The sequence below is a fragment of the Poecile atricapillus genome, chromosome 12 (assembly GCF_030490865.1).
Source record: "Poecile atricapillus isolate bPoeAtr1 chromosome 12, bPoeAtr1.hap1, whole genome shotgun sequence".
Taxonomy (NCBI): Eukaryota; Metazoa; Chordata; class Aves; order Passeriformes; family Paridae; genus Poecile; species Poecile atricapillus.
This window is the reverse complement of record NC_081260.1, coordinates 17,530,346-17,674,524: the sequence shown is the minus strand read 5'-3', so window position 1 is coordinate 17,674,524 and position 144,179 is coordinate 17,530,346. Positions and strand designations below refer to the sequence as shown.

Below are 144,179 nucleotides of genomic sequence, written 5' to 3'. Positions count from 1 at the left end.
TTAAAAGCTCAAAGAATGACCAAGTTCTTAACAAGAGAAAAGCCAAAATACCTCACAAGTGCTCTGATCATCCCATGTGTTGTTTCCAGCTCCAGCCTTACAAAATGCCTCAATTTTATCAAAATGGGCTCTCTGTTTCTTAAATGTATTTCTTCATTAATTAATTTGCTGAAGTTTAGTTACTTGTTAACATTCATAAAACCATGACTATATTAGCATAATTTACAGCTCTAGTGCTGAAAGATCTTCATCCTTTAACTCTGAAAAGTTTCTACCTATGCATCACAAACATCTGAGAAGGCCACCTGCTCTGGATCTCTGGTCATGTGGATATTTTCCAGAGAGAGCCAACCTCTCACAAGATTCCTGCTATTAAGGGAAGGCTTTTGCAAAGCCAGAGACAGAATCTGAATTGCTTTATGGAGTGTAACATGTCTCAGGTTCCATGGAGATATCCCCGACTCTGTTTCTGGCAGCATCTTAGATTTTAACTATTTCTTTCCTCCTTGTTTTTCAAACTGGCACCAACTCTTTGTAAAAAGTGAAATGCTCATTAGCTTAAATTAATTCCCAATGAGTAGAGCTCACATAATTCCCTGTAACTAATTCTTGTTCTGCCTGCAGCTGCACCACTAATCTGCCCATTGCTTCTGCACCTTGACATCTCTTCTAACTCAACAGTGCCATGACTTCTCACATCTCCCTCTCCTCTGCAGCCTCTCCTCTTGATTCACCTCATTATTTTCCCCACAATGTTTCACTCTCCTGTTTTGTCTTTCACTCCCAGCCTTACTGAGACTCAAATCTGTCGCTCGCTGTTTCTCCCCTCCCTGCACCATATATTTATTTCCAGTGCTATCAGCTCTGAGTGCTTTTGATGTTTAGCATCACATGTTCATTTGGGATGACACACAAATTCCTATTGGCTTTTGGCTCCTGGAAATTTTTTCATCTCCATCCCAACGGTGAAATGAAAATAGAGATCTGAGAATTTTCAATGCTTTTATTTGACTGTTTTCTTCACATTTGGAGTTTTGGACAGAATATGCATTTTTAATTATGCATCACATGAAAACACTCCTGCAATTGATAGATATTCCAAAATAACATTTCCCTCTCTTCAGAGGCTCTGTATCCTATTAATTTACAACTTGCTGAGCTGCATGTGCTAGAAATGTTTCCAGTACTGGAATTCTGTACCAAATCACTGACAACTACAGGAACAAGAGGCATTATTCCAGCTCTAGCAACCCCCTCGTTTTCCTAATCCAACAGACACATTTGTTCACCAGGTCCCAATGACACCTCGGGCTGCTGAATCATTTTTGCTAAGCAATACACTCCTGCAACACTTCCACAAGGTACAGAAAGAGAGCAAGAATGAGATTTAAATGGTCAGAACTACACACAGAAAGGAGACAGCTGGTGCTATGGCCTTGCTCGTGGAATTGCAGGCACCAGAAATGCCAGGGATGTGAATTCACACGCTGGGGGAGGTGATGCAGTTGGTCAAGTGATGCACCAAAAGTAGTGGAAAAAAAAAAAAAAAAAAGTAGTAGTCTAACTACTTCCACTAACATATTGAAGATATAATAATTATAAACTGATAGACTCCCAAACCCAGGAGTGAGTTGTATTAGCATTCCAGGGAAGATCTGCACTGCGTTATATTTAGTTCCAAGAAAATGATGCAACTTTTAAGGAAAGAGGAAAGAGTGTCACATTACAGAGCTAAATATACCCCCAGAGCCATTACAAAGAATTAATCTCACTGTGAAAGCACTCTGTGGAGGACACAACACTCACAATGAAGAATTTCAGAGTACTCATTCTGCATCAGTTTCTATTAATGCTAAAGATTATTCAAAAGAGAAAGGTCACATTGATGACCGTTCCTTCCACATCATAAGAAGATAAATTTGTGACTAGCACTAGGCCACTGGGTCACTGTGACTCACCAAACAAAAAAAAAAAAGGGGAATAAAACAGAATTTTTTCAAAACTAGATCAAGAAATTAAATAATGGGAAAAGTGCAGGCACAAGGCAGCAAAACATTTGAAATTCTAAAAGCTGGCAAACCGCTGCTTGGGACAATTAAAGATATTTAAGTTTCTTAAGAATTTGAGCAACAATTCAATTTTTTTCCTGCATCTCTCAGCTCAGGATGCTCACTGGGCTTCTGTGTCATGGAGACATTAAAATACAAAGGTTACACATTAAAGTCAGCTCAAGCATCCCTACACTCTGAAGCAGCCGTGGTGACTGGTGGCATTTCTGATCAAATGACAGCACTGAACGCTCCTGAATCCGGACAACCTCAAACCCTGAGACACATTGCAAACTAATTCCTGTAAAACCTCTAAACTCCTAGCTGGGACTGCCTTCACTCCTACACACTGTGGGCAGGTGGAATTTGACTTAACCAACCAACCAAATCCACCCAACCACACACAGCACTTATCAGACGTGAATGAGACCTCTTCTTAAAACGCTCTGCACTCCTCAGAGATGTTGGCAAATGATGTTTCCAGTTCAGGGACTGAAAAATCATACTTTGGAACATCTCTAAGGATGTCATGAATTATTTTTTTTCCAGACATGATTGCTAGACCAGGGATGCCAGCATTAAGAGCCCAGGGCATCCAGCTCTAAGGGCTTATCCACAGCACAGATCGTTAGGAAGTTCAGCCTGGTGAGGCACATGGAAGAATAACCCAACACAGAAAATGCAGAGGGAAAAATAATCTAAATAATTTGTTATCCCCTGCAGTTTATGAACAGGAGTCAGTCCTGGAAGAAAGGTAGGAAAAAAGCTCAGTTCTGGTTTTAAGGACCCCTCTGGATGACTCTGCTGTTCTCCCCTGGGGGTGAGCAGTGCAGACGAGCACGAGGCACCACGATGGGAGCACTTGGGTGTCAGTCTGAGGCACAGCTAAAAGTTTGCTTAAGGTGAAGCGTTCAAAGGCCTCCAGAAGTGAGAACTGGCAATTCCAGTGCTACCACAGCTTAAATTCAATTACATGAGTAGCACAAAATTTCTTCTTATCATGATATACAAGTTGCTTTGACTATTTTCCAGTTGTGTTCCTCTTTTTGTTCCCTCTGAGTATTTCAACAAGCTCTGTGCTCTCAGGCTAATCATCGGAGTTTATCCACGAGGCATTCCAAGTTTCTGTCTCCCTCCCTGCTTTCTGATTACTGTCTGCTCAGTTAATTTCTACAGCTTTTCTTCTGGCACTAATCAGGAATTAGGAGCTGCCATCGGCTTTGCTCGATGCAGATTCCTACCCCTGGTTGGAAAGGATTTTCCAAACAGGCAATTCTTGGCCTTTTCTGATTATCCACAGACAAGCTCATAATCCAGGCCCTCGTATTTAGGAAGTCAAGCATTGAAATAAACAATGTTGATTATAATCTACAGTCCTTTTTGTTGTTGTTGTTGTTGTTTTTCCCTTAAATCAAGAAATAAAGCAAAAAACTTAGCATTCTAATCCTGAGACATCTGCTTTGCAGTTGGTCTTTTGGGTTTTAATCCTACAGGAGAATGGGTTTTGGTGAAAATGAAAAGAAAGGGCAGGAATCCATTAGAAAAAGCTCTTTTTAGGTGATATGTTTACAATGGCCAGCATGTTTTGTCTAACAGTTTCTTTTGTGGCAACTAAATAAAGACATTTCACTCCAGTTTACTACAACTAAGATAGTGATTAAAGGGATTTTGATTAAAGAGAGTTTTAAATGTGTGTATTCCAGAGAGAGCAATTATAAGATCTTTAAATACTTATTTTTCTTGCAAAGCTGTAATATTGTCTATATTCCATTTGAACAGTTTGAAGGAAAAAGTGGAATAAAACTTTATAAAAAAGGTGGAAGTTCCTCTATGTCCAGTATCCTGTGTCCAAGCTGATATGCACAAAAAAATATCAAATTTTATCAAATTTTACAACTCATTATTTTATAGCAATGTGCCTTTAAAACAACACATCTGCAGCATGATAAGTTATAATAATTCCTCAGTCTGAAAAGTGAAAGGTCATTCTTTCATGTCAGGATTCTCAGAAACAAATGGATAAGTAAAATGTCCAAGATGGGGGAAACTCAGAAAATCACAACGAGGATTATTTAGCAAGCAGCAAATGTGTGGGCACCAAAGCACCTGCAGAAGAGTCAAACATAAAATACTTGTGAATGGAGTGTGAGGTGGAAATGGTTTATTTACAGGTGCTGTAACCTTAAGAAAATCAAGCCAATCCAAAGGAAACGCTTCTAAAAACCCTCAGTAACAGTGCCATAATTATATATCACTAATAAGATGGTTGAAAAATCATTAGACACACACAAATAAATATGCTTTTAAGAAGCCATTACTTGTGAAGCCCCAACTGGCAATGACTTGAACAATATTGCTGGTGAGTGAAGGCCAGGCTGACAGCAGATGCTTTGAAGAGAGCCATGAGATGGGACCAGAAGCCACAGGAACAAAATGCAGGTGGACACTTGTGGGCAGAGAGACAACACAAAACCTTGCTGCAGGGCATAACAAAAGCAATGAGAACCCCAGGGGTGCACGTGTGGCTAAATGGAGTTAATGAATCATTAGTGATGCTAGCAGGAACCTGTATCCTAAAGAGTGCTGGAAAAAAACAAAATTCTCATCTGCAAGGACGGTGAGGAATAATGGAAGCTGATGTGGAAGTGACTGGCTGGTGGGTAGGGTCACACAATTCCTCATGAAACAACCACAGAACACAGGTAGCTTTAAATCTTGGGTGCAAGCCTGAAATTAAAAATTAAAAACAAACAAACAAAAAGCTACACTAGTTCTGCTGCTGCCACCTTATTGCACATTGAGATGAAAAGCTCATCTCTCCAGCAGCCTGTGTTGCTGCAAATGCAGGACTTTGCTTATTTTAGAGGCAAAGTATCAGCTTGCTTTGGGTTTGTGCTCCACTCTTGGTGGAGAAGTTTGAGAATTTGGATGAAACACAGCGAAAGCCAGAAGCTGTCAGGGCTTGGGAAAAAAAAACATCAGCAGGAAAATTCTGTCTGTTGCATTTCAGTTCTCTGTCCACAGGAGAGATGTGCTGCAGAGGCAGGGTGTGGAATTGGGAACCACCAGTGTCGTGATGGCCTTGAAACTATTCAGAAACTTCAGCTAGGGGGGAGAGAATAAAGGAAATAAGGACAGGACAACGATGGAAATGGACTGGAGTAGCAGAGGATAGACAAGGAGATGAAATTTTGTTGGATAACAAAACACAAGAATAATCAGAGAACCAGGAGGAGGAGTGGGTGATCCTGTGAGAGAAGTCTTGACACTGCTGCAAAGGTTTTGAAGTTGTATTTTCAAATCTGTAAAACAGCAGTTGTAACTGCAGATGTTTAGTGGAGAGAAATAGCTCTCCAGGGGCTTTTTTATTAACATTTTAAACTGAAAAATTATTTACCAGGACAGTTCCTTGCTGTTTGAGCAGAACCTGCATTATTGTTAGTTCATGTAATGTGGATTTTTATAGAACAAACATTGAAACTGGCAGCCCAGATGATTTTTGCATTTGCTCCCTTTATTAGATTTGGCACTTAAATAAAATTAATTGTATTAATAATATCACATATCTATCAATTTTTATCAGTGTTAGCAAATTGCTTGCTTATGAATAGACATGTGCCACCAAGGTTGAGCAAGAGCTGTCCTAAAATGAGAATAAATGCAATTTAATTCAGAACATTAATTCAAAACTTCACACATACAGCACGTCCATGCAACTTGACTAGCTGATGAGAAAGAAAAATGCATCTAGTAGCCTGAAAGAGAATGAGACTGGCTTATATTAAACAAAATGATAGCCTGGAAAGTTTTACTGACAATCATAAATGCTTCAACAAAGGGGTACGAACTGCTGCCAGAACTACAAGTGTTTTTCAAATGATGATTACTGATAACTGACAGGAAGGGAGAGAAGGCAGTAAAGAAATAAAAAGATAACGAGAAATATTTGAAATCACTGCTCGTGTTTCCTTTTGTTGCCGTGTGCTCAGCCCACAGAAGGTGACTGTGATGTTGAACCCAAATGTATTGCTCTCTGCTTGGCCTCTGCTGCACACTCATTATTGCAGGAGGCTTCTCCTCACAGCAGAATACCAATGCTTCTCCACTCACCTCTCATGGCATGATTCTTCCCTCCCTTAACTTATTTCCACACCAATAAACCCCCCTTGCTTTCAGTAGAACTCCTTTTGATTTTAAACACCACCTTCCCTAGGTTTGCATACCAAAAGAAAATATCGATTTCAAGTGGACTTCTGTTACCAACACAGTGCATTAAATACACTGCTTGCTAAGCTGGGAAAATATATCTGGGTTATTTAGTGCATCAGACTTGGCTGGAGTTGTAGAGAAAATGCCTCAAGTACAACACAGAGCATCCCTATTTTATGCACCATTGTACAGAACATCTACAAATTGCCCTGGAACTCACATCCTGCCACGGGGCTAGCTGACATTATTCCTGGGCTGTGGTTACTCCTAATGCTCTGCTAATCGTTCTGTGTGCTCTAACATGCTCTGGAGAAAAATCTCTCTGCTCCCAAAAAGTCAAAGAAGTCCCCCTAATGAAATTAAGTGAAAGGAATATAATGTATTTTTGTCAACGTGAGTCCCTTAAGCTAAACTTTGGAGGGTGAAGCACATGCATTATTCAATAGAAAAACTTTAATTAGTGTTTCTTTAAAATTACTCAGAGAAAGGACTAAAAGAATCAAAATAGTCCATCAAGATTGTTGAAAGGGTGGCTAAGTAAATCTACAAAAAGCTGGCATTGCAGCACTGATGCACTTCAAATCTACCTGAAAGCAAAGGAGAGACAAGTGACAGTAAATCAAGTTCATTTCACAGAGCATTCAAGTTCTTACAAAAAGTGTGCATGATGGTAATTTTAAACAAGGTCTGGTATTCATTTCTTTCCCAGACTATTTGTAATATTATTACCTGATTCTAAGAACCCTGAATGTAGAATATAAAGTGGATTTTAAACAGCAGTAACTCAAAGCCTGGAGAGAGAAAACGATTAGTTTATTTCAAATAGGCTTGTGCCAAAAAAAAAAAAGGAAAAAGAAGATGCAAACATCTCACATTTGCAGGTATTGATTTCCAACCAGCCTGGTGTGAGACTGTAATTGCTTTAACAGACCATTGTCTAAAGCTTGTAAACTTGAACCAACCTACATCCCTCTTTTCCTAGAAGATCCAAAAGCCTATTGATTCCAACGGTCTTTAAATTGAGATAATCTTTTGAAGATTTCCAACTTAATTTGTTGATTGCCTCTAAGTGACACGGGTTGAGCACTGTCACCAGCAGAGTCAAAGTGTCCTTGGCAGCTGTGACACTTGGAGAAGTGAGCTTGGCACTGCCAGACTGGCTGGGGATGCTCTTATTATCCTCAGTCTGTGTGGAGCCTGCACCACTCTGACCGAGGAGTTCTCATCTGCTTCTGAGCTGTGGATTGCTGTGAACCCCTACTGAGTTTCAAAGTCATTTTTTTTCTCTTTTGTATTTCCTAATTGCATGCTTTTTATTTCCTATCAGGCTCCTTGTGGGGCTCCTTTGTGCTGCAGCCAGCAGTGACACCCTGGACATGATTCCCAGAGAGACTCATTGTCACTCCTAACAACTTACCCAGTGCTGCCCAGTGCCCAGTCCCACTCCCAGCTGCTAATCACTGCTCCCCACCTCTTGCTCCACAGAGAAAAACAATTATCATACAAAGGGAAATAGAAGAATTGTCTGATTTGTGTTTGCAGCCTGGCCACACGCCCCGGTGCAGGATGCACAGCTCAGGCTGGGCTGCTGCGTGAGCACCAACAACAGATTTCATTCTTCCTTCTACCACAAGAGCTCCTCACAAGAGCCCTAAGCTCTGACTTAATTATTTTTAATACTGGCCTTTCATAATCTGGGCTATTACCATGGTTCAGAAGCCATGACTGCACACTTTGTTCAAGTATTTGTGCTCTGCAGGTGACACACAACAAAACACTGAATTATTCAATGTCTGAGGGTGTGATGGACCCCTCTGACCTTTCACTTGTTTGTAATGTTGCTGAATTTTTAATCTTTAAACCATTGTATATCCTGTGAGTTCTCAGAAAACTTCATCTTACATTACACAAAAAAGCTGCTCCTTGTAGAAGTTTTTATTTAGCTTCTAACAAAATATGTTGCACTTTTTGGAGCATGACAGATGTTGACAAGAAAGCGCCTTCACGGAAACTGAAAGAACATACTTCTTATTGTCCATTTTGCTCTTCCAGAGGATCCCAAATGTCATCAGGCATTCTTAAATATAAAATAAAATAGCAACACTGCAACTGTGCAGTTAATCATTCCTAAAGCTTTTTCAAAATATGTGTTTAATCACAATGGGCCCTGCTCAGCGCTCTTTATTCATGACTTCCATCAAAGTCACATTTCCATGGGAACTCACCCTGAGGAAGGAATGCAGGGTAAGCCAAGGTGATTTCTGCAATCTATTCCTGGGAAAATATAAGAAAACCTATTTTTCTCTTATTTTTTTTTGTCTTCACATTTAAAGGAAGTTTTAAATGTAGACAGTGCTGAAGCATTATGTTCATAAGGAAACACTTCTGACAAGTACAAAGCATTAAATAATCTGAGAGAGACTGAGGCAGTGGAGTTGTGCTGGGGGAGAAATTCTGCAGTTAAATTAAATTTAGAATGTAGTTCCACTGCTCAGAAAAGTGGCAGAAACACATATAATTGTGCCATACTAAAGTCTATAACTCAGTCCTGTTATGGCAGTGCTTACAGGTAAGAAAACTTATTCTGTATGAGCAACATAATGCGCTACATGTCTGACTGAAAATGTGCTTTATTTCTATATACAAAAGGAATTCTCCCTAATTCTCTATCACTCCTGTGGGTGGCCATGTCATTCCCATTTTTTTATACACCAATTGCAAGGTATGTTTGCCACTGCTAAAACATGGAACCATGCACAGCCTTCATTTCTGGCCACGAAGGAAGCTTGCAGGGGGGATTCTGACTCCTGCTTTGGAACAAACAGCACCAGAAAAGCATTTGGAATCTGTTCCACCTTGTGAATTGAGCTCTGTTCATCGTCTAAGCAGAGGCAACAGGCAGTGGTAACAGGACAGCAAATTTGCAACAGAATACAGAGTGTCAATATCTTTGATTGTACTGATCTATGGCCACAAAAAAATTCTCTCTCCTTTTCTTTCTCGACCACTGGATGACATGCACATTACACTTGTGTGCTTAATTATGGATGGAATTACAATTGTTATGAGAAAATGTGTTCACAAAATGCAGACAGCTAAACAAAATGCAAACTGACTAAATGCAAACTGACTGAAACTGTCACAGACGCTGGTTTCAAAGTCAGGAAATAAATGGTTAATTCCTTTGCCCAGTCAAGATTTGGCTGAGTGACCCACTTGGACAGAAAAACCAGCAGTTTTCTAGTTTAATAAGATGATTAAAACACCGTTAGTTTGCTTTGAACCTTGGTACAGAATACAATCACTTCATTTACTATTTTTACATCAGGGAATGTAATTCCAAAGGATATTTTCCAGGCTACAGATATCATGACCAAGCATGTTACTCATTTCTGAAGGTAGCAAAACCCCAGTGCTAAATATAAATATAAATATTGGTAACACTTGGTTCTGTTGACATCATGCCAAGTTAGGTCGATGTCACCATAACTTAACATTTCTTCAGCATTTTGAAACTTCTCAGATGATTTTTGTGGAAGCAAATATCTACAACAGAACACATTTCCTCCTACAAATGACAATAATAGGTGATGTTAGCTATCATGACTCATCAAGACATCTGAGATATATTTTCCTGGCTTGGCAGAACACAAGGCCAAGTCTCAGAGATGTTCCCACTTTTGTAATGTCGCTACACTGCCGCTCACTTTGGATTAAAGGAACGGTTCAGCTGTGTTAATTTCTGCTGGTGGATCATTTTGGGCCATCATGCCCCATGCTGTGCTGGATGCAGTGAAGGAAACCTGCAGTAAGCATCGTACAAGCAGACCAGATTTGATTTTTCCATCTGTCCTTAGGGCTGGCTCTGATGCTGTAGCCCATTAAATGATATTCAAAATTGGTGGTGCTTTTACATTTATTTTTTCCTAACTTAAACATGTTTTGAGATACAGAATAACAACAAAACTCCTTACCTATGAGAGTAAAGAATATAAAAAACAGGAAACTCCAGCACTTTAAGATATCTGCCAGAATGCCAAACCATTTTTCACTTTGCCCAAAACATGAGAGCTTGGCTCTGCTTCAGGCACCGAGCTGGGTGAAGAGCTGGGGGTTAGGAGAGGTGAAGGAAGAGGAGTTTGGTGTCAAAATGCAATGTTTTCTGGGATATCCTGTGCTTCTGGAGCTCGTGGCTGAAGGCTCACAACCTTTCTGTCATGCTTCAGCATCTGAGAGTGTGCTCTCAGAAATTAGTGTGACATCACTGAGATGTGACTTCAAAACATCTCTCTGGTGTTCTTGATTTTGTGTGACTATTTCCACATAAATACACAAGAAAGGGCTTTCTTACTCCTATTTTTAATTAAGGTTTTTAATTCTGGCTATAGCTACAGCTTTCCTAGATTTTAAAACCTCAAACTGAATTGCACAGATGCTATTCATGCTGCCAGAATAGGAGAGAATGAACCTCATGAAATAAAAACAAAGACAAAGATAAATCTATCCAGTTGCCACGGTGTACATCTTATAAATACATGGATGGTATCTATTCATCATCTTTATTTTATAAGCAGGTAGAGAGAACCAGAACTTAGAGAGCATCACTCAGGGAGAGTGAACTCTATAGATTTATCTTAATTATGAAAATATGACAGACACTATCTGACAATAAGTGCAAGTAAGACTGGAAATGAAAGTGATGGACTCCTCTGAATGAAGAATTAGACTTTTATCCGGCATCTTTCAGAGTCGAGTGGCCATGTTATTGCATTTCTATTATCTGTAAGAGTATGAAATCTTTGGAGAACAGGAAAGCAAACAGATTCAGATTCTGTCCTTTTATTTATTCCTATTTAATTCTAAATGATAATTCAAAAAATACCAAGCCTAAAAATTTGCAGGGGAATTTTTATTTTAAATACTCAGTTGGATTTCAGTGTGATTTCTGATTATGAGATCTCAGAATTCTGTCTTTTTTTTTTTTTCATTTTTTAATATAATTTATCACAGATTCTTCAAGACTTAAAATTAAAACTCATCCTTACTTTCCTAGTCATATGAAATCTTCTTCCTCACTTTGCTCATCAAAGAGGCTCCGGCTGCCTCTGCTGGGTGCAGAATGACATTATATAACAAATAACTTGTAAACTTTTCCTGCCAGGGAGATAAAGTGTGTTTTGAATGGCTGTACCAGGAAACATCCTACACAAGGATATCTTGTCCATTCCCCAGTTACCATTTCTTTTTCCAAGTCAAACCAAACCAGGGATACCCTCAGTGAAACCCTTCTAATGGAGCATCACTTGCACTGCACAGCTCAGAATGTTCTTTTTAGGGCGAATCAGGACATCCCTAATCCAGCCCCAGATCCTTTCTGGGTTCTGTTCTTGGTTCCCCTCTAATTTACAGGTCCCATCTGCTCTGAAAATTCTCCCCTAGTTAACACCAACACACAGAGATTCCTATAGAGCACAAACTCTCAGTTCTCTGGAGTGGTTCATTATACTCATTTTGCAAAAGGGCAATTGTTCTTAGACTGTGAATTGAAGGATAATTCCAGAAAATTGTTTCAACTTAATAAAATCTTTTTGCTGGCCACCCAAGAATACTCAGTTTTGTGAAGTGATATAGTTCCTTTAAATAATGGATAGCAAGGTTAATAGTCCCTAATATGTGGAACAAGTGGTCAATAATTCACAATAGTAATTATTCCATTTTTTTTCTCAAAAAGCTTGCTGTGCCCTTGTTATGGGAATGTAGCTGATAGAGACTGAAGACTATGAATCCCCATCTTTTGTTCTAGATGGAGTCAAAATAATACAGGTGATTTCCAAATGGTTAGTTTCTGAAATACAAAAATCTGTGACTGTGTTTACCTGACTGTAGGGATTCCAAACAAAATGTCCTTAGGTTCTACTGCAAATAGGCTGGTTAACTTTCTGGATAAAAAACAAAAAATCTTTTTTTTTTTCCCAGTGAATTTTGAGATGACACTCAACAAATTGTGCTGGAAGTGAATGTTGTTCTATATTTATCTACCAAATTGCAGAGGAACAGAACAACTGGTCAGTAAAAGTTTGTGTGAAGCAACTTCTTTAGGAAGGCAACACAGGAGTTCCCTTCAAATACAGATCAAGAATTATCATATCACAACTCTCTCCTTATTCACTAAATCTAAATCTTGATTTCACATTTTTCTGGTATATTTAACAGGCACTGTCCTGGGTGAGTCCTTGTTCCTTCTGTTTGCATGAACAATGTTTCATTTCACTTAAACTGAATATTTCCCACAAAATATTCACTAGTTCCCACCTGCCCTTGGGTTGGCTGGTGATGATGACCAGCACACTTTAGCAACACATTAACCACGTGTCTTTATCTTTCAGAGACCTTTACATTATAACTTCTACTGCTGAAATGGAGGAATTCCCTTCCTCTGCTTCACAGCCACCTCCCCCTCCTGAAAAGAGTGTTCAGATCATCATTCCTGAGCTGACAATTCCTCCCCTCTCCAATCAGCAAGGGAGCTGATCCATTACATCTCATTTTGATCAAACCAGGGTGGACTCCTTCCAACTCAGGCTCATCCAGTCCTGGCTTCACCTGCTGAACCCCAGAGAAGAGCTGTGAGCAGCAGTGGATCAGCAAAGAGAAGCCTTGATTTTAATGGCTCTAAATGGCCAGTCTGAAATATTTAAACATTTTTTCTTCTGCAGACATCTGTAGACAGCGAGTGAAATAAACGTGTGTACACACACAGCTCTCTGATTACTCAAACCCAAAGTAACTCCTGCTTCAAGTCTGAGAATTAAACTGCAGTTTAATTTGACATAATGCTCAGTTTAGCCTAATGTAACACTTCATTATACAGACACACAGAATCACCTGGTTTGATGTAATATCATAAATGGTATCATTCTCACTGTAGCCCATACCAGTTTGGCACGTGGCTGAAAAGATGGATCTCTAACCTGTACAGAACACTGAAAAATTAAGTAATTTGAAAATAAATCAATATGGCATTAGATAAAATAGTGACAATAATGGAGTTATCTGTAACTCCAGACATCTCAATGACTCACAGCTAAATTCTCTGCTTCATACTGGCTGCCTTCTCAGTGATAACCTGCAAGGAAAACCAGATAAATGGAGTTTTGTAGAGCTTTGTGCACTGACCTCGCTGTGCCTCCCCAGAAGTCAGTGGTTAGTTTCAGCAGAGAGCAGAGTTTGCCTGGGCAGTTTCAAAAGCCCACCTTAGGCACGTACAGAAGGATTTCTGAAAACCAGGAATGACCTCATACCCTCCCAGTGGCACTCAGCAACTCCTGAGCAAGTGCAGTCGCCTCTGATTCCACTGTAAAACAGGAGCACTCATTCACTATGATAATCAAGTTCCAGTGCTTTGAGTCACTAGAAGTAGGTAATAGAATGAGCTAAAAGCAGATAATGACCCTCGATCATCATAAGGGTCATTAACTCCAGCAATTTACTAAAATACTTCACTTTTTGGTTGTTGTTCAGCACTTGAGTTCATGCGAAGATCCTTGGTTGCATATAAAGCTCCCAATGAATCCCATCCTAGAAAGCAACAGCAGCCTTTAACCACTGAACAGAAAAACAAAATGTGCCAAAGAGCAGTGAGGGACAAACAATTCTACAATTTTAACCTATGGAAATTCACAGCTAAAATTAATAGAGCAAGGTAAGATGGGAGAAAGCAGCAGCAGAATATCACACTGATTTCAAGGCACAGGAGGAAGCACACACACGAGACAATAATCTACAGAAGGGCACTCCAGGGAAAAGACCTATCCCCACAAGTATCCAATAATGAAAGAAAACTGGACATAATGAAAATGAACCTCCATTAATATGATTTCCCAAAAGATCTTTTCTTTTTTGTATTAAATTTCGACTCTCACATCAAAGTGAGTGAGAACCCAACTGATTGGTTTGCTGCTAAAGAGCTGCAGAGTTGCTTCTGATTGAGGAAAATTGTGTGAGACTGAATTGCATTTTTAAAGGTTAGCAGGACACCTTATGCCCTGATATTGTTTGTTCTCATTTCATAGGGCTTTTCCTCTTGAGGTTTCATCTCCTTGTAGCTCTCTTCGAGTGCAAAGCTGTGAATAAATAAAATGCAATACGATGTACAGTACTGCAGAGAGGTCTTTATAGAAAATCATTCTGCTTCTTCATTATACTTTTATCTTGCTCTTCTTTTTCCCTACAGTAACAGCATGCTATTTCTCCAAACTAGAAGAAAGCAAATTAGATGAAGCATCAGATAATAACTGTAACTTTGGTTTTCCATTAAAATAGCTTCAAGATGTAGCCTTAAAGAAATCAGCCGAATAAGAAATAATAATAGAAACTCTTTTTTTTACGGTTTACCAACATGCAGCCATCAAAAGTAATTTTTTTGTCAAATTATCTTAATAGAAACTAGATTAAAATATGGTTTGTGATGAGGTTGGGTTTTTTCTACTCCTCCAATCTTGCATGTGAGTATCAGGACTATTCAGGGAGGTTCAGGTTTGAAACCTCTCCAGTCTGAAATTGTTATCACAGAGTAAGAGTTTGCCTCACCACCCTCAAACCCTGACAAGACAGGAGCTGTACTTATGCTGAAAATGTAGCCCAAGTGTCTAGTTAGGCTTTGACATAGTTCTGGACATCAAAATAAATGTGTTAATTAACATCAGGCAGGATAGCAGCTGATGAGATTTGGGATGTCTGTCTCCAGAAACAGTAAAACCAACAGACCATCAGGGGTAGGAAAAAAAATAAAAAAAAAAGAGAAAAATGCATTATTGTATGACAGTGGAGTTTAATTTCAGTTTTCCCACATCATAAGGCTCTCTTTGCCCCTCACAGTGCTCCTTCCAAAGGAAGAATACATTAAAAACTGCCCAATACATGACAAAATTCCTGGACTTCTGCAAAAGTTATGCAAAGAAACAAGTTTCTTCTGCTTCAGATACTTCAGTGACATTTTAGGAGTTTCTAGATTTAATTTGGATAAAATCCTCCCCCTCAAAGTGCCCACTTCCCATATTCCCATCACCCTACTTCCAACTTCTGCTCCTACACTCCTGCATAAAGATGCAGCTGTGCTGCTCAGTCTTCCAAAAGTTTCAAGGAAGAGCAAAAAGGCAACTGAATTCAGTATTTTCCATTTATAACTCATCTCAGAACTGTTATCCTGACAAATTATCATTCTTAGTCTAGTTTTTCCAAAATCAGCCCTGGTGGCCTAATCCAAGAGGATTAGGAAGTCTTTAAAAGCATTAACTCCATTTAGGCTTTGTAGAACTTATATGGCAAATATATATATTATATATATACTTGTGTATATATATAATATATGTTTATATATATATATAAAACACTTATATAAGTGTTTTCTGAAAGAAGTTCTCTTTGCTTGTGCCCAAAACATTTTGCTGCACGTGATGGAGCAGAGGGCAGGGACAGAGCTCAGGATGCCACCGCCTCCTGTCCCATGACAGGAATTTTTGGTGAGGATGTGCTGCCACAGGGACAGCCCCAGGTGTCCCTGACAGAGCCCAGAGTCTCTGCCACGAGTGCCAGCATGGCACAGAGCGGGTGGCATCTCCTCCAAGGACCAGGGGATATCACAGGAAACAAAATCATGGGTGCTGGCACTGGTGAACTCTGCAAAAATACAAAGTGCTGACACCATCCACTGCCTGAAGACAACACTTCTCATTTTCTCCTGATTTATGGTTTTCAGTCTGCTGGAATGAAGCAGGACCCACTGCAGTTTGTGCCTCCTCACCAAATCTCTCCACAGCCCCTGTTCCTTTCCTCGTTGTGTTTATACTGGTTTTAACTGGTATGCCAAATAAACAAGCAGAATGAATGCACTCGGGTCTTTGTCAGCTTGTGGCAAAAACAGGTGAATCAAACTGGTGAAAATACATATACAAAAGGGATTTAATGAGGAGAAATTATTGGTGAGAAATATGGCCATTATAACATAGCATATCAATTCTTTATTCTAGAGAAACGAGGGGAAATATATCTGAGGATTTAATCTCTCTCTACACAGTAAAATTTACTAATATTTCAAACAATTCTGAACAAGATAGATGGAACAAGCACCCTAACATTAGAGTCAGTGGAGGTGAAAATATCTGAGTAGAACACTTTGAGTTACTTTGAAAACTCCTCTCTGTGTTATCTATCTTTTAATTGCCTCGACTCTTTCTAACCGAGAGCAATCTGCCTATAGGACTGAAGGTCACGGCTTCAAAATGTTCTCAGCTTTGTGAGCCCTAGTTTTTAAAATTGTTTCTGTATTACATTTCAGAAACCATCTTACTCAGCCTTAGCTATCAAAAAGCCAAGTGCTCACATAGTTACCTCCCACAGTACCTAGAGGAAAGAGAGTGAGTCACTGCAGCCTGTGTGAGCTGGAGACAGCTACAGCAGCGATTCTCTCCGGGTGCCTCCCTGCCTTCACCTCCTACAGAAGAAATGAATGCCAACCTAAGTCTTTCATAAAAATAATATATATATTTCTGTTACCTTTACAGCCATTCAAAACAGAAGATATTACCACTTGGAAGAAATCACTTTGAATGTCTGTCTTCCACATGCTGTATTACACAATCCCGAGGGAATGGCAGGGCTCTGCTTTTCCTCTCTCCCCAAGCCCCGGTGCTCTGACAGGAGATATCCAGGCCTGACACAACACCTTCCCTGATCCTCTGTCAGCCAACCCCCTCCAAATGTGCAAAGGACAATAAAAGGAACCCAAAGATGGTAACAAGTAAAACATCACCTCAGCACTTGTACTGAAATAGTCACAAAATGCTGGTGTGTGAGAGGGGTTTGGTGTGACCACAGCAGCACCAGGATACGGCTCCATAACCCCATGGGCCACAGCCAGTGCAGTTCTGCCTCTCATTGAGACAACCTCCATCATCCTCAACCACACACCCAACAGCAGAGTAACCAAATTCAGTTTTCTTTTCTTTTCTTTTATTTTATTTTTATTTATTTTCTTTTATTGTCTGTGTTGTTTACATAGTAAGGAAAGGGTTTTCCACTCCCACCTGTCTGTTTTTGGATATCCTCTCAAAATATTATGGCCATGTGTCCTGTGGGTTCACCTTTCCTTCCCACTCTGCTGGTTACAGCTGGTGTTGTGCCGACCCGTGAGGTTTTGAAGCAGTTATTGGTTGATCCAGCTGTAAAGATTTAAGCTGGATCAACCAGCCTCTCCCTTTCAAAAACAAAATTGCTATTAAGCCTTTCTGACCTTTTATCTTTTCCCCCAATCTCAGGCCACAGGATGGCTAAAGGAAAAACAATTACAAAAAAGAAAATCCATACAAAGCTTACAACCACACACAAGTCAGGGAACACGAGGAGTGTGAGCCAATCTTCCACAGTCCCTGTGCAAGATCACGATACGTTCACTTGAGAATTCCCACCACAGAACATTTTTTTGATCAGAAATGGAACATCCTGTTCCAGCTTCTCATTCTCCTTCCTAAATAACACCCTAAACAGAAAGCAATTAAAAAATTAACAGCAGATTAATAACCCCATCCTACCTTAAAAAAACAAACAAAAAAAAACCCCAAAAAACAAAACCCCATTCATTGACCCATCATATAAAATTACCACGTGCCAACTTTTGCTTCATTGTACCAAATCTGATTTTGTCTCTCATGGAATCCAGTACTTCTGAGATGTACAAATTAAAAGTGACTAGTCAGACACTTTCTCTTCCGGAAATAATTTAAAAACAAACAAGAAATAAAATTAGTTCCACTGAAATGAGTTCAAGTGCTACAGAATTCATTTGGAATGACAACTTATACAGATTTACTCATAGCACTGTGACATCCACTGGTAAATTCTAATTTATTAATAGAGTATTCTGTGTTTGAATATGAAAGAAGTGAGTCTAATTTTTATATTTTTTTTTATTATTTTTTTTTTTTAGATCAGATGAGAAGCAACTGAATTCAAGGTTCATATTTCACTACAGAATATTCTAAACTAAATACCTCCATTAAATACAGATCTACATTCTTGACTTGCAGTCTTTAAACCTGTCTGGTGGAAAATAAAGAATAAGTGGCATTTTTCATCAGGATTTTATCTTGATAAAAGGTCCTTTTTGCAGATATATTTGATATTCATTATGTTTCTGTAACAGCCTCTGCATCTCCAGCGTTATCAAACCCCAGCAGAATCTCTTCATCTCAATAATACAAAAGTAGACTTTGTGTTCTCAGCCCTGTTCTCCTCAGATTATCAATATAAAAGGTTTGATTGACGTAGGGAGAGGCAAACCAGTTGTGATTAAATCTCAGCTTTTATTTGGGCTGGTTTCCCAAGGGGAGAAGGGTTTCTCTGTTATCACACACGTCAGGTTTTGTCTGGCCATTATCGTTTCTGCAGAGCCCTGGACTGTTGATTTCAGGAATTGCTCAGGGGGTGTCCAGGTGAGTTCTGTGTTTGTGGCTTTGGTGAATTCCTGAGTTCATCACAGCTCGTGGCTTTCACTCATTTGCAAAGGAGACAACAACACTGAACGATTTATTCAGCCCCACAAAAGAAATCTGACGTGTTTGACGTTACCCAAATTAGCCAAATATGTGAGATTTCAGCAAAACAGAGGCTGCCTTCTACTGTTTTTAATTCTATTTCCAAGTGATGTCCCCTCTAATTATCCATGAGTTTTGGAAGGTAATGATTCATCAGTTCCTATAAAAAATTCCCATAGTATTTAGAATTTTTTTATTTAAGAAAAGGTTGCCAATAGACTTGGAGGCTCAGTCATTTAACCCTGAGTTTTAGCATTTTCTTTTTCTTTTTAGCATTTTAGATACAGGGAAATAGTTTATGAATGCAGTTTTATGCTACATTTAATTGGAAATGTAACAAAATGTATCATGCAAGTATTGTCAGGAATTACACTTTTGGAGTTTTGAGGGGTAAAAAAATATTCAATCAGAAATTTTGGACAGTAATTTTGGAGTTTCAATAAAAATAAATAAGGAGAAAGAGCATATTAAAAAGAACATTAATTACATTAAGTAACAGGAAATGTCTGAAAAACATTGAGTTATAAACAGACAAAGGCATAAAAATTATCTATAGTCACAAAAAAAGAAAAGGCATCAATGTGAATTATACCCTGCAAATAATCATTAAAAATATTTGGGTTTTTTCCACTTTAAAATATTCCTATTAAAATATAAATTAAATGAATCTAATATAATTTTAAATTTCCATGCTTTTGCCCCCCTTTAAAACATAAATATGTTTATTCCTAAAGGGACTGCCGATGACACAGGGAAGAGTTTTAACATAGAACACAGGAGCTCACTTTGCCACGGAGAAAGAAGAAACCCTTGGAACTTTTGATGTGTAAAAATGGATTGTGCTTGAAGATTCTGTTTGTGGGACATGGACAGATTTCACTCAAGCAGTGAATGCCCTCAGAAAATAAAGCTCCAAAGGGGCTTTGTTTTTTTTCATGACAAAATTTCAGATTCTCTCATCCATCTGAAGAAAAATTATGTTCTTCACGAGTAAGATTAGTGCAGTTCATTGTGTGAAATTCCACAGTTATCACATCCTCATGTGAATTTAATAAAGCTCAGCCTTAGCAGCTCTTGAACAGCAGCCAAGCATTTGATTTGTTCTATTTCATTTTATTCATTTAAATGCATCTTGCTCCCATCTGGAATAATGAAAACAAACAGTTCAAGGAGTTATTGCGTTAAAAAGGGGCAATGAAATAATGGAATATCCTCTTCCCAACACCCCTCTCCTAACTCTGGTTGTTTGATATCCATTTCAGAACTCATGTTGCCATTCCCTAATTCCTCAAAGACAGCCTGTAAGAGGATTGTCAGGACAGATGTTGGAGCCCTCACACAACTGAGCACACGCTGCCTTAGCCATGCTCAGCGTTTCAAAGCCAAACTACTGTAACTAATAAATCATGCTTGGGAGCTGAAAGCAGATAATTGTATATCTTGTATACAGGAAGCATCAAAAGCCTTTTTTTTTTTTTTTTTTTGCCTGCAATTATATTTTCCTGGTTTAATTGTTCCTGACAGAATTATTCCTGTCTGCTTTTAATATCCAACCTTCGAGATAAGTTTCTGAAGAGGTTTGATGCGCTCTTTGTGAGTAAAACAATCAAGATTGTGTCAACTTCTCGGGGTTTTTGCTACAACTAGAGGAAATTAAAATAAAACCTCACAACATATTTATAAAATAGAGATGAATACAAAAGTTGATGAGCCATACAAGTGAGCAGCAAACGGTGTACTTGGAGGCTCATCCCAAAAATGCATACAAATAGATATATTTAAACTATTTATAGCTATAAGCAATTCAAATTTACTGGATATTTATGCATGTGGGCAGTGGATTCATACAGACAATTAGAACTCTGATTTCCACTCAAAGAACTCTATATTCTCGAGGGTCCTAAAATATTAGAAGTCAATTGAACAAGACCCAGAGAAAACTGATCTGAAAGAATCTGGTTTTCAGTCCCATGATTGGAGTAGGTGACTTCCACAGGTCCCTTGGAACCTGAATTATTCTATAATTCTACAATCTTAAAGAATTCTGATGTAAGAAATAGAGATATATATGGTTAGATATATATGGTTATAATATATTCTCCAAGGTGGTGCTAATTACTTTGGTTATTATCACAGTGCTGTTGTCAAATTGACTCAATACCAACTGCAAGATCTTACAAATGCCTGGATTCTTACAGAAGCCCCCCCATGATTTCAATATATTAATATAAAAATAGGAAAACATAGCATAAGAAAATCTTAAACCATCCATTAAAGACAAGAAAAGAAGAATCTCACAGTGTTAGACCACAAATGTATTATTTTCCAACATGGGAGACAATATTTGATTATTTCCAACAAAACCAATATTTGATGGACAGGAAATGAAGTGACTTTGGGTTAAAATTTGGCCAAAATGATAATGCAGAGAAGTGATCTTACAATAAACCTGATGAAGAAAGGAAATGAATCAGGGAAGATCATTTAGCAGGGACTTATTTTCAGCTTTGGCCATATGAGTTTCTTAAAATGCACTCATCAAATCCTCCAGCCTCTTGTTTGCAGGATCAGTAGGTTTGATGATTCCCCCATGTGTAAGCAAACACCAAACTGTTTATCCATATTTATTTTTTTTTTTAAATTAGTCAGAATGTCATTTTGCTAGATTAAAAATCTACTTCAGGCCATTGAAAAATCCATTCTGCCTCATGCTTCCAAACAGCAGGAAATGTCTTTGAACACTGGCTTATGGAGAAAACAAGAAAAGTTTTAGAAAATCACCTTTTTGTTTGGATATATATATCTGTACATGTGTATAAGTTTCTCCAATATATAAAGTAAGAATTAAAAAGCATTCAGTGTGTCTAATGAGACACTTCTGAAAAGTCTGTAGGAGGAAAAAAATGAGATTTTCTTGCAGGATTTTTGGTAAATCCCTTGTTCCCACTCAGGTGTAGAAAATATGACAGCTGAAGGTGACTCAGCACACGCTGTGAGCAGTGAATACCCCCGTGCTAGTACGATATCTCCACAATAACAATAACAACATCTCCACAATAACAATATCTCCACAATAACAATATCTCCACACCTTTCCGAGTGGCAGCCGCTCTCAGCCGCAGCTCTCGCTGAGTTCTGACTCCAACACGGGTTGGGAGAAACACTTCTGGTACAAATTGCACTTCTTTGGGCTTCTAACTTTGAAATCAATAGCAATCAAAATCTCAGCAGGCTGGAGAAGTTGTTGCTTCCCTTCTGCTAAGCTTGAGAACATAATCCAATGTTTTCTTCCCCTCTTGGAGTTTTGTTTACAAATAGACTTATTTGAACAGAAAAGCCCTTTTCCACCTTCAGTTTGATTCCTTGGTGTGTTGGCTACAGATAGTTTCATGTTAAACACCTCCAAAAACAGAGACTTTGGAAAAGAGAAGATAGAAGGCAGAAAACAGGCAGCCTTTCACAGTGTATAATTTAAAATATCTGTACCTACGTGTTTAGGTTGTTATAATAACTGGGTATTGGCAAGCAAAAGCACTTGCTTTTAAATTTATTTTAATGCATTTGAAGGAATAAAATGCAACATAGCTAGAAGGCAGTTTATTGTTATACAAAAAACTGTAATTTTATATGAGGTAAGTTTAAAAAAAAATCCATCTTTTTGTACCATCTTTAGGGATTAAAATAGTTTTTTCCAGTTAAATAGCAAAGAAAACCGTATCATATATTTTTCCAAGTCTGAATTACTTTTCTTCTTCACTACCAGCCCAAACAGTTTCTTTTTCAAAGGGAGGGAAATGATTTTTAGCAATCTTTAAAAATCAGTCAACAATAAAGACACCTTAGTTTTTAATCCCAATAAACCTGACCTGAATCACTTTTCAACCCAGATATGAACACACATCCACATGTTCAGATATATTCAGAGTTAGCAGCAAATTCTGCTGCTTTTATCCATAGTGGATCAACACTTATGCAATTAATAAAATATCTGACTTAAATATGACTTAAAATTGCATCTGCAAAGATCTCTGGTGTGGTAATTTTTGATTTAGTTTCTCACCACAATAATAATTATAAACTGATAAGATTTTCCCTTCCATCCTAAGTCCTGCACGTGGACCTTGTCTGTGCAGACACTGCTGAGTTTGGTGTCAGATAATCACATTTTAGGTAATTTCTAATTACTCAAATTCCCTAAACATTCCAAGGAAAGGACTTTCCAAATTCCATCACCTGTTGGAATTTCATTTGCTTGTTTGAAATACTCGTGCCCAAAGGTCTGGAAATGACCAGAATTTGTCCCCTGTTGGTTTCTTTTTTGTACAAGAGAGGGAGAGGAAAGCCATCAGCACATGGATGGTTTAGATCCAGACCTAGGAAAAACATTTTTGTGTGGGGAAACCCATGATTGGAAACTTCCAAATCACAGCCCAGGAGAAAACAGGGAACAAGAGCAGAGGGCACTTCATCCATCCAACAGCCTTGGAACTTCTCTTAGGAAAGGGTGAAAACCATGCTGGGAACGGCAGAGCAAAATTCAGCTCCTCATTCTTAGCTGGAATTCAGGGATGAGAAATCAAACCTCATACCTCTGATACCATCACTCAGCTTTTATTGGAAATAGGTGATTTCAGCCTGAATGAACACCTCCCTTGGAAATGAGAACACAAATGAATAAAACCTATTTAAAAGATTGCAAAAAGGCAATAATGCCCCTGAAAAGTTCCTGATATCGCACTTAATATCCATCTCTATGCATACAAATAACTGAATTTGATTTACAGGTGTCTATTTACGAAATAAGCAGAAGCTCACAGTTTGAAGAAAATGCAAAAACATTATTTTGCTACATTTTCAGTGGTAAAATTTAAGAATATGAGTCTATTTAGCAGAAAAAATTGTGCTTTAGAATACTGGGAGACTTTCAGAATGAATAAAATAACCTAGTGAAAGAATCACAGCACCGAAACTCAAAACTGCACTTTTCATATTTGTATCCTAACCTCCAAATCACCAAGAGTCATTTTCTCACATATTGAGAACCCAGTAGACTCTCAGAAGGGAAGACAAATCTTCCCAAAAAATCAAATAATGCAGCAGATTGAAATCCTTAGAGCCTGGCTATCTTTCCCAGCAAGAGATATTGGGATGGGCACATCTCTGCAGTTTCAGCCTGTGCAATATTTACTGCCCATAACCTTTGCTAATTGAATGTGTGATAAATGTGTATGGACACCTCCTGCTCCCTACACACACAGAATTCGTACAGAGAGATAGAAACACTCACACGTGCATGGAAACACCACTGGAAAATGTGCAACTCTTGGAATTCCTGCTTAGGTTTCTTTGGAAAAAAAAAATTGTAGACAAAACAAATGTGCTGCTAAAGAGTATGAGGTTTTCAAATTCTTCATATTTCTTCTTGTAAAGCTCACATGTGGTTAAATTATTTAATAATCACAGCTCCTAAACTGTGAAAAATATCAGTGTCTGCAGAGGCTTGGTGGTGTGCATGCACTCAGCAAACAGAGCAGAGGTGTATTTAAAAACAGTGCTTCTCCAGAAGGTACACAAATATAATCGTCAAAACAAATTTATTTTAGAAATAGATAAATAAGACATAAAAGGAACAGTGCTCAGTAATTCAATATGAAAGCAAAAATATATATTCAAATCATTTGTTAAAAAGATTTTACAAATCATAGGTAAGACCAGGATACACCATAAATAGATGTTTTATGGTAAAACGGGAAATCACCGGAAAAGTGTAACAAAAAAAACCCTGCAGCATTACAGTTTATGTTAAAAATATAATTCTATTTACATCACAAACCAGCTTTGTTCCTGACAGCCCCCTACTGCCCTTCAGAAGACAAAACTGAACTCAGAAGGACTTAAATCCCCCAAAGGTCCTGCAGTGCCTCGCTTGCTCTGGGGTTGAGGTCGGGTGGGAGGGAGCTTTGGCAGACACAAAAATCCATAAGAATTCGGGAATAATTGGCAACACAGCGCTGGATGCAAGCAGCTCATCTGAGAGCCAGCCCCAGCTTACAGCTAAAAAGTGGCAATAAATAAAGAAGTTTTCTCTTTGTCCAGCCCCACATTGCACTGGAGCCAAAGCTCTGGGGTCAGAGACACGGCCTGGCTGCTCTGGAGATGAGGCAACGAGCACCAGAGAAAAGGGGGAATCTCTTGAGAAGTTTGTACCGAGGAGACTGTAAAAATTGCAGTCTGAAGTATGATAAATATATTGATATTGCAAAGAAAATACGAGTTGTCAAGTTCAAAAGTAACATTTGGTCAACTCAGTGATATTTTGCTCATAATTCACTCTGACTTCTAAGCAGTCAGAAAAAAATAAATATTTCTCTAGGTGAAAACCTTTGAGAAACAGAGTTGGTTTTGAAACACGTATATCTAGCTTTGACTCAGGATACTATTTAAAACAAAAATAATAGAAACTTTTGACTGGCCTTCATCACAGAAGAGTGCAGAAATTGATATCCAGCACACACACATATATTTGGTCAATAAACATTCGGCCTTCATGAGATTTTCAAGAACCCATTCAACCATCAGGAGAAAATGAGCTCTGAACAAGCTTTTGACCAGTCTATGAAGAAAAAAATAAAAATTTAAAAAGTGATACTTAGGTGTCAGAAAACAAAAATTGAAACAGACAAAACACATGAAACTGAGCCACTTCAGAGGTTTCTGGCTTTCCCTCAGTGCATTTGGGAGTTTATCATATTTGGCTGGGCTGACTCATGAGAGAACCAGAGGAGGGAGGTTACTGATTGGCACCAGCAATTAAACCATGTGATGTACCTTTTATTTCATTTATCTAACTCTTGGAAATGTTAAAATCATCCTAGATGCTTTTAGAATTATTTTTTGGTGGATTAGAATGATAGGAGCAGTGTAATACTAGGGAAAAGTTAGAGTTTCAGCTAGGTTAAAAGCAAAGGAACTCAAAATGAAGTATATTTTTCTCTGAAATGACATAACTGGCACATCTGGTTCAAGAAAGGTACTTATCAAAGGTTCTCTTCATATTCAGTGCAAGAAAGTAGGCACTTCTAGAGGGTATGCAGTCCTAAAATCAAAATAACCTGCTACAGTCTATCTATGCCTTGTCACCACCAGAGAAAAAACTGAGGGCAACTACATGTTCACTTGAGATGACTAAATTTCATTATTGCCACTCAGTATCCCTTGATTTTAAAAAAGAAAATAAAAGTTTGAATGTAATCATTGAAATTACTTGGTGCTTCTCTTCACCAAACTTTAAGTTTACATAAAGGGGTTTTCTCCAAAAGGAAATCCAACCTAATCCTCATAAGGAGAGAAATCCAAAGACTCCAAAGCAGAAACAGAAACTCAAAGCCTGTGAAATGGTCCTGTCTGCCTGACAAACCACCCCGAATGAGGCCCAAGAGCTGTGACCCAAACATTGCTGAATTTCCATCACCCACCAGGACCCCCCTCCCAAACCCAGGAGCAGCTCGGGACCCCAAACAGCTCCTCTGGGATCAACCCCTCCCTGCGCTGGGGTGATTCCAAACTGGCTGAGCTGTGGACAATGAATGTCACTGCATTTCTCACCACTGGGAATGCTGTTTGTTTTTTGTTTTTTTTTTTTTAGTTTGAAGCATAAATGCTGCAAGGCTGCTAAAAAATAGGAAGAGCAAAACTGACGGGTACATGAGCTCCTTCCCGAGAGAACGATCCCACCGTCCGAAATGAAGAACTCTCCGTAACAGTCATAGCTATAATTATGTGATACAATATGCTGAATTACAATACGTACTTCATTATTAATAGAATTTATTTTACAGATCAAATAGCCAAATACACATTATTTATTTATTTTTTTTTCTTTTTTTAAAAAGAGCCAGATAGCAAATGTGGAGCAAACTATAGGCAACAGTCATGGTAGACATTCTGCAGTCCAAGAACTGAGGCAACGTGATTATTAAGTACAAGCCTATAAATATCTTTACATCAAACATACAGTAATGTGTAAGAATTCCATGTTGTAGTCTAATTCATGAATCATTAATAACTTTTTTCCTTTAAAAGAAATTTCTATATACTGTATACATCCCAGTTAAAAGCAGTGTCTGTATTTCATTTTATTCTAGCAAACTAAGATTACATGTCTTCATATAAGTGCAGAAAACAGGGTTCTTTATACTCCTTTGCTTCCTAAGAGATTTTGCATTGCATATGAAATTCTAATATTATAGATGATACATATTAAGCAATACTCCCTAAAATGTGAGGCAATATACAAGAACTTGCAACCAACCTTCAAACAAAGCTATGATACTCGAGTTTTATTTAGTAAATGAGCCATGCTAAATAACAAATGATAATATAAAATACTTTAATTAAAAAAAAAAAAAAAAAGAAACAATAAACAAAAAAGCCAACCAACAAAAAGAAAAACTTTATAAAAGAATAATTGGAGAAAAAAGAAACCAAAATAACAGTAGGCCATTTCCCCTGCCATGTGCTGGCTAACAGTGAAAAAATTATGTGGATTATTTCCTGTTTTATTACACTGAAAACCAAGCCACTGGATTTATGACTTTTTCTTTTTAAACAAAAATACTTCAAAAGGTTAAATGTTTGGCACCTGATAAACAGACATTATCTAGACTTCTGCAAGCAAAAGGCAAATTAAATTTTCTTTTTAAAAGTTATGTGAATGCTTTCCAGTTATTTAAAAGGTGACCATTTATTACAAAATGTTGTGGATAAGAAAGCAGGAAGTACTAGGTTTTCACTACCACTATTGTGCCTAGAAAATGAGAAAGCAGTGACTTGATCATTTCTATTTATGATCCATAGCAGCAATATCATCATTAAAAATATTATGGAATAGATATAAATAACACTTAATTCTCAACATGTACAATGGTGCTATAAGTGACAACAACTCAGTTGTTTTTCATTTAAATGCAGGGAGTATAAAGAACTTTACATTCTCTTTTTAACATATGAATAAAATTTATTGCTCCCTTTTAATATAGTCATAGAAAGAAAATTCCTAATTGTTTCAACTAAAATAAATAAGGAAAAAAAAAAAAAATCTGGGACAAGAAGATGATTACAAGCAAAATAAATTTACCATAATCACCAACTGTGAAGAAGGATGGGTCACATTACTTTTTTTTTTTTCCTTAGCAAAACTACGTTATAGAACACTATAGCACAACGTACTAAAATTTCTTTGTCTTTTCCTTTTAAAAAAATCCTTGCCCTTGATACCTTTCAGTAGGGCAGCTTGAACAGTTCATCGTCACTTCCAAACCCCTCTGGAGATGAGACGATAAATTTCTTCGGCAACCAGAGACAGGACAAAGGGCTTTCTCGTGCTATTTCCTTGTTTTCATATTTGCTGGCTTAACATCATTGAGTACACGTACGACTTCAGTACATAACATCAGCTGCGATGGCGTTCAGAGCTGGCAAACAGAGAAACAGCATGAGAAAAGCCCTTTCCTGCAGCATTTTCACCATAAATTGTCACGTTTGCTTCCAAATTTCTACCAAATCTCAAGCACTGTGCGGTCTGAGATGTTCTAAGCAACCCAGCGGTTCTGGTGGGTGTTTGTGTGTGCTCCCAGCACAAAGATCTCTACACACAGAGCACAAGTGCTGTGACAGAAGGAGCCACAGAAATAGCTTCCATGGATATTATTCTAAGTTTCTTACTCCTTTTTTTGCTTTATCCACTCAAACCCAAAGTGCTGTTGCAAGTTTAGAGCTGTCAGAAGGCTCCTGCACTATCTAGAACAGGTTCTACAGGGTTTTTGTGGACTTCATGCAAAAGCATCGCTCCTAAGAGCATAAAATTTATTTTTATTTGAAAAATTATTTTACATCTTTAATCTAAATTTATCATCAAACAGGATTAGTCCTAAAGAGTCACAAAAATTCAGCCATTCTGATCAATTATTTCACAGAAAAGAAAGCACTATCAATACCACAGACACCAGCCACTCACTGGTCAGGAAATTGCTATCAACTGCAGATTATTGAGTGCAATACCTTCTGGGAGAAAACAGGAAAATAAACAAGTGTGAAAATTAAACCAGAGTTAAGTCAGACTCCACTGCTAGCAATAGTTTATAGTTAAGTGAGACATTTGAAATAGCACAGTTGGGTCACAAGGAGAAAAAAGTAAACTTTTCAGTTATCCCACTGGAAAAAAAAATGATGTGAAATGCAGTCAGTGTTGGAAAAATTGGATTGTTTCTACCCCAAGGCAAGTGGCTGTTGGAGAGGGAGTTGTGTGTCATCCTGGCTTGCACAAAAATCACTCAGTTATTAATGCTGGAACTTCATTTACCAACTTCAGTAAAAACTCAGTCAGAGAGCTCTTACTGGGAAAAAAAAAGAAAAAAAGAAAAGAAAAAGAAAAGTGCCTTTGCTCTAAAGTAGTTGGGTTTTTTTAGCTCTTTTTTTTTCTTATTCAAAATCTTCCATTATTTCCTCACACAAAACACAAATTTCTTTTTCACTCCTCAATTCTACTAGGAGGCAAAGGGGGAACTTTCCAGGTACCTTCTCCCATGGTTTTCTAGTAAAAAGTATTGAAATAAATCACTGAAGATTTTCTACCAGTGTTGCACAGAGGAAAAGCATTTTCTTGACCAGCTTTACTTCAGTAGTGATGCATATTCAAATAATTGCTTGTGAACTTCTGAGTTGCACACTTTGACTCATATTTCAGTTAGAAATCTCTTCCCCAAATCCAAATTTCTTTTTTTTTTTGAATATGGAAGCAGATCTGAACCACAAGCAAAATGACTAGTCAGAAAATTAAGGTAAAATAAGTGAATACTTAGAATCATAGTATTCCATTTTGAAATGGCTTTTAGGAAGGGCTTATCCCAACAGTTATTCAGCTAAAATTTGGGAGAAAATGTTCTTTGAGTGTCATTTACTCAGTACCTGTCAGTATAAAACACCAGTGCTATGTCTATTTTACACCTCAGAAGCATCAGCCCTGCCTGCTGATGATTAGAGGATTTTAAATTACACTCACTTTTGTTATTACACAAAACAAAAAACCAAAAACACCTGCATCTGAAGAGTCACGGAACAGGTGAGTTTCAGAGCTGCTGTTTTCAGGAGCACTGCAATATTCCTTCCACTCACACCCTGAGCACACTGCTCTCATCCTGAGTGGGAAGCTGTAATGATGTTTCACCACATTTTAAATCAGAAACCCAAATATCCCATAACTAAGCAGGTGTAAGCAGGCGGTGATAGGATCACAGAATTGAGACAGTGGGGCCCCAAAATGCAATGTGTTTGAAATGAGGGCTACTTCCCATTCAGATTTCTGCAAGGAGTGTGATGGCTATCTCCAGCAGCTCCTCACAAACCAGCAGAGATCACTGTGTCATCTGAAATTTCTATTCATGAGTGTGGATAAGCTCACAGATGAGAGAATCCCTCCAGCTGAACTCCACTAACAAAGATTTGCATCAGCAAAAGGGACAAAAATCCATTTCCATGCCTTCTCCCTCCCTCAGCACCTTCCTTGACATGGGCCACTGAATTCACTGACACACCAGAGAGCAGGGGGCTGCAGGGAGAGCCCCCCAAAAAAGCAGAAAATCAAAGATGCAGAGCACATTGCACCTCCCAGCTCCTCCCAGCAGAGCCACTGCTTCAATGGCACTGAAGTCCTTCAGCAGCTCCAACTCATAAAAATTTTGCTCTGAAGTTAAAGACGGCATCACAAAAGATCACAGGACCCTTCCTGAGCGACCAGGTGTAAATTTGCCCGGATTTCCCCTGTCCCTATAGCATTCTACTACATATTCTATATATATTCTACTATTTCCAAACAAAAAGTACATCCAAAATAGCATTCAGAAAGGGACAAGAAGAAGAAGAACACACAGCAAGTTCTGATGAATCTTTGCAGCTTTACCTTCTTTGAATCGAGCTGCCAGGATAAAACTGTGCTCCATAATTATGCATGTTTTGACTAGACAGGCTGATACCTAGACAGGCATCTGAAACGTCTGAATGTTGGTTTTTAAAGTGCATGAGCAAAGATTTCAGATTTTGAAATTGTGTTACATGAAAATGAGACTGAAGAAAACTCCTCTCCCTTCCTCTCGTCATTCCCATGCAAATGCAAAGAGAATTAGAAGATTTGTGTCAGTGTGGAACACTTCACACAGTTTGCTCCCATTGAGGTGAATGTCAAAAATAACTGAGCTCTTACAGAGCTTGCAGATGAATAAACTTTCAAGATGCTGTAGATTTCTGCACCAAAAAAACAAAAATTCTGTGAGGCCCACGACTGTCAAAACAATGGAAATCTGATGACATGGAAAGTCAGTTTGATTTTTATAACACTCCAGATATCCTAGTTTGAAAAACCTTATTATGAATAAGCCCCTTTACAATTTAACACTTGGCAGAAGTCCTTTGCAGGAATTATCTCTACTACATCCCCCCAAAAATCATGCTGCTCTGAAGATCTATTGTCATTGGTGTTGATTAACTCCTCCTGGAAATTTCAGAATAATATCAGTACCTCTTCCCCTTGCCCTTTCTCACATACAAATAAAGCAAAATTTGACCTCTTTCTTAGGGCACATTACATTAAGACCACACTTTCCCTCTTCATCTCCCTGCAGTTTATGATTTAAAGTGTCCTCAGCTGCTTCAGGAGTCTCCAACTGGTTCCCCACAAAAATTTCAGCTGTGGCCCTGCTGTATTTATTTACCCACATGACCATTAAAGAGATATTTTGGGTCTTTAGTAGAAAAACCTTTCCATCTTTGCTTGCATGCTTCTTGAGTACAACTGCTATAATGACTTTCTGTCATTTTATAGATCACTTAGACAAATTTAGCAGTAAGGCAAAGGCATAATTTCCTTTCTTTAAAGACATGAATCAATACCATTCAGACAGACACAAAATTTAGAGCTTCCAAAGAAAACATATTTTTAGCTGTAACACAATATTATTTCAAATATCTGAGTAGAAAGTCTTGCATGGACAAAGCTAACAATAGTTGAGGTGTGGAGCCTGTAATAATATCAGTCCCCATCACAAACTGAAGAGACACTTCACAGTGAGCAGAATCTTCTTTAGGCTCCTTCAGAACTTTTGGCTTGCAAAAGAGCTGCTCTGTGGCAAAAGTGATAAATGATGATATTTTCCCCTCACATCAAGCATCTTATTTTCACTTTTCAAGCTAGCACATCCCCCTTTTTAACCAAACAAGTTCTCCAGCTTGTCCTACAGTTCTCTGCAGACGCAGAGAGAGCCTGGCACAAAACCATCCTGAACCACCGAGATCCTGTTGGTGTCTGAGGGGTGCTGGGACCACAGCTGGAGACACTCTGCCTCAGGAATATTTGTATTTATAGTCATTTCTTTGTTTTGCTGGCTAACAGGACAGCTCTCACTGTCCTGAGCCCCACAGGAGATAAAACTGCCCAGACTACAAATACAGAGCCAGGGTAGGAGTGAGAGTGACTTTTAAAAGAGCTGTTGAGCTTTAAGAAATTCTTTTTACTTACCAAGAAATACAATTTTCATTCGGTCACAGTCCAACACAACACAAATGGCCCAACTTATGTAAATAATGCATTCATGAAATGACATAAATTTAATTTAAAAAAAAAAAAAAAAAAAAAGTTAATTCATTTGTTTAAAGGTGAATGCTGTTTCCAAATCAGTGTAAAGGGCTATTGTGGTGATTTGTTACCCTTCCTCCAAACACTTTCATGCAGAAAAATATCCTTAAAAGAAGGCCAGCTGCAACTTTAACAAAATCAGTACAATCAGTGACAATAATCTCTTTTCTTATCTCTTCAGCACATCATCCTAACAACGTGAGGTGCAGCTCCATCAAGATAAGCTGATATCAGCTAGAGAGCATCAAAAAAACCCCACAGTTCTATTCTGCTTTTCCAGAGAGGAACCCCCTGTCACAGACCTTCAAGGCCCAGATAAAAGGAAATGCTCTTTCCCCAAACAACTTCTGCACAAGGAATCGCTTCTCACGCCGCTTTCGAGGTTTTCCCTGCCACAGAAGGGACTTTGAGAGTGGTGAGCTCGCTTTCTCTGCTGGCAGCATCACTGCACGACAAACTGCGCTTCAGCAGACAACAGCAGAACCTTTTTGACTCACAGGAACTGCACCAGAACTCCACTGGAAAAAAAAATCCCTTAGATCAGGCCTAGAGAAATGCTGAAAGCAGCACTGCCCTCTCCTCAGAGTTATGGGAGTTCAAACAGATGAAAAAACTGGCAAGAGGCTTTTCTGATATGTAATTTAACTTAACACACTTAAATGCATTTAAGAAATGTTAGCCATAGTGATATAGATTAGCATGCAAATTTGTGTTGGTTAAGGGAACAAAATAGAATAAAATAAACAACATATCCTGAAATTTTCAAAGATATGATGACTGCTCTGAATGAGAAGCTTTTTTTATGCATGTTGATAATTATCATTACAGTTGTAGTAAAACAAAGTTCCCAGAAGAAAATCCAGCTGGAGGAAGAAATTTACCAGACTTCGTCATGTTGAGGATTTGCTCCCACGCAATATATTAAGTTAAAGATATAATTAAGTTAAAATATATTATCAATAATAAAATAAACACTCCTGAAGTAAATGTTACTTTAATGATTAATTCCTTGACCAACTAAAGCTTAACTAGAAAACTATCCCCACTGAAAACTTTGTGATGCTTGGGAAGAAAGTAAACAGAAAAGTTTAATAGACCTATTCAAAATATGGATCAATATTAGATTCGATTTCCAGTGACTTAAAGCTTTTCTGTAGGTTCTTAAAGAATAAGGGGTACTTGAGTTCTTAATTTATTTTTAATTTTAAGCTGAGGATTCTTTAGACATTTCCTTTGCTGTACTGCATTTCTAAGAAGCTAACACCTGGTTTATCAGGCAGAGCAGCAAATAAGTGAGATCAATTATGCTGATGCTTCTAATTTTCCCCTAACTTAGCCTGTCAGCTGTGTCACTCCACCAGGTTTAAGGCTCCTTCCAGTCTGCAAACGGCACCGAAACTCTCAGAGGAAAACCCTCACCTGCTCCTGAGAGACCCTGAAGCAAAGCTACGCCCAGATGAAGGCTGCAATTCCAGGCTCCATTAAGAGCCACTTAGGAGCTCCTGTAAAATTTTATTGCTTTCCACCTGGCCTAGATGGTTGGATCCTCGAGCACACCAGGCTGGAGAGGACAGTCCCACTCTGAGCATCCCCAGCTGCTCGAGGTCCTGCGGTGAGGTGGGAAGTGCCATGCTGCCATCTGCAGTCAGGACACCACCACAGGGACCTCTGCCTGCTCCATCTCCTCACAGACAACGCTCTTTTCCCTTCTCATCCTCACAGACAATGCTCTTTTCCCTTCTCATTCTCTCCCTCACCACTCAGGAAGCTGGAATTGTTTGTTTTACAACACCTCGAACACGAACGTTCAAAGTTTTACTCCTCGCAGGAGAACTTGTCTTCCAGTGCTTGCAGGAGTTATAGGATTGGCAAAGTAAGGAGGGAAGGAGGAAGAAAGCACCTTAAAATTCCATTACCTGTCTGGTGTGTATGGGGCCTGGGGTCTTGAAGCCTCCTTGACAGCTGCATTCAGAAACACTGTAAGGGTCCGAGCTGCTGGATGAGCACTTGGAAAGTGAGTCACAGCCCACCACAAAGGTGTTATCTAGAGGCAATTCCTGAATGACATGGTGCTTCTTGGGGGGTACAGGAGTCTCAGGTTTAATTTGAAAGGTAGGCTGCGGAGAAGCAGACTTGTAGTGCTTTGCTAAGTCTGGGCTATCAGGTTTAAATGTGGTTGGTGTGGTGGCCCAGTTATATTTTCCCATAGTCTGTTCTTCTAGCTCTACGGGAATGTCTAAAGTGCCATTTATGTGCTCGTGGCCAGGATCATCAGGCTTAGATTCTTCAATAGTCACAAAGTTGAGGAGGAGACTCTTTGGAGAGCGCTTCTTCTTCTTCTTCTTTTTCTTGATCTGCCTGTTCTCTTGGTTGGGGGAAACCCATTCACCACTCTGCTTATTTTTTTGGACAACCTTGTGCCTGGGTGTCTGGCGGCACCGCACTAAAGCGGTAACAAAAATTACCAGAATAACTGTCATGGTGCCCGCAATGATGGCAATGATGATCTTGACATAATCATTGGTCTGTGGGGTTATCTCACCATCCCCAATGTTCTGGCCAACGGGGGTTTCCATGTTCCTACGCACCAGCTCTTGCACGTAGGAGCCGTTGGTGACCGTCTCGTTCACAAACAAGTGCACAAGGGCTATCGTGTAAAGAGACTCCGGCTGTCCCAGGTCATTCACCTTGATCACCAGTCTGTGCAAGCCATGATCTGATGTAATCACCTTCTCCTTCAAAGTAATATTGCCTGTTAATTGGTCTATGGTAAACAAGCCCCTGGAGTTCCCACCTATGATGCTATAGCGGAGCTCTGCGTTCATTCCCGTGTCATTGTCAACTGCAAAGACTTTAGTGACCACAGACCCGGGGCTGGCAGACGTTGGGACCAGCTCATAGGAATAATTAGACGAGGGAATAACAAAAACGGGCCTGTTATCATTTACATCAACAACATTGATGGTCACTTTGGCAGTTGAGGAACGCTGCAGTCTTCCTCCATCCACTGCTTTCACCTGGAAAGTGTATGACCCCTGCTGCTCCCTATCAAAGGTAATATTAGGTCTTATTACACCAGTGAGTGGATCTATAATGAAATTATCTCTACCATTTAAGATAGAGAGAGTGACCGCAGCGTTGTCTCCCGCGTCAGCGTCCGTAACTGTGATGAGCCCCACTGTGCCATACATGGGCAGGTTTTCTGGCACATAGAAATTATATTCACTATGCGTGAAAGCGGGGCTGTTATCATTCTGGTCCAGCACCGACACCGTCACGGTCGCATTGGTCTGCAAAGGTGGCATCCCGTTATCCTTAGCCAGCACGGTGAAAGAGTACCTGTCCTGCTTTTCTCTGTCCAGCTTTCTCACGGCGGTCAGGATGCCCGTACGGCGGTCCAGGTTGAAAATCGGGGGCGCGTCGGAACCCAGGATGTAGCTGATCTCGGCATTCCGCCCGCTGTCAGCGTCTGTAGCGCTGATCTTGGTGAGCTGAGTACCAGGAGCGTTGTTCTCAGGGATGGAAAGGCCTATGATAGGCTGTGTGAAAACTGGGGCATTGTCGTTTTCATCTTTAATTTTGATCAGGAGCATTGCAGACTGGTTTAAGGGAGGCTTCCCTGAATCTGAAGCCACTATTTTGATGGCATATTCCCGTGTGGCTTCATAGTCTAGAAACGTGGCTGTCTCCAGGAGAAACTGATTATCAAACACTGGTTTTAGCCTGAAAGGGACATCGTGATCTGTAAAACAGGTAACTTTCCCATTCTGATCAGCGTCCTTGTCCATCACTGTTATCAAAGCAATTTTTGTATTGAGGGGAGCCTTCTCAGACAAAAGCACTGTCCCGTTCACCGGGTTGATGATGTACCTGGTGTCTATTGATGGGACATTGTCGTTGATATCTGTGACATTGACTGTCACCGTTGCTCTTGACGGAGTTGAGCTGCCATCGCTTGCCAAAACAGTCAATTTGTGCACGGGAGATTCCTCCCTGTCCAGCGGCTCCCTGATGGTGATGAGGCCGGTGGTGTTATCGATGGCAAAGAGCCTTTTGGCCAGGCTGGAGATCTGGTTGCTGAAATAGAAGTGGATTTGTGCATTGGAGCCCAGGTCTGCGTCGGTGGCGTGGAGCTGAGACACGGAGGTGCCCACCGGGGCGTTCTCGGGCACGCTGACCTCGATGTCGTTCTCTTTGAAGACCGGGCGGTTGTCGTTGACATCGGTCACCGTGACCTGCAGGATGGCAGTGCTGGACCTCGGGGGGCTCCCACCATCCTCAACTTTGATTTTCATCACATAGGTGTCCTTCTGCTCCCTATCCAGGATCTGCTGGACAATCAGCTGAGGCCACTTATCTCCCTCAGGTGTCTCAGTTATGTCAAGACCAAATACATTTTGACCCTACAAGACACAGAAAGAACACACTTTAGCTTGACAGTGTATTTAAACAGAAAAATATCACATTATTCAAATATATATCTATATTCTATACAGGAATATACATTTTTATCTTTATTTTCCACATCTAGTTTTGCTTTAAGCTCCAGAGCCTTGAGAAAGCGTCAGAGCAAACATGGCAATAAACAGATACTCTAGAAAAAGGGGAAATGTGGGAGTGATGGCGAGTTTTCATCCAGGTTCTCTATTTCTAAAGAAAAGTTATTAAATTCCTGGACAGATGTAATTCAGTTTCTCTGTTGTATAAGTGAGTGTGGAAATGAGGAATGAAGCCAAAGTTCAGTCACTGGAGGACCTATTCCAATATTTGATTTCAAGGAAACCACAAAGACAAAGGGATTATTTCTCTGTTTGTGGAGCAACTCTGGTCATGATCTGAAACCATTAGCATAAAATAAAAACCAACAAAACTAACAAAAAAACCAAACCAATGCTATCATTGATAAAGTTCTTACTACATAATTCAGACGTCAGATAATACAGACAAAACTAAGTCTTAAAAGTTCATCAGAAATACATTTAGAAACTCATTAGAACTATTCCTGTATTCATCACTGTGTTTTATATTTGTAGAGAAAGTTACAGTCCCAGTGAAAAAAGATCTATTTTCATTTAAAAAAAAAAAAAATCACAGAACAGTGAGATCAATTTGAAAATGATCAATATTTTTCATGGGGTTTGTTGAACATCTCTGGAACTGCACCAAAATGCTGCATATATTGCACAAACACAGCTTTTTTAAAAAAAACAGAAGTGCTGACAAATCTGCTAAAATAAATATTTGCATCTAGCACTAAATTCCCTTTCTCTTCTGCTGTCTCTTCAGACAAACAGGAATTAGGAACAGTGTAATTATCCTCTTTCCTCATATCTCACCGCTCAGTGGAATGATGTGAAGGCAGTTTTCCAGCCACATCTTCCATAAGGGCAGGGCTAGAATGCAGATGGCTAATGCTGAATGCAGGGGATGGCCAGAAGAATAAAAGGCATAAATAAAATTGTGGACTAAACAGGAGTTTCTTTTTATGTGCAATATTTGTAATAATGAACAACCGCTCTTTCTCTGCTTATTTTTCTCATCTCACCCTCACTCAGGTAACTGCCAGAGAAGAATGGATGGTTTGGGCTGGAAGGGACCTTAAAGATCCTCTCATTCCAACCCCTTGCCATAGGCAGGGACACCTTCCACTGCACCAGGCCCGGCTGTGTTCTAAACTGGTTTGAGACACTCCAGAAAAAAACAAAAGAAAACGTTCTTGGTGTTCAAGGTTCCTTATTTCTCATTAGTTGCAAAGATTTGTATATCTGTATCTTCCTACTCACCACTAAGTGAATGCATTTATAGCTTCTACTCACTTCTGAGTGAGGCTGCACTCTTGCACTGATTTGTTCTCTCAAAACCAGATTTTGACCCTACAAAGCCATCTTGTATTTCATGGGACAGAACTACTCATCCACATATCCAAAATCACTGTGCCACTTGCACAGCATTTGTGGCAACATTAGGTTGCAACTGGGGACAGTATGAAGTAAACTGGAACACATTTTGAAGTAATAAAACAAATACAGATTTGGCTTCTTTAGCAGAAGGCATGAAAATATAAGCCCTGCAAATTGTTTCTAAATCAAGATATACATTTCACACCAATTAGGGTAAATTTTAGAATGGTAATTCTAAGCTGATAGGAAGCAGAGCATGAGTTTCCTCTTCATATTCAATCTGGCTAGCAGTTATTTGCAATAAATTTCGTAATTACTAAGAAATTATAAATGATATAGTCTATGCTTTAACATAGATTCCAGAGGAAAGAAAATAACAGAAGCCAGAGTAAAAGCAACCTGCCAGCCCTCTTCACTTCTTTATTTGTACACAAGCTGACAGATGGGCACTGATTATTCTGTCATTAGATCCCACAACTACAACAAGAACTTTGTAGAGATTTTGAATTCGTGTGGCTGTACATGAGTGTGCCCATCTCTGCTTTCCTTATCAAGCATGGGAGAGGGGTTTTTCATCAGAGCAGATGAGTTTGATATAAAATGTGGTGCTTTAGCTCCCCATCACTAGCTGTGAATGACAAGAGAGCAGAAAAAAATGCAAAGATCTCTTCCAAGTTCATAATTAACACTTGAATAATTTTCTCTGGGAAGAAATATTATTCATGCCTATTTCTTCAAATTCATTACAGGTTTAGACATCTTTTTAAACCACAGAAAAACCATTACAGAGAAGCAGACTTTCTCTTAACTCTAGCAAGATTATTTCAGGTTGTTTAAGAGATAAGGTTAGGTGTGATATGCTGCAAATTAACAAGCACATTTGCTAAGAACAGATAGTTCTCTCATTCTAAACACTCAAAAAAAAAAATTTGATGAAACATTCAAGAAATATATTTTTAAGATTATAAATATCTAATTCTCTCCATTATGAGCAAAGAAATTGAGAGCTAAAATGAGAAACATGAAGAAAAACCTTCAGGATTAATTTCTTGATGTTGAAGCAAATGGCTCTATCATCATTAAAAGTTCAGTGAAGTTAAAATTTCCATTAGGGTCAGATTTCTATTTGGATTGAACTGAGCCTCAGTCACCACATTATCCCAGTGATCTGAAGGATTTGTTCACACTGGGAAGGGCAAGAGTCCATTGGAAAAGCACAATAGATAATTAACAGTTACAGAATACCTTAGCCCATTAAAACCACTGGTAGAAATAATCTGCTCCATCGATATCTCTACCCTTACAGAAGAATGGGAGTGAGAAATACAAGAGATTGACTGTTTAAATTTAAAAATACGATTTAAGCACTAACTATTGGAAGCAAACCAAAGTTATTCCCATTTCAGTGCCTGGAGTAGCTTGAAGAGGTTCTGACCCCGCTCACAAGATCCCTTATCAGGACAAAAAGGAGCTCTGTCACCTTACCCAATTTTCAGAACAGCCTTTTCCATGGATTTACACACACAGTCTCTCAAACAATAAAACTTTCTTGTTGAGAACTCCCTGCTGTGTATATTTACCTGGTCATTTGTAATGGATCCAAATGTCCTTTTCGGAGCTGTTTTGGGCTGTCATGTGAATAAAAAATTAAAGAGTATTTTAAAAATTGCAACATTTAGGTGGTTTCATAAATACATAATCAATGACACACGGACACAGAGTGTGGTGAGCTAGAAGAGCTTCTAAGTACTACAGACAGGACTGGATGTGACAAACTGCACCAAAGTCTACACACAGATATTGCAGCATTTCACCACAGGATTTTGTTAAATCTGTGGGGTACTGACTGCCTGGACATTGTTGGGAAAAATGGGAAAATAGATCAGTTTCTGGTTAATGCTGATAACAGAGACACGGTTCACTGTGTTCAAAACACCCTGTGGACTCACACTTGCAGAGCAGAAAGCAGGGATTTCTGCAAGAAGTGGGGAAGGGAGAGAATATTGTGCTAAATAATGCTACAAACCCAACTGCTTGTAATACAAAGTACTGAAACAGAGAGGCTACCAGTGATTATTGCTTCAAACATACAAATTACATAATTGTGAGTAACAAGTATCCATTGTTAGCTGACAAAGGGTAAATCAACAAAGATTGTCCTCAGTCTTCATTCAAAAGAGGATTCTGAACCTCCAGAGAAAGCCACAGGAGCAAAGACAGCTCGTTGTTTTGTGGTTCCAGCTTCACCCTACACTTATTATCAATAATTCTTTTATATTCTTTTAGTTTTTAATAATACTTTTAATAATTCACTTATTATCTATACTTCAGGCACTGTAAATGACAAACACATCACATGATGTCCTTGAAGCTCAAACAGAAGTCAAGGGCCATGCACAGCTCAAACTTTTACAAATATTCTGCAGTAACTCATTTCAATGACTATTGCAACAAGCTATAATTACACATTTATTACATGTTAACAATCATCTTAAAAGAAAAAAGGAAGAAGAAAAACATTGAAAGATTGGTTTCTCATCAGAAAGTAAAACAGTAATTCATTAAGTAATTGCCTAAATAAAAATCTCTGGCCGAAATGCAGTTTTGAGTCCAAAGGACCCTGAAATCTCTTCAGAAAGTCCAGAAAATAATGGATGCTTGCTAAAATGCTGATTATTTCACACGGAACAACAGTGAAATTATTTGCAGGTCTTCTGCAGAACTACAAGATGAGCTCCAGACACGTTTTCCTTGCCTGTTTTGCCAACTCATATGGAAGTGCTCTGTGACTGTGCTGTCTGTCAGCAGAGAAGAAATTACAGCAGCACAACTTCAGTTCTTAATGCAGGAAAACAGACCACAGTTACACCATGGACAACTATTTCTATAAAAGCTGAAAATCGAACTCGCATTTTTATTACAAAGGCGACACTTTGGTTGTGAAATTGTGAATTGCCAAAGCCAAGTTAACGTCTTAAACACAGAATTTTCCACAAGGCAGGCAATAATGGATTGAGGTGTCTGTAATGGGTGCATATGAATGCACTCAGATCCAAACTACCCCAAGTGCCGTGGCTCTAATAAAGGTCCCTTGTCTGCTATTACTCACCCAGGGTGCAATTTGCTGTCCATGCATTCTAGAAAATTACCATTTGTCGACAGCTGTCCTGCTTAAGGACTCCACAGTCACTCCTCTCATGACACCCCACGGCTTACAACCCAAAGTTACAGGAAATAAGTGTCATTAGTACCAGCAGTTACCTTATGAACTGAGTGGCAGAACTTCAAAGGAGAAAAATAACACTGCAAAGGTAAGGATTTTTTTTATAATGCAGACCTCAGCACATGCAGAGCTGCTTACAGATTCGAAATGCTCTCTTTGTCAAAGCAACGCAGCCTTTTAATTTGTAGGCCAAGGTTCTTAAGACTTTTACTCAAATTATGGTTTTCTGTCAGTGTCATGTGCTGTTTCCATTGGTTTAGCTTGGAATGAACTGAACTTTCAGGTTCAGAACCACAGTAAAAATAGGATTGGAAGCATCCAATTATGCAGAAGCCTAAAGTGCATTTTCTGAATCATTCAGAATCCTAATTAGCTCAATTCCTACGTAAGAGTTGAGGACATCATATTATCAGCAATGTCTACACCATAACTTGCCACTTTTCCACCTCCAGTTATGCAAGAGCTCCTATAAATAGAAAACACTGCCAAGATTTCCTCTCCTTATACACAACCAAACACAAAACTGCTCTTGTCCCATGAAAGAAGAGCAAGCACAACGCTGTGGAGGGGATCAACAGAACACAAGGATAATAATGAACCACTTTATGCTGGAAAGGGACAGTAAAATGCACAACATGGAATGAAGAAAAGGCCAATCAATGCATTTAATACTGATTTTCTGAAAAAGAAAATAAAAAAAGGCTAGGAGGTTTACCCAAACAAGAAATTACTTCCTTGGAAATATAAATTGAATGTTACTATTACAAAACTTAAACAGTCCCAACAATTAACTGCACTGCTGGAGTCTCCTTAAACTTTTCAGATGAGTTGGTCCCTTCTTTAAGGGGTCTTTTTCAATCTTGTCATGTTCTAAACATTGTCTATTTTATTTTCTAGATAGTTAGATATAAGATAGACACGATTTTTCTAAGATGTTAAATTTTTTCATCCTGCACAATTCTTGGCATTCAATTTATTAGATCACATTAATTTCCACAGAGGAGAATCAATTAGGGACAGTGAATACTATATTTTTTTTATTTATTTACTTTTCTTGCTGCCCTAATTTCTTCAATTGACACTTCAAGTGAGCCTGAAAGTCCCAAACTTAAAAGTGTTAATATTTTTAACCCAAATTTTTACAAGGCAGAGAATAGGAAGAGCTGAAAATTGGTAACCCACATAAACCCCACATTTTCAAGATTGCACCAGGCTTCATTAATAAAAAGAGAGTTCTCTTCCTGTAGCACATCTCTAGCCTTTAAAATGCTGTTTCAAGTTGAGTTGTTTGCAGGTTCTTAATTAAATCTAATTTATCTTTTCACATATGGATGACAATTAAAAAAAAAGAAAAAAAAGAAAACCAAAATTAAAAATGAAACAGAAACCTGAATCTTTCAATAGAAGTTCACTTCATCCACCTCTACAAACTAGGGTGGGAAAAATGGTGAACCCACATTGCTGCATTAACAGGACACAAAATCATCAAGAAACTCCTTTCAAAGAACTGGACCATTACTTGAGTGGTCTTTCACAATGCGCTGCAGACAAACAAAAATAATTTCAGAAAAACATGCACCTGCACCACAAAACTGGAAGGAATTTATGTTCACAATACTCCTACTGTATAAATAGTTGTAGACTAAATAAAGATGGGAAACTGAAATATAGAGACACTTTTATCAATTGTCCAAAGTTTGTAGCTGGTCTGAAAAGGACGGCCACTTCTGAGTTACTAATCCCATTTAAAATTAAATGTGATAATTCTAAAACGTTATAATTCTAAATTTAACTTAGAAATAACTTTAGAAATTAACCATCAGAATGGAACTTTAGGAGCTAACCTTTAGAATTGCAAACTTCCAGCCAGGTTCTTTCATTTAGAGACACTTTGACCAAAACAAGGGAGGTCAACAGCAGCAGGTAACAACCAGGGAGGCAACCTCCCCTCTTAATCTCCTCCATTATAGCTGTACAGAAATATTCACAGACATCCTACTGAACAAAAAACTACATTTTCAACACCCTGAGGATATTCAGATTAAGGTATTAAACATGTTTGAGCTTTGCTCTGAATTCCCATGATAAAGCTCCAGACACCTGACTTGCCTTTCAGTACATTTCTGCCTTTGGAGTTTCACCGTAGATATATAATGAAGAGGAAAAAAAAAAAAAAAAAATTGGATTTGTATCAGGCAACACTACACCCAACAAGTGCATTTTGATATTTGCATTATACAGGGTGACAGTTACACATTTGCTCTATTTCCTGGCTGAGAGCAGGCACAGAAGCGAGGACGTGCGAGAAAGAGAAATAAATGAGTGCAAGGCTCCAGAGCAGCGCCGTGCCTTTGGAGGGGAGCACTAACAATTCTGTACAGCTGCTCAGAGCAGCTCCTAAATCACAGCCTCGTTTGGCCTCCACAGCCAGAGGCTCTGTCTGAGCTGCTGCTGGCACATCTGGAGCTGGGGGTGAGCGCTGCCAGGTGTTGGTGAGGGGTGAAGCTGCTGTGCCCTCCTGCTCACAACCTGCTCAGAGCACATCAGCACTGCCAGGCAGGAGGGGATTAAACCTGACAGCCACTTCTACACCACAGAACAGCCCAGACAGGTCTGAAAATTCCTGTCCCCTACAGCAGGGGCTGTGCAGCCTCTCCAGCTCGCAGTGACTGCAGTGGAGACTGTGGGTAATGGATACGGTGCGTGGAAAATGGGGAAAGAAAATACAAAATAGACTGAAATCCTCGTGCTTTGCTGAATAGGAGTGAAAACATCTGCAAATCAAAATTCATTAAGTTAATGTATTGTTTTTATCTCATTCCCTGCTGTACATACATGCACATGCAAATTCAGTGTGTGTATCTTTAAACACATTGCACCCTCATTAAGAAAAATCCATATTCTAACCTCTGATGCTGCAGCTTTTCCAACAAGTTGTTTAGCAAGATTGTCTTCTTTGACCTAGCACCCTTCTAGAGCTCAGCTGGGAGCAAAACCACTCTATCTTCCCTTTATGATTACAGTTCTAAGAAAAAATGCTGTCCAAACCTCCATCAGAATAGCAGGAGCATCTCTCACACACACACACACACACACACAGTGCCCTCCCACTTCCAAAAACACAAGGAAATTCTTTCATGTGCAGGGACAGCATTTAATTTTCTTGTGTGCCACTGCTTTATGAATGTTGATTAAAAAATCCACAGCCTTAATGCAGACAATTCACTGCCCATGTGGGGAAAAATATAGCAGGAAGAGAAAATAAAAACTCCAGCAGCAAAGAGTTTACATCCTCCACTTGGAACAGATTTCCCCCAGCTTCCAGAAGCAGGCTTTAGGAATTCTAAACCTGTCACTGCAGAAAGGACCTGATCACAAACCTCTCTCAAGGCCTCCACTCGGCAGGGTTTTGTAAAAATCAAAATAAGGAAGAGTGTGTGTGTGTGACATTTAACTGCCACAGGATCAGTTTTGCTTTGGAAAGAAATAAAGCTATACTTTTTCAAGGAGGGAAAACTTATCCTTTTTTTATTACTCTCAGAAAATAACAGTGAGACTCTCATATTAAAGTGTAAAATTATGTGACGAATGTAAGTGCAAGATGCCAGTTCCCTGCACATGGGAAGATAATAAATAATACTGCAATTTCAGAGTAATAAATGGGAGATGGTGGCTGAGAAGAAATACAGAGTGGCACTACTAAAAATAGTTCCAAAGACACTGGATTCTAAAACTCAGTAAATAAAAGTATTTTCACCATACTGATCAAGGAGTGTAGGAGATAAACAAAAAAATGTATTTTCTGGTGCTGGATTTCTCAGGAACTTGACTTCTTCCTCCTCCACTGTTACTGACTCCTATTTATCTGACTCACTAGAACAACAGTGAGATAAAAAAAAAGAAATATTTCCTTACTGTAAGGCAGCAACTTGAGTCTGAAAGTCAATTTTGAAAAGAAATCTCTTGCTACCTGTGTGTATTGAAAGTTCTAGCAAATAAATTGTCTTGACTTTCCAGTTAATGAGTTATATTCTCAGAAAATGCTTCCCTGTGAGTTTGGGATAAAAAAAAAAATCTTATAAGTGTATTTGATTTATACTTCAATATATAGTTTTTCTCAAGAATATATTCCTTTCTAAAAACAAAAAATAAAACTCCAATTTCACTCTAATTGAATGCACTTGAGCTATTTCTCGGTCTTAAAATCAGAGATGGAATTGATGTAACTGATTTGTAAGAAAGAAAATAAATTTAAGAATATTAGAATGGCATGTTTACAAGGGAAAGACCAAACACTCATCATTTCATTCCAGCTTTTCTGCACAGTTTTTGTTCACTGTTTATATTCCCTAATAACAGTTCAGCCATGGACATACACTAAAAATTATGGCTAATGGACAGGCATTTTTTTTCCTCCAAAAAGGGAAAAAGAAAAATCAAGGAGAACCAAAAGACCATAGAACACAATAAGCCAATATTTAATCATGAAGAATGCTAGCTTCAGAAGGTAAATACAATATCCATCTCCTGTTGCTGAGATCCAGATTAGTCTCACCAGGTAATGTGAATCCTCCAATAAACTGCAAACTGAGACAAACCCACAATTCCTGGGGAAAAAAGCAGGGAGTGGAGAGTGTTAGGAGTAACTGGTGAGTGATGGGGTGTGTCTCCTCAGCAAGGTTAATCCCAGAATAAATAACACAGCCCCGGAGTTATTTAGCAACGGGACTGCCCTCTCCCAAAGTGTGCTATTCCAGAAAAAAGCAAATTAAACAAAGGCTGGTGAAGCCATTTCTCTTCAGTAATGACTCCTAGAACCCAAGTCAAAGGGAAAATCCAAGTTTTCCCAGGTCTGGATCCACAGAATACATTTTCCTGAGGTTAATTCAATCACTGTCCTAAACCAGATGTTCCCAAATAACATCTCACATATTGTGTGTGGTACAACAAATCTCTGTAACAGAAATTGGACCTGGGGGCTCTTCCTCAGTGAAAAACATGAACAGCTTTGGGGCAGCTGCCACAATTCCAGCCAGGAAAGTGTCAGGGTGGCAAAGCAGAACTGAAAACTGCCCCCAGCCCCCTGCCAGCTGCTGCACTCCGAGCACAGCCCTGGTGGGACGCCCAGAGAATCCATCAGTGAGCTTCTCCCAGCAAGGACACCAGGCTGGAACCAGGGACTGCAGAAAGCACCCTCTGGGGATGGAAACAGGCTCTGGATAATTCAAAGTGAAGTTTAGCCCTCATAACCGAAAAACATGATGTAAACAAGTGATTCTACCAAACCACAACCATTAAAATATTTCATCCTGAAATCCAGCAAAAATGTATTAAAACTTATTTCCATCATCTGGGAAAGCATGGAAAATAAAGCACAGCTCAAACAATTTAACTGAAACAGTCTTTAAACTATTTTCAACTCGGACATAAAGACTTCATCTACACCTTGATTTGCACACTTAATTATTTTCTATTTCTTTATCTTGGAGGGTTTGGCACATTGTTAGGATTCTTGCATATTAATGTATTAAGCCATGAACAATAATTCAATTTATTATGTTGATGAAGCACTCAGCTAAACAAACAGTTGATTCTGAATTCAAAGATTTAGTTGGGCATGTTACTATTTTTAAAACATGCCGAGGATGTTCTACCAAATACTACATCTGTCATTATTCATCAGGTTCACAGATACTGAAAAAAAACAAAACAAGTACACTCCAAGACAGGATTGAGTCAATTTGCTCACAGAAATCTGCAGGGCTGCTCTCTACAATAAAACAGGTTTCAGTTGTTAGGTGGTTTCAAAATAGAGCACTAGCTTCAAATCCTAAGGTGACACTATAAAACTAAATTTTTTATGCATTCTACCTACAGAGTTAAAGCTCTGCTTCCACACTCAATTAACTTTACTGGTAACATAAGAAGAGGCCTACTGTGGTTATATGTGGGAGCACCCATTGTGAAATGTAAAATTAAGTGAAATCTGTTTTGAAATCCAGCGTTACGGCTTTTAACAAAACAGCAAACCCAAACTAAATTAGTGAAAGTAAGTATGACAGCTGAGGCCACAGAGCTTCCAAGAGGGCCAGGCATTATTAAAGTTATTCCTTATTATGCTCTTAGGCACAATCTGATTAGTTCCAACAGCTGCCCAGCAGGAAAAGCCAAGCCATCAGTCCTCAGGAACACTCAGAGTAAAGCACCTTCAGCTTCCAGGGATGCCAGGTGCAGGCAGCACTGCAGCATCAACTCTTGTCTCCTGATTTAGTGATGCTCAGGATTTCAAATGCAAATCATAACTTGTTCCACCCTCAGTGTATAAAGAAAAAGAGGAAAAAAATCCGCTGTGCATAAGCATTACTCAAGTCTTTGTTAGAGGCAATGAGTAACAAAAAAGGAATTTTCTTTGCTACCTTGCTTGTGAAACTCAGCAGCCTGAAGCATAGGCTGTGCTGTGAAAAATGTGTCCTTGAACTTTAAGACAATATTCAAAATAGATTCTGAAAGACTTCACTCTTGTTTGCAGGAACTCTTGTAGTATTATCTGAATATTACAAGAGTGATGAGGAGACTGATGTTTTCACCACTTCCTCCAGTGCCCTGGATGCTGAGATAGGATTTCAAAAAACACAGCACGGACTGGGGAAGGTTTCCAACCTGGGACAGAGATTTTCAGCCAGCTGGAACCCTGAATCCTACACTCCATCATCAAGTAACTTTGAAGTTTCTATTAAAGTTAATCAATAAAAAACACACAGGTTTTAATTCCACAAAGGTAAATTCACTTCTGAAGAAGGCTTGACTGTTCTTCCCGTTCCTGAACACAGGAAAACTCAGGAGAAAACCAAATTTCTAGTATTGCAAAGTTTTCTGGCACTGGGTAGCAGAACAAGCTCTGTTTGTATCTCTGGGCTTTACTTCCCACCTTAGCTCCAGCATATTCACATTTTAAATATGAACCAAATGAATTTTATTTCTGCTTAATGTAATATAATGGGCATGGATATCAGTGAAAAATGTCTTTGCACAGTTTCTCAGCTCCTCCATGAGCCTATAAAACTGAATACTTTCTAAAGTTAAATAGTGAAGTTGAAGTCTTTTATCACTGCATCCAAAACACATTTCAAAGACAGGGCTATTTTCATAGTATAAGAATGCCACCAGTGGACTGATGTAAACAGGAATTAAAACAAGTGATCATCACAAAATGCAGTGTCTAAAACTTTGCCAATATTCTGAACACTCAAATTTTACAATGTAGAAGTTTTTTTTCAAAATAGATACAAAATACCACTGGAAAAACTGTGCATATGGGAAAAAAAATAAATTTAAAAAAAAAAAAAAACAAAAAAGAGGAAAACCAGGTAAGAATATTCAAATCATCACTTCACCACTGCTGGGCAAGAAACCTGTGAGCCTCAAACTGGCAGAAGCTCAGGAACAGCTTGGGAAATTATTCTGGTGATGTTCTTCCAATCTCTCCCAAGCATCTGATATCAAATGATCGAGACAGATACAAGATCAGAGGAAACTCATTTTCCTCCTGCGAGGCCACGCTCAGGTCAGGGACAGAAATCAGCGCCTGCCCCTCCTCTTCCCCTTGTGAGGAAACTGCAGACTTTGGAAACAGAGACCAGCAAAGGCTGAGAAGGACAAAGTCCAGCTCAGATGATAAATGAAGGTGTCCAGCAAAGCTCATAAGGACTTAACACAATGGACTTCAAATCCTGAATAATAAAGATACCAGAAGCAATATTAAAAGAGATTTTAAAACACACACAAACACTAACAGGTTTTTCCTCTTGAGCTTTGCCAACAACTGAGACACTGAACCTCATTGCCAGCAGCTCTGGATGATGCTGGCACTTAAAGGTTTGAATTATTCAAATTAATGTTTGTTTTTTTTTTTCTGAGGGAGGGGCTGGACTACCTCAGAATTTAAAAATAAGCATTAATTTAGAATCTTATAAGGAATCAGGTAATCTGGAAACTTCAAGGAGCTCACTCAAGTTCTGATGTTGTACAAGCACAGTATCTTGGAAATTCATCGTGGACTAACGCATTTATGTAAAACAATAAAAAGCGTGAAGCAACTTATTGTAAGACAATAAAAGGTGTTAGGAAAGTTCTAGCAGGGTTTTAGGCTCTGTTTTTAAGACTGACTTTCAAATTATGGAATTCAAAATATTTCTTGGCTTTCCCAACAAATGCCAATTCACAAAAGAGTCAGATATCTAAGTGCCAGAGTACTTTTTTTATGTTAGATGGGAAAGAGGATGAGGAACAAAATAGAAGTTACTCGTTTGTTTGTACCTTTAAATCTGCTGCAACAAATTATCTTCAAAAACCCCTAATGGAAATGAGGATGAAAATTATATGGCTGGGGTTAAGATGAAGAGGAAAATGTATTCTCCCAGTGAAAAAGCCATATAATATCCCAGAGTGAAAAGCACAGAGGATTATCCTGACTCAAAAGAAAAAAAAAAACCCAGAAAACGTCAATTTGCTTGAAAAAGCAGAGAAAAAAAAATACAATTATTTGACTTTGGAACATCAGCAATAACCAAAGCAAGAATACATCACATTAATAGAGCCAGCAATTACAGCACAATGAGAGAAAAATGTATTTCAATACTGAGAGCTGATGACTCAGAACTCATTTCTTTTAGCAATGTTTCTTTTTGTTTCTTCAGAATTGTCTGAAATAATCTTTGCTCCATGTCCCAGCTTCAAAAGCTCTACAGGACTTGTGTTCAGACCAATTAAGTTTCTGGGTTAGAAAATATAAATTATTTTGCAATACACCTTTTTTTCAGGAATAAAAATAACTGCACTAATGTGGTCAGGTGCCATGAACCATAGCTGACACTTGATTTAAATATATATTTTTGATAGCTCCTTCTTCTGAAATGGAAAGAAAGTATTCTATGCAGTGTATTTGGGGAAAAGCTAGCCAGGATCTTTAAATCTTTATTATTAAAATAAAGATTTTACTTTTAGATTTCTCATATTGGATTTTTAATTACTAAAATATCCAATATTAGAAAGGTAAAATTAAAATTAAAATCAAGAACACATTATTATTGTTAAAGCTACCTTTACATTTGAATTGTGTATTTTATGACAACTAAAACCAGGAAGAACTAAAACTACTTCTCCTGTTTTCAAAACATATCCTAAAAATTGGAAATCTTCAAATCTTCCTCCCCCCAGATGGGATGAAAAGAGACTTTTGGGAAAGTGAGCTGAACAAAAAAAAAAATCTTTTGCAGCTAAAATTCACCTTTAATTTTTCTTTTCTTTACTCAACATTTTGAGAATAGCAGAATTTTTTGATAACCTAAGAACGTGTGAAAAAAAACAGCTATTCATTAATAAATTGGAGTTTTTAATGATCAGAGTATTATTAGGATCTGCTGGAAATCTAATCCAAGGTTTCTCATGACAGCCATCCAAAATACAAGTAAGCCATGAATTGATGAATCCATTACAATAAGTAAAGGAAGCAGAAATAAATAATCCTTGCAAAGTTATTCTGCAACAAGAATTACAGTGGATCCAAAGAACTTTTACAGTACATGCAGTGACCATTGACAGACATTCTGCAGAACTTGTGATAATTGTTTTTAAATTGGTAAAAAAAAAAAATGGTCTTTAAAATACTTCATGCCTGGATGGTGACAGCTTTTAACTACATGGTGAAGTCTTTTAAATAAAAAAAATTCCCCAAAAAAAGTTAAAATGCTGTTGGATACAAGCTGACCATATCAAGCAGATGCACAAACATAATTTATAAATAAATGTCCAATATTCAGACACCTGTGTAAGGTCATTCTTTAAAGATAAAATAAGAGCCAAAGAGAGGCATCTCTATTCACAGATAAAGACATTGACTGTGTAAAATAATGCCTCAACACCATGGCAATGCTGTTATGGCATTTGAAAAAGGCTCCTACCTCTTTCTCCTGTGGTGTACAAAAACATGACACCTTTAAAATAAAGTCGATTTTGAGACAGTAGGAAAAATTAAGAGTGGAGCATAATCTGTCCTGAGTGCACTTTTATTACCTTTTGTAACTTCACGTGGCACTGCATGTTTGCAGCTCCAATATCATGCAAAACAAAGTATAACTTGATTTGAAAGGGGCATTTTAGTGCTTTTACTGGGGTTATCAATCCAGAGATGAAAGATCACGTAATTGGCGATTTCTTATAAATGACACAATTGTTTTCTCAATGGCTGTTGGGAAAATGTTCCTTTCTCTGTGCTGACTGTGTGAACAAATCCTGAGCCTTGTGTGCTCAGAAAGCATCCCCACATCTGTGCTAAAACTGATCTGTCCAGACACCAGCAAACGATGATGTTCAGCTGAGACGGATGAAGCGGAGCTCAGCGTTTGACAGATTCGTGCCTTGCAGCTCGAGTCTATCATCCTCTCCACTCAGAAACATGCTAAGTTATATATTATTGCTCCATGACAGCTCGTGTGAAAATCAGAGCCTGGAATGCAGGAAGAGACACCGAGTTATCCCTCCCCATAACTGGCTGAACTTGCTGTGCCTGCAGCGAGGCTTTCTCCTGCAGTCCTCAGTCGATGCCCAAAGGGCCGTCAGGGTAACGGGAGCTGGCAGTTTTACAGCAGCAGTGCCACAAACCACCCTAAAGGAGCCTGGCATCAACCAACAAGAGCCAATTACCTTGACTCCTGACTCACCAGCACTTTTATCTCCTCGCAGACACCAAGTCACAGCAGTGGAGGAATGCAAATAACTGTTTTTTTTTTCCCTTTTCAAGCTCAGAGCCGGCAACTTTTTCAAAATAATGTTCACAGATTGACCACTTGTCTGTCCAGATCTCTCTAGACAAATTGCTACTGAGCAGGAGTTTTATTCTAGCGCAAAATCTTATCTAAAGGATTGTATACTTTGGTATTTTGGATTGCAAGAAAAATGAGAAGATGGGGTAAAGGATTTGGAAGAAGGAGGATTTTCAGCTACAGCATAAAAAGAAAAGATACAGCATAAAGAAAATAAACTAATTTGCAAAGGTGACTTTGCCTTTGCAAAGGTTAAGAACTTCAGATGGTAATTAAGCATGTCTTGAGGGCAAAAGCACACAGGGGGAACCATCCATGTCAAAAAAAAAACCTGAAGATGTGTTAACTTTAACCAAAACTCTGAACTTCTATCAGCAAATGAAAAAGGAAAAGACGTTTTGGGTCTGACCTATTCCCCCACTGTGGACTTAGGACAAAAGTACTCAGCACCACTCAAAGGACAGCCTGTCTGTCCTACAAAAGGCATCTCTTTTAAAGGGCAGCTAAAAATTACCTTAGAAAGACAACATGTCCAGCTCTCCCTATTTATTAAATTACAAGCACCAGAGAGTGACCTTAGAGCTTGACTGGAGCTCAACTCCAAAGCAAAAAAACTTCCTAAATCTATTTTTGAGCTCCCTAAATCCATTAACTTCCCTCTCTGTGCTGGCACACAAAATGGGAAAGAAGACACAGTAGTGAGCCAGAAATGTCTGCAGTTTAATCCATCTGAGACATCCCAGCGAGGGTGAAACCAGAGCTGCTCTGGAGGACACCACGGAGTGTCCTGCTGGGAAGAGCCCTGTGGGATCAGCTGCTCCAACCCCAGCCCTCAGCTACAGCTCCTCATCACATCCAGCTGGGCATTGAATTCTTCCAGGGTATTGTGAAATAAAAACAAACTGTCCCCCTCGCCAAGCAGAAACTCAAAATTTTAGTCTAAGCTCCAGGACACTGAGAAGGAAAAGAAACCCATAATAATTTAAAAAAAAACCCAAAAAAACAGCCCTCAAATGTTTTTTTTTTTTTTAACATGCATCTTATTTTCACCTTGTCTGCAAGCACTGTCAGATCCAGGATCTGGTTTTACACAGTTTCTCAGTTTTAGGCACCTAAGTGCTGTTGTTACCTGTAACATCAGTGAGTGTAATTTTATTTTTGTAGCAATTTAGTCTTGAAATCTCACTGAACAGCTAGTGTTCCCTCAATGAGAAGAGAGAAATGCTGAAAAGATCTTGTTCTTGTCTATGAAGAAGTCAAGAAATCTCATATCTGAATGGTGTATTTTCCTGAGTAAATAAAGTCTCTAAAACCAAGAGATTTTTTTTCAAGATTCTTGGAATCTTGAATAGCCATCTTCCTATCAGCCATATTCCCCTTACTAGAAAGGGTTGACAATAAAAACAAAATCAGAAAGTGGAAGAATATTTTGCTATTACAGGGTTACAATAAACTCACAAATAATTTCTGATTTGTAGAAAAATTAGGAAAAACTAAGTTGAAATTACTTAATTGAATGAGCATCTAAACTACAATATTCAGTAAGACCTGACAGTACTAATAAATATCTGTTTACAAGCAGAAAAAAAGCTCTGTGTTGGCAGTTTTTTTCACAGAATGCAGATGTTGGTAACAACCCCAGGCTTCCTGTGACCTACTGAAAGGGCCAATAAACCACTTCACTGTCCTCTCAGGCTGCTGAAGAATCATCCACATTAGTTTAATTCACATTAATTCCAGTGTGACAAGCCATGGGACGTGGTTTGAGAGGAAAGGGGAGGGTGGCTGCTCTGGCTCCCTCTGGGAGGAATGACAGCACAAAAAAGGAGAGGAATGGAAGCCCCCAGCAGCTCGTGTTGGGAGGGTGAATTGATCTGGTGAGCACCTGTGATCAGAAAATCAAACTCTGTGTCACTGTGCACTGAGTTTGCAGGACATTAACCCTCCTGTCTTGTTTTTTCTCTGTGTGCTGAACCCCACAGGTGCAGCATTAAAACACAAACAGACCAGAGAAACGTTGTTGGCCTCCTCCACTGCTCCAGCTTTTGACCTTCACATTTGTATCCCTGCTTACAACAGGATTAGCAACAAAGATTTCATTAATATGACTTTCTGATACACATAAAACTACAAATCTAATCTGTCTATAATTCTAACTACCCTCCTATATTTACTTCTACATAAAACATCTTCCACTCTTGATCTTGAGAGCGATATCAGTTACTAAACCCAAGACTGCTGTGAGGCTCAGAAATAACTGGTTGCAAACATGAAATATGATGCTTGAAGGATGATGAACTGTGATTTCCATCTTCCATGGGTCGTGGAATTGACAAACTGTATTGGAAAGAAGAGGGTATCTTCTATTGAAAGGCATCACAAAGATGATCTAGAGCAGCCAGATGAAACTCTCCTCATCAGAGGCACGACTGGCGTGTGGTGAGACTGAGCAGGAATCTATTTTGTCAGATTACAGAGGTATGAACTGACAGCTACAAAGAGATTATTGTATTAATCTAGGAATGCACCAGCTGCTTCTCATAGGTAAATACAGCAAAATTACTGCAACAGGTAAGAGTAATGGAACTATAAAGGTAAAACCTATCTAATTTCCCCCAAACTGCAAAGGATTAAAGGAAAAAAAATATTATCACACAGGATCAGCACAGAAAAAGCTCTGTTCCTGTTGCACCTCTGCCACTTCTAGTGCACATGGTACACCTAGCTGACAAGAAATGCTAAGCAACCAATTTAAAAAAAAAAAATATTTAAAACATTCACTTGTGTGAATTCTTTTCTATTCAAAACCTGTTCTGAACCAGCTCACCTTTTTCACATTTAAGAGAACAAAGAAATGCTTCACACTCAAATCTCTGCAGTCAAAGCAGAGGCCTGTGACACCTATAAATATTAAGTGTATTAATCAGGTTATATTAAATATCAGCTTGCCTTGAGCTGAAATGTGTGCTGGAGCAGTGTAATCACCAGCAGCAAGCAGGTATTTATGGCACCGTGGTGGCAGTGCCTGACACAATGCACATTTTATGTCAGTCTGTAAACAATGGGCCTGCCCTGAAGAGGTGAACAAAGCCCTGTGGCTGGGCTGGCCCTGGGTTAAACCAGAACATTAGTATTTGTAGATTCATCCCCACTCAGAAGTCACTGTTTATTAAGGTTTCAATGCACAATTTGCTCTTGCATCCAACTGTTTTCACATACTACTTCTATTTATGAATGCCCAGCTCTTTTTTCCCTATCATTTCCCATTTATACTTGAAGTAGTTATCTCAGCTGAGACAAAAATGGTTGGGTTTCCATCTGGCCATTTATTTCTTGTCTCAGCTGCACCTACCAGCTCCCACCATCAGTGTTACGCCATCCTCTTCCCCAGTCCAGCTATTTCTCATTCTAAGTGAATTTCCTTCTATTGTTAAATAATATCTAAGTTCTCCCTCCTCCCCTCGTTGACAGAAAACACTGTTTATCAAGTGAAACCTTCATGTCACTCCCTCTATGGTCACCTTGGGGCATCTCAGTAGAGAAACACAATATTTTATAATGCCACACACAGCAGCTTTGGGGAGCAGCAAGAAGCTGTGCATGACTGTCTCCTCTTTTCTATTAACACTAAAACTGATGCCTTTGTAGAGTTCATCTATTTCAAACAGGGTTGTGAAAGTCAGAGACCCAGAAAGTTTTGAGGATGCAGTACCATGAATCACTTACATATAAAGAAGTTATTTTCTATTCAGGTACACCTTGATAAAATGCAGGCAGGCAAAAAATACCGGAGCGTTAATCAGTGTGGTAATTAAAACACTGTCTTGTTTAAAATAAATCAAATTCTGCTTTACAAAGCTTCCACTGAATCCAAAATACAAGACTATATTTCTTGACAAAGTTTTGTTTTCTACTGTTTTAAGGGGTTTTAACAAGAGGCATTTAAAAAGAAAATAAAAAAATAAAAAAATAAAAAAAATAGAGCATGAAAAAGACTTTATCATTTCTCATCAGGTTTGCAAAATAAACTAAATTCACAAACTATATTCGGCCTTTTCCACACCCTTTGAGAGGGGCAGTAAGGTAAGTGTAACAAACTGAGAAAAAATTGTAACACGTGGCTGTGACCTTCCCAAGGAGCTGCAGAGGGGCTGAAAATGTGTTAAACACCCACAAGGCAGTGAGAAATTCCCTCTTTTTTAGAATTCCTTATGGACAAAGTCTCCATCTACCTATATTCGGGCAAAATAGGCCTGGCTTCACACAGATGTGGAAAGAAGCAAATCTTGGCTAAATTTGTTTCAAAAGTGAATTACAGCTGAAAAGCTTTCTCTCCAGGTCTCAATTTGTCAGTTTTTGATTACTTCCTGTCCAAAATACAGAACATTTCACTCCGTTGCTGCACATGCACTAAAGCATCATCTTTTCTGATTTCCACATCTTCCACTATCCCAGGATGATCCAAATCCCCTCCAAACTGTCCTTGGGCACTTCCAGCGATCCAGATCCTCCCCACCCTCACAGGGAGGGATTTATTCCCACTATCCAATTCAAAACTGTCAGAACAAAGCCCTTTTCCCTTGTCCTGTCATTCCAGGCTTGTCCAGAGTCCTTCCTGCAGCTCCTTCAGGTACTGGAAGGTCTCAACAAGGTCACTCTGGAGCTTTCTTTTCTCCAGGTTTAAGAATCTCAATTCTTTCAGCCTTTCCTCATAGGAAAGGTGCTTAATCCCTCGAATTATCTTCCTGGCCCTCCCCTGCTGTAGGAAATACAGGCTGCATTTTCTGCCTGATCACCAGAATCCTCGATTTCTACTGTTTTGGGGTTTTTTAAATCTATTTTATGATTACTTTTGGTATAAACATTCTGAAAATTACCAGTAGAGTAACATCTGGAAATACTATTCCAAATGGTGCCTGGCTGTCAGAAACTTCTTTTTGGTTTTTACAGATCATGTCCTAAGTATGTGAAATTGCTCATTTAAAGGGAGCAGATCCATAATTCAAAAAAACTCCTGACCAACAGGTATTCAAGGGAAAAACACAATTAATGCTTTCAGATCTGCCTACAGGGCTGTGATTTCACAAATAATTTTGTTTGAAGCACATGCAGCACAAGATTTCAAAACTTCCAGTCCATAGCAGTGTGTGTTGAACCCCACCACCTTTCTTGCCATTATGTGGCAAAAGCAGTTTTTCAGAGCCACCTGATAACCACTTAACAGGTCCTTCCTCATTCTTTCTCCCCCTAACTACAAATTAAACAATTTAAATTAACCAATTTGATATGTGAAAAGTTCTTTGCACGTTTCTTGGTGACAAACCTCTCAGGCAGACCCTCTCATGTTGCCCTGCAGCTGCAGGCTGGATTTCAGCTCCCACTGGTGTGACACAAACCTGCTCCCACTCTGCTCAGCTGCTCCATTCTCCCCCTGAATGCACAGGCAGAAATAAACTCAGCAAGCAGGACTGCTATTGTGGTGCTGCTCATCAGGCACAGGGACTCCTGATTTTGCCATTTCCTACGGTTTTCCTACAATAATATCACTTTTCTCTCGGATAACTCACATTTCTCTGTTCAGACCGGGTATTATTTTGCCCCATTTTGTGTGTAACCCTGGCTTTTTTATTATTTCCTACTCCTACTGTTATTTATTTAATATGCTGTTATTCAGTCCCCAAAATCTCATTTAATATGCCACACAAAGAACACTCTGTCCCACTGGATGCTTCTGCTTAGCTAGCTAAAAAAAACACCAAAACCCACACATGTAGGTATACCTGCTCTCCTGTAACCTAGGAAAAGTTTTAAAGAGCTTACTACAACATCTTCAGACTTTATATAAAGTTCTTAGAAAGTTAAGTTCTTTGGCTGCACTGAGAGCAGACAGATATGTGTGGCATCTTCTTTTTTTTTTTAATACATTTTTTTTTTGCTAGCTAGCTAGAAATGCCCAGTGGGATGCAGTTTCCCAAAAGAGATTTTTAAGTCTTTGTCACTCCTTAGCACCCACACTGCCACAATTACTTCAGCTTCCAAGCAATTTAACAGAGCTATATCAATGAATATCAGCTATCCAGACAGTCAAGCAATATATTGGATAATATAATCTATATTCTTCTGGCAGTAAGGAGGGTCAGACTGATTGCTGAGCAGCCAAAACAAAAATAGTTCCCTATTAGAAATCAAAGGAAGTGAGGGCAATTTCAGCTTCCCCCAACAGTTTCAGGGTAAGTTTCTTTCCTGTTCTTAATTTTGTTTCAGTAAAATCAAACAAAAGTGATCATTTATTTAGCGGTCACACTCTTGTTTATGTAAACATCACATTTATGTTATTCTTCTGTTCCTCTGTTACTCCCTAGGAAGAATAAAAGAAGCAAGAATATGAAATATCTGCTCTTACAAGGTCCCTGGCACTGCTCTCCTCGCATTCTTGCACATCTTGGAGCTGCCCCTGCCCAGCCATTACAGAGCTGCTCTGACAAAAGGACTCCTTCCCTCTGGAACAGCTCATCCACGCACAGGTGAGCATCACATCACCTTCTGGGACAAGTTCTACTGCTCAAGTCCAACAGTGGTGCAAGAGAGATATGAAAAAAAAGCCTCCATAAAAACAGGAGACATAAACCCAACACAAAACACTTCTGCACTCAGCACTGTCATGTCAGTGGCAATAAGGACTTTACTAATTACATTTGTAATGGTCCAGGAAGGCCGACAGCCAAAGTGCACAAAGACTTTGGATGCTGGTGCAGAGCTGGTGGAGATGTGGATGTTTCATCCCACTGTCACAGTTACACATGAACATGTGCAGCTCCCCACAGAGTGAGGATGAGATGCACTGGGATGCACTCGGGGCTGCAGATTCACATCCTGACACAGACCTGCACTGTTCCACAGCTGCAGCTCACCCTCTTGGCTTTCTGCTTGCAACACACAGCTTTGGGGTTCTGATGGGCTGGTGAGGACTGGCAACACTTGTGGGAGGACAGTAACACAGACAGCAACAGAGAAGGATGAAAGAAACCCACCTTGAGGAGCTCATAATGCTGGATACCGTTGACGCCGATGTCCGGGTCGATGGCAGACGGGACAGAGTAGCGGGAATTAATGGCTGTGTTCTCAGGGATAGAGATGTTAATCACTGTCGAGGGGAAAAGGGGGGCGTTGTCATTTATATCCTCGATTAGGAATCTGATCTTGACCAGTCTGAACACCTCGTCTGGCAGAACAGCCACCTCCACCTCGTAGAAGCAGCGGTTCTCGCTGAGGATGCCGGCGCACAGCTTCTCGCGGTCGATGCGGTTGGCAGCCGTGAAGATCTCCCCGGTGTTCTCCTCCACCCTCACCAGGGGCACATCCCCAGTCTTGTACACCAGCTTGAACTGCAGCGGGGAGGACAGGGGCACGTCGGGGTCCAGCGTTAGGTTGAGATCCTTGAGCAGGTTGCCAATGAGCACATTTTCAGGCAGTTCTTCCCGCACGGTGTAATTCTTCTCCTGTGCGCCAGATTGGAACACGATGCAGGCCAACAAGACTGCCAAGAGGTAGGTTCCAGACAGCAAGTCCATCTCCAGAATGACTAATGAGTATTCGTGTAGAACACCAGGAGTAGCTGGGGAAAGGGAAAGGAAAATCCTTTAAAAGTCACAGAATGTTGAGTTCCTAAAGCAACAGAGAGCTAAAGGAGCTCCTTTCCTACTACATGAACTGTTTGAAAGCCCCATTAGTAAAGTCACACTGGACTCAACCCTTCCTAAATACGTATAAAATTCCTGGCAAAACCTTTTACTTGAAACTCTTAACTAAATACTGAGTAAGAATTTTAGGGCTGGATCATATTGAATGAAGAAATAAGTACAGGAATTCCCCATTACCATCGTGAGATTTTCCTTTGCTCCTTAGGAAAACCTCTTCCTTTGATCTCTCTGCCACATTGTCCTCATTTATTTTTTTTGTTTCCTAAGAAAAAAGTAGGCAAGAAGTTTGCAAGCAACCATCTGCTGAGAACCAGATCTTTTTATACCTCTTGCTTAAATATGGGGATAGAAGAACACTTGTCTTAATTCTCCCCCCAAGTTTTTCACTGACAAAATTATGTAATGTTTGTTAACAACAACAAAGAAATCTGGATATTTTTAATTCAGGAACTTAAACTGGCAAGAAAATGTTATTATGTAAATGGAGTCTGGTGAACTTCAGCCAACAATGTGTGGAAATCTGTCTAGTGAACTGTAAGAAATTTCATATAATTTTAAATTTTGTGATGCCTCTTCGTAGCACTCTGGAACACCAATATCTTTAAAGGGAGATACAAACTTGTTCTGCACAGAGGAAAAATTTTCCAAGCTGGTTTCCAAATAACAATATATTCCCTCCTTGAGGTTGCCAAAAACCTCAAGAAAGGTGGAAGTGGAATAGGAGGACTTACAGGTACACACAGATATCTGTGTAGCTGCATAGAGCCTTCAGCCAAGAATTTTTAAGAACTAAATCACTCTCTTGAACTCCATGTATAGAATACTTGCCTAATCTTTACATAATTCTGCCAGTCCAGAATTTAGGAACTGCTAGGATAGCATTTCTCAAAGGTAAATGTTCAGGAGTTCCATGTAAAGTGATTTTTCTCATAAATGAAATCTTAGCTCCCATCGGGTTAGCATCTGTTTCAAATATACCTGTGCTAACACAGCTCCATTCTCTTCACTGTGCAGGTAAGAGTGTAATTTTGTTTCCTGTCTCTCCTCATTTTATTCTCCCTGTCACAGCATAGATTGATTTACTTCTGCAGATCAAGCTGCAGTGGTTGAAGAAATTACTGATGCCAGTAATTGCCCGTTAGTTACTGCCTTTCAGCAGTGCCACTTGCAGGGTAATTTACAGTAAACCCTCTGATTTTGCAGTGAAACAGGTTAGGAACAATTAATATTGCTATTCCATTTAAACACTGCAAACTGCTTTGGCTGGGAAGCAAGTGACAGACAAAGAACATTCCAGCTCCATCTGCAAGGTGGATCCCCACGTCAGCACCATTTCACTGGACAGCATCTTCTGGCTTCGTGATTATACAAAAGGAGAAAATGATACAATTTCCATGATTGTACATGAAATGAAAATGCTGCCAGTCCCCACTTATGGAAAAAGGCTTTGCTTCCTGAGTAATTCCATGGATCTGGAGGAGATTGCTGACAAGGGGGGAGAAGGGGATGGCATTTCAGGAATTTCCTGATTTATCCCTGGGCTTCAGGGCTCCACAACACCCAAAGCAGCACCAAGCAGGGCTGCAGAGGGAAGCAACAGTGCAGGACCAACAGCTTTCTATAAACCATTATCATATCATATTCTAAATATGCAAATAAGGAAGAAGTCATCAGCAGCTCCTGATTACCATTATGGTAATGCCATGGTAGCAGTGTGAGCCTAATGAATGACTTGGTGATGGTGTACAAATGTATTACTTTGGCTGTTATAATTTTATTTATTAATTGTCTTATATTTCTTTAAATGCAGCTCCAGCAATCGTCACCCCACTGAAGTAATTGCCCACGTGCATTCCACCTGCAGAGCACCCTTATTTCAGGGAAGCACATCATTGTATCCATTATTACTGAAATAAATAAATTTACATTGTTTCCTATGGAAAACACCAATAAAAGTGTATGGGTTACAGTGAAAAGTTGATATTTAAATGCTACCCTAAAAAAAAAGAAAAATCAGAATAGTTGCATGTTTTTGTGCATATTACAAGGAAAAAAAATTCCACTTCTTCTTCTCTATTACAAATTAAAACAAAAAGTAACACAGCAGGGATAAAAAACCTTCAAATTCTGATAGAATAATATCTTAAATTTACATTTCTGAGGGGAGGAAATGAAAAAACTCAACACCAACCAAAAATATAAACCAAATTCTAGTGCCTATCCCAAATTCTTCTATGGCAATACTGTTGCATTGCTTAAAAATGATAAACACATAAAAATATAGTATAAACAGGTATATAAATCTTCCAAATAAATACGTTAAAAAATATGTGGTTTTTTTGTTTGTTTCTTTTTTTTTGCAAAGCAATATGAGGATGAGTACATAAATGCAACAATCTAAAGAGTTCATCACAATATTCCTGAATCAGTTCTGAAAGTTGAGATCATACCAGGAGATACTTTATATTCACACTAAATTCTAAACCTGTACCCCCAGTTTCATCTGCAGTCGAGTTTCCAGGGATTATAAAATAACACCAGCAGGACTCAAAGAGTTTTATAAGGAAAACTGCAGGGTGGAACTTGGTGTGACATTATTATGCATATTTTTACTTACTTTAAACCAAGTTTGAATCATTTTATTGAAATCCTTTTTGTGCCATAGTAAAGAAAACACTTTAAAGCATGAAAAAACAGCAGAGCACAGATATAAACCACATCAGATCCATGCTAACGTGGCTTTTTGTGGTGTCTTTTGCTGTCACAGATTGTCCTGACTGACTAAAGGGTATAGACATGTAAGACAGTGTTAGTTTAGCAGGAGAAAACAACCAACAATGGTTCACAATGCTTGAACTTCTGTACAATACACTATTTTTTAAAATAGTTTTTCTTTCAAAATAAGCCCAGCAACATTTTTGAAGCTCTATTCCAGAGCTGTAGGCCTTTAAGGAGAAAAAAAATAAAAAAAATAAAAAATATCCCAACATGACACAAGTTTGCTGCTTGGATATGGAGTAGAATATCTGATGTTGTGAGGAAAGTGTTGTTCTTCCAGAATCCTATTTATAAAGGCATCGCTGTACGTTGCCTGTCATTTGTGCCATAGCTCTGATAGGGATACTATGGCAACAGCAATGCACAGAACAGGAGCAAGAGGCACTTTCTAGCAACCAAAGGCATTTGTGAAAGCAGAGTGTTCCAGCCTGAGGAAACACAGAAGTGCAGAAGAGAGCAGCCCAAGTCTAAGGGACCTCTCATGGGTTCCAGCACTCGCTCACGCTTTCAGGGCGGTTAAAAAAAAATAAATTAAAAAAATTGAGAACAAATCAAATTGTTTAACAGAAGGTAACACGAAGCTTGCCAAGCCATTTTCCCAGCTTTCAAGAGAATGCATTGCTGTCTGTGCTGTTGACTTCCCAACTAGGAAGGCAAATGGCCCAGATGGACAAGATGGAGGGGAGGAGGGGAAAAATAAGTTTAAACTTGCTTTTCTTCATCTGGCTGTCTGTGCACTCAACTATACCTGACTTTCTGCCCAATACACCAAATATTAATGGTGTCATTTAAATATTAGGGCTGTTCATTATCATCTTCATTTAGCAGCTGTCAAATCACACCTTGAAAAGTAGAGAGAATATAAAAACTGTAACCACCCAATGCAGCAGGATGTGAAGGTAGAATCTAAATCTGTTCTTTAAACACAAGGCTCCATCTGGTCCCACCTGAGCAAGAATTTCCCTTTACCTTATCACAGAACTTGTTATTTCTTCCTTGAGATGATCTCAGAAAAGAATTAAAGGGGGTAGAAGAGTTCAGGTGTCCACTTCAAATTAGAAAAACACCATTTCCTGATACTTGGATTCAGATTTGGATTAGAACACAACAAACAAGTGGTGGTGATATTTTTAACTGCCATACCAAGTTCAGAGAAAAAGGTACTATATTTTTAAAAATTAGGAATACTGAAGTCCAAAGCTACATCAACATCCAATTATTAAAATCATAGTAGAGAAGAAATCCTGAAAATATCACTCCCGTTCTTATCTTTGTATCCCCAAACCTATTTTAATTACTTGGACAAATTTAGTGAGCACACCACACTTTTTCAATATCATATCCTTTTCATTTGCTGCTAATCCACCGTGGGCTCCTTAAATAGGAGCATTCAAATCCCTGTATTAAAATGGTGTTTCTCAGAGCCAAAGATCCCCATGACACAGCTCCATCTGCCAGTCAATACCGTGATTATTACGTTATTTCACTGACAAGCCAGCTGTTTGCGATTCTTCCACTTCACTGGGGCTCCCTCCAAGGTGCCCACTGTCAATTAGGCAGCTCTGCACAGCTTTGGAATTCTTTTTGAATTTCAGCTTTGTTCCAAAGTGGGGATTTTTTGATGCTGGAAGTTTTGGGGTTTTTGGTTTGCCTTAAGCCACCGGCCTGGCTGCACAAACTCTGCCACCACACAGCCCAGGCAACATTAAAGAACTGGCTGGCTTTGATGAGACTGATTTTTAAAAAGGTACAGCATTTACAGGTGTTTTACAGGTTTTGATGACAATAAGAAACACCACAGAGCTGTTGCCTGACAGAAATCTCCCCCCATTTTTTAAAGGCACAAATGCCACCAACCAAGCTGAACTCACTGTCACGCTCCGTGGTGTTTCAAAGATAAATTATTTGCAGCCATCAATATTTATCCACAGGATCCCCTCCCTACACAGGATATTTCATTATCATATTCAAAGAAAAAGACCTACCTCAAAGAGAAACAGACAATTTGTTATATTATCAGGCCTTTCAAATTCATTCCCTCATATGATTTTACTCTAAATCCACTAAGGGACTGATTCATTCTTTGATCTATTTTTTATGAGCGTGATGGTACTGACTTCAATGAGGTTTCTTTAATTTGATTTTTCTTCAGTGATGAACAAAATGGAACTGGAAATTCTCATCACCAGGAGAAAACATCACCCCACATCCATTTAAGCCAACAAAAGAATTAAGTAAGTGAGAGGCACAGCTTGCTTACAGTTGCATGCTCTACTGATTCAGTCTTCACTGCTTTAAAAATAGAGTATTTTTAGTTCTTTTTATTGCTTTTTCATCATGGGGGGTAAGAAATGCTCTTCACTTGAGGAAATAAAAAGTTAATGACCAAAACACAGGTTCTTCAAGCCACATGAAGAAGCAGCCAAGGTGTGGAAAACAAGCAACTGATAAATTCTTCGATAGAATTCTTTATTCCTGATAGTAATCTGCAACTAATAGGAAGAGTGTTGATTAAAATTTGTATCAAAATGCTGGAAAGAGTGAACAGAATTATAAATACACAATAGGCAGTGAGCATGCTGAACAAATTAAACTCAATCACATTGATATATGGCATAAGGAGTAATTTATTTTAATTGCAGCAAATTAATCCCTTTAAAGCTGAAGTCCCTTTTTTACTAGAAGAGTAAGTACAGTCCACATTTGGGAAAATGCATCTAGCAGCCAGCCAGGAAATACTTTAAAAATATCCTCTAACTTATTTCAGAGACCTGTGAGAATATGCAGTGTCAAATTTATTTATATACCAGTGACACTAGGAAATGGTCCTGCTTTTAGCAGTGGAACATTTTTTGCATTGGAGCTGCATAAAAGCTAAAGGTTGAGAACAGGAATCTTGGAAAAAAGGCTGAAATTTCTCTGATGGCTATTTTCATTTTTCTTAGAAAGAAAGAGTGGGATGCCTGAACAAATAGAAAAAGAAAAAAAAAATAAAAGAAAATAGTATAAACACCCAAAAAATCAAACCAAACCCAACACCAAACCACCTACAAAGCTGCAGACCACTACAGCTCCAAAGTGAACACAACATTGCTCTGCAAACTCAAATATATATTCACTATAATTCAATGGCTGACTCCTAAAAACATTACAAAAATCAAGCTGTTAATGGTATGATTCATAATGTCATTTTCTTTGCATTTTATTTGTGTGTTTGTACTACATGAATACATTTTACCAATCAAGTGGAAATTGCTCTGGTTCTGGTACTTGAAAATCTGTTCATGCCTCAAATCTGAAAATTAAATCTCTGCTAAAACAAACAAAAGGAAAATCATCTATGAACCACTGGCAAGAGATTCTGGGGCCACAATAAGAACCGATGTGAAACCACCTACGTGGCTGCTGGATGCACTCCAACATAAAACACATTTTTATTTGTTTAAAAATGCAAGTCAATCTGATTCCAGTCATTTGTGTCAAATCCTTTGGAATGGCAATTGTCAAGATCACCTGTTTCATACATAATGCATTTTGCTTTACTGCCTCGCTGCCAGCTAATAATTTTTGTTTCTCACTGGTAAAATCCACATTTCAGAGCATCCACTAAAGAGTTCTGGTAGCTGTGAGTCAGGGCAGGGATGCTGTTTTATTGTTAATATTGTTAATATTGTTAATATTGTTAATATTGTTAATATTGTTAATATTGTTAATATTGTTAATATTGTGTGCCAGCTTACTGTCAGTGACCTCCAGACACAAGTGATGTGCACAAACTCAAGCTTGTACTGGAGAACAGAGAAGTTTGGAATATTTGGGGTGCTGCTTCCTATCCATTCTCCTCCTTCTGACACAAAACAACAGGATAAACAGCTTCAAAAGGCAATGATGAAAAAAAAAAATGAAAAAACTAATGAAAAAAGATGAAAAAACTAATGATGAGAGCAGTGTGCATCTGTGGGTCAGAGTCCTGCAGGTCACCATGCTCATGGAAAAGCTTTTAAAAGTCCTACTGAAGAACGTTTTCCAACCCAATATCATGGGGCCTTGATGCATTCTATCATTACTGGTACATTACACAGAACATTTTTTAAGAAAATCACATATTAGTTCTTGAAAGCAGAAATTACTTGAGGAGAAATTTTAAAGGAGTAGTGTGATCACTGATTCAAGTTTCAAAAAGATACATATCCTTCCTCTCTTTTGTGTAAAAGTCATGTTCCTACTCCACAAACCCAAGTGAAAAAATCATTTTGCTATAAATGGAGTGGCTTCTCCACTTGGTAATGGCTTATGATTCAGAGGTAAGTCAGAAAAGTCAAAAAACATCACAAAACACAAACCAGTCTATGAGCTAAAAAAAATTCCAGCACAGAGGATTCTTGAATAACATGAGGTTGTACAAAATATCACTTTTAAGTTTTATTGTGCTCCACATTTTGGTCACTTTGCCCGTTTCAAGAAATTAAAAATGGCCAAAGATATTTTGGTTATTTCTGGAAATTAGCCATTTGTATTAGGGTTGTAATAGAAATGTCATGCAAACACAACTGATAGACTGCTCCTTTACATCAGCTAATTATGCCTACAAATCCAAGACCTGCCAAGAAAATTGATGTTTTCCTTTCTACACAGAGGTTGTTTTGAATCTCTTAAACAAGATCAACACAAGTGACACAAGGACATAATTATATGTTGCCTCACAAGATGGAAGAACAACAGTGACAAGATTAACTGCTCCATCAATTACTAGTATAAGGAGCAGAAATATTGATTTGTGATTAAATGAATTGAGAAAATAATAACATTTCAAATCTTTAACATCTGATGATGTGTCAGTCAGAAATGCTAATGATTTCCAGTAAAATAAAAGCTCAGAACTTATTCACATCCTGGGTAGTAAAGAAAATTTGGTGTTCTAAGATCTGTTAGGGTTCCAGGTGTGTGGAATATAAGATATCTATTAAATGTACCACAGCAAAATTCCCTAAGACAAAGTTCTATTCAGGTATAGAAACTGGAAATATTAAAGTGTTGTGGTGTTGAAAAGCAGACACAATTCCCATTGCAGCTTCATAGTGCTGGTCCCACATATACACTAAAGTATTTAAGATATACTGATTTTTTCAAATAAACCAGTACATAAAGAGTATCTTAAAGTCTGCAGATCTATTTTCCTACTAAAATCCCTCTGTGTTTTATGTGATGCAGTACACCACACCTATTTTCTGATATCCAGGCATGATGGATTCCTACAGGCAGTCTCGCAGTGGTATTCCCCTGTCCATCAGTAATTTGTTCACTGCTTCTCCCACCCCAGTGACAGGACATTTGTGTGTGACTGTGTGAGTGTGTGTGTGCCACCTATCACAGATTTCTTGTCTCTTTTTGGCAGAGTTGGAGGAGGCACGTTATTCCTCAGAGCAGCGTGGATGGATGCTGCACCGCTTCGAATGGAGAATCGTTCTCTGTGGCCTGAGGGATCCTGCCAAGCTGGCTTTCTTTGAAATCAGTTCAAGAGATTCATGCTCAGATTTGGCTGGAGTAAGGAGGAATACACTTTTTGATCAAATCACAAAACAGCAAGTCCTTATATTTCCTCTTCTATTGGGATACAATGTTTTCTTGGAGGAAAAAAACAACAATTAGACATTTTCTTGGAACACACCACATTCTGCCATCTATTTGCTGGTGTGTTCTGCTCATACTCAGAATAAAGGACAGAAATATCAGGTGGAAACATCCTTCCTGTCCTAGAAAAATATGACCAATTACCTGAAACCATTTTTTAAATTAGTGTGATTTCAGGAGAAAACGAAACATGTAATTACACAAGCCACACAATGCCCTTTCCTGTACAATTAGAAATCAGTGCAATGGGGCTTTCTCTTGCTTGTTCATTTATCTGGTTTAGAACAGAGGCATTAGGGGAATTCAGTTGAAAAATGTGTGCAAGATAAATTTCCAAGCTGATGACCACAAGAGTGTTGTGTGGAATGCAGATTGTGTTCATGCCTTGCTTCAGACACATCCTCCTCACGTGGTCTCTGAAGAACAGCAAAAGATTGAACCTTTCTTGACCACTAATATCCTAAAATTCTACCAATGGCAAATCAAATGATCTTTCCAATCTCAACCATCTCATTAGTCTTGCATTTGACCTGAAATAAAGAAGCTCATTAATCACACTGAAATCATTCCATGGTTTATCAATTCAATTCAACAGCAAAACTATTTTAATGTATGCCTGTTATTAAAATTATTATTTCATTACATTTTAAATAAATAAAAGAGATAGGCTTTTGTTTCTTTTAAAGTTCAATAGCCAAAGCTCAAACTGAGCCATCACCACACATCTACTTAAAAAGAGTCACAGAACAAATGAAAACCTCAAAATTGCTGAAAAACACAGCTTAACATGGTTTGTACCAGCACAGGACTCAGGTGGCAACACTGAGAGACCACAGGTCTTGTCCAGCCTTCTGTAACTCCAAACCAAACCAAACCAAACCCAACCAAACCAAACCAAACCAAACCAAACCAAACCAAACCAAACCAAACCAAACCAAACCAAACCCAACCAAACCAAACCAAACCAAACCAACCCAAACCAAACCAAACCCAACCAAACCAAACCAACCCAAACCAAACCAAACCAAACCAAACCAAACCAAACCCAACCCAACCAAACCCAACCAAACCCAACCAAACCCAACCAAACCCAACCAAACCCAACCCAACCAAACCAAACCAAACCAAACCAAACCCAACCAAACCCAACCAAACCAAACCAAACCAAACCAAACCAAACAAAACCAAACCAAACCAAACCAAACCCAACCAAACCAAACCAAACCCAACCAAACCAAACCAAACCCAACCAAACCAAACCCAACCAAACCAAACAAAACCCAACCCAACCCAACCAAACCAAACCCAACCAAACCCAACCCAACCCAACCAAACCAAACCCAACCAAACCCAACCAAACCCAACCAAACCAGACCAAACCAAACCAAACCAAACCAAACCAAACCAAACCCAACCAAACCAAACCAAACCAAACCAAACCAAACCAAACCAAACCAAACCCAACCCAACCAAACCAAACCAAAACAACAAGAAAAAGCCAGCGAGGTCTTGCTTTGCTTACTGCTCCTAATTCTGTTTTTTTGTAGATCAGATTGAGTACAACCAGCTCCTGAACACCAGTGTTACATTTGCCCTTTAGAAACTATAAATACTGATCCTTTTCATGTTTCTGAGCATAAACACACCAAACCATCAGGGTGTTAAAACAAATATCATATTGCACTTGTCAGCTTTTACCTTCCCCCAAAGGAGCTTGTGATTTAGGGAATACACAGGTCAGGATCCCATCTTTAGTGGGAAACTTTGATCTTTTTGCCTAAATATTGTCTGCAAGACAAGAACAAAATAATTGTGTGCCGAGTTGGTTTCAGGTAGGTTACAGCACCTGCAGAGTTCCACGTGTCTGGAACTTTGCATCAGTGAGTTTGAATACCTCAGCCTCTATCAGAAATTAAAGAAGCATTTTTATTTACTGATTTTTCACGCAGTGCTTTTGCAGATTGTCTGCAGAAGGCTTCACTGCGATGTTTTAGCAAGCAGGCCACCTAGTGCCTGACAAAAACAAGTACTCTGCAACGACCTGAAGTGTTCACTAGGAGTAACACCACTTACCCACCTGCACAGCAAAATCACATTGCCAAGCTAAACCTCTGCAAAAATAATAGACAAGTGCCCCTTGCCCCCAAGCAGAATTGTGACAGTTTCCTTTAGCAATTTTAAATGAGGAGCAGATACACATCCTTGTCATGTTAAGAAAATTACACTTATTTTCTCTAAGAATTCATTTTGTAGGCAATCTAGCTGCTTTTAAAATTTCAATTATTGCAGTCTCTTGCTGCAAAAATAAATGCCAGTCTTTTTCTATCCAAAGATTCTTTCCCCAGAGGTGCTGGCACTGCCCAGGCTCCCCAGGGAATGGTCATGGCCCTGAGGTTACCAGAGCTCCAGGAGCGTTTGGACACCACTCCCAAGGATGCCCAGGGTTGGATGTGCAGGGCCAGGAGCTGGACAAAATAATCCTTGTGGATCCCTTCCCACTCAGCTTATCCTGTGATTCTATGGTTTCCCATTATTCTCCAACACATGTAATTTCTAATTGAATATAACAAAACTAAGAATAATGTCATATTTCAACAGCACGAATGGCACATGTGGTAGAACTGTTGCAAGAGCTATTTCCTCCTAATTCATTTGTGTCAGTATTTTAGAATCCAATTCAGTGTCTTTTAAGATTGTTGGCTAAGTTTCTATAAGCATCAAGAGATATAGTGCCTATTAAGCTTTCTGTTTCATCTTGGCGATATACTGCTCCTCTCTATACTGGAATGAAAATTCAATAATCTCAAGAAGCAGGCAATAGTCCCTCAAAGTAAAAAAGACTGCTTCTTTCTTTACTCAAAACTTAAATTACCCTCAGTGCTTTCCTCAGAATGGCAAGATTTTAAGCCCATGGAAAGGCTGTGTTCAAAGGTATCAGAAGATACTGGAAATATTTTCTTATTCCAGTTCTACAGACTCATTTTCAAATACCCTCATTTACCACGTGCCCATGAAAGTAAGTCAGATCACAAATAGTTTAGTCAGAATCAGTGGCTTGGTCCCCCTGAAATTCAGTGGAATTTGGGCTCCCCCAGCACTGAGAAATGTGCATCCAGTGCTGCATATCTCATCCCATGCTTTGAAAGCCAAAGTTAAATATTTTTTTCAAAAACCTATTTACTCTGGAAAGCATAATACTCTGAATCTCCTGCTTCAATTTATAAACTTATTTAGGATTTATGTGTCTACAGATATGTGTGTATACATGCAGTGCTTATATGGAAAGGGAATAACGAAAAGCATTCGGTGGAATAAACTTCCTTTGAGCATTAAAGCAAAATTTAATAGAACATGCCCACTATTTACAAAACTGCTCAAGGTAATAGAGATTTTCTTTCCCCAAGATACTGAACTCTGTAGGCAACTGTGACCATAAAACTGCCCAAAACTCTCCAACAGCATTTACATTGCACTGCACTTCCTCCTGCTGAGATTTACTTTGATGGGCATTTATATTTACAAAACAAATACCCAAACAAAACTCCAGGCCAAGGTGGTGCATCTGCCTAGAACAGGAATTAAATGCTGAACGTGTTTCAAAGAAAATAATCTTCTCCTCTGTGATAAATTAATGCTCCCACATGCCAAATTTCAATCCTAATATGTAGATTCTCAACAATAAAATTCCGCTGTCGCATTTTGTGGGCTTTTTTGGAGTTTCACCAGGAGAAGGTCTTATCCTTTCTGAAATTACACTTTTGTTACCCATCTCTTGATATCCACTAGTCAGGTATTAGAAGGACAAAGGACACCAATCCACACCCCTTTGATAACTTCTCCTTTTGTGATCTGAAAGGCATCACACCTCCTCAAACATTAAAAACAGGATAAAAAAACAAACCAAAACAAGTTGAGCAAATATTTAATCCCTGCCCCAAAGAATCTGGTGACTGTGTGAACCAGGAAAGGCTGGGATAATTTAAAAGAGAATACATGAACAAGATCAAGACATGACTGGGAATCTCTTCCATGGTGGATTTTTAGTAGGATATGAACATTATAAATGAAATCAGTATTTATCTAAAGAATCCAATCCAATCCCAACATGCTGGAGCAAGAGAGCATTCCCACTATGGTCATGGGCTAAACTGGTCTCTCATGGGGACATCACAATATAAGGATTAATTTTCAGGTTTGTTTGAGCTGCTGAAGCAGACAGAATTTTCCCTTTTCCCAGTCTTGAAGAATCAATTATGTAGGAGGATGCAAGAAGTGGAAATGCCGGCTGGAAGAACGGCTGCACCACCACCAATGCTGCTTGTCCTTTCCTGCCTAGCAGTTTTCCTTCTCTCGGAGTGACAACTGTAAATGAACTTAATCTAAGTACATGTTAGAGGACCTGTGCCTGGTTGTTGTCATCAGTGTGTAACATCCCCTGGGTGACAGGTTCTCTCACTCTGCTGAGTGCTCATGCATATTGACAAGGACGCTGCCTGCCAAAAATGACAATACACAGCAGTGTTTCTTTAGCTGTATCTCGCCTTCTAGGCTGCTGCACACTGCCACAGGACAGTCTGCTCACCCAGACTCTTCTGTGGTTCCTACACCAGCTGCATTCTTCCACATCCTTAAGATTCAGGATCTTCCCTGGAAAACTAATTTTTTTCCCCAACGCAACTGAAAGGATTTAAAGGGAGAGAAATCGTGCATAACGAGGCATGTCCTATTACCAGACTAATCTATAAGGCTCTGCCTTTATTCTCTCTATCCTCAGCATAAGTCCAGAGTAGAAATAGAAACAAAAGGGTTTGGTTTCCTCCTGGACTCTGGGTAAGCTGGTGGGGACAATGGAATTGGCTGCTGGAATTCCACCACTGGCATCTGCTCCGAGGCTGAGCAGCACAGGGTATGACAGAGTATCTGTGGATCCCATCGAGTCCTGCAGCAAAACTGCCATTATTTGCCAAGTGTTTAATCATTTATAATTCTTCTATTTGAGGAAATGGCCAATAGTATTAGCCATGCAAGCCTCTGTGGGCTAATGTAATTAGTCTTACTCATTTTAAGACCAGATAGAATGGTATTAGAAAGAATGGAGGACTATTTTAATTGGATGATGGCAAAATCCCTCTAAGCACTATGGCTGTCTCCTGTGCTCAAATCCTCTAAAAAGTTCATAGATTCCAATTGTTTTCTGCAGCAACAGTATTTCTATCTAAATTATATTAAATGTGTCAGCTCATTTCCAGAGCAAAAATGATAAAAGCACATTCAACTTCAGCAAAGCTGATCACTTTAAAGAAAAATATAAGATAATTAAAAGCTGTTACAACTGACAATACAACACTGCAGCTTCAAAATTCTTCCCTAATTACAGCTGCTAACTTTTAATAGCAACTGTAACAGTGAGTCAGATTTGACATTACAATAGCATCCCAACCTCTTATTTGGGAGAAAGGCTCTTGAGGAAAATACAATTACAAGGTGAGCACAGCCAGCCAAGACCATTGCAAGTTTTGAAAAGCCGGTGATTGCTTTCATTTTTAGTCTTGTTGAGAAACCTGGATTAGCTCCCCTTTGTTTGAATGCAGTCCTTTCAAAAGGTCGAATGTAACCAAGTGGAGCTGGTTCCCAAAAAACATTCAGGGGCCTTAAAGGGAATGTGCCCTGCTCCTTGAAAAGCCCTTCTTCTTCTATAGGTAATTTCTGAGCCAAGCATAGGGCTCACATAAATAGCTTTATACCATTCTTGTAAAGTATTTGTATGACAGGATAAAAAGGGCGTTCTGGAGCACACTGTACTTCTGGGTTCTGTATTAATTAACCTTTTCTTACTTTGATATTAATGTGTTAGAAAGGCAGAGAAATTCTGAAACTGATACAGCTGAAAGACAGTGGATGTTTTTGTCCTCCAAGAACATATCCTCTTCATTGTCTTTAAGAAGGATTAAAAGAGGGATGAAAATTAGAGCCAGTTAGGCTTTTCCTGAGCTGTACAACAGGAGCTCCTGGTCTCCCAGTCAGCCTCGGTATGAGTCACCTTTAAACTTGTACAACTGGCATTTCTTTCTACAAAAGGAGGATACAAAAGCAGAAAGGGCTGAATTCCTTATCAGCACAGACTGAGAAAATTCTCATAATGGACATTTTATCCAGAACCTGGGAAGTCTTTATAGTTCTGCGCTTTATAATTTACCCAAAGGTTTAAAATCTTAGGCTACACATCTCTATCCTGGTATTTTTGGAGGGATATGAGCTGTACTTAAACCTCAGTGCCTTTTGAAACCAAATGAGGTTGAGTGATTTTTACCCACCACTGAGAATTTTCTTATATGAAGAAGCAGTTCCCTCAGCTTGTATTGGTGTTGCAATGCACAGAAATTGCAAAATACCTCATGGAAAGGAAAACACACAAAATTTTATCAGTGGCCAACTGCCCTGAAAAGAATGACAAGAACATTCTAAGATCAATACAGTATTAGAATAAAAACTGAATCAAATTCTTCTCCCAGATAGTCAGCGGTTTAGGTTTGTCAAATTAATGGGCAATTCTTTGTAGACTTCATGGCTTATCCTGTCAGTTCCTCGCATTAAGCAAAATTACTCTTAAATAATTCTTTCTGAGCAAATCTTCTGGCTTAAAGCTAATGCCAACATTCAGGTATGGAAGATTAATTTCTGTAGAGTTTGACCTGTGAAACCTCCAAGCAGAAGGGCAGAGGAACATAATGCTGGGGTTTTCAATCTCCAGAGGATCTCCTGCTGTGTGGAACTGCATAATTCCCTCAAGAGTGCTACACTGCTATTTTGAGAAAGTGGGTTTTTTTCAGGCCTCACCTGGTTTTAAAAGTAATTGAAGAGGAACAATTCATCCCATTTAAAGTATCCCAAGAGTAGAAGTTAGTGGAAAAGAACTTCTAAGAGCAAATGAGGAAGGATCTAAAAGAAAAATACCCGAGAGATCGTATCTCAAACACAACTTTTTTTTTTTTTCTTTTTTTTTTTAAATTACAGGTGCTCATAATTACTTGTAAGGGAGAAAACTAATTATGGCAGTCTTCAGGGAGCTTAGACATGGTAAATACTGAGAGAAATCAGCCTGGGCTTTTGAAAGTTATTTGTGTACGTTGCTTACACTTCCAGTCCTTGGTGGCACACAAGCATCCCTTTTTCTTTTTTTCCTTTATATTTTGTTGTTACAGAGAAGTATTTTTATTTATGTTAAATAATGAGAAATAAACCAAAGTTCTTTCTGAATTTTCTGCTTTTAAAGTTTTAAAAGGTTTCCTTTATATACTCAGAGAATATTCCCATGTTCACTAACTGAACACATGGAATCTCGTGTATATCAACAATATATTTAAGCCATGGTGAAAAAATGTAATTAATTTTTCTTTTCATATGAGTAAATGTGCTCTTGTACTGAGACAAAGAACAAACACTTAAATATTTTATATGTTATTATGCAAAATTGCTGCTGTGCCACCACACACTCTATAATAACAGATATAAACATGGCTTATAAGATCAAATTAAAATATTTAGAACCACTCAAAGGCTTTTGCATATGCCCTAGCTATTGGTATCTTCTATATATTGTGTATTTAGTCATTCTTCAGACTCCAATTACAACCCCAGGGCAAATGTGTACAAGCACCAAGTGATGTGTCCCTCTCTACATCACTTATGTTGGCAAAATAAGGAGCAGAGAAGAAAAAAATCTGGTTTACTGTGTATTACTTAGCTGATTATTGCATCATACGTGGATTACTCAGTAAGTTCCAGAATTAAACACAATAAATTAGAATTAATTATTCATTTTACACAATAAACTATGGCTGCTCAACACTGTGGTTTGTCATATATGGTCTCCAGTTACATGTCAGAGAGGATTCCACAAACTTTAAAAATCTCCTGTTCCACTGACTTTAGTAAAACAGAAAGGATGCAAAAAGTGAGTGAAAGAAAAGAAACATTTTTTTTTCCATATAACCTCTCCTGCCAATCATCTTCCTGTTTTAAATATAAAAATAGTCTAAACTCAAAAAACATTTTAAATACCAAAATATTTCAAACCAAGCTAAATTCTAGCACAGTATAATCCCAACAAAGCAAAGAGCAAAGAGATATAATTGATATGAAAGAACAGTAGGCCCACATATTTATATCATTTTGATTTGTACTCACCTCCCATTGACTCGGACAAGACTGACTTTGCCCCAGTTTGATTGGAGCCAGGGTTAATTCTGACACTGTGAAAGTTTTCAAGTCTTGTATCAGTCACAAACATTTGCACAGCAAAAAATCTGTTGTTTAAAAGGCATAAATTGCCTCCAATATTGTGGCACTACAAATTTTGCCCCCTAAATGCTTCATTTGATGGCAGTGAACAAGAATTCTTGCTTCAGTCTCTAGTCATGGACAACATGTGTGTTATTCACCTTAAAGCACAGCACTTTGGAAGTGAAATTCTGTGTGTGAACTGATAAAGGCCTTTTTCTTTATCAGTTTTTTACCTGGTACAGCCAATGAAGTGATCAGTTAGGTGTAATTCTAATACTCCTTTTTGTATATTTCCTATCCAGATTCATTTGGCTTTGTTACAAGCAGTCTCATTACCCATTCCTTCCAAATGCCAGTGACAAACTCTTAAATGATCACTCAGTAATTAATTAACAAAAAGTACCTCCACCTCTCTGAATTTGGCAAAAAGTCTCTAGTTATAAGAGTATGCTAATTAAGAGATTCCCATATATTATTTGTTGAGTTATAGCACTCCAGAAGTCCAGGTTAAAAGCATAATGATAAATGTGATTATTCAGCTATTAAAAACACTCTCAGCATACTTATTTTTATTGTGATATCCTCAGTTTCTTTGATAAAAAATTGTCTCAGCAAGTAGCAAAGCACAGACCTGGAATTTCTGAGGACAGACTTCAGCTTAGGAAGGGATTTTTTCCGCTGGGTGAGATCCTGTGTGAGGAACTGTGAAAAGAAAAGGATCTCAGGAGAGCTGGAAGCCCTGCTAGGACAACCTTCTGCAAGAACAACAGCCCAGGAAGAGCAGCAGAAATGCCAGGAGGCCTTGGTTCCACAGGGAGCTCATCCATACACAGCACATGGAAGTGCAGAAAGACAAGAGAAACTAAACTTTGCCCCAGTCTTTTAGAGAAAGATCTTTGAGTCTAAAGGTTCAGGGAGGGAAGGAGCTACCAACTCCCCCCTGGAACCTCCCCAGGAGGCAAAAGCTGTGCCTTTTACTGAGGTGCACAGTGGGAGAACAAGGGGCAGGCTGGAAAACTGAAATGAGGAAGGTTCTGACTGCACATTACGGCCAAAACCCATCTGTTGGGATAATTAAGCCTTGGAGCAGGTGGTGTACAGACCTAACTGGACAAAGCCTAAAGCAATCAGATCTGAATTCACCCCAACATTACACTGAGCACACAGAGATCTGGACTAGAAACTCCCAAGGTTCCTTCCTATGTGAATTATTCTGTGATTCCATAAAAATTTAATCACAAGGATAAGATACAGGTATAAGTATGAGCTTGATTTGTGGAATGCAGTACTTGCATTTCTTTAATCTTGTGCCAGGGCAAAGGCAGGAGAAAACCTTCACAGCAATTACATTTGTGTCAGGTCAAAAAGTCTGTGTCAGTTTTTTAGTACGAGACAAAGATTACCAAAGACAAAAAAACTTGATGAGCATTTGCATAATTGAAAAGGCAAAAATTGTTCCTCAGAACTTCTTTCAGTAATTCTTTTGCAGTACCAGGCTTATTGGGCATGTTTTTTTCCTTCCTGCTAATGAAAATGATTTGAACCATGAAAAGAGGTTCACCTTTAATCCCAAATACTGTTTCAATGGAAGAAAAAAATATAAGAAAGAAACTATTTTGCATGCATTATAGATTCATTAAAGTAGTCAGCATCCTTTGAAAACTGGAAAAATTCCTAGAAAATTGGGGAGGGCAGAATTTCTCACATGATGTAAGCAGCACTTAACTCCATACTGTATGGCTCTCTTTAATTTGACAAAATTATTGTACAAAGCAATTGTAATAAAATGGAATAAAGATCTTGCCTTTAAAGATGGAATTGAGCATGGATCGGATACAAGTATGGTTTTCAAAACAGGCTCCCAAATCGTGAGCAATGTTCTAAGCAGATATAAATTCAGATTTATTTTTAAAGTTGTATACCATCAGGAATGGTTTACAAAGTTTCCCTTTATAAATGGGAAATTTATGGACCCCTCAATTGTTCAGAAATATGTGTGCTAATTTAGTTTGTTAATAGAATAAATGTTGTAAGTAACAAAAATGGGTATACATTTCTAAATATAAATATAATTCCGAAGAAACAAAAAAAATCCCATATTTCAACTTTATAGCTGCAAAATTTTAAATGGATGGAATATAAAAAGGATGCCTTAGCTCTAGTCAGAAGCACCTCAGAAAATCCCTAATGCTACAGAATGTAAAAAGGAGACTGAAAATACATTTTCCCCCCAAACTTTTCAGAAATTATAGCCAGTAGGCGGCCGTGCTTAAACTTTAAAAAAAAATGCCCAAACTTCATGACTTTCTGCCTTTACCTTCCAGCAAGGTTTATTTTTGGTTCCTTTCCAACAGAAAAATGGACTCTGAGATTCTCTTCAGGTTTAAAATAATTAGTAAACCCTTAGAATACTCATTATAAATAGATCAAAGCTTCAAGCCAACTTCAACACAAAGGCAAGCCTTTTAGATCAAACTTGAACTACCACCCATCCCACACACGTCCTGCTGATATCTTACTTCGGGTTCTGTTAAATTATTAACACCAAAACACTGAATAATTCACTATTTAAAGAAAAAATAATAAGAAACTTCATTTAAAAAACTTTTATACCAATTACATTTTCTCTTTTCTTCTTTCCTTTTTCATCTGTGCTGCTTTTTTTACTTGCTGTAAATTTCATGGCTTAATCCCTCCTTTATAGGTTAAAAAAAAACCAAAACAAACAACCTAAAAGTAATTAGGAAGTCAAGAAAATGCAAGCAGGAGGCATTAGGCATTAAATAAAAAGGTAAAAATAAAGATGTTTGGCACGATGAAATTCTCCAGCTCTGCTAATAATTCTGGAATTCTTGATGGTACTGTTAGGTTTCCAAATGCCAGGGCAAATCAGAATTATGGAAATCAGGAATATGGATGTGCACATTGTAGTAACAGACAAGAGAATCCCTGGATGTTATTGCCATCCACAATACCCACTTGGAACTGAACAATAACATTATATATATATATATATATATATATATATATAAAAGGAGCTACTCTGGGAATGTGAATTCTGGAAAGAACTACAGAGTTTTTTTTCTAACTCAGAAAACTCTCTTCCATGCAGAGCCTGAAGTTAGAATGGAAAACAGTCAATAACTGCTGTGTGTAAAATACTTGGCCAAACCATTTCCAACACACATCAATGCTGAATTCAGCACAAAGAATGCAAAATTTGAATCTCTGCGCCCATAAAATTTAAGAAAAATAAATTATGGCAGAATCATGGTGCAATTTATAAAAACAATAGGGAAAAGGGAGTTTATAAATCAGCTGGCAACTGAAATTGCTGGCACATTCCTTCATGATCTTCAGCACAAACTCTGCAGCCTTCACACAGGTACTGTCTGTGCCTCGTGCTTGGCTTGTGCCCAGCACTGACAAATCAGAGCAACCCCTTCAAGAGCAAAGCTGCACAAGTTCATAAAGAAAATGCCCTTTCACCAGGCACTCGTGTATGTCAGAAAAAAGGATCACTCTGCATAAAAATGAACACACTGCAATGCCTCATCCCTTATCAACAAAAGCGCTGTGCTGGAGCACCGCTGCTGCCTGAATTCACACCTTTTATATCAATTTCTGGGATTTATTGGATGGATTCCAGGCAATTTATGACTTTTGTGTTGCCAGTGTGAAAGTAACCAATAAAATCAAACCCCTCTTTTGCCAATGTTTTCCTTGGACTTGGAGATACCTATCGGTAGAAAGGTCAGATTTTACCCTAAAATGCAATAAAATCTTTAGGTGTTTTTTTTCCCCACTTACTTAAAACTAATACAAAGAGAAGACCATGCAGAACAATGGAGATTCTTCTCATTCTCCCAGATAAAATAAAATGCAGCCATTCATGCTCCAGCACTGCAATCCTGATACTATTTCTCAGAGCTTTTCCAGTTTTATTCCTTCTGCACTTGCTTGAATTCACCATACAGATTTAAACAGCTGCACAGTGTATAGGGCACAGTATATCACTGTGTAACAGCTCAAACGAAATCAGCACATCTTTCTTGGGGCTTTTCATCACTACCAGACTAAGATGCTTCTATTAATTCAAGTTTTTCTGGTATAATATGTCTGGCAAAATGATGTACCAAATGTTTCCCACAAGTTGGAGAGCAGCACTGAAACTTGGAATAATTTATTCTGTGCTGCTTCCCTAGAAACAGAAAATGAAGCGAGGTTCTGGGACATTTTGCAGTTGGATGGGTTGAAGTTGAAATGTATTTTAATTTAAATAGGAATGGGAATTTTTGCTACATCACACGCAAAGGGCCACATTCAGAAAAACTGATCTGCTTTAACAGACCAGAAAATCCTTAAAATTGAAAAGTAGCCTTAAAAACAAAGGCTTGCTATCTAAATTGTTACAATTTATTTGGGAAACACGATGCTAATTTGAGCTGATACTCATGCAATAATCTATTTTACACACACTTACATATATTTACATTATTATTAAAGATGTTTTTCCTGCAGAAAAACAAAATATAAAAAAATTATTCAGCAGCTGAAGCAAAAGGCAACCCAAAACGTATCTCCTCTGAGACATGAATAACTCATGGATTCTTATCCAACTCTGCCTTTCAAACCAGCTTCACACAAAGCTTTCGGTCAATTTAAACATACAAGAGTGCAGTTGCTCATCCCCTCATTAGCATTAACTGACAACTGAAAAGCAAGATACATTATTTCTCATAAAACTTTGGGAATTTAATCATTCTTCCAGAATGGAAGATTTGTAGGTAAATCTTGCTAGTAATCTTAATGGGAATTCCATGCATAAAAATGTGCATGAATATCAAATTCTAAGAATATAGATTTTTGGTTTAAAACTTTCTCATTTCCTTTTCTACGTGCATGCAAATCAGCCTGGTTAAGCACAAATTGAAAAGGAATTTAGGGAGATTACTTTGGTAAGGCACATAAAAGGATATCCAGGTGATAACACAGAATCAGGCCACCCTGTGGAAGGAAGAGCTTTCTAAGGTCTGTTCACGTAACAAATGTGATTTTTCTTCCCTCTGGTTTGCTTTGTAAGGAACACAAGATCACAGCTCAGCTTTGGCTTTCCTGCTCACTGGAAATTGCACACTGGGACCAGTCCCACTGCCTGGAAATGAATTCTGGGCTCCCCTTGTAGCATCTCCAGCCTCAGCATTCCGTGGTTTTCCTTCCACAATTTCCACAACCAAGTGTTAGCAATTCATGGCAGTCACAGGTTCAGAGAACAGCTCCTTCTGAATTCAGGTAATGGCCTTCTGGAAGTTAATGTTACACAAAGTAACACTAAAGACAGTTTCCATTTAAGTCACTGTAAGTGCACTGGCAGAAAAAGAGCATAAATGAAAGAATTTATCAAACTTTGAGCACCAAAACATACATTAAATGATGATACTTCTCCAGGAAAGCTCTCTTTGGGGTGCCAGGCAAGCGAATACACAAATATTTTTATGAACCTTGATTTTTTTTTATGCTGTGCTCTGTTTGGTATCATCATTGCCGTGTTCTTGTTGATTTTAGGCCAGGTTTGGGAGTCAGTTACTGGCTGGCATATTTCTTCTAGGCAGCAGCAAAAGCAGCACTTTATACAAGCCCTTGTAGACAATTTGAGATAATTTCCTTCCTCTATGCTATTTTAGGAAATATATTTAGGTGGCAGGAACAAACACTGAAAAAAATAATAAACGGCAAATGAATGTTTGTTATGCAAAAAGAATCTATACCATTGTATCCATCAACTGCAAGTCATAACAGCAATGAAGATTCCACTGCAGGTATTCCTGGCAATTAATAGCCAGATGAGTTCTGTTCATTACTGCAAGCAGCAGTTCCTTTCAGTCTGTCAATAATCCCTGAAATACTTTATGACCGATCACTGCTGCTGTAACAATATTAATTTTGATTGAATGCTGTGTTGTGCCACCCTCTTGAAGGCCCACAGGTACTGGTGTATGACTTGAGATTCAGCCCTTTCCTTATCTGCCATTTAATTTTATCAACTGCTGGCTTTTTATGTGTAAATATGTATATATGTATATATGTAATATAGATCAGAGAAAGCAATGGGAACCGTGAGTACAGGGATTTACAACAAAATGGCCAGTCAGATTTAAAAGTGACAACAGCACTATACACAGGTACTAAAAGGTTTTAATACACAGGTATTAAAAAGTAAATTTAATACACAGGTTTTAATACACAAGTATTAAAAAGAGTGAAGCTAATGGGGGTGCACTGGTGTAGAGCATCACAGATAATGGCAAGTCTCTGTGAATAATTCACATTCTCATTGTCTGTGAGAATCACCCAACAAGAAATGCATGGTATAGCTGTCCTCAAATACATCAGTGCTAAAAACTTGCATCCAGGATTTTAACGCCATCAGAACAAAGCAACACATCATTATGGGAATCAGCTGGAATTCTGAAGTCTTCAGTAGTTTATCAATTCTTTGCTGGCAGGAGAAATTTTTACATTTATCTACTTGGGAAGGGAAAAATAATGAATGAAAGTTCTGAGGTGTGGGAAAAAATTATTTTTTGCAATAAAATCTTATCCCTTTTCCACACTCTTTACATGATTAAATGGTCTGCAAGTACATTTATGAAAAGGACGATATAGCAGGGTGACCTACAAATTCTCTTCCAGTCTCCACATACTCATTTCAGGAGTCAGACCAGATGTGATAATCCCATTAGTGAGAACTTTACCAGTGTAAGAATTTCACCAGCCAGGTTCAGTCTGCACCTAACTTAGTGGCCATCCTGGTTTATGCAGAGTCATGGCCAGGCAGGGAAAAGAATTCTCTGAAACTCATCAGGTGCATTTCAGCAAGGTGGCTGCATGTTCCCTTTTGCACACTGTGCATTTATTGTTGGCACTACATGATGTTAAACACACTGCTCTTCCCAAAACTGAAATATTTATGGGACATAGATAAGAGTCATGGCTCTAGGATTTAAGAGTCTTGGATATATTTTAACTTTGGTGGCAAATTCTTGATTAAGGTTCTCCAGGCTTTAATGATCAGATAATGAGGATGATTTAGATGTAGATGCACGATAAGCAACGAACAGTTACTTATATTTAACAGCATCCTGCTAATTAATAAGTGTTGGATCCTGTGGTACCTACAGTACAGCACTGCCCATCAAAGAAGCTAATTATCCCAAGAGGAAAGCTGAAACTCAGGTGTCAGTCATGGAAAACCCCAAAGCACTGCAGCAGTGTGAGGAAAATACCAAGGATCAGGACACACCTTGGTAGAATGACAGAGTTTTCCACAGCTTGCTTCCTCTGGATGTGTTTCCTTTTTCATCAGGGTCCAACACTGTGTGCTACAATCAAACTGTGTTTAACAGCCTTGGAAACACAACAGATAACTAATAACACTGCTTAGCCACACTGTGACTTCCCAGGAAGTCAGTGAATCCTTCCCGTTGGAACGGCCCTTGGAAGGGCCACAGTCCAACCTCCTGCACAGAGATGTGTCAGGACCCAATTCACACCAGGCTGCCTCAGGTTCTGCCCAGTTGGACCTTGCAGACCTCTGGGGACAGAGATTACAGTTTCTGGGCAGCTTGTTTCGCTGTCTTTATGGTGACAGTGGCAAAGGCACATTCCAGAAGGGAACAGAAATGAGGAATGAATGCCTTACATTCAAGTCTCAGTATTGTTCTGAACAATTTGTTGGGTTTTTCCCCTCTTGGGGGGACAAAGACTCATTTCTTCTGTTAAACACACACATCTCAGAACCACACGTGATGTTGAGGACTAATTGAGAACAATGATCCCCAAAAAGAATCATCAGTGATTGCACATGCAAGCATTATACTGGTCGCCAGGTAGAACAACAATCTGTATGCATAGTTGATATGCAGACACCTTATAAATAGCTAATAAATGATTAAATTAAATTGCTGTTTTCATAATGAATTAGTACAAGATCTGTTGTACATAATGTTTGGAATATTTAAATGGTTTAACATACTCCAGTTATAAGTACTCTGCAGCTGGCTCTTACAACACAGATTCATCACTTAAGTATTTTTAAACTGTTTATATGTTTCATTACATTATTCCAGAACTTCAATATCTAATTTTTTTCTAATCATTTGTAATTGCTGGGGTCAAACCACAGACTGGTTCCATGAAAAAAGGAAACCAACAATGGTTCTCTCTTTGGGCAGAATGGAACAGAGCAGAAAAGGGGGCTTGATTTGCATCACACTTGAATATAAACTGCAGCAGCTGCTGCATTTGATCAAGATAAAACTTCTTTCCCCAGATCTCATTCTGGGAAGCAAAATGCCCTTTTTTTCTAAATCAGCTGTGAAACTGAGCCTGGTTACATAACATACACTCTTCCCAAGTTTCCAACACGCTGCATTTGCCCAAGAGAGACTTGGATCATGTACAAATTTTGTTCTGAGTCTCCAGTAATTCTCCCCCAAAGTTCCAGTGCCTACGGAGTTACAATGAGTTCAGTGCTACACACTAACACTGCAAGCACCTGAAGGATAAAAGGAAATATTTGGCTCCTCCAAGACCATTCTTTTCCATCCTGAGGGATCATCCCATTCACATCTGTGTGATTCAGCCTCTGAACATTTGAAAACCTTGCCCCAGGCAGCTCTCCTCTTACTCCATGAGAAGGACACTATGGGAGATGGCAATCAACATATATTTTCTATATTTCATATTGGCTCTGTGTTCTGTGCAATCAATCTGTCAGAATGTGCACAGACCACGAGATACCTTGTCCTCTGGAAGTGTATGTCATTTCCCATCTGAATAAACAGGTGAAGAAAAGTGAAATAATCCTGGTGGTGTCAGGTGAGGCAGTATTTCTGTCACCCTCATAATTAGCTCACTAATCAGAACCATGAAGCCCTTAAACTAAAGGAAAATAAAAGAATAAACTGTCTCTTAACATCCAACTAAAAGCCTTATCTCTATAGAAAAGCTCTGCAACAATGAAAAAAGCATTGCTGGCAGTCTGAGGCACACAGCAATGGTTTATACAAGTGCAGACAGAGCAATTTCTAATGAAAGTAAAAGCACAGAGTGGAGTGGCCTCTAACCAACTCCATGGACAGCACCACGTGTGTGGTACAAGCAGTACTGAACCATGACAAACCTGCATTATCTTACAGAGACACAATTTCACACACAAATTGTCATCACTCTGGTTCCTCAGCCATTATTACAGTGGGGAAAGTTTATTTGGGGCTGAGGTGAGTGTCTGTGAGTTTTAAACCTGTCTCCCCCTTTCTATGGTTTCATCACATTTTGCCTGAAAATAATCCAGGAGTGTCTCCCATTCTGTTAAAACCTGCATCTCATTTCCCTTCAGAAAATTTCCACACCAAATTTTCACAGGACACCAGCTATCTTACAAGATAGTCCCTTTACTACTTCTGAAATGAAGATATACTGACAAAAATACATGAATATTCATAAGCTGAATACTGAGGAAACTGTACGTTCCTGACATATTAAAAACAAGTCCCTTTTCTTGAATTACTATGCACTGACTTAAATAGAGCAAAATATTTCTGCATCCCTCATATATCCCAGAAGTTTCCTGTACTAGAATTCTGTATTTCTGTCCAATACTTTGGTTAAAGTGTCCCATTTGGACCAAAGCACCAATAAATCCTTTGATGTTGCCATAAGCAGGCTGCCAGTCAAAGCCAGACTGAATCACAACATCAGCTTCCCCAAAAACTTGGTTCCAAAGAAAAAAAACCCTAATTTGACAGCTTCCATGCATCCTCTGTTCAATGTTATTTTAACTCTGCACTTCTGCTTTTGCCTCTTAAGCACTCTGCATTAGGAACCATCCATTTCATCTGCACATTTTAGCATTTTCCTTCAGCACTTGGGTGCTTCTCCATGAGAATTTAATGTTTCATCTTGGTTTGTGTTCCCTGATAGCTTGGCAAAACAGCTGAGGATTTTTGATTTTTTTTCCTCAGTACTTCAGTGTCTTGCCTCAAAGCTTCTCTTTATTGTGAAGCTCCAGTGCCACACTTTCTCTGAACACACTCCCTTCACCCTGGCACTTTGCCCTCACATTGCAGCATATTCATCCCAGAGCTGTGCAGTTCCAGCCATGCACTTCTACAGCCAAGTCATCACATCTACCAAATTTCCTCCAAGACTCTGCTCTAATTCTTTCCCACAAAGGAGGCTCTTTTCATCTCCATTGTAAATTTACATGGCTTAGGGCAGAGGCAGCTCAGAGACTCAACACAGGTAATGCAGTGTATTCTCCTCCAGCCCGCCTACCTCTCGAAAATAAATGGGAAAAAATGAATGAATGAATGAATGAATGATCATCAGCTCCTGACACAGAAAATTAACACAGTGAGGTTTGGCCAGCTTGTTCTCTCTTTGTTACTCTGATCCATCCAAAAAACACCTGGGAAGAAACTCTCCTGGGAATTTTGTTGCTGCTGGTTGGGTCAGCTGTTCAGTGGTACTGTCACCAACACTGCTGGTGTGCTGCTCTTGTTACCACTGCCATTGTTTCATGTCTGCATGCAGCAATTTCACTCTTCTTCAAATCAAATAATGCAGTGTTTTCCTGTGTTTTCAGACAGAGGACACTCACACGAGAATGACATCAGGCTTCATTTCTTTCACAGCATATCCAAGGCAAATGTGTCTCAGTGATCAGTGTGGGAAAGAAATATTCACACACAACAACTCTTCCTGGGTCAGGAAATGATTGTTGCAAGAAAAAATATACTAATAAAGATTAATTAATCATTTTTTTTTCAAAGTTGGCTGCTTCTCTGAGCATTCATGCTACAGTTAATACATTAGATATTCTCAAAGCAAAGCAAGCATCTCCTAAACACTGAAAATATTTTTTTCATTAAATGCACCAAGTTGAATTTTTATATATGTCTGAAAAAGGAGATACTGTAACTTTGATTGGCATATGCTAGATACAATCCATGTTTTTTATAAGTCAGCACAGCTCAAAAGACATCAATCAAGATGTGCAGATTTATATAGCTGCAAGAAAGCCTTATACATATATGAAAGTTTACAAGAGATACTGTAAATATATTCAGCTCTCTTAACACTGTATTTATTTTTGTAGGAAAAAAAAAAAAATCTAATTTTTTTTATTCCAAGATTCTTTCCTATAAATAATTCTTTAAAAAAACAGTGGCAGGTTTGAGTTCAGTTTTTCCCTCATCTCAGTGTTCCATTCATTAGAGTTCCACTGGTAACTCACTGGTCAGTGAGATACGAATCACATCGAGACCCCAACACAAGCCCCAACTTTTAAACCTTATTCTTTGGTAAGTGTTGGGAAAAATAATGAAAAAAAATACAACAAGCAATGAACAACATTCTTATTATGGCCCTCACAGTGTGGGTTTGGAGATAATGGCAACATGCAGCTATTTACAACTTGTTAACCTTAATGCTGGCCTTGGAGAGCCAAACTGTCTGTGCACTAGCTGGCATCTCTCCTAAAATCTCTCAAGCCTTTGAGAAGTAAATAGTCCTAGGAGTGCAAATCATCTTTTGGCACCTCGAGCTTCCCTAGCATGAAATGTTCCTTTTAGGGCCCGTGCCTGTGGAAAAGTAGGAGTCAGTGGGAGACAAACATGCACGGAAAGGTGGCAGCAGCAAATGAAAATCTGCAAAATGCTTTCCAGTCACGTAGAGAAATGACAGTCCAAAGGGAAATTCTTGCAAAAGGAAATGTAAAGAACATAAGATCCAACATTGCACCGCTGTTATTTAAGATAAACCCAAACACAACGTCAGTACAAAACACGTCACGAGGCTCTTGCATTAACCTCCCACCGACAGGCTGCATCACAAAAATGATTCTGCATGAATGAGTGCATTCCTTTACATTTTGGGATATTTCAGCCTGAAGCAAGAGCAGACCTGAAGTCTTCAGTCTTATCTTGGTTTACCTTTCTCGTCAGCCACGCTGTTCCAAATGCCATGGCTGCAGTCTGCTCAAGAGGATTCTGCACATGTGCCAGGTCAGAGATGGATTTTTATTGGGTCTGCCTCATGAAGAAGTTTGCCCAAAGCCTGAAAGTTTAATGTCCATCTTAACCCAAGGACATAAATCGTGCCTTTTATGGCCACAGCATGTCCATGCATACACCCACACAGGCTTTTAATACAGAAAAACAAAATAATAAAATAAAATGCACATACACACATCTTGAAAAAACTACTCAAGAGCAGATAATCTTTACAAAATACAAAGAAAATGCAGCAGAAGCATCAATCCTCTTGGTGTGATGGCGATTTTACTTTGGAGCCCTGATTACTTCCAGTCTGACGATAAGATCAGATTGGCAGTCACGTAGTAAACTGGAAACGTGATGTTGTGAATGTCAGCTGAAATACACCCTGCTCACAATGGCGAGGCTCTGTCAGTACAGCAGTTTGTTTTGAATATTATTTGCAGAGGGGGTGAGCTCCTGGAAAGCCGAGTGACTGTGAAAGCCCTGGTGTTGTGTTCCACAGACGCGCCTGGGACACAGTTCACGTCCCGTTATTTCCCAAGTTTTCCCAGCATTTGTGCTTCACTGAGGAGCTACATCAACCAAGCAAAACTAATGCCAGAATTCACCCCAAATACAACCAAAATCCTTTCCTGGAGTTTTCTGAACAAACAGGAGGTACCTGGCTACCAAAACACCTTCAGCAGCATCTTAGGTGACCAATTAAAATCTTTCAAGGATCAAATTTTTGACAAATTAGTTTAGAAATACTTATCTGCCTTTTATCTTTAAGTGGTAGATTCCATACTATTCCCTTCATTGCATCTATAATACTCCAGATAAGAAAAATGATTAAGCAGTTTCCTCATAAATTATGAGTTTTTAACAGCATTGCTGCTGGGTCGGTCAAGCTTGAGTGAGTAGTCAAGGGTATGAAGTGCCTCGTGGAAAGGCAAACCTTTTAGCAGGCCTCTGCTGTCACTTCTAGATTTACCAAAAAAAGCAACTCATTGGAAAATTGAGTTTTTGTTGATTTTAATTTTTCCTTTTTTTCTGAATTATTTATTTCTATAATCTACAAACCTTTTATAAAGTAATTTTTATTTCATTTAGGAAATCAGATTTCTAACATGAGGCCCTCCAAGTTGATTATCTCTACAGGAAGGAGTTTTTCAGGCACTCTACTGCTCTTTGTAATCTAGAAATGAAGGAAACATTTGTCTCAGGATTCTTCCCTTCAAACTCAGATCACTGTAGTATTACCTATAAAATCCTCCAACCACTGAATCTGGTTCTCATTTTGCAAACAGACTCACTTTAATCGTACTTTGTATTTCATTGCACAATGCAGCAACACAGATCATTTAAACAGAAACAGCTTTTTGGTTTGTAAATCATCTTCAGGGCTTCTGTTTCAGAAGAAGTACGCAGATAACTCACATTCATCTTCCCTTTAATGACTGTTCTCAGTAGAATGTTTACAGCTTTTTTAACCTGTAAATCTGATTAATCTCTCAAGAGATTCATTAAAAACTTGAACAGGATTTTCTTCTCCTACAACAAACAATACTCTGGTAACACTTTCTAATAATGAACACATTCCAAGGGAAATTGAAAATCCGTGATTTCCCTGTGGTTATCGAGCCTATACATGGCATCTATGATGGTAACTATACATTTAAATTACACTCTCCTGCCTAGATATGCCTGAAATGATGGATCTTTCAGATGTTTTTAGGGTAATTCAGATCAGGGAAGTATCAGGACTACTATCTATATTTTGACTTTCTGGGTACCAGCTTTCATTTGCATAACTTTTACTGCAGTTGCAACAATACAAAACAAATCAGAAGCAGTTCACATATAAGTGCCTCACCCAGAACATTTACTATGAAGTTTCTACAATGAACACTTGCAATGTCTAATTAAGAGAGCGTGGATTAGGACTGGAATGGTGCAAGTCGCTCACTTTTTATCCAAAGCTCACCATGGACAGTTCTGTGTTCTATTCCATCAGACAAGAAGTAGCTTTTGCTGAATTACCACCAGTTCACTCTGGTTCACCAGGGCATTTCAGATCTAAATCTTTATCTCATAAGATAGCCCATCTCTAAATACAAAATGGAAAAAAAGTAATTGGTAAATGTTCCCAGTCGGAGGCAAAAATAGAAACCAAAATGATAAAGAGTAACTGAAAACCAGTTCATCCCCTCCTCCACACAGGGAAAAAAAATGGCAAAAATTATTTTCTGCTGGAGATGACTAATTATATTGACATTTTTTATATTCAGCACCATCAGGGTTGATTGTCTCAAAGCAAGATTAAGCCCCACGTTAAAATACATTCTAAAAAGCAGAGTGCACGATGCTGATCGCTTCCTATGGCCCTGGCTTTTCCTAAAGAATATTCTGCATATTTAGGAGATTCTACAACAGACTGTAGAACAACACTTTATTATGAAATTTTCTAGTGATGGAAAAGCAGTCCCTACATAAGGTTCCTCCTGGAACTCAGGGAAACTTTGATTTAGCTTCTCGGCCTACCAAAGATTTCCCTGTACGCCATCTGCTCTTTTCATTTATTTAAAATCCACATCTGCAGGGTTCTGAAAATATCAGACTGAGAGTGTCTAATAGCACAAATGCAATACAGCCTTTACCACACATTCATTAAGATAAACAAATAATTAGGATAAGAAGCTTTCATCAATGGCATCTGAAGGAAACAGTCCATAATTGTGGAACAACTACGTTTAATGTCCAACAAATTGCATGCAGCAGATATTTGTTGAAATATTTAGTAACACCTAAGTATTTTTTAAGGGAAAATGTTCTTTTGCAGACAGCAGAAACAAAATGGTACAGCAAGAGTCAATGATGAAAAATACTGAATGAGTACTTGCAGTATTCTGCTGAGCTTTCAGTAAAAATTGGCCCAAATAAACCAACACAAACCCACGGAAGTAATTTTTAATCTAAATTTCATCTAAATTTAACATAGGCAGTATTATGATCCTTTTAGATGTACAAAAAAAACTACCAATGACATCATGTTAGACAGACAGCATGGAAAGTAATTGAAACTACCAGAAATTAAGAAATACTTTAATCTAGCTTTAACAACAAAAATCATGAAATGCTTGTTCACATTCAGGCACCTTAAACATAGCTTTCCAGTGAACAATTTTTGTTTGACTGCCGGCTTTGACAAATAATTCCATGATAAAATGAATAAATTAGAACTTCTGTACTATAAATATCATTTTTAGAGAATTTTTAGGACTTTAGGTTTCATTTGTAGGGATCTTCTATTATATTTAATGAAAGTACTTAAATTTCTGCCCATAAAAATATTGTGTATTCTCAAACTGATTTTATTTTCATACCCTCACAGTCATACATTGTTAAGCCCCTCTCTAGAAACTGCATTTCTTGCATTTTTCTGTAGGGAATCTGTCAATCAACCTCCAGTCACCCTTGTAGTCAAGAGCAATAAACCATCAACATGAAGCATCAGCAGAACACTATTCACAAATACAAACAAAATTACACTCCAGCTAATATGTCCACCCCAGAAAACCCTCAGGAAAAACTGAATTAACAAGTTTGTCTTACAGCTCTGAATGTCAACTAACTTAGGTTTTCTAGGACTAAGGGCAAAGAATCAGTCTCAGATTCTCTTGCCTTCAGCTCTGTTAATAAATCTGAGGCTTCTGCTTTCCAGTTGGCCTTTAAAGAAGAACAAAAAGGTACAGCAGGGTTTCCTCGGAAAGAGAAAGGAAACTAAAAAGGATTTTACAGATCAAAAGCAGTACTTCAACCTGTATCCAGAAGGGCCCTGCACAAAGCGAAGAGACGACTTGTTGAAGTGGCAGCCTTGTGTCTATAACCTCAGCTGAAGGAGGCCTCCAAAATTACACCAAATAGCACATTGTGAGACAGGAATAGCAACCAGTGCTGGGATCCAGCACAAAAATAACAGCTCTCTTCTGCTCACTAGTGGGTTTCTCTTCCTGTCCTGCTCCTCTCCTCTCCACCACCTGAACAACCAGAACAGTGGGGACAGAGCAAGCAATTTGAGCAAAATTTGAGCAAATTTGAGCAAAAAATCACGGTTGAGACAAGGCAAAAAGCAGTGACCTACATAGAGGAGTCAATGTCTTTTTATAGAACCACAGGGAAGTTCAGACTGGAAGACCTCTAGAGAGTCTGTCTAGCCAAACCTGCTCCAAGCTTCTAAGTTACATTAGGCTGCTTGGGGCCTTAGGTCAAGCTTTGAAAATTTCCAAGGATACTTCTGTATATTAAGTGAACATTTCTGTAGCGTGCAAAAAGGAGAATCCGCTTCAAGTATTTCTTTTGGTTTACTACCAAGATTATCTAATGTGCTTGCAGAGCTTTGAGTCACTGGGAAACTGAGTGAATTCAGAGTTCTTACATTCAGGAAACATAAAGTGGCAAAGGATCTGTAAATTAGCACGTAGAGCTCAGCCTAAAATCACACTGATATCAAGGACAGCAGGAAATTCTTCATTTTGACAGAAATATGTGACTCCAAATCCAGGGCTCCCATTTCCAGAGTCCTTCACAAAACTGAGCTGGATCTACAAAAGCTGAGAAGGAAAGTGGCTGTTGCCAACCCACAACGGATTTGACGTTTCTCCCTCCAAAACAGTTATGGCTGAGGCTGTAAAAATGACATCAGTCAGAGAGTATTAAAAGAAAAGGAAAGGAGGAATATCTGCCATAAATGTGGCTCACAAAATGATGGATGTCATCCTAAAACTGGTCTTATGGATCACAAAACAGTCTGTTAAAAATGCTAATTTCCTCAGCCATCAGACTAAGAACTGAGCACATTGAACTTTTGTGAGGCTCATCAACAGGTATTTTACTACCATAGTAACACTCTGAAGCTGTTTCCAAGAGTATCTTGAAATTTCATCATTTCCACTTCACTTCCCCTTAGAGGTTTCCAGAAGACCTATTTGTAGTGCCAGGGTTCTACATAAGTATGATATGTACATGTAACCACATACACAGCAGGTAAGCAGGTGTCCTGACCAAGTTACCCCTTTAATCACTGCAGCATGCTGAATTTTTCAGAAAGCAATTTCTGTTGGTTGATTAGTATCTCCATCAACCACTGTCTCGCAGTTCAGCAGATCAGCAAAGTGATTTTTGCTTCAGTAATGACTAAATCAAGACATGGATCCAATACTCTGAAGTGACTGCGTTTCCAGAATTTAGTTAATCCTGCAGTAGCCAACCTACCACCTGCCAGCCTCTTCTAAATCACTTACTCTAAACCTTTTTCCAATGATTTCTTTCAAGCTTTTTTACCATTTATAATACAATAGAGCCTAAAACTACTGTACCTGCCAAAATGAATTACATGTAAGGAACTGAGACTCTCCACATTTTTTTTCAGCGGCATGTTGCACGATTTTTGATTCAGACATTACTCTTTAAATCCTCTTTTCTTGTTAAGTGCACTACAACAAAAGTACAAACACTGACATTAAGAGGACTCATAGAAAAAGGCATTTTTATGAAGCCAGATAAAGTTTCAATCAAACTGAACAGGCAAATATTCTGGGGCTTTATGTCTTCCCGCTGATGTTGAACAATGACCAAAGCCTGAAACCTGCTTTAAGTCAGCAAGATAAAAAATAGCCAAAAGATGCAACTACAGCACAGTTGACCCAGGATATGATGCAAAGCAGCCCCAAAGAGCAATACTTTGCTAATTAAGTTATTTTTTTTTGTATTTTAAGAGTACCCTACTCAGTGATTTCAAAGAGCACTACTCAAACACTGAATTGGAGCCAAATTCCATTCATGTTGTCAGGAACCTCCTACTGAATGTGAGCTGTGGAAGGCAATACGATCACAAAAAGACTATCCTAGCACAAAAACCTTGACAGCACATTTACCTTTTTCTTCAACCTAATGGATAATACAATGGATTTCAGAGTTAATCACTATTTGACAAGGAATCTATGATTTTATGAATAAAAGTAAATTATTTTTATCTTCAATTTAGGTAAATTTCAGCCAATTCTTTTCCTGTTTATAACTTCCTTCCATGTTTTAACTTCTGATTGTTGTTTGTCTAAGTTTGGATTAATGGAAAGCCAAGAGAATCTTTTCTTCTGACTGTATTTCTTGTTTAGTGTGATTGTCCTAAAATATATCCATGTCTTTTTCCAGAGCTGAGGGTTCCACTCAGTTACCTGGACAGACTGATTGATGCTTGACCATTTGATGAGCCACAAAACACAGAATGTAAAATAATTGGCCCCAAACTCAACCATCAAAGCATCAACTTTTCAGCTTTAATTATCAAACTTATTTCAAAGACAGTTGAGTCAAATTTAAAAAGTGAGAAAGAGTGAGCACGAGTAAATTCAATTTACTTTGTCTTCAAGGATAGAAGCAAGCAGGATTTTTTTTCCATTAAAAAACCCAAAACTCCTCATAGTCACTGGTATTTAGGCACCAGGAATGTGTCTCCCTTCTGCACACAAGCTCAGGTTGCTCCGTGCTGCCGATGGCTCAGCACTGACACAGCCAGAGGGGCTCACAGGGCTGCCAGTGTTCAGCACATCCCACCTCATTCCTCAGCTACAACACAACAGTTTCTGACCACAGACACAAGTGAGACATTTCTTTGAAAGCATTAAAGTCTTTGATTTCTGACTCTTTTTACGTGGTCAACCTTTTTTATTTTTTTTTTTATTTTTTTTTAATGATATGCCAAGTGTCTTTTTTCTCCCCTTTCCTAGCTTGAAACACCTTCAGTTAATGTTCTGTGAACTGATCTCAAACATACTTTGCATTCTGCTTTAGGCTACTCCCAGTGCAGTTCATGGAAATGGTTTTCTCTCTCTATGTGGATAAATCTAAGCTGTGCAAGATACAAACTGATATCTGAATGAGCACGTTGCCAAAAAAACAAATAACTGCAACTGACAGCCAACAATTCTGTAATTGCTTAAAGAGGGTTTCTAAAGGAGTTTCTTGCTAAGTGTGGTTTATGGTGTTCTCCTAGATATATTTAAAGGGCTTATATATGAAAGAGGATGGGGGAACATGTGAATACCAAAAATCTCGTGATAGTTCTATTTTTCTAGTCATTGTTATTCCAGATTGATCACACACAATTAAAATACACTTATTTCCCAGTATCTAAGGACCCTTCTCTAACTTTCACTCCTCAGGTTTCACTAATGCCATAAACAATTGCACATGTACAAGTGTGACTTTTTCCTGATGTTTCTGGTGGAATCATAGAAGATAAAGAAGTAATAACTGCCAATTCAGCTGCCCCTCGGTTAGAGGACAAGGCCTCTGTAACAAACTAGGACAGCAAAACTCTTGATTTACTTTATATGTCACATTTTCTTTAATAAGTCATAAAACTACAGGTGTCTTGAACATGAATTTTAAACAGAGATCTCTGGATGTACACTCAGCTGACAAGCACTGAACTGATCTCCAGGGGGAGAGTCCCGATTACCAGAAACTATTTCAAAGCCCTTCACTGGAATCCATCCATTCTGGAAAGCCTCAAATGACGACAAGGCAGGGAGATGAACAGAAAATGAATTTTAAATATTCTTTTCCCTGTTTTCATTCCCAAAATTATTACTGTGTTGCATTGCACTCCTGATGTTGATTTACGACACATTGCCATGTACATTTTCCAAGGGTCAATTAAATGACTTACACAGTGAAGCCATTATTCCATTTAATGATAGCTTTGGTTTCATCCTTATATCCTACATATACTTATAAATTACTGACAGCAACTATAATCTAAACAAACTACTACACTGAGGCCCTAAATCATTTGAGTTCAGAGTTATATGTGCACGTTACAGCTATTTTTAAGTCACCATTTAATGGAATTTCCAAACTGAGTTCCTCTGCACTTTTCTTTAGGGAATGCTATGGGACTCTCTTTGGCTATTTAACAAGTCTAGATCATTCATCAGAAACATCACACAAATCCTAGGAAAATCTCTTTCCAGTCTGTGAATCCAGCCTGCACCTTGACACGATGCCTCCCATTGAAGCTACGCTCCATCTCAGGGAGAAAATGACATCACACCTAAAGAAAACCAATGATCCAGGTACCCGTGTGCCTGTCAGGACACACAGCCCCACACCTGTCAGGAGACAGGGAGAGCCAAACTTTTATAACTACAAAAGCAATCACAGAACCTGCAGAAATGACTAAACATGGGTTTAAGTTATTACTTCCATTAGCAGAGATAAAACTCAAGTCACAAAATTTCCTTTCTCGGGAGGATTATTAAAAGAAATGTGACCTGATGAAATCTGAGTTACGGGGTGGAGGGACACAGCTGCCTTTTTTATAACTGTTCCCTATGCTCCATTTTATGGAACCTGCAGTTCAGTCATGCCCCAAGCATTTCATACTTTCCTTGTGGTGGGCATGCCTGTGCCTTGTGCCAGGGACTAGAGCTGGAAACATGAGTGCATGTGGCTGCAGCGTGCCCACGTGTGAGAACACAGATCCAGCAGATCATAGATTTCCATACATATACATTTATTTATTTAACAAGATAGCACAGTTGGTTAAATGAAATATGCTGTGCATAAGCATTATAAACTTATCCTTGACTTTTTTCCCCTTTAGCAAGTATTTCCTGCTACTTCAGTAGACAGCATCGAGCGTACATAATTACTAATTAAATTCCTACAACAATAATAAAACTATGTCCTTAAGGATGTAACAGATAAACACTGATATGCAAACAGACTACATCACCAGTGACATCTTATTTCTAGAGCTGCTTGGAGGAAGAAAATCTTCCCCAAAACAACCATGTCACATCAAAGTAGAACACAAGGCGAGATGTTCCCTTGGCAGGAAGATGAAGCAGAAGTTTCTGAGCACAGGGAACCGCCACATTAAACCCCCCAACATTAAACCCAGCAGCGATGGCTTTTAAAGACAGTGAGCACCTCTGCTTGTAATTTCACCATTGAATTTGGAAGTCTGGGTACATAGGTTCCCTTTGCAACTTAAATGAATGAAAACAACCATTTAAAAAGATCTTCCTTGGGAAGTTAGTAAAGCATTTGCTGTTAAACTGGCTGAGTTCTGCCACCCTTGTAAGCAAAACTCCTCTACAGCAGCGCCTTCAGTACCACATGAACACGCAGAACTCCTGCAGGAGCGGCACAAGTTAAAGTCTGTATGTAATGTAAGGCAAACAGCAGCTATGGAAGGCTCTGTTCCACTAGGAATTTTTTTCACAGATTGCAGGAAGATTTGGCTCAGGCCATGTTGGATCAAGAAGCCTAAATCTTGCATAATCTATGGGATAACATGTATTTTCAAAGAGTGTCAGAAATAATTTCCAACAGGACTTCGTTAAGCACAATGACAACAGACTTCAAAGGAAAAGAATACTTAATTGTGACACAGTTTCTAATTTCCTGTCAAAACTACCATGATTTGATTGTGTCCACAGACCAAATCCCACAGTGTTTTTCATCTGTATTTTAATTTTCACATTAACTTCTCCTGACATCATACAGTTTGCCTGTGTATCTGCAGGGAGGATGATATTTCACAGACCCAATAGAGGTACACGGTCACTGCTACTTCACCACACCCGTGGAAGACAACTGCTACAAAATTCCTCAGTGAACTCATTGCAGAAAGAGGTAATTGGGACAGAAGAATATTAATCTCCCCTAAGAATTTTTATGTAAATGGCAAACAATACTCATTTATTTCTTCCAGTCCAAAATACTTGGAATAAAGGAAGCTGCATCTTGAACCTGCTCCTTGAACATTGGCATTACATAGCACGTGCAACTGTGCTCTTGGATCCACATGTATTTGTAATTCCAGGACAAGGCTTTGGGATGCTTTAGGAAACAGGGTTCTACCGTTGTCCCTGCTGGCAGTCCGCTGATGGGCAGCAGGATTACCGGGCTGGCTGTTTCAGATGGACAACCTGGCAAGTGAGCCTCAGCAGCAGCATCCCCCAAAGGTTTCCAACACCTGGGTCAGACAATCAGCACTATTCAAAAGTGAATGTTTCCCTTTGGCTCACTGAAAGGAAAACTTCAAGGGTTACAATACAAGGTTGGGGTTTATTGTTCTTGCAACTTAACCCTGAAAAGAGCTACCTGGAACAGTGCCAAAGGCATTAGTTCTGATGTGGTGTGAGATCTGACTAATTCCTGCTTGGAGCCAGCGCTGTTCTCCTTCAAGAAAAGTCCTGCTGCCTGCTGAACAACCACAGGGCCCTTTAAAATCCAGGCAGAAACACTCACCTGGATCCACAAGGGCCTTTGGAAAGGTTTGCTGGGTTGTTTTTTTTTCCCTTTTAACATCTCAATTTTTCATATAGGTGTTGTTTTCTACTAAGCTTTCTATAACCTCAACTTCGCAATGCCAAATGCTATTAAACTCAACTGTTTAGGATATCTGTTTTTTTCTTTTTACTGTATGAATGAGTCCAATTTAAGCTTGGAGCCAGTCCTTAAAACCAGCTGTTAAATTCCTAAGCAAATGGGTGTTTTAATGGAAAGGCTGACATACTCCTAACTGTGGGAGCGTGAATGGCTCCACTATGAGATTACTCAAGTCCAAGTAGAATACAAATGCAATACAGGACCACAGGTTCAGATCTTTGATCTCTTTTTTTGCAGAGGCTGTGATGTATAAAGCCAATTCCACTGTGCAGACAGTACTACACTGAATATAAATTATCCTTTAACTATAGCGAGGCTCACATTTAAAGAAATGCTGCAAGAATGAACAATGCAACCATAAAGTAGAGTTCTTCTGTAGCAAAAATACACAGCAAGATCTGCATGAATAACCATGGTTTCAAAGGACAAAAGTTCTTCCACAGCTGTTATGTGATAAAAAATAGAGTGAATTCTGGAGTATTGGACATACAGAAGTACAGTTGGAGCACTCTGCTTGCTCTTTCCATTAAAAAAGCGAGCTAGGAACACTTGCTTTATTGCCCAGATTAAGCATCATTCCCCTAAGAGACATAAAAAAATGATTTTAAAACGTGGAAACCAACAGTCTCTACTGAATATGGCTTGAAATTTAAACATCTTTTTTCCAGATACCTCTTTAGAGGAAGAACCTTCTGCCTACTGAGCTAACACTAAGCTCCCTGGAGTTCAGCCATGAATATTCTAAACCTATCTCTTACAATTCACAAAAAAGTTGTCTTTTGCCAAAATAAAATGCTTAAGAGGAATTCAATATGCCTATATACTGCCTTTCCTCATTTTATTTAAAATAAGTGTTTCCATCTCAACTTTATGCCAAATACACAGCAAGAGAGAGAGACTGAGTTCTGGAGATGTTACCTGAGATTCTATACACAAGTGGGAATACAAATTCCTTCTGAGAACATCAGCTATTCCGGGTTGGTTTGTAAATTAGCATTTAGCCAACTCTTTTGCAGTTACAGATAGGTACTGTTGAGGATTCTTACACGAATTTCTCTGCTGTTTACATCAGTTGTTTCTTAGGTGGTGCTCAACCATGGTGCATCCACGCTCTGGGATGTTTCTCTGCACGCCAACTTTGTGTGTGGGGGAATGTAAGTATATAAATAAATAAATAAATAAATGACTTTGTTCTTTATCTTACCTCTTTTGACCTGTGCAATCTGGCAGACCAATGCTACTTCCACTGCAGGCAAGCAAAAAGTTACAATTTATTTTTCACTTAATCTTTTTGTTGTCTTTAGGCTTCCTTTCAGTAAGGCGTGAAGAAGGTGCTCTTTGTGGCTCAGTTCTCTATGCCACAATACAACTGAGCACAAAAAGAATGCAAGGATGAGCTGATAGTATCTACTGTCCTCAGCTCTGCTTTGGTTCAATAAACTTGAACATCTTCTCCCCTCCTCTGCCGATTGAGATAAGCAGCAACAATTACTCAAAATGTATTATCAACTCAAGCTCAAAAAGGCACGATCAGATGAGCCGACTGCATCTCTCCCAGCCTCAGTTTCCTTCAGTGTCCGAGAAGGGCAAATAGGTCCCTGTTTGCCTCTTGCCATGCACCTCGCAGCTACTTACAGGCAACTACACCCAGGCTGCAAAAGGAGAGATAAATCCTTTGCCTTCCACATCGCCTGCAAGGCTTCTGCCTGTAGCCGGCAGGCTGCAAGATATGTAGCACGATGGCAAAAGTCACAAACGAACCATCTTTCCCTTCCCCATACCATCACGTTCTCTCCTTGTCTCACTGTGCTCTGCTCTGTCCTCGCCTTTCTGTGGTCTCCATAGCTGAAACCAAGAATTCACTGGGCATCACTGCAATGCCTCTAACCAATTCTAACTGTATCCAGAGCTTGAGTCAATTAAAACACATTTCAGCTTCATCTGGTTTTCATCCCATTCCAGTACTCCACATACACAGCAACTTTAAGCTTACAGACATCCTTTCATGGTTCAAGAAAATCCTTCAATCAAAGAACTTCATTTACAATCCAGCATAGTTTTTGCTTTCTCTGCTCTCCACAGCAGCCTGGCATTTTGATGCAATCCTCATTTAATGCAATCTCCATTACAGGATTATGATCACATCAATAAAATGTTCCATATGGTTTGTTTTGGTTTTTGGGGTTTTTTTTGTTTGTTTTTTATCGCATCCCTCACCCCCTCTCATTAATAGCAGGCACTATATCTGCAAAAAAACAACAAATCAAACAGGCTGATGGGATGCTCTAGGGAGGTAGCGGGGGGTACACATTCAACAAAATGCAGCAGCCAATGCAAACTGCCCATCAGAGACTGAGCCCGTGGATCTCATTCCTGAGCTAGACGAGTTGCTCACTGTCCGCGCTGTGAGCACACATCCTCACCGTGCTGTGCTACCACACTAAAAATAAATACAGCTTTTGCAATCACTTGCGAGCTCCGTGCACTTTTCACAGGAGCAGACTTTCATTTCACTTGATCTGTTCCAGCCTATCCATACTGCTCTGGATGAACCGCTGAGGCTCTGCTTCCAAGGTGGGGGGGATGCTGGACAAAAGATATCATATAAAAGGATACAAAAATCCCCCTTTTCCCCAAGCCCCCCTCTTACCTTAAGTGCCTTCTTTGCACAAGATGCCAATCTACATGGGCTCCTCAGCACATCATCAAGGCGTTTTGAGTAGTGAAGGCTGCCCCACTGCATGGAACTTAGACCGCTTTGCAACAGCAAATCCTCGATCCAAAGCACCAGCCGCTTCTTCCCATGCAGTGTGCCGAGCACGAATCACACGCGACTTCCACATAGGGAATAAAATCGTAAAAGAACGGGGGGGAAAAAAAAAAGGTATCCTAACTTTTAGGTAGCCTGAGTTTGTTTTATTTCTGTTGGGTTTAGTCAATTATCTGCTTTTGCAGCCGCGAGACGATGGAAAGGCAATCGCGCCCTGGAAGCCCCGCACCAGTCCGCAGAGGTCCGGCCGCGTAACCCAAGTTGCGCGGAGAGACTCTGAACTCGGTGCGGCTCCGCAGCGCAGCCCGGCAGCCCTTCCCTCGCCGGGCGGCTGCGGACACCGGAGCGCCGGGTCCCCCCGCGGGGCAGCCGCCGCCGCTGGGCGCTCGCCCGGCCCCCGGCGGGGCTGGCCCGGAGCTGGCCCGGCTGGCCCTGGGGGCGCGGGCTGCGCTGCCGGCGGCGCCCCGGAGCCCGCGCTGTCCCGGCGGCGGCGGCGGCGGCTCCGGCTCGGCTCTGCCGCGGCCGCCCGCGCCCCGCTCTGCCGCTGCCAGCCGGCCCTCCCCGCGGCTGACATCAGCGCCAGGAGGAGGAGCGACGCCGGGGACGCGAATAGCCGGGCCGAGGGGGGTTCCCCCTCCCGGAGCCGCCCTGCCCGCTCCTCTCGGAGAATCCCCCGAAAGCGGCGGCGTGGCCGCTCCGCCGCCTCGCCGGGGGGCGGCCCCAGTCCCCGCCGGCGCCCCCCGCCCTCCGGTACTGCCCGGCGGGCGGCTCCCAGACAGGGGAGAAGCGGGGAGAACCGGCGCTCGGGGCCGGAACGGGACCGGAGCAGGGCGCGGCGCTCGCAGCCCGGGGCGGCCGGGCAGCTCAGCGCCGCCGGTGCGTTCCTGCCTCCGTCCGCCCGGCTTCCCGCCTGCACAAGCGCCGCGGCGGGGGAGGAAGAGGGGATACGAGGGATCGCCCCTCGGCCTGGCCCCGGCTGGGAGAGCTCCCGTGCCCGCGGAAGAGCTGCCGCCCCCGGCTCCGCCGCCCGCCCTCCAAGCCCGTCAGTGCGGCGGTGCCCGCTCCGAGCGCCCCCGCCGCAGCCCGGGATGGCAGCGGAGCAGCCGCCGGCCGAGCCGCGCTCCCGCTGCGGAACGGGCGCCGCGCGAAGGCTCCGAGCGGGGGCGGCGGGGGGACAGCGCCCGGGACTGAGCGGAATCTTCCCGGCGGCGGGGCTGGGTGCCCGGGCTCGGGGGATGCTGAGTGCCCGGGTTCGGGGGTGTTGGGTTCCCGGGTTCGGGGGATGCTGGGTGCCCGGATTCGGGGATGTTGGGTTCCCGGGTTCGGGGGATGCTGGGTGCCCGGGTTCGGAGGATGCTGAGTGCCCGGGTTCGGGTGATGCTGGGTGCCCGGGCTCGAAGGATGCTGGGTGTCCGGGGCTCGGGGTGGGGCGGGCGTCCCGCACATTTCGGCAGCTCCTTTCTAGGGCCGGAGCTCGGGGTGTGGGAGACGATGACGGAGGCGGGGGGGTCGTGCCGCAGCCTCCGGGGGGGACCCGCTGCCGAAGCTGGCCTCGGGTCGCCCCCGGGCGGCCTCCAGTGTCCGTCGGGCCGGGCTGTCCCGCCCCAGCCGGACCCCGCTCCCCGGGAGGGGCAGCGCTGGGGTCGGGGGGTCCGCCCGGGAGCGATGCCCGAGGCGATGCAGCCGGGGGTGGGGGCTGCTGGCCGAGTGAAGTCAGTTCAGCCTGTGATCAGGGATCAGTGATGGCACAGTCAGGTTGTGGTGGTGAGTTCAGCTTGCATGAAAATACAGTTTAATTAATAGTTAATTCGTGGTGTTGATTTTAATAATCTGAGTATCTTGTATTATTTGCAGTATTTTGCCAGATGCCTGCAGTAGGCACTTCTCAGTGAACACGATAATTATTTGTAAATAATTGAGGATTTTTTTCTGTACTTGGGTGACAAGACAGTTTTAAACTCTTCTGATAAAGAAAAGACATTGCACTTACCCTAACAGCACACATTTTTCATGTGTTCTTCTTTAAAAATAGTATGAAAATGTCTGTGAAAGCCTTATTTTACCTTCTTCACTGTAGCAAGATGTAGGTGATGCCTCACTTTTATCGCTAAATATAGTTTAAATGCCAGAATTTCTCTGAAGAAAAGGTATGTAAGTGAGAGGATGGGCAAGTTCTAAAACCAGCTTCTGAAAATCCCCAGTCATTCAGTGAATTGTCTCCATCTTACCTGTTAACTCATATATTCAATGAGATCCTTTGAGTATGGACTCGGAATGAACAATTGCATGGCCATTAACCATGCTGAAATGCTCCAGAACAGATGTAATGCCTTTTCTTCTAGGTCATATTTCCATATCGTATTTCAGTCGCCTGACTCTAACCAAATGCCCATTGTATTTTACTCTACTGGCTGCTAAATTCTGTGAATTTAGTGAAGTTATGACTTCATTATTTTTGTCCCACATACATACAGATGGCAGAGGTGCCTTGTTATGTACAAACAGAACATTTCTCACAAATTAGGGTTTGTGTCCTGGCTGCTGTGCACCATGCTGCTGGGACTAACACCCAGCAGTCAGTGAGACTTACTTATCAGCATTTTGTAATAAAATGGGATATATAGAAACCACAAAAGAATAAAAAATAAAAAGCAGAGTGCATCTCTGTGTGTTTGGTTTACATCATGATGGTGCCATACAGATGAGGACTGGCTCGCAATTTTGTTAATACCCATTTCACTGAGCTGCTGTTACAGAGGATTTCTGAAATAGCGAAGTCCATAATGGACAACTGTATTTTACAGCTAAGAAGAGGCAATTGGGGAAGGAATTTCTGTGGATTGCTTGGACACAAATGACCTTCAGGATGGTTTGTCCTCTTCAAGAACGAACAACTGTGATAGTGTCAGCCAGTCCAGAAAGGAAAGCGAGGGGCAAATCTTGGGGGCAGTGACCTGTCCAGCTTTCCAAGGGGTCTAAGCTACAGTAGATCCATCATTCTGTCTCAACTGTGTTGGAAATGCACAGCCAGAAGTCATATTTACTAAAAGGTTGTTATTTCATTAAAAAAAAGAAAAAAAAAAAAGAAAAGAAAGAGTAAGTAGTAGGTGGCTTATTTAACAGATACTGGGGAGAAAGCCTGGAAAAGGGTAAGAACACTTAACAGACCAGAGCAGCTACACCACAAAACTGAAGAGTGCTATGAACAAATTGCTTCTGATCATCAGAAGGTATTGCTGCTACCCTTGATTCAGATCAAGGTCTAAGTCCTGAAATTGTTTGTTACTCTGAGCACATGAAGAGGCCCCACAGGAACTATTCACATGTGAAAAGAGCTAGGACCATTGCCAAAGTTTTGCATACTGTGAAGGTCAAGCTTGCTTCCTTTCTAAACCTTGCTCTTAACAGACAAACTCTCAGAACTATGGTTTCCATAGAGCGCCTTCAGCTCATTCCTCAGGATGCCGTAAGCACCGTGGCTGATTAAGAGCAATTTGTGTCCTAGCAGGTCTCTGAGACTTCTGGGCCAGGTGCCTTGCAGGGAGCTGCTGCCTTGCAGAGCAGGGGCTGCCCCTGCCTTCTCCTGATTGCAATTATTGTGCTTCTTCCCGCAGATGCCAGCTTTTTTTATTAACTTCTCAGAATGTAAGAGTCTCATGGATATTATACAACTCCTGGCTTTACAGTCATGGAAAAACCTGTTAATAAAAATGCACTGCCTGTAGGACGAATTCTCAGCATTTTTGCAAAGGTCACGTAAAATATATTGCTTGAGTAGCCTTACTTTGGTCGCCAGATAAGTCATTGAGAGGCCACATGATGACAGCTGCAAAGAAAGATTGTAATTCACTTTTATATCTCTATGCAAGAAAATAAGAGACACAAGCTTTCCCTTCGGTGCTAGAGATGGGGGCTGTGTGGAGACTGGTGCAGGGAACAAAAAGGAGCTGCTTTCACCAGCCTGACAGATAAGGTTGGAGGTCTTTCTGTGCTGAAGGCCTCACAGAGTTCTGCTTTGTTTCTTCTTTGCTGTCAGAACAGCAGAAAAACTCAGAGAGCAAATTGCAACCACATCATACCACAGCTTTTGCTAGGATTTTGCCTCAGTCCCAAATATGACTTTTATTCTCCATATAATTAAATGAACAACTGTTTCTTTCTCTCCTTTTTTCCTCATCCCATTTAGTGGAAATGTAAAATAAATGCCACTTTGGTTTTTGAGCCCTAGCTCATATTTTACTTCTGCTTCTCAGTAATGGAAATTCCCAAGTTTTACCTTTTCTGGGAGAAGTGTTTAAGTCTGTTGCACCATACTCCATCAATGGCAGTTGATCCTGTATTTGGATTTGCTAATAACACAAACAGTGGATCTGGGTCTGTCAAGTCCAACCCTTTGCAGTGCTCTCTAAGTACAATGGCTGATCTTTTTTCTAAATTATTTGTGGAAATACTCTTTTTTTGGCCAAGAAACTGGCAAAACATCAGGTCAAATCACTTTATGTCATATACAACAATAACTAGAAATGACAGAAGTATGAAAAAAGAAACCCTAAAGCCACAAATCGAGATGAACAATTGTCACATGTCTATGTGCACCCTACTCCTTTCATTCCAGGACTGGAGACATTATACACCTATTGCTGAGAGGGAGGAAGTTTAGACTGCATTATTTTTAGAAGGGTCTCAATTCCTAAATACACAGATTTTTGAGGGAGAGCCAGGCACCAGTGGTGGTTATCATCTCACAGAGGTGTCGCCAGAGCCATTAAAACACAGAGCTCTGGAAGTCCCATACTTAACGGCGGGAGGTAGAACAAACTAATTTTATTATCAACTCAGCTGTCAAGTGACAATGTTTTTTAAATGCCATGAATTATGTATAAAACACATTAATTTTTATGCTCTGCTTTGAGAGTTCCTGCATGCACACACAAAGGGCAGGGCTTTGGCAGGGGCTGTGCCAGGCAGGACAGGGGGAACTCGTGGGCCCTGCTCCCTGCTGGAGCCTGCAGCAATGATATCCATGACAATACAGGTGGCAGCTTAAAATGACTCAAATAAGATCAAAATCAGACCGAGTCTTCCAGCTAAGAATTAATGAAATACCTGTCCTTGATAACAGCAAACTGAGTAATAGGAATCTGCAGAAACTGTTCATTTAAATACATTTTGTAAACGTAACAAGTTGCACTGTGCTGTTCTTTGCATCTTTAAGAGTGTCTGGGGATTTATGTCTTGCAAAATAGAAACAAACTAAGAAAGCTGAAATATATTGTGTCTTTAGCTCTACTTTACAGCACAGCTTGTGTTTAAGAAGCAGTCTAGACATGCAAAAATGCTAGAATAAACAATATTTTTTTCATTATTTTAAATTAGCTTCTAGTGGAAAGCTATAAATTTCAGAATGATGCACACTAACAGGATTGCATATCTATTCAAATATTCCAAACAAAAGATACTAAAAGGCTATTCTGTTACCTGCCACAATAAAAATAAATTTCCTTCCAACTTAATGCAATTACAAGTGATTTCCTGAGAAAGAAAAAAATAAACCTTCAGGATATTTTGCAGGATATTTTACTTACTAGCAAGAAAAGTCACATTCTTTTTATTTTTCCTCCCCCTCCTTACTTTAGTGACATGTTTAACCTGTTTTAACATATAAATATTATTAAATACTATTTAATATTCATTATAGGGATCCAAATATTGGCTGGTCTTAAATAAATATGTTTTTATTCATTCTCCTTCCAGCTGAATTGTGTGTGCAATTAAAGAATAATCAACTAGAGTCATGATTGAGATTTTGAATTTATGACCACCAGGGTAGAAAGAGCTGCTTCTTCTGGAGAAATGACAGAAGTGACCTTGCCAGGATACAGAATTTTTCTCCTTGTGACTGTGCAGGGCAATAACAAAGCAGGTGGATACCTATGCTGACCATACCTGTAGCTGGAGAACAACAGAGGTGCAGTTAATCAGGTATTAATCCAGATGTTGGAAGACCCATCTTTCTTTTCTACCAGGCTTCTCTCTTCAGTCTGGCTTTTGGCAAGTTTTTTTTAATTCCCATGCCTGTCAGGTTCTTATTTAATGTGAAAATTAATATGTCAGTAATAGAAATATTTTAAATATTGCTCAAATTATGTTTGAATAAAAACATGTGCAGATACTGCTTGATATAGCTCAAAACTTTCACATTCAAAAATGGAATTGATTTTATGAGTACGTTGCATGCCTAGATCTACTTGGTATTCTCTTGCCGAGAGAGCAAAGACCTGTTGGAATAAAGTGCTTTTAAATCACTACCAGACCTGGATTTCTTAACATATTGAGTATATTGTGTTCTGCAAAAGGGAAGAACAGGATATGTTTTAGGATGTTTTAGGATCCTTTTTGATATCCCCTTAATACCAATGGTATTGGTGGCCCATTAATATCAAAGAGAGATCAGTCTGATGCATGATTTGCAGGAGTTTATGTTCTCTGGCTTTCCATGCTCTGTAATCTGAATACCAAAACTGCTCAGCAAAGAAACTGAGGAACTCGTGTCCATAGTCTCACAATTCTTTGACCCTGACTTTGAAGAATTCACTCCCTCATGTGTGAGAGAATGGAAGAATTGGTTTGCAAAACAGAGTTTCTGAGACAGAGCACTTACATGGACCCAAACAAAAACTTTATTTATTCAATGCAAGTACAAGACAGGACTTGCTGAACAAACATCTGCCACAGGGGCAAAGTAATAGCAGAGAATGGGCATGGATGCTTCTAGCTATGTAACGTTGCCAAGGGCTTAGTAATTCCCATTCCAGGGATTGCTGTATCTCAGCAGTGAGTGAAGCTGTTCATTTAAAAATGCTTGGGATTGTTTTGAACGGAAGAGTTATGCAGAAATGCGTGCCACCGGGATGTGGATTCCTTTCCTTCAACTGAGATAACAAAATGTTCAGTATTAAGGTTTTCACAGGATTATGGAGCATTCCAGCCCTTCCTTCCACAACAGGGGCATGGAATGGTTTGTGGACAAGAGCACCGAGGTACCAGTACTGATCAACATGTTTGGGGTTTGGGTTGACATCTTAGGGCATTATGTTCACTCAGTTCAACTTTGGCTATTATGTGTGGACTCTTAAGTCTATTTCCTGAGAAAAATTGTTTTGCCAATCAAAGTCTAGAATTGTGTGCAGGTGGGTTTTTTTTCATCCAAATTTCACCTATTGTTAACGCTCATGACTGTGGCTCATCAGGGTTCTCAACGAAATGGAAGGGAAGAAGGCTCCTCACCAGAAGATGCTTTAGCTATTTCTGAAACCGGTGTTTTCCCTACAGTATCTTACCGCAGTGCTCACCAAAGCTGTTTAATGCGTTGATAATCCCGCAGGCGTTATAAAACCTTTATTTTGGAGGCGCAGCGTTTCTCCCGTGAGGAGCCGGGGCCTGCTCCCGGCGCCGGCTGCATTTCCCTCAGCAGCGCCGCTAGAGGGCGCCCCAGGCAGCGCTACTCCCTCACGGCCTCCGGCAGCTTCGCAACTCAAAAAGTACCAAAAAAAGGTTCTTTGTAACGTTGAACAGGGGAAAAAAACAAAACAAACCGCGGTATTTTTCATCGCTACAACTTAATTTCGCTGCCTAGTTACTGATTATTTGGGAGGCTGCTTTAACCTTGCAAGCTGCCTGACGCAAGTCGTGATCTCGCGTAACAGCCTCAACGAAGCGCCCAGGGAAATGTCCCTCAGAAGGATTCAAATTAAGATATCTCTCAATTAGTGTCAAAAAAGCAAAAAGGCAATTCTGGTTATATACTCACATGAATTTTAGAGCAAACAGCAAGAGAAAAAAAGTAAAAAACAGCTTAAAATACATTGATCAACCGGTTTTGTCAAGACTTAACGCACCTGTGTCTAATTCAGCTTAGCCTAGGTCTCCTTTACTTTTGGGTTTAAAATCTAGATTTCAGTGCAGTAGAAGATAATTAATTTTATTCATGTTTTATATAGAGTTTTCCTTGTTGCTAGAGAAAGAAAATCCCTGTTGGAGAAAAAGAAAAAAAAAAATAATAAATTCTGTCCTAAACCATTTCTATGTTGAAATCAAGTCGTTAGCTCACATAATTTCTCAGACTGAAGAATTTGAAGGGAAAACCAAAACAGATTAAATATTGTTCTTATGTTTACTCCTAATTATATTTCAATACAATAAAATAATACACAGAACTGGACCATGACAGTTTGCAGATAATGCATTTGATGTATAGTAAGACAATTGACAACAAAATATTGTGTTGTTTTTATTTGCTACACGTGGTCATTACTTTTTGTAGCTAGTAGCTATGAATATAGCCTAGAGGTCTCAAATTTCCATTTATCCAGTGAAATAAGTGTGTACTCCATTCCACAGTGTCATAAAAAATATAATTTAAAGAAGTAACCAACTTTGTACTTGTGGTACTTAGTGGTGAGGCAGAGCTTGCTTCAAAAGTTAGTTACTTATGCCTATTAGTTGAAAAGAATATGAGAATAAAAATATACAGGTGACATTTTCTTAAGTGTCTTAGATATTCAGTTTAAAAATAGATATAATTGGTTGCACTACTATGGCATTATGGCTTTGGTCATGGTAATAAAAGCTGTAGTTGACCTGGAGCAAGGAGGATTTATGTAAGTGAGATTTCACCCTCCTGAACTCTTATAACTGTTTTTAAACTAATATTAATCAATTAATATTATGTTTTGACATTTTAACTCTATCAGTATAAATTGCAAAACTTGGGCACAAAAGCACCCTAAATTTCATTAACTTCCTCTGAAACGGAACTAAAAAATGAAAACAGAACTACAGAGGGCCAGGATAAATCATCACTGTTGTTCAAAATTGTTTGGCAAAGAAATTAGAAATCAAGAGACGGGCAAAAAAGTATCAATCCCATACATAGTCCAAGTCCAATCAATCTTTATGAATTTAAAGCATACAATCCTAGAGAACATACTTCTGCAAACATTTTGTATTACATGCTGCTAGGTTTTTTTTTGCTAATATTCTTGCTTGTGTTCTCTGGAAACATTTTAAAATCATTGAGGAACAAGTGAGTTTTGAAGACCACACCTTTCAGGGTAAAATCACAAGTTAGGTCATTAACATCTTTGAATATATTTTCATTTTTCTACAGCATGTAAACTCATGAACCAAAATAACCCTTTGTGTTATACTGTTAAGTTTGATTAATTTAAGTCCACCAGAATATTTATAACTTTATTTGTGTTTATGTATTAGTTTTATATTATTGAAGGAACATAATTTGATCCACAAGTATAAAATGATATATATAAAATAATATTTTGGGTTTTAACTTGAAAGGAAGAATAATTTTATTGTCTGATAAGGCAGAAGCCAGGCTCTGTGTCCAGACCAAGAAGGAATCTTGGGCACAACCCTGAAAAATTGCCTGTACTCCAGTTCCAAGATTAATCTGCATGAATAAAATGTTAAAATAATCTGCAGATATTTATCCTCATCTTCTTTGTTATCATTATTATTATCAAGAACATCATCAGATAAAGAACTCAGGGTTAGAGTTAGGGGTTAGGGTGCCTGTCTCCTCCAGGTAGCTGAGATTTTTATTACTGTATTTGTTCTGAGCATCACTATTTCAGTTACTGAACTTTTGCTATCTTGAACACATATTTTGGATTCTTTGTCAGGAATAATTTTTTATATTTGTGTTCTTTACATTAATTTTGTAGAGAAGAGAGCTACTGAACAAAAGTCACTGCCATGGTTTTGATAAGTTTTCTTTCTGTGCCTCAAATAAATGAAAAGGCAGGGTAAGGCCAACTAGAAAAAAGCTGCATTTCCACACAGTGACCGGAATTGCTGGAAATATAAAGAGAGAAGTCAGAGTCACTCACAAGTTATTGAAGCTTAACAAGTTAATCCATCATCTGACCCGAGCAGGTGGCCGAGTCAGTGCCCTCTGCCTGTGGCAAGGGCCTGGTGACTCCATCACCTTAAACTCGACAACACTGTCCTGTCCTGTGTCCCCAGGGGCTGGAAACATGGGGAGGAGCTGGTGCTGTCTCCATGCACTGCTCTTGTAGTCACTTGTAGCCTGAACCCCTGCCTATAGAGACACATTTCTGTCATAAAATTCCCTGCGCAGACAAGACCAGCTTTTGGCTTTATCATTATTTCCATCGCTTTAGTGTAGATCCAATTACACAGGTATAAAATGTTTCTACTGGCATACCCTGGCATCAGTACAACAGCAGTTAAAGAGATAACTCTAGGACTGGGAGAGATGTGTGAATAACAACAGCTGATCAACAGCCATACTGATAAAATTTAAATGAGATCAAGCCTAAATCTTATCCTACACTGATAATAGGAGTGTCTGTTATGTGTCAGACTTACTGGGGCTAAGAGGAGAGTAAGGCCAGAAGCTGATCTCGGTAAAACCTCCCTCAGGTTCTCAGGAGTTATCCTTTAATACAAGCCAGAGCTATCCAGGTTTCCAGCTACACTGTGGGCAGTTGTGTCCTAATGAAAACCCACACAGGCATGGCAGCAGTAAATGCCAGATTGATGATTACCACCTGAGCATATACATTATGGCACTGTCTAACTTTAACTACACATTGCCTTGTTTTACAATTCCCACAGTGCTCTGCACTGTTTCAGTATGTAAAACAGAGAAATAGACTGTAGATCTCTTTAGAGAATATTGTTTTCTCCTGACCACAGCCATGGGTCACTATATAAAAAGGCAAAAGCAATTTACTGTGATCTTTCTCCACTTCAGCTTCTAATCATTTGCTTGTACCATGTTGTAAATGTAAAGCAGAGTCTGTGGTCTATGCTAGACCTGAAATAAAAATGTTTCAGGCTGCTCTGTGAAGGAAAAAATGCTCAACCTGCAATCTGTACTGCCATGCAGTTCAGGGCTTTTTCCAGCCATAGTTAAACAAAATGGTTTGTCAGAACTGAAAATAAAGTATCCGTTGCTGTTGATATGTCTGCCAAATTTAAAACATGATATAAACCAAAGTCGACAGCATAAGCCACTCAAACAAGGCCTCAGGGATTCCAAAATGTGCCTTAATATTTATTTTTCATACTTGATTGCAGGTTATGCACAGGTAAGTGTAGTGCTGCCCTGAGGGTTTTAAGTGTAACGTAGTCAACCATGATAATACCTTCAGTATCTCAGAAGACAGTTCTCACAATGACTAACAGGAAATGAAAGCAAAGCTGAGTGTTTTTTCAGACTAGTTTTCAGTTTCTTCTAGAGTTATTTGATAGATTTATAGAATGTTTCCAGAATTTGCCTATTTATAAGACAAAACCAAGTATTACCCCATTTGTGACAGTCTGTGTTCCAGCACTCAAAATCCCTCTAACCTTAACTTGCTTTCATAACCCTATAATGCATGAGAAATTGTTGTCTTCCTCTCTATTCACTACTTCCTCCAGTAATTTGGACTGATATTTACCAGTCATTTCCTCAAAAATGAATCGCTAACCACTGACACATACATATATGAGTGACAAAAACAAATGAGCCTGAATTAGTCTTGTTCAGGTGCTCCCATTTGTTTTAACTTATCACTTGTAGGCAGAACATGTAAGAACTAGCCATACAAATATCGTGTCCTCACAGACAGTTATCTTAGCCTTAGTAATTTTAAATATTGGGTTGCAAGATGCTTATTTCTCACATGTGGAGAACCAGAGCTGTGCCTCAGAAGAAAACTTCAGATCAGAACCACCAGCTCTAGCTGCTTCCTCTTGTTCTTCTACAGAGCTACATTTGTCTTAGTAGGGAGCAAATTCCAAGCAGTTTCATGTTGATAGAATAGCAAGGACACAGAAAAAAGGTACTACTAGAGTCAATTTTATCTCTGACAAAAAAAAGGTGAAGGGCAAAGTTTCTCATTGGAATGTTGCACAGTTTGTTGCTGGAAGTTATACTTGAATGAGATCAACAAAAATCAGCCTGTGAGTGATGAATCACAAAACATAATGCTTTATCTTTAATATTTGTTTCTCTTTGAGGCTTACTTTCCCTTGCTTTGGCATTTATAGCAAATAAATCTCCCTGGAAATGCATAGTTTGAGAAGTGAGAAGCTTACATGGGAAAGGAGCAGTGGAGTCCTCATGGCCTTTGCTGTAAGCAACTCTGTTGTCACAGTGAATTCACAGGGGACCAGGTCCTGTTCTTCCCCTCCTGCTGCTGGGTAGACTGGTATTTTTACTTTGGAGTCTTCTCCATTATCACTTCATCTTAAAATCTGGCTGCAACCAAAACAGCTCCTTCTGTCATTTGTTTTAACACCCATGTTGGTCGGGGAGCCAAGTTCTACTTGAAAATATGGGATAATAATTCAAATCATTGTGGTTATCATCTCTGCATTGTGATTGTCTTCTTGGCTCTAAGAAGAGGCTCTATCACAATTCAGTGCTAATTTTGGAGGTACTGTCTTGTGACAATGGGGAGCAGTTCCTTTCCCCTTATCATCATCTTAGCTGTGTCAATTTATTAAATGTTAAAACACAACCAGTACAGATCTTATTCTATTGCAGTGTTTCAAGACTACTGTTGAATTCACTAGTTATGAAAAATACAGATTTTTGCTCTTGGTTTTCTTGCTTACTAAAAGCAGAATGCATGTATGCATGAACTGAGAATTAGCATTGGAAGTTTTTGTGGGTTATGAAGCTGTTCACCTCGAGGGACTTCAGTGACATTGTACTAAACTGAAAAACAGAGCTGGAGTGGTTAGTTCTGTCACTAGGGCCCCTGAAATGTACTTAGAACCTTTCTCATAGTATAGTACTCACATTTTTAATTTATGTTGTGCAGGAAGACAGTTAAAATCTTACTTCCTTTGTTTCTTCCTCCACCTCTTGTTTCACTGTCGCCATAGAGACCAACGATGGGTACCATGATCAATAACCAACTACCAGGGGTACAAGGTATTTCTTTCTATTTTCTTAAAACTATGTGCAACAAGATTTTTATATGCTGAATCTTCATTTTGAGCCTATTTTTTTTCTGTAAACCAGTAGTTTACACCAGTAAAGTACCAGTAGTAGGCTTTAATTTGCACCCCTCTATAAAAGAGGTTTATGAAGTAGTTATTCAGAGTTTACAACTTCATTCTTCTCTTTGATTATTGTTAATAAGAACTTTGGTTCTCATTGTTTCTTTGTCCATTATGTTGAAGAAACATAAAGTATTCGACTCTTACAGAAGGGAAACGAGCATCTTATGTTTCTTATTTTACACCTTTTTCAAACCTGGAATTGTTCTTTTCAATTACCTCTAACTTTAAAATGCTTTCCTGTTCCATCCTGTAATGTTCCCTCAATGGTGAGGGAGATGCCATTACCTTAACTCAACTTAGCTTGACCTGGCAGACCATGGACTTTCCTCCACAGCCCAGTGCAGCAGAGTGCAGAGATCCCTCGAGCAGTGTGGCTTCATCAAAACAAATTGCAGCTGGGCAGATTAGCTCTGCCTCCCAAACTGGGCTGATACGATTGTGTTCAGCCACTCTAACCTGATTGCATTGCTTTTAGGCTTTATTGCTGTGTTTCTGCACGCTGCTGCCTCTAAGGTGTGCAGACCTGCCTGCTTGGTGACCGCTGCATTTCTTAGGCTGTGAGAACTCCTTTGCAACATTCCAGGGTTAAATTCTCAGTCACCATGTTTTGTGACAGTGAGAATGCTCTGCTACAGTAGAAAGGCTTCCCAGTTTCTCCATGCCATCATGGCTAATCCAGCCTTGCACTATTTCCACTTTATGTTCTATTAAAAACATTAAAGATGTTCTTTTGGCACCACGAGAGTGACCATGAAATCTAGCCTGCCAGAGGGTGGTGAATCCAAACGCTTCCCAGAATAAAAAAGGTAATTGCTAGCGAGTTGCAAACCTCAGTTTCAAGAAATAATGGTTCTTATTTCCTGTCCTAAGCAGGTGATCCCTTACATGTGCTGACTGCAGGCACCAGTGCCAAATTCCTGCAAATAGATCTCATCACTGAGCACCCTTCTACTTTGCACCAACCCCAAAATGCATTACTACTGCACTGGCTATTTAAAAAGAGGAAGGTAAAAAGCATCTCACAGAATTAATTTCCTCTCTTTCATGAGAGGGATATAATGCATTAACTGATTTGAAAACAAGAGTGAGCCTCTTTTCTAACATGGTCACTCACTAGGCAGGCTTTCCACAGGGCACAGGAGCTGAAGTAAACAATCACTTACATAGAAGGAAACTCTCTAGTGCCCTGCCGTGCTGATGCTTGTAGAGAAAGGAAAAAAAAAAAACAAACAAACAACCTACTAACATTTCATTGCATGTTGAAAAGAAAGTGTAAGCATTCTGTTTCAAAAGCTTTAAAGCATAATTGAAATTCAACATGCAGATTTCTGTGTTATTACAATGCTGCATGCACTAGCTCATTTGCTGAGCAGCCAGCATTTTAAACCACACACTGCAAGAACTTTGTGTTGGTACAATAACAATGTAGAAAAATTAGGATGACAGCACCAGTATGCTCAGCCCCATAAACATTCCTCAGCTGAAACAGGAACTACAGGGCAGTGCTAGCCTATGTATTATGAGACCGGAATATTTCTGCTTCCTTGTGCAGATGGAACACAGATCACTAGTGTGCTGACAAGCTGAACTCCAAACAAAGAGATAAGCTACATATGTACTGGCAGGTAAGCTCACTGATCTTTTTAACCCAGTGAACATCTGATGTGATGTGAGATTCACTAAATTGTAGATTGCAAATCAAGGTCAGACCGAAGGATGATTTCGTGTTTTGTAATATTCTCCCTGCTTCACTGACTGAAAGCAGTTGTGAATTCCAGAATGCTTTTTTCTCTTTTAATCTGATAGTAATTTGAAAATGTATTTGACTACAGAACTAAATGTATCTCAACTCAAACAGGCAAGAACTGTTAGAAAAAATAGTCAAAGAAAAGTAATTTTATTCTTACTGTATCCCAGTGCTGCTGCTGCTGTGCACAAAGGCCAGTGTCAGAATTGGGGTACCATGTCCATGGCTAAGGGGGGCAGGAGGCTGAGCTGGCACTGGAGTTCTCCAGTGTAAACCTTCTTTTTTCTGATTACAGTCCCAGCAAAGAGTTGCATTGGGCTGGGAATGTGTGGCTGGAGCTCTGGGAGATGGATGATGCTGGCAGAGCAGTGCAAAGCCACAGAGCACTGGGAGAATCTGGGTCACTGTGCAATGTGTTCACTGTGCCAAATCATAACAGTAGTGAAACACTCAGACCACTAACCTAAAAAGGAGCTCCTGCTTGCTAAATTCCGCTCTTAAATATACAGAACAACTTTTATTGACATTGTAAGGTAGTTTTTGCTTTTGTTCTCAGAATAAGTCATGTTAAATGCAAGTGTGTACAGAGGATCAGCGTGTGAGAAAAGAGTATTTACACACACGGATGTGTATTTACACTCATTGAGGTTTTTACCATTCATGTCATACTGCAGGATTCACTGTCAGTGGGAGCACTGAATGAAAAGCCTGTTCTCCAAATCAGTCCCCCATTTATCTACTAAATCTTTCCATTTCATCCAATCTAAAGAACCATCGGTAAGTAGAAAATATAATCTATACATTGAGGCAAGGAATACATTAGCTCTGTAATAAGGATGTGAAGGAAAACGTGCTCTTGGATTATAGCTGTATTTGCCTATAACTGTAGATCATTTGCAAGGCAGGCTGAGTGAAAATAAAAGATTCCCTGGCAACCCTCCCTGTCTCCAAATGCCTGCTCAGGCAGAAAAAAACAACCACCCTGCATACATATTCCAATGAGCCACTGCGGGGCAGTAACAACAAAAACATTCCTCAGCAAAACAAGGGGCTTTGAACAGCCACTTCGCCTTCTCTGAGCAAAGGACACAAAGAAACTGTTCTTCGAAGAAAAGCCGAACATTAGGATTTCCATTCTTACATTGCAAAATGTTATTAGTCTTTTTGGGAAGCATTTTATAGCTGTGCTTAGCTTCAGCTCCTCCCCCGGAGATGCTGGCAAAGAGCGATTTTGAAGCTGTTACTCAGTTTTAAAGCGGTGAATGGAGGTTGTGTGTGAGATATCCAAGACTCTGTTTAAGACGCTATCTGGATTTTCTGTGTGTGCATAAACTCTTTTCTACCTGAGGGCTAAGTAAATAAGTTCTTTTCAAGTGATTATTCTCTGTGCAGGAATTTTCCCTTGTAAGGTATAGAAACCCCTGAAGATTAGGTATTTTTGTGCTGCTTTTGTTCCTCTCAGGGCAAAATCTTCAGTGAACAGAAGTTATTACCAAAAAATTATTTTATATCTTAAGGGTAAAAGAATAGACTTTGTTCAGTTTTGGATGTAGCTTGGAATCAAAATTACTGAGCTGCTTTGTAACCAACATTTCACATCTAGAGGTTCAAAATTAGATCAATAGATTTGCCTTCCTTTCCTCTGCCCCTGCCATTCTGTAGATTTAATAATATTAATGGACTATGAAGAAATTCACTGTTCTTTCTTTTTGCATAGTAGCAAAAGTGGGGGGGAAAGCCTATTTAAAGATCTCTAATTACAATCTGAATTTTCTATAAATACAAAACTTCCTGTAGCAGCCATTCCAAATAGATATTGCCCTTTAGTGCTGCAGAAATTTGTACCAGATTAGTAATGTGTGCTGCAATATAGATTCTGTGAAAAGTCCAAGTATCTTCCTTCAATAGAAGTGTGAGGAAAAGAGGATCAAGAAGTACAGAGAGCTGAATTGCAGCCATGGCTCTTCAGTTACACTTTGAAGATCATTTTCATTTCCATTTTGATCTTAAATCTTAGTCATAAGTAATTAACATTTGGGGATGCATGACAGATGGTATGTGCTACCTTGTCTTTTTGGGCAGTCTTTTCTTGTCTTGGCTTTTCAAGACATATTCCAGACCTAAAATAATTTTTTTTGTGGGGAGGGCAAAAAAAATGAGATAAATGAACTTACTTTGGCTTGCAGACAGCCATGTGAAAAAGTTGAAAGTTTTTTCTACTATTCAAACATTCCTCCAAATTAAATTTTATATTTTTTATATTTAAAATATTTATCAGTTCTGTAGGTTGTCAGATCTAGAGTAGCCTCCAATTTTAAAGACAAGAAGGTTATGAATGTAAGGTTATGTAATGTAAGAATCACCAGGAACATTATTGAAATTACTTTTCTTCATGTATCCCAGCTGATGAATGTTGCAGCTGATCCTGCTGCTACTCCAGGGTGTGGAAGATAAAGTTGTCATCTCATCTGCAAACTGGAGAACCCTTAGTGATGTTCCTTGGATTTAAGCATTCAGGATTCTCATGTTTATCTTTATCTTCGCACTTTGCTTTGCTTTACTTTTTCATCAAATAGAAACATCATGAAAAATTAAGAAGAAAGAAAGCATTTGGAATTTGTATTAATTTAACGTTGTCTCGGGGACTAGGCAGCCAGCTGAAGTTTCAATCAGAAGATCTCCAAGTGCTCATGACTAAGCCTGCAAGGTGATATTAAGCATCATCTTCAAATTTAAGTTTCCCATCATTACTTTTTTAGAGAATTACAGTAACATTCTAGTGTTTATTCTAAAAGTGGATAATGTGCTTATGATGATATGATCCAAGAATTTTGCCTCAAAAGAAAAAGGTAAAAAGCAGCAGGAAAAAGTTGGGAAGTTCAAAAACACCCATTCACCCTTATTCACCTTGAAGAGTCAGACATAAATTGTGGGAGGAACTTGTAGAGCTGGGGAGAAGGGATCAGGGGTTAGACTCATCCTGGAACTGTCTTAAAGCTCTATTTTAATCTCATTGTTTATCTTCTACTGACCAACTTGTATGAGAAAATACAGGAATGAAATAAGAAATGTAAAAGATCATCAGATTTCAGAATCTTGCTTGCTGGTTATTGGTTTGCCTTCACACACTCTGGAAACAAATCTGTGCTGGCAACACTGATTAAATGCAGCAGGTATAAAGTGTAACTGGCAGTTAAAACCTTGTTGAACACTGCAATGATACTGCATTTCTTGACTTGGAAGGTTGTTCATCCAGCCTGCTCAGCCAGGGTGTTCATCCGGCCCGTTTACCATTTATGAGACATTGTGTTAGCATTGAATTAGCTTATAGATTGTTTTAATATGACTTGGAGCAGTAGGGTGTATAATTGTTTGAATGTTTCTTTCCACTGACTGCACAGCATTACTTCTTTCTGCACCTGAGAAGGCTTTTTCCTCCACCTGAACACTTAACAAGCAAATTTCCAGATATTCGGAAGCAAATGCAAACAATTTAGAGCAAATCTTGTTCCTGTGATTAGGGCCTCAAATGAAACCCTACCAAACAGAGCCAATAGAGCTGAGCTTTTATTTATTTTTTATTTTTTTTGGCAACATTTTCTCTTCTTTTCTATGTTGTTGTGGGTTTTTTTTTTTATTTGCTTCAGGAAGGCATTGCAGCGTGACACCCTTCCTTATCTTAATTCCTGGTTTTTGAAGAGAAAAATAGCTTTAAACCCTCAGTACAGTAAAGTCTGTTCACACAAAGTGTATGAAGACTCAGTGGAATGCGTAGCTTTTTGTACCATTTAATGTTTGTAGCTTTTTGTACCATTTAACATTTGTCAGGCTGCCATTTCTTTTCTGCCACAGGTTTTGGGTGCTGTGTCATATTGTTGATGTTATGAGTTAAGTTTCCTATTAATCCCTAGGTGGACTTTAGCAGTGAAACCCAGGCTTGGGAATCCCTATGAAACTGCTTTGAATTGCCCACACATATACAGTGCACAAAGTAATCCCATCAATCATAGTGGTGTCTGTTAAATACCATTATGTGACTTAATTAATGTCTGCCTAGCATTTTCAGATTCATAAGCAGTCAAAAACATTACCATGATGTTCTTAACAGCTGCTAAATTTCTTTTATAAGCCAGAAATAAAACACAGAGTAAAGGTGGTCAGACGGGTTGGCAATTAATTGGAAAATCACCAAAGAGTACATGGTGAGGGAAGCAATTACTATAAAATGCAGAAATGAGAAAATGCAGCCATTAGGGATATCTGGTATTAAACCTTCAAAGGAATGTAAATATTTAATTTTTTTTTTTATAAAAATTATTTTTGTATAATGCATTAGCTTGCAATGAATGTGGCAGGTATTGCATGTAAAAATACTCCTTGGTCAGCAAGGGAGGCAGCACAATGCAAAACATTAAACCTGATGTGAAAAGCACGTTTATACTGAGCTGACTGATGAGATGACAGCATGTTTATGTTGTTCTAAGTATAAAACACCGTATGCTTGTATTTAGAGGCTCTTTTAGAAAGTCATTCCATTTAACAGCTTTGAGTTTGGGTCAGCTAAATGGACGTGCCACAAATGAACTGTATGAGTGACATTACAAGACCAAGTAAAGTAATTAGCAATAATGACAATTACAGATAATTTTTATTTAAAGCTTGTGATATGCTGAGGCTTGCAATACTCTTGGATGAGGCCTAATGTGATAGCTCTTTTATACATAGGTAGATGGAGAAGGTTGAAGTAACCTGATCACAGGCTCCATGTATGATCTTTACAGAATCACAGAACCACAGAATGGTTTGGGTTGGACAGAACCTACAAGACCATCTAAGTCCAACCCTCTGCCATGGGCAGGGACACCTTCCACTGTCCCAGGTTGCTCAGAGCTCCATCCAGTCTGCCCTTGGGCACTTCCAGGGATTCAGGAGCAGACACAGTTTCTCTGGGCATCTGTGCCAGGGCCTCATCACCTCACTGTGAATAATTTTTTTGCTTATATCCAATCTAAATCTTCTGTCGGTCATTTTGAAGTCATTCCCTCTTGTTCTGGCACTCCATGCCCTTATAAAAAGTCTCTCTGTATAAACTTGGGTCATACTCCCATGTATGAGACATGATAAAAGCATACAAACCAAGCAAATGCTATTACAAATTAAAGGAATCTCACTTCTCGTTCCAAATTTAGGAGGAAAAACTGTGTCAGATTAAAAAAACCCATGAGGTAAGTCCCTCATGCTGGAGTTCTGTGATCATTGGTAAAAGGTAAAGGGTACAAGGGTAAAGGGTAAAATGTCAGCAGTGGTGACAAATGTCCCAAATACCACTGTAACTGCCACCCTTTGGCAGCACTTTGGAATGAGGAGCCCAGGAAGATGGGCATTAAAAAGTGCTGGCTATGCAAGTCAAACTTGTAGTTTGTACAATTTGCTAAGAAATATATCTTGTACACAGAGCACTGAATTACTCAGTAACACTGTGGAAGAGAATGCTGCTCTCAAACAATAACAGTGCCTCACTTTGGTAAGACACATTTTTCCCTCTGAAGAGCTTGCACACAAAGCAGGAGGGGAGCAGGACAGGAAACAGGCTCAGAGTGACCTGCTTGGGCCCCACATGGGAGAACAAGAGCAACACAGGCTCAGGTTCCCCTGCTCCAGCTTGTACATCAAACACTGTGCCATGTTCTGAGCCAGCACAGCCCTGGGAGCTTTGCTGCTATGAAAATACTACACAGTTACAGGTAAGTGCCCAGCAGCATTTGGGATCCATTGTGTCTGGTACTTGCCACTGAAAAACTGCCCAGGAGAGTTCTTTTGCTTTTTCAGAAACCTATCATTGACACAAGGGAATTGATATCAAAAGAGCTAGAAAATGATTTATTGGAAAATGTTGTTCTTGTCAAGTGAACTCGGCAGCTGAATGTAGAAGCAGCTACACTTTTATTAGACTAACGTAAAATAAGAGGTGTGCACAGTTCTGGAGTCCCTCTAAGGTCCCTTCATCAGTTATCATCTTCCATTCTTGTGAAAGGAGCACTGAGATCTCCAAATCGTGTACCAGCCAAAGTTTCTCTTTCCCCCAATCTAATAAAGGTCTCTTTATAGCAAAAATGCTGCTGTCTCTCTCACTCTCTGTGAAAAAAACTCTGCTACAACTCCATTATGGAAAAGGATCTTAAAAGCAATAGCACTTAGGAGAGCTGTTTGCTTCTGCCAGTTGATTTTGTGAAGGAGAGGTTTACAGATGTGTGTCTGTAGGTACAAATTAAAAACAAAACCTGCCATTGCATCAAAAGCTGGATTTCTATTTGATTCCTTAAAATGCACTCTATGTTAAACATAGTTATGAAAAATAATGTAAATGACAGGACAGCAAAGACAGTATTTTCTAAATAAAGGAGCCAAATTTCAGAGAAAAAGAGAGAGATGCTCAAGAATGATTTAAACACACTTGGGATCCTCTTAGTAAGAGGAGGAGGAGGTAGTGCTAGAACATAAGCAAGAGCATGCAAGCAGCATGAAGAGAATGAAAATGTAGAGTAAGGGCAAATGGGACCAGTAAGACAGGTAGTAAATGAATGGAGCAGGAACTAGGATACAAGGACTAGGATACAGATGTGGAAGACAAGACAGATAGCAAGGCACAATAAGTACAGCAAGGAGCAAAAAATAATAATTCGGTCATAGCATCTTCCAGTAAAGAAAAATCTAGGGTTACACTGCCAAGGGACACATTTTGCAAAGAATCGCGCTTAAAATTCTGCTCACACAGGTAGCTGTGTGATCAGCTTTGCTCTCACTGTAAGGCTGCATGGGCTAATACTTTAAAAAATACATCACTATACTAAATTCTACTGCATTTAAATGCTGGTACGTAATGTAAAACTGGCTGAAAACTCACAACTTGTTAGTGCTTTGAAATAACAGTAAAATTTTGTCACAAACCGCTAACTTCCTCTTTGGCTTTGTGCGTGGCAGTGCGTCTGCAGCGGAGCGCTGTGTACGGAATTGGAACGGGAGCGCTCGGCTGTTTGGTGTCACTTGAGACCTGGATCTCATCTGTGTGGGAACCAGGCGGTGGCTGTGGCAGAGCGACAGGCTGTGTGCTGGAAAACAAAGAGACAATTCTGGCTGGCTGGGCTGCTGTGAAGAATCGCTGCCGTGGGGCTGAGCTGAAGGTGTGCGAGGAGGAGGAAACGGGAGCAGAGCGAGAAGCCAGCTGTGAACAGCACCGCTCGCTTCTGCTACTGAGCGAGCTCTTCTAGAAAATGTCAAAGAACATCCTCATCATCTAAAGCCATTTTTAAAATGATTGCTAATACGGCCCAATTATGTTTTCTTTCCCTGCACCCATGTGTTTAAATGTGAAAGAAAATGGTGAGAGTGACTGCTAAAGATGCTTGATAGTGCGTATTTGCTTGGAAGTATATTTTCATATCAAGCAAATGTCAGTGCAAACACCTGCAATCTGCATTGCTTCTAACTGTAAGAAACAAATGTAAGTTGGTTCACCACCACCACAGCTCTGAATAAAGCTCCTGCTGCTCTGTGGCTTGTACTATGTGTATTTTTGCACTTCAAAATGTGAAGGAAAGCACGATGATTATTAACAGCATTGCTCCTTGTTCCTCCCAAAAATGAAGTAAATACTAATTTATGGTCTTCATGAAAAACAAATTGAATTACAATGGATTTTGAAGGGAATGTTCTGTCAAAATTCACTCTCTTTACAAGTAATTTGGTTAACATTTAATTTCAAAGTAAGTGCAGAAACAAATTAAAACATGATGCTGTAAGACACTGAAATCAATTTAAAAATTATTCCAGGTACCACAACTTTATACTTTTATTTTTTTCTTCTATCTCTTTATATATGAGAACCTAAGATCAGTTGTGTTCATCAGCAGAGGAGGAGAAGGGGCTGTGCTGAGCTTAGACCAGAAGCCCATTAAATCTGTATTCATTCTCTCCTCTCTTGGCTGACACATTTATGTAGAAAACAAAAAAGTCCTCACATCCCTTTGCTCTGTGCCCGAGAAATGTGGAAAAGACACGAGTTGCCCAAACTTTGCTCTGTCCTTTGAGCCTGCAGTGAGCAACTGGAGAGCCACCACAGAGGTATGGATTTGTCTCCCAGTAATTTCATGTCACAGTTTGTCCCTGTAAATGAAAAACCAAATGGTATTTCTGAGCAGATGACAGGTCTGGTCCTTCAGGCTTTCTGGGTCTGAAGAAAAATCTACTCATGTCAATGAAAATCTGCAAAGTGGTTTCTGTGGGGAAGTGGCTGGGAAAACAGCCTGTGGGGCTCTCGCAGATGTTACGCTCAACATTTGTACACAAGGTAGGAAAAAATTAGCAGTCAAAAACTGAAAGTTACAACATTAGGCTTGGATGTTTTTGTTATCAATTTCAACCATTTTCTTTTGTTTTCTTTTTAATTTTCACCTAACAAGGAATAACACAGAGTCCTTAAAATGTGATTAATTCTAAAAGAAAAAGGGATATATTTATTATTGCATTTGCTTGACATGTTGTTACTGCCAGTCTATTATGTTGCAGGAACTGGAATATAATTGAAGAACTATGTGTGTGTAGGTGTAACTTATAAACTTCTGATATTAATCAGTACCGTTTTTGTTCCTGCTCTTGTTCAAACACTTACACAGGATTCCATCCTTGTGGGAAGCACAGAATAATTTACATGAGTCCATCAGGGTCTCCTGCACAGCCCTGGTTTTTGATATAAAGAGTTACACCCTTGGAAGGGGAATATAAAACTGCTAACTTGGAAATAACCCTTAAATGATTTGAGGACATTTTTATTCAAGTTTAACATCTGGACAAGTGCACTGCTTAGGCCACAGTTTGGCCCACCTTGTTGCCTGACTTTATTTAAAATAATGTATATTCCCTCATTCTATGGAAAACTGTATTGTATCTTGTCACCTCAGAAAAAAAATCATTTCAGTCCCAGTTTAAACAGATTATCTACTCATTGGAAATAATGTTTTTATTTTACTTTGTATATAAAGTGTTGGAAATGTTTTTCATTAGCTTGCATAGTCAGTCTTCTGAATCCAGACTTCTATATAGTTATAATAAAAAAATGAGTATTATGCTAAGTAGGAGACAGTAATATTCAACTGTGCATTACAAATCACAAGCTTCTTGTAATTAGTAAGAAATTTCTGATTAATTGCAACAAGCTATAAAAAAGAAAATATAAGTAACATTGTAACTGAGTTTTTAACTTGTCAGTGTTATGGGATTAGTTTAAAAATCAGATTTTTTTAAGTAAATTCTTAACATTATTTTTCTAGCAGTTCATGGGTAAAAGTTAAGAGTTTTTAATTCAGAGAAAAATATTCTAATGAGGAATCATGATATTCTAGGCAGTGATGTATGAAGAAATTAAAACAATACATTTAAGGGATTAACTGGCAAGTCAGAGGGAAATTGTCATCCAACTGAAAACCTTCTGATAGGATCCTAATGTAATTGGCTCTTTGTCCTTCACTGCTTGACACATTATCAATGAGCTTGAAGAAAACATGAAATCATCCAAGATAATTACTGTGGATTACACCAGGCAGATAATGAAGAGGCTGGGTCGCTGATCCAGACAGATGTGGTGAAGTCAGACAGGTGAGATTATTCAACATCATGAGCAGTGACTATGGAGGGTAAAAGAAAGAGTGTGATGGTGAAAAATGAAGTGTATGTAGTGGTGGGAGAGCTCAGGCAACTGCAACATGAGAATTAAGTTTAATCCCTCTGTATGTTCTGTGTGTGTATCAAACTGTACATTGAATATGTAATTAAGGAGTTTTTATATGGACCCTCCATTGTCCATGAGTTCATTGCTTCCAGAAGCTGTGAATATGAACCACAATCCTGTCAATGGTCATCAAACTCACATTAAATCCAAGGTATAGCATTTCAGGCAGGACATGTGATACCTAAATTAATCATGTTCTTATGAATAATCATATTCTTGCTATAAATACTAATTTTTATACTTGTTGTTTGTCACTCTCATACAAAATTGATGTACTACTTGTTATTCCTGCATTATGCTCTCCTGACTCCTAATCTATTTATTTCAAACAAAGAAACAAGTATGTAAGTTGAGCTTCACAAATGTATCACAAAATGTTCTTTCCCTTTGGTAAGAATTTGGTAACCGAATAGTCAAGTTAGAAGAATAATACAGTTGTTTTTCTGGAACAGTCTTTCTGCTGCACATCTCTGTAGGATAGAACTCATTAAAATGTTACATTCCTTTTTGTTTTCCATCACTGTCCCCTTTGTAGCAGAGTGAACCCTCTCTGCATGTGAATTGTAAATCTTGCTTGGTGCTGACTGCCCCAGCTTCGTCCTTTACGTGAATATTGTCACTAGATATATATAAATATATATATATATACAATGCCATGTGGCATTGTATAAATCTTTAGAGGTAGATAAAGGAATAGTATTAATATTGATTCTTGTGGCACTCCTGCACTTGCTGCACTCCTTCAAAACTATTCCCACTTGCAAGTCTCCTTTGATTTGAAATCTGCTTTCATTAATCTACTCCAGTAACTCAGATATTTTAAGGTAACTTTGTAGATTTGCTCTTTATAATGGGCTGCCTCTAAAGCTCTTCAAAAGTGTAGATAAACTGTGTTACTTCTCCAGCATCTTTCTTAGAAAGTGTCCCTTTTTCCTTAGGATTCCAAAATGTCTTTGTTAATATCCTTTATTAACGACTGAGGCAACTGAAGGGTTTGAGGGGAGAGTTTATTGTGTTTTAATAACCTTACAGACCCTGTAAAGGTAGGGAAACCACAGGGAAGCTCGGGGAAGAGCTTTGTTTGGCGAGCTGGACTTCAGCTGGGATAATTCTCCTGCTCAGAGGTTGGTTTGTGTGAAGACAGGGATTACCTGTTAGCTGAGCAAGTGTCTGCATGAAAGGAACCTGCCTGGGAACCACAGAATTTAAATGTTCCTCTGTTCCTTGTTTTGATACTTGGATTTTATTAGTCACCAACTTCTCTACTGATAAGATAGAAAAATGAGCCCATTCTATAATGGATGCTTTGTGCTTTCCTTCATTTATAAACTCTTTTGGTACCCAGATATCCTCAACAAGCCTTTATTTTACAACTGACCTGCTCTTGTCTTACCACAACAGCTGTGCTTTGAAATGGCCATCATAGACTCACACCTTTTCTGCCTAATGAATTAATTGATTTGCATCTCTAATGATATTTTAGCAGGATACACACATGTGCTACTTGATGTCACTCTTATTCCTTGTTGTAGAAAATTATTTAACAGAAAATACTGTAGAAAAGCTAATTCTGAAAGTATGTGTTAGCAGTAGAATGGCTGGTCAGCTGCAGTTGGTACTGTTTAATTTGAAAATAGCATTTCTGTTTAAAATTTCAGGCTGCTCTGCATGCTCAGTGGTTACTTGGGCTCAATCCTGATTTGAGATATTATCAGTGGTGAGTGAGTCATGCTTTCCTCTTTCCCCTGGCTTTGTGATGACGAGTGTGTTAAAGATCCTTTGCAGGATAAATTACAATGCTTGGAATTTGTTTTCCTGTCCAGTTATGTAATTTATATTAGTTTTCTGATTGATCAAGTGTCTGCTCTTAAAAGTATGCTAAGAGTTTCCTTATGCTCCTTTTGAACCCTACCAGAGCTCCAAGTTAAAATCCTGCTGATGGAAACTGATACAGCATTAAACTGAAACAGATGTTGGTGTGAGAGCCAGGGAAACAGGGAACAGTTTTCCCTGTTTTTCCATGTTCCCTTTTTGTTAAACAGTGCCCTGGAGGCTGCAGCATCGCTGGTTTGTGTCAGGCCATGGCTGCACCAATGAGCCTTAATGGTCCTGAGCAGAATGACCTGGGGCTCCTGCCTGTGTGCCACAGAAATACCTGAACTCGTCTCCTCATCACTCATACCACTCATCTCCTGCTGGCCTGGCCTGTGGACTGCTTCTCCTGGAAGAACCTCTGTGGGTTCCCTGTTTCCAGGCTTAGCTCTGGTCCAGTCTCCCGTAGGAAGGTGGGATTTGTGACTGGCCTGAGCCCAGTCCTGCCTCTGACCCTGCTTTGTCTGATCTCTGGGGAAGGTTTCCCCTCTCCCAGCTGTGTCCTGTTTCATCCTGTGGGACTGTGTCCCGGGTTTGGTGAGGCTGCACTTGCCTGGTTTATCTCTGCAGTTGGAGAAGCCCATCTTCTTGCCCTTCAAACTGAAGGAGAGTAGGTTTAAGTGAGATATTGTGAATAAATCCTTCCCTGTGAGGGTGGGGAGGCTCTGGCACAAATTCCCAGAGAAGCTGTGGCTACCCCTGGATCACTGGAAGTGTCCAAGGCCAGGCTGGACAGGGCTTGGAGCCACCTGAGATAGTGGAAAGTGTCTCTGCCATGGTGGGGAGCTGAAATCAGGCAGCCTTGAGGGTCCTTTCCAACCCAGGCTGTTCTCTGATTCCCTGCTGATCTATTTGTAGCATCGTGTTTGCAATCTCTTGAGATGTTTCTTTCAAAAATATTGTGAAGGTTCTACCATCATTCAAAAGCTCGTGTTGTACAGTTTGCACAAAGGAACTTTGTGTAAAAAAAAAAAAATAAAAGAATCTACTTTTTGTTTGAAGGAGAAAATTTTCCTGCCAGTGGAGTTCCCACATCAGCAATACTGCAGAGATGTAATGGGCAAAGCACATGAAATCTGATTAAGGAATGTTTCCCTTAAAGGTAATCTTACAAGCATAAGCAAAATTGACAGTTGCCATCTGTAATCTGGAACTTCTCTAGATTTCATTTGATTTCTCAAAACCTGTGAATTTTGAATAAAGAGGAAAATCTCTGTGGTTCACATAATATGTTTAGAGACATGAAATGCCTAGACAAAAAAGGCAAGAAAGGAGAAGGGAAGAAAATCAATCATAATGGTATTTCTCCATGCAAGACTACCAAGACATGGTGAAAAAATCTACCATGGGATGAGAATCTTCTCTCTATCTCTTTTGGTCTGTATTTAGGATAAAGAATTTGCTTTTGAATAAATTAATGCAAGAAGTGAGAATATTTCTTTTTCAAGTCGATAAGAATTTAAGAAAGAATTTAATGGGAATAAATACTAAGCTGGAAAATCTGACTCTATTTTTAGTGAAGAAACTCTATTTTAGTGGGTTTAGTTTCTGAACATGAAATCAAACCAATCTTAAGCTTTCTGAGAAATGGGAGTAATTTTGTAGCAGATAACCCACAGAGCTGTTTGGTATCTGAGCTGTTTTGCAGCATTTTTGTGTGCATTTGTAGTTTGTATTTGTGTCCTGTGCACTCCTGTGGATGCCCAGAGCAGCCCAGGGCACTCTGCTCATCCTGCAGGGTGAGGGAAGCAGAGGTGTCAGTCCAGCAGTGCTGCTGTGCCAAAGCAATGGGGGAAAAAAGAGCGTTTCTTGTGCTGTTTCTGAGGTACAAAGTAGCTTAAAATGGTATGACAGGAGACAAGAACAAGCTTTTGAAAGCCCTGAAGCAACTGAATGTTTTGTAACAGCAAGGTGGTTGCTTAAATCCCACTGTTCTGTGGAGGATGTGCGAGCTGATAAAGCTTTTCTGCAGGAGTGTGTTTGCATTCTGCTTTTAGGGTAGAATCCTTCTATTTGAGTGGCTGGATCTCTGCAAAGGAAGAAACAGTGCCCAGTATGAGAGAGGTAATGGAATAAAAACCTGAAAAAAATGGGCCACCCTGGAAATCCCGTATGCAATGAGTGAAAGACAGGTAGATGTAGATTTGTGTTCCTTTCCCAGCTCCATTTTACCTGATAAATAAGTGATGCTCAGTATTTCAGTAATGGAGATGTGTTTTTATTCACTCAAACTCCAACAAAACAATTCAATGCTATCTTCTGAGTTTCTTTTCACAGAAGTTGGGGTAGAGGAAGGATCCAGATGGGCAGGGTGACCATCCTCTGAGGTTTCAGTCGTGTGTGTCCTTCTGTCACACACACCATGTCTCATCCTTTCTGCTTCCCTGTCACAAGGATAACTGGGAGTTCCCACTGGATGTTAGCAGTTAGGGAAAAATTGGGGAAAATTAGGATTTGAAGAGTGTTTAGCTGATTAGGCTGCAGTAGAGTATTTTAGATAGCACACACAACAGGGTGCTGCTACAAAGACTGGTACAGTATCAAACTAAGTAACTTTAAAAGGAACAAGATGATTAAAATAGGGATTTTTATTTTTTTTTTTAGCTTGCTGTTAGAGGTTTTTGTGTAAAATTACTTGGTACCTCAGAGTGCCAAGTAAATCTTCATAGCAGAATGTCTGGTGAATCTCAAAATATTTTTTGGCTGTTTTCAGAATTATTTTGCAATTACACAGGAAGTAAGTACTATCTCATTGTATATTTCCAGCCTGTTTGCAGTTGGTTTTATTTTAGTTTTAAGAGGAAGGCATGGTGATTCTAAACTGGTAGTCATGACGTTTATACACTTTCTAAAAATTGGTAATGGAATATGTTCTTCATAAGAATTTTTCCCTTTTAGTCCTGTGAGACGACAAGGCCAAATAAATGTGGAATACTTTTCATTGTGTTATGTAGCCTGAAATCCATTTAATTTCAATCGAATGGGATCATCTCTATTGCCATATGGAATCAATCATGTATGTTGCTTTCTCTGGGTACTTCTGGTTAAGTCAGGCTGCCTTCTGCACCGAGCCCGAGCTGGGATGATGAGCAGAGCGTTCCTGTGCTCTGAAGCAGCCAGAGTATCAAAATTCAGCTTTTCCCACATCAGTTTGGTTGTGTGGAAAGTTATGTCCATCTTCCCTTGTGTATGAGTGAGTTAACAGGTGTGTATATATCCACTGAGTGCTAACAAAACTGGACTGCATAATTTATTTCTCTCTCTTTTAATTTCTACCCCAGTTATTTCCTATGTAAGGATTTCTGTTTCTGCATGGTCTGAATCTTTCATTGCTTGCTTACCCTCTTAGTTTCACTTTTTGGTTTATATTTATTTTGTGGCTAGAACTTTTATTCAAGAGAAAAAAGTATCTGAGTACTTTATTTCCCTCATTTTTCCCTGTCCCTCAAAAAAAAAAACAAAACAAAAAAAAACACCAAAAAAAACAGCAAAACAAAACCCCAGAATTTCTTAAATGGAATGAAAGGCATCTTTATTCTTTAGTGGTAAAAGGAAAATTCCTTTCTGTTTCAGCAGGATAAGAACCTTTATCATATCTTTTAAAATGGTTTAAAGTGGAGGATTTTTGTCAGCTGTCAGCTTGAAAGGTCATGTTTTAGGCAGTCAGTCCTAAGCCCCTTGGATAATGTTTACAGTGCTCTCAAATGACTTAAAATGGACTAAATTGTTTTCAGCCGACAGTAGTAAAGGTCATGGAGGAAATCTGTTTAGTCGGCCTTGCTTGCTTCCTAAGCACACACAGTAAAAATGTGCCATAAACTGCAGCAAGACAGGAGTTTTAAAAGCCACTGGAGGCTGAGGGAATGGAATGTACCTCTGGTGGGGAGAAATTGCTTGGCAGAGAATTTGCTAAGCAGGGGTTGCTACGGCAAACTTTAGTCCCATCCCTGCTAGGTTCTACCTTTTCCTTTTGTTGTCTCCTTTCATGTTATACTTCATTACTTGAAGAATTTGTGGATTTAGGGGTATTTGCTAATCTCAGTGTGGGTGCTCATAACTTCCAGACACTCTAATGAGAGGCAGACACAATCTTAAGGCGGTGGGAGGGTGGAGCAGATAAAAAAGATAAAAGATTGTACCTCAGTGCTGAATTTCCTGAAACTCCTTTTCAGCCCTCACTTGCCCCCAGAATGTGGATCCTTTCCCCCCACCGTAAATGCCATGGTGTTGATTACAGTGACAGTTTGTGCTGTGTAAGGTATTGCCAAATGTAATGATTAAATGATATTATTAGAGAAAAGCAGAATAAATTACCTGTTTGTCATGGATCCGGTTCATAATGGCATTTGCTGCTGGATTTTTTTTTCTCATTGTTCTCATCCAATCTTCCCAGAAATGTATTTCCTAAACTATAACAATATGCATAGCAATTAGTTTGTCATGCAGTACCTGATATTCCATAAAAATACAAATTTTCTTCTGTGAGTGCTGGAAACCTCAAAGTAGTAGGAATTTTACACTGGAAATCTCCGAGGAGAGACACAACCAGCCTGCTTTTCAACACTTAAGTGGCCCAGGTAACCTCAGTTGTAAGGTTTTTACCAAGAGTGGATGAGATGTAATTTGAGGAAAGTAAGTGAAAGGATTGTCTGCCTCTCTCAGACATTGTGCTGCGTTCTTTGGAGCGATGAAGAGCAAGCAGCAAAGAAGGCAGTTCCCTAATGATGTTTTTGCAGATACAGTAAGAGAACAGAAGAGCTGAAGTCTGTGTTTGAAATGTGCAAAGTGCTTGCACAGTATACAATTACAGAAAACACTATGTTCCATTAGCCTAATTCCATTATTCCCCAACGAAGTGGTTAATCCAGGGAACATGAGTGATGCAGCGTTATGAAAAGCTCGTCTGGGTTTCATCTCCTGGTCTGTGCCAGGTGGAGTCTGTCTGCAGAATCAGATGGGCACTGAGTGAGGTTCTGAGATCAAATGCCATGGAAATAATGTGTATTTAGCTGGCTATGTTTTCACTGTTGAACAAATGCTGACTTGAATGTGTAAGAGGTGTTTGCTCTAGAAATGCCACGTGATTCCTAATTTCATGTTATTGTGGGAAATTCTCCCTTTTTTGCATGAGCTGAAAGAAAAAGTTTTTTGTATTTGACACTCAAGCACAGCCTTAGAACTTCTACATTTTATATCTAAAATTACACATTTAAAGGTATGTGAGGTCACTTTATTACATTTCCCAGACTTAATTTTTAAGTGGTGTGACATCATAACTATAGAAAACAATGTATTTGTGTACTTCAATACATTTAGGGTATTTGAAGGTAAAAATGTCTGTGAGCCATTTAAATCTTGATTTAGAAATTCTAGTTGAAATACTGCTTTGAACTTTATAAAACTTCATGAAATGAAAACATTTATGAAATGAAAGCCTTCTGCCCTTAAGTAATCATCAAAAGTGAGAAATGAAGTTATATGGGGTGGGAGGGAGCAGCCACATTTTATTCTGTGACACAGGACTAATGTTTAGTAGCCTTTTGGGGTTTTGGTTTGAGGTTCTTTTGTTGGTTTGTTTGAGGTGATTCAGTGTGATTTGAGTCATTTGTCAGCTATAAATCAGGCTAAACTGAGTGCAGCACTTTGCTTTTCCACCTCTGTCTCTCATCTTCCTTCTTCCATAACAGTTTATCACCGTGGCCAGGAAAGAGCTCAGTGAGGAGGACAGCAAGACCTTGTTCTGCTGTCATGTTTTCATCCCTAGATATTAGTGTGTCACTCAGATGGATACGGGTTGTTTTGCTGCATGTCACTTATGACAGACTGAAGGACAACAAAAACAAACTCCTCCAAGCCTATAGAGAAAGAGAAGTTTCACAAAGACTGTGTGACCAGACAGAATTAACTCTTGACTGGTTCAGCTCTTCAGAACAGGGCAATCTGTGTGTGTTTAATTGTTCTGGGGTTGCTGAGCTCCTGGGAGTGGCTACGAGGTCACACAGAGCTTGTTGTGAGGGAGCAGAACTGTGGAGAGTAACTAAATCAAAGATTTTTATTTTTTTTTTTGGTGGCAAAATAGCATGTTAGATAATTACACATATTGCAGAAAGCATGAATTAATTGAAAATAGAAGTTAAAAAGGTTAGAGAGGAAGGTGGCCTATTAGTGCCATTCTTATTGATTTACTGATTTTAAACTTCCCTCAGCTTTGGTATAAAAGACTCCTGTTGAGTTGCTTTGCTATGGAAATAATCAAACACAGGGTTAGAAAACCAGTTTGTCTCTCTGGAAAAGTGACCAATTACTATCATTTAAACTTGGCTTAGTAATTTTATCTTTATATTACTTAGTCTTTTTGAATTTACTTTGCAGGAGAATTTTCCCCTCTGTCCTCGGTGTGTGTGCACATGGAGCTCCCCAGGGAGGAGGAGGAAGGATGAGCTGGGTGTCTTGCCCTGGCTTTTAGCACCTCAGAAGAACAGCTCTGCACAGCTGAAATGTGCATGTAACTCTGAATGGTTCTCTTACTGGGATTAAATTTACCTCGGGCAATCAAGTACCCATTTTATATCTGCATTTGTGTTGACCTTTTTGTGGTACCATAAGGCTTTTTAATGCCATCTGAACTTCTTCTTCTCCTCAAAACCAAGAAGAAAGAAATTAATTTCTTCTTAATGAAGAAAGAAAGATTATTAGTACATCATTCATTTGATTTACTGATGGTCTGACTGACCTGTGCGTGGATCCAGGGGTGCAGAGGTGCAAATTCTGCTTTACAAAGCAGCCTTGTTGTTCTGGCCTTTTCTACTTGGATGTAATTTAAAACGGAAACTATTAAATGTGCTGAGGTAAAATGCGAGCTCTGCTGGCAAATTGAAGAGATAGATATTGACTAGGTGTTGTGTCACTAGAACCAGACATTCAGGCTCCCTGAAGTGTTAATTTTTGATTTAATTTTTTGATAATGTGTCACAGTTATAACAGTGTGTCTGAGGCAAGGAAAAATGACAAGCAGAGCCACTGGGGAGTCTGTACCTACTTACTGGTGCTCTCCACCCCACCTGAATCCTGCTTCTCCCAAAGTAATAAAAGTGTGTGATAGAACCATTATCTCACAGTAGGACAGGGATTCAGATGAAATTAAATGAAAGATCACTTGAAAGCTTAAATTGTATGACTAATTAACAGACACATGTTTTGAATGTAAGAATACATTTACTTTTAGTAGCAGAAGAATTTGTATGGTAATGGGCCGTGGTTTCCAGTCCAAATGGTGAAAGATCTGGAAGCAGTTTGGCCCCAGTTAATAAAGCCCAGACTTTTTAAGTTAAATACTTAGAATATCTTGTGTGTGAGAAGGAAATGCACTCGTAGGTGGCAGCTTGGACACTTGTGATTGTTATTCTGATAAGGTTTTCTTAGAGTAGCCATAATATGAGGAACCATGATCTTAATGGCTTTTAGTAGCACCTGTGCTGCTTTAAATATAAAACACCTTTGTAAACAGGAAAGTCATTTTAGACACGTCATTATTTCATAGCCAACTTTGCTGTATCCTTTTTTTTTTTAATTCTTGCAATTGCTGCAGTATCTTACCTAGTAAAAAAAAAAATATATGAGAGGAGAAAAGAATTCATGCTACTTGTGATAATTTTTTTGCTAATAATTAATTAGCTTATTAATAAACTAAATAATTTATTGCTAATAATTAATAATAACCTTTGTTACAATGTGGTTTTAGTGAAAGTGATAGAAAAACTTGCTATAGTTAAACACTGAAAACCTGAAAAATAACACATAGAAGATAAATACATAGAAGATAAAACTGTGAGGCAAGGGTGGGGGAAGACAAGGCTGGAAAGAGCAGTACAGATAGGCAGAGCTGGTGTCAGCTTGACACAAACTGAATAAATCTGCAGATATTTGTGGTAAAAGGAGCATGGGCAGCAAATGGTTCAGCTGGGTTGAGAGATTATTTAGTTAAACTGTGTTGTCTCCCTGTGGTCCCTTGAGAGCCATGGGAGGTTATTTCTACAAATGAATTGGTATTTAGAGGAGTTTATTGCTTCTCTTTTTCCAAGTATCCATAAAGAAATTCTAGGTTATTCCTAGTGGAATTAGGGTCACGATGAAAATGGAAGTCTCCATTTCTGGAAACCCAGCCATTACCTACAAAATAAAAGCACATTTGTCCTGGTCCTTAAAACAATGAAATAAATAAATTGTGAATTGTCTTACCTAAAGTTAGGAAAGTGAAGTCCTCTTAAAGAAGTTTGAGAGCAGAAGGGGAATTAATATTTAATATTACTGATGTGTGTCTTGGAGCTGATGCTCTCTGATGTACTTCACCTCTGCTTCACCACAATGAAATGTCACTTCAGGAGTGGCTCTGGAAGGGCCTCAGGATAAGTTTAGAGCCATCCCTAACAACTGGACATATCAGGTAATAGTAATTAGTTCAGCCAAAAGATAGCTTTGGGTAAACAGATTTACATCAAATGTGGTTCTGAAACCTTAATTGGATTTCTGTTGCTTTGCCCTAATGACAGAAAACCTGTTTGCTGCTATCAGGGGAACATAAAATATCCTTGCAGTGCTGTCTGAGTGGGGCATTTTGCCCTCACTCTGATTGTTATTCCACATGTTAGTGCACCTGAGCACTAATTGTTTGGTTATTCATTAGAAGAAATGAGCTCAACACTTATTGACCAGACTAGAATCAAAAGGGACTGGGCAGACATTCTAACAAGCAATGCTAAACAAATTTCCTACTCTCCCTGAAATGAATATTCGTCTGTTTTGTATCAAGTAGCACAATTCTTCTCAGAAGAACTGAAGGTAACCCAACTCAGAAGGCTTTAAGCTGGAGGAATGCTTTGAAAGGTGGCAGATTTTAGTTAATTAATTTTTTGACACTAATTGGGTAAACTGGATTGATAATGTTTAGACTGTGTTAAAAAAAATAAGTACCCAAATAGAAACACCACCTCAGGCTGCCTTTGAAGACCATTGTTTAGAAGCTTATCTGGTATTGTCTCTTTATTTCAGAGATATAATTTTTTTATTTATATGAAATACAACTATTGCAGTAGGAGAGATCAAGTGTGGCAAAACAGAATATCCAGAAAACTGAATGAGCTGGTGGTGACTTGTGGAGTTCATCTGAAAATGAGCAAGGTTCACCTACATCTTGCTTTATATTCAGTTGGATGTCACAACAGCAGCACACCTATAATGCCATCAAGTATAGAGAAAATTATAAAGATTTTATACATATTATTTTATACAGAAAATTATAAAGTATCTTCTGACTATTTACTGACTTCTAGAATTCCTTTGAATGGATCTTAGTGGCATAAAAATGCATAGATGGGATAAAGCTGTTCCAGTGTAAAACTCTCTAGCAGAAAGTATAAAACATGGCCAATCTTAATTCAAAATTATTACATTTTTAGCTTATATTTGAATTCCATTCATCTTTCAGACTTCTATTTTACGTTCTTGCATTGTTTTTGTCCTTCTTATTCCACAGAGATAGAAAAATAAATGGTGTATGTTTTCTTTTTTTTTGTTTTTTTTCACCTAAAAATGCATTCTTAAACAGGAGAGAATAAGAATAAGGAAAAGCAATAATAGTGTTTGGTCTTGATGCCATCTTTCAGCTTTCCTGAACATTCCTGTGTTTCTCTGAGAGAAGTTTTCTTGTGCTGTGTCCACTTGAAATAACTTTTTCAGTTTTCTGGATTGAACTTTAATGAGGGGAAAATAACCTATGATAGGCTTTTTAAAAAAAACAAAACACAATGAGAGTTCTTTGAGCTTGTCTTCATAAAAGCCAGTTTTATTGTTGTAGAAGTTAGGGAATAGAGATGTTTTTCCATCAGTTTTAGTGGGAAATAAAATGGATTTGCATTCCAGCATCAGTTGGGTGCTTTAGAAGGTCTCCCTGGGTGGGCTGTTGCTTCCCCCTGGTTTTTAATCTCTCCCTTTCTCCAGAAGTCTGCCTTCCCCTGAGCGCTCTGTCTGACCTTTCTGCTCTGCCTGTCATAACTAATTACAATATCACCCATCTGCAGCGTGAAAAATAAATCCCAGCAGCCAATAAACGCTGGGGAATGTGCAGAGAGCCCATTGTTTCCTTGGGTAGGTGCAGCCAGCTCGGTCCTCTGGTGCTGTGCAGAGCTAAATGGGTTTATTCCTTTCCAGAGATGTCCAGGGAACAGGATGGGGAACACTTTCAGTTCTGCAGGCTGCTCCAGGACCTCGGGCAGTCCAGCAGATGCTGGCTGGCTTGTACAGCTGAGGTGTTTCATTTGGGATGGGAGGGAGAAGTGGAAATTAAGATAATTTGTGTTCTTTCCATAGCCTCTCATCTCCAGCTTTAGTTAAGCAGCAGAGGATCTCGTTTTAAAGTTATTGTGGGAGATGAGGCTCTCCAAGGATCAGATAATAGGGAATTTTACATCTGAAACAACTTTAGGGGAAAAAAGGGATCTGGAGCTCATATTGACATCTCCAACTTAGCTTTACACATGGACAAATCAAGATCTTAAATCATGGATTACTGTTTCCATTGCACAAGGAATCTGCTTCCAGAGAAACTGTTTATCCTGGCTGCTGTTCTGTTGGAGGGAGATTGTCCCAAAATACTGTGATATATGGAAATATGGAAAATAATGTAATGGAAATGATTGTATAGGAGCTCTGTTTCTACAGTTATTACACCTAAAGCTTTTACTTGGTCTTAGTGCATTTATTTATTGTTTTCTTAGCAGAAGGAACGCTTGGAAAATGACAGCCATGGCGTATATTGAATGTATCACTGTTAATTAACAGAGTCTTAAACTTTGTCAGAGCTGAATAAATGATTGAAACAAGTTCCAAATTGTGTTAGGTAACTTTTGGCTAGCTTGCTTTTTAATTTGTAAACTGTCACTGGAAACATATTAATTGCTGCATGTTAAACAGTCCCTGCTTCTGCCTTTCTGGGTGCTAATTTATTATTCCTGTCAGCAGTTAACAATAGCTTTTTTGATCAGAGGCTCTGGTGCCAGGCTGGTGCTCTGATGCTCTTCCCAGGCTGCGTGGAACTCCCACTATCAGGATTGTGGTGCAGGTGCAAATTCCCCAATTTCTTTTCAGGAACATTTGCTGGTAATCCAAGCCCTGGTTGAATATTCTTGCCAATAAGTGAAGTGTTAGAAAGTCAGCAAGGCGAGCACGGTGCTGCGAACACTCGGGCCCTGAAACAGGCAATTGTGTGATACAGAATGCATGATTAATATAACTGCAAGGAAGGGATTCAGCCTGTCAGACCTCACTGCCAATTGCACTGATGGCAACCTGCTGCCTCCTTGCAGAACAGTTTCTCTTACATAACACTGCAGGCATTTGCTGTGTGTGAAGCACAAAAACGTGATAACAGAACAGCTTTTAAACAAAACAAACCCTGAAGGTTTTGTTTTACTTTGTTAATAGTTTGTCTAATGAGAATTTTAAAATTATAATTTTTTTTAATTTTTTTTTTATTAAAGAAAATATGTGAGATGTATCATTCAAGTTGGGAATTTCACCTGTGCTCTGGAGGACTCCTGACATCTTTTATCTGAGAGTGGGAAGCTCAGCAGAAGTCTATTCCTTTCAATTTGTCCTAATATTAAGAGTTCTTCAGAAGAGAATACTGAGCTGTCTTTTTGCTGGATCACTCTGCAGATTGTGTTTTAGAGCAGTAAATATTGTTCTCATGGAACTCAAACCCAAAACAATAAACATTTCCCCTAAAACTATTTGGGTTGTGAAGTATTCTTTACACCAGCTATGAAATTCTTACTGACTGGCAAATCTTGCTTCTAGTGGAGTTTCTGCTAATGGGATCAACCCAAAATTCTGGGTAGAGCATCGGGAGAAGCAGATTTCTGCTTTCAGGGTTATGTCAGTGGTGGTTGTTTTGAAAAGCACATATTATTTAAACCTTACAAAGGTGAGCACATGAAGTGCTTTGAATCAGTCAAAAAGAAAGGTTCAGTTCATGGAAACGCTCACTGTGCATCAAGGAAAAGACAAAGCTTTGCTTTATTTAATGTGTGGAATCCAAGAACTTGCTTTGTGTGTGTCTTTAGAGAGTCAAAACTTCCATGTCCTCAAGTGCTATCAGTAGGAATGCAAGCAGTGATTGCTGGGGCAGTTCTGAATTCAGAACAGGCCACAGAAAGTTATTTTGTCAGTGTGCATGAAAAGGAGAAAGTGATTAGTGTAGGCTGTGAAAAACACCCTGAAGTAGAGCGGCCAGGTGAAGCAACAGATCAAGGGCATGACACTGTGCTGTCATGGATGGTTCTAGAGACAGCAGTGAGAAATTCTGGCTTCTAATAACCGTGTTAAGTAAAAGGAAATGCAGTGATCTCAGGGAATAAGGAATATTTTGGTCCAGGAATGTGCTGGGGCTTGCAAAAGGCTCTGTTGGGACAGGTGAGTAATTGCACAGGTGTAGCAGCCTGACTATAAACAGGTTTTTGTCCTGGCCAAGCCCCAGACTGGAGCCTTTGTAAAACCACTTTAATGGGAATCCAGGCCTCTGGCTGGAGACTCCAGCTGTTCAAGCCCCTGCCTTGGTGTGAAACTATAAATTACAATTCTCATGGTGGCTTCAAACAAAACTTGTCAAGATTGATAATTGGCCAGAGGAAATCTGCACCCTGCTGCTGGGTGCTGGGATTATTTGCCCATAGACAGGGTAAGAGCAATGAGAGATTTTGAGCTGGAAATGTAAATGAAAAGCAAGGGAAGTAGTTTAGGAAATATTAGCATCAAATACTGGAAATAAAGCAGGAGGATGGAGAGGGAGGTGCAGGAGGAAGCGGGGAATGTCAGCCCCTAGACTGAAGCAGTTGGACACATTGTAGGGCAGACCAGGAATTTCAGCTGCCCAGAACAAGGAAAAATGTCACCATAAACATTCTAAAACCAGTGTTAAAAAAACAGCAAACCAAGACTATCACAGATTCTACATTTGGGATTTTTCTATCATCTTTTCTTCTGAGCTGGTAATATTTTGTGTTAATATTTAACTGTGCTACAATTACAACAAAAATTGATTTCTTGCAGGTATCTCAAGGTCGAGTAAGTTCTTTAGGCTAAGAAAGTTTTTCCCCCCAGATTTAATAATCACTTCTGTGTTGCCCCTCTCCTCCCAGGAGAAGTTCAGCACTGGTACTATTATGTTCCTTTTGTTTGTATTTCATTTTACATCCATAAATTATCAAATGTAAGGAAAGAAATCCCAAAACAGCAGTAGATGTTCATCTCTAACGCTTCATTTTCCTGAAGTAATTTGAAGAGTCTACCCTAAGCAGTAGAAGCAAAAATTCATTTTACATATCAACATTTTAATGGTGGTACTTGTAAAAATAGCAACAGCAGTCCATTCAAAACTGCTAAAAATATCACATGGCTATTAAAGCTTAATTGTGGAGCACAAGGGGACTAAAATAACAAAGTAAAGGTCTGGCCTTGCTCCTGCCCTTGTGTGTGTGTGAATTGTAATGGCTTTGGCAAGAGCCATGGTTGCTGCAGCAGTGCATCTTTCATCAGCCTCTATTCCTCATTCTGCACTAATGTTATTAATTCTGTTACACGTGGAATGTCTTTGAGACCCGAATGCCTGCACAGCTTTTGCAGCCACGATAGTTCAGCGTTTCCCCATAGACTTCAGACTTTTTACATAAAAACTTTCTGTGAGTCACAGCTTTGAATGCTTCTCTCAGCAGCTGTGTGCTGGAAATTCTGTTCCCAGCCAGCAGGGTAATTCATAGGATGAGGGAAATGGGGAAAGTCACCAGGGATGTAATTCTGTTAGGTCTCCTAGAGCATTTCACATGGGCAAACTTAGGCTTTTGCTCAACTTCCTTGGACTTCAGTTTGGGCAGGTGTGGAGTAGCAGTGTTTTATAGACAACATGGAGCAGGTGATAATTGTAAATTATTTAATGGAGCTTTGCATGTGAGTGTAAAGAAATTAGAAGGGAGTAGCTGGAGGGAAAATAGCAGGGTGTAGTTTGCCAGCAGTGGTCAGGTCAGAACGGTCTAAGAGAAGGTGGTTGTGCTACAGAGGGCTTGTGAGCAGCCTGACTCACAAATATCCCATTTTAGACATGCTTTTGCACAGATTGTTTCTAGATAAAGAAGCTTAGTGAGCTGTTACTGTCTTGATCTCTATGCCCTGAGCTATAATACGTAATTCTCATTCCACCATTAGACTTTCAATCCATTTGCTTTTATTGCAGTTTTCTATTTTAAAAAACAAGTTCCTTAATTCTCTTTATTGCCACGCTTGTTCCTGAGGTTCTGTTCTGGTGTTGTGGGCCACATGCTCTGGCTGCAGATACCTTCATATCTTATATTTTATGCCTTAAGCTGAGATTTAGGGTGCTGATTTTACCAATAGTCATTAAAAATGCTGATGTTTTCTAAGCACAGGCATGTCTCCACAGGAAAGAAATACAGATTGACTGATTTAAAATATAACACAGGTACAGGTAATGGCCAAAGGTGCTTGAATGCTGGATGTTATAGCTGTGATATGACTCTCCCCCGCCCAGGTTTATCAGAGCTCATCCTTGTGTTACATCTGGAAGTGTTCCTCTTGCTAAGGAACATCCGTAATTATTTACAACAGACTTTTCTTTGTGACTTCTAAAGGAAAATCCACATCTGAGAACTCTCAAACTTGTCCATGGTTTGGGCTGGGTCACTGCAAGAGTTGCTGAGGCAGTGTTGGTTCCTACAACACTGAGTCAGCAACTGGATGTGAATTGCAAGGCTGGTAGCAGATGTTTTATAAATATCTCTTTATGCTAATGATTTCCCAAAATGATAAGATTTTCAGGATCAATGAAGCTGTTAAGGGTTTTGAGTGTGGAAGAGTGCCCCAGAGCTGAGCAGAGATGGGAACAAGTACTTTAACCACTTATTCAACTTCAGAAAGGTGAAAGGACACTTGCTTTGGCTGAGTAAAGGAGAAGAAACCACAGCAGTTTCTTTCCCCTGCTGGGAATTAATAAAGCCTGTCACTTCCATCCTTACCCTTGTTCCATGTCCTGTGCACCAAGCCCTTCACTCTTTTACTGTGGTTAATTATTCCCAAAATATTTCAAATTCTTCTTCTCTTTTGTAGCTTACAATAACTGCAACACCCCCACACCACACACCCAGTTCTTTCACGCAGTAACCTTTCCTTTGATTACCTGTCCCTGACGCAGCAGCATCTCTTTAACCATCCTTCTGGGTTCAAAATGTCTTCATTGAACTCTTCACTGGCTAGAGTGGTTGCTGGCTGTACAATCCCATTGTTGGTACTCAGAGAAGTTGCTTTAACTTGGAAAAATAGGCCTGGGTGGAAGTTTTCCACTGGGAGGTTGGCTGGGGCAGTTGACTTTGACCTCACTCTTCAGAAACTCTTGAAAGGGAACTTACCATGGATGTTAGCAAGCTCACTGAAAGTATTCCGTTTTTAACCTCATGGTCACCCTGTTAT

At 39.3% G+C, this 144,179-nt stretch overlaps 1 protein-coding gene and 1 long non-coding RNA gene across 2 annotated transcripts; one reads left to right on the top strand and one right to left on the bottom strand.

Moving 5' to 3' along the window:
• Positions 1-27,632: 27,632 nt before the first annotated feature.
• On the bottom strand, positions 27,633-102,329 carry PCDH11X (protocadherin 11 X-linked). The gene is made up of 5 exons (XM_058848184.1): positions 102,022-102,329; positions 59,506-60,089; positions 40,012-40,059; positions 34,448-36,934; positions 27,633-28,320 (listed from the first exon to the last, which is right to left on the bottom strand). The coding sequence occupies exons 2-5, from the start codon at positions 60,043-60,045 to the stop codon at positions 28,315-28,317; spliced, it is 3,081 nt and encodes a 1,026-aa protein (XP_058704167.1). The 5' UTR covers positions 60,046-60,089; positions 102,022-102,329; the 3' UTR covers positions 27,633-28,314.
• A 14,435-nt stretch (positions 102,330-116,764) lies between these two features.
• Positions 116,765-124,448, top strand: LOC131583642 (uncharacterized). The gene is made up of 3 exons (XR_009278554.1): positions 116,765-116,870; positions 117,667-117,769; positions 123,974-124,448. It is a non-coding gene; the product is annotated as an uncharacterized LOC131583642 (long non-coding RNA).
• Positions 124,449-144,179: the final 19,731 nt, after the last annotated feature.

What these genes read in the sequence shown, in the direction of transcription:
- PCDH11X (XM_058848184.1), bottom strand. Translation starts at nt 60,045, where the DNA reads ATGGACTTGCTGTCTGGAACCTACCTCTTGGCAGTCTTGTTGGCCTGC. An exon ending in AGCATTATGAGCTCCTCAAG is followed by an intron (nt 40,060 to 59,505) that starts GTGGGTTTCTTT and finishes TTCACATGACAG; the next exon opens with CCCAAAACAGCTCCGAAAAG. An exon ending in GATCCATTACAAATGACCAG is followed by an intron (nt 36,935 to 40,011) that starts GTAAATATACAC and finishes TGTGTCTTGTAG; the next exon opens with GGTCAAAATGTATTTGGTCT.